This window comes from Xyrauchen texanus, chromosome 6 (genome assembly GCF_025860055.1).
Source record: "Xyrauchen texanus isolate HMW12.3.18 chromosome 6, RBS_HiC_50CHRs, whole genome shotgun sequence".
Taxonomy (NCBI): domain Eukaryota; kingdom Metazoa; phylum Chordata; class Actinopteri; order Cypriniformes; family Catostomidae; genus Xyrauchen; species Xyrauchen texanus.
This window is the reverse complement of record NC_068281.1, coordinates 20,383,582-20,521,786: the sequence shown is the minus strand read 5'-3', so window position 1 is coordinate 20,521,786 and position 138,205 is coordinate 20,383,582. Positions and strand designations below refer to the sequence as shown.

The 138,205-nt window shown below is 36.2% G+C and overlaps 8 protein-coding genes, 1 pseudogene and 1 gene segment (V, D, J or C); 4 read left to right on the top strand and 6 right to left on the bottom strand.

Annotated features, from left to right (window-relative positions):
• The first annotated feature begins 8,637 nt into the window (after nt 1–8,637).
• Nucleotides 8,638–11,242, top strand: LOC127645641 (atypical chemokine receptor 4-like; annotated as a pseudogene).
• A 2,569-nt stretch (nt 11,243–13,811) lies between these two features.
• LOC127644714 (transcription factor E2F5-like) lies at nt 13,812–20,876 on the bottom strand. Its single transcript, XM_052128041.1, has 8 exons — nt 20,736–20,876; nt 18,433–18,542; nt 18,012–18,173; nt 17,498–17,606; nt 17,070–17,334; nt 16,091–16,228; nt 15,919–15,957; nt 13,812–15,089 (listed from the first exon to the last, which is right to left on the bottom strand). The coding sequence occupies exons 1-8, from the start codon at nt 20,874–20,876 to the stop codon at nt 14,980–14,982; spliced, it is 1,074 nt and encodes a 357-aa protein (XP_051984001.1). The 3' UTR covers nt 13,812–14,979.
• A 10,496-nt stretch (nt 20,877–31,372) lies between these two features.
• Nucleotides 31,373–41,439, bottom strand: LOC127644711 (RNA-binding Raly-like protein). Of its 2 annotated transcripts, XM_052128036.1 has the most exons (9): nt 41,178–41,233; nt 38,951–39,080; nt 36,611–36,683; nt 36,428–36,475; nt 34,477–34,631; nt 33,322–33,435; nt 32,538–32,698; nt 32,397–32,434; nt 31,373–31,876 (listed from the first exon to the last, which is right to left on the bottom strand). In XM_052128036.1, exons 1-8 carry the CDS (start codon nt 41,205–41,207, stop codon nt 32,402–32,404), a joined length of 744 nt encoding a protein of 247 aa, XP_051983996.1. In that variant the 5' UTR covers nt 41,208–41,233; the 3' UTR covers nt 31,373–31,876; nt 32,397–32,401. The 2 variants fall into 2 exon arrangements, with proteins under 2 accessions (XP_051983996.1, XP_051983997.1); XM_052128037.1 differs by lacking the exon at nt 38,951–39,080 and having other exon boundaries at nt 41,178–41,439.
• Nucleotides 41,440–59,706: 18,267 nt separating this feature from the next.
• LOC127644708 (uncharacterized) lies at nt 59,707–64,477 on the bottom strand. Its single transcript, XM_052128032.1, has 5 exons — nt 64,385–64,477; nt 63,844–63,921; nt 63,041–63,085; nt 62,476–62,618; nt 59,707–61,473 (listed from the first exon to the last, which is right to left on the bottom strand). The coding sequence occupies exons 2-5, from the start codon at nt 63,899–63,901 to the stop codon at nt 60,436–60,438; spliced, it is 1,284 nt and encodes a 427-aa protein (XP_051983992.1). The 5' UTR covers nt 63,902–63,921; nt 64,385–64,477; the 3' UTR covers nt 59,707–60,435.
• Nucleotides 64,478–70,013: 5,536 nt separating this feature from the next.
• retreg1 (reticulophagy regulator 1) lies at nt 70,014–84,163 on the bottom strand. The gene is made up of 9 exons (XM_052128031.1): nt 83,893–84,163; nt 82,792–82,898; nt 82,286–82,316; nt 76,180–76,294; nt 76,001–76,085; nt 75,222–75,344; nt 74,689–74,759; nt 74,467–74,590; nt 70,014–74,009 (listed from the first exon to the last, which is right to left on the bottom strand). The coding sequence occupies exons 1-9, from the start codon at nt 84,141–84,143 to the stop codon at nt 73,564–73,566; spliced, it is 1,353 nt and encodes a 450-aa protein (XP_051983991.1). The 5' UTR covers nt 84,144–84,163; the 3' UTR covers nt 70,014–73,563.
• Nucleotides 84,164–85,786: 1,623 nt separating this feature from the next.
• On the top strand, nt 85,787–87,310 carry LOC127644709 (E3 ubiquitin-protein ligase RNF182-like). 3 transcript variants are annotated; one of them, XM_052128035.1, is made up of 2 exons: nt 85,787–86,034; nt 86,158–87,310. In XM_052128035.1, the coding sequence occupies exons 1-2, from the start codon at nt 85,930–85,932 to the stop codon at nt 86,683–86,685; spliced, it is 633 nt and encodes a 210-aa protein (XP_051983995.1). In that variant the 5' UTR covers nt 85,787–85,929; the 3' UTR covers nt 86,686–87,310. The 3 variants fall into 3 exon arrangements, with proteins under 3 accessions (XP_051983995.1, XP_051983994.1, XP_051983993.1); XM_052128034.1 differs by having other exon boundaries at nt 86,109–87,310; XM_052128033.1 differs by having other exon boundaries at nt 85,787–87,310.
• Nucleotides 87,311–88,644: 1,334 nt separating this feature from the next.
• LOC127644706 (ran-binding protein 9) lies at nt 88,645–106,639 on the top strand. The gene is made up of 14 exons (XM_052128030.1): nt 88,645–89,278; nt 93,723–93,834; nt 93,989–94,041; nt 94,360–94,527; nt 95,461–95,483; nt 97,445–97,629; nt 97,723–97,835; nt 98,237–98,345; nt 98,508–98,662; nt 98,934–99,075; nt 99,298–99,419; nt 100,561–100,712; nt 100,958–101,069; nt 104,813–106,639. The coding sequence occupies exons 1-14, from the start codon at nt 89,062–89,064 to the stop codon at nt 104,941–104,943; spliced, it is 1,794 nt and encodes a 597-aa protein (XP_051983990.1). The 5' UTR covers nt 88,645–89,061; the 3' UTR covers nt 104,944–106,639.
• A 2,527-nt stretch (nt 106,640–109,166) lies between these two features.
• On the bottom strand, nt 109,167–111,753 carry LOC127644713 (nucleolar protein 7-like). Its single transcript, XM_052128040.1, has 8 exons — nt 111,559–111,753; nt 111,300–111,360; nt 111,012–111,067; nt 110,901–110,932; nt 110,717–110,759; nt 110,504–110,625; nt 110,298–110,375; nt 109,167–110,215 (listed from the first exon to the last, which is right to left on the bottom strand). The coding sequence occupies exons 1-8, from the start codon at nt 111,681–111,683 to the stop codon at nt 110,142–110,144; spliced, it is 591 nt and encodes a 196-aa protein (XP_051984000.1). The 5' UTR covers nt 111,684–111,753; the 3' UTR covers nt 109,167–110,141.
• A 663-nt stretch (nt 111,754–112,416) lies between these two features.
• On the top strand, nt 112,417–126,655 carry LOC127644712 (STARD3 N-terminal-like protein). Its single transcript, XM_052128038.1, has 9 exons — nt 112,417–112,549; nt 116,065–116,330; nt 119,227–119,304; nt 120,101–120,178; nt 120,840–120,893; nt 120,982–121,099; nt 121,257–121,355; nt 124,807–124,862; nt 124,970–126,655. The coding sequence occupies exons 2-8, from the start codon at nt 116,127–116,129 to the stop codon at nt 124,857–124,859; spliced, it is 684 nt and encodes a 227-aa protein (XP_051983998.1). The 5' UTR covers nt 112,417–112,549; nt 116,065–116,126; the 3' UTR covers nt 124,860–124,862; nt 124,970–126,655.
• Nucleotides 126,656–127,752: 1,097 nt separating this feature from the next.
• Nucleotides 127,753–130,604, bottom strand: LOC127645356 (T cell receptor gamma constant 1-like). The segment is given in 5 exon segments: nt 127,753–128,135; nt 128,497–128,571; nt 128,901–129,224; nt 129,699–129,777; nt 130,452–130,604. Coding segments are annotated over 5 exon segments (645 nt in total).
• Between the last annotated feature and the right edge of the window lie 7,601 nt (nt 130,605–138,205).

Here is a 138,205-nt window from a genome sequence, read left to right as displayed (position 1 = left end):
GTCCAAATGCCATAACATGACATTATACCTATATAAAAAGCTTAGGATGTCTCCTACCTTAGTCAAAAGCAAAAAAATAAGAAATCCTCAATACTGGGGAGAAGAATCTTTGGAGACTCTCTTTTGACCAAATCAAAGATTTGTTTCAGGCAATGTTGGTAAAGTAGGACAGAGGAAAAAATATTCTATAGAATATCTATACAAATTATTTTACATATTTTCTTATACAATTTAGCATCAGAAATCATCATATTACATTGTATCATTAAAACCATTTAATAAACTTTTTGTTTTTATCACCTTAAAAAGATTTGCCTCAAAAATTTTGAAATTAATCATGATGCAAAATCATCAATTTAAAACCCCAAAAAGTTCATTATTTACTTGTCAAAGATTAGTTTAGTAAAGAGTTTCTTACCATTTAAGGAAATTCAAGCTTGACTGTCCCACTTTACCCATCTTCACATTATACAATTTGAAACATTTACAGTTTACTTTAATTTAACATGAAACTTCCACTAGAGGTAACACAATACTACACCGAGAAATGTAATGACATATGACATTTGAAATATTTCAAGAAAATGCTTTAGCTTTGGCAACCATAAAATACTAAAACTAATTAATAAAAACGAGATAAACTTAAACAAGAAAACACTGAGAAAACGAAAACTAAACTAAAACTAACAGACAAAATGTGAAAACTAAACTAAATTGAAATGCCAAATTTAATATAAATAGAAAAGCATTTTTCAAAAAAAATAATAAACCGGTCTATTCTAATGACAGAACTAAGTATTGCCCACAAAGCGCAAAAATCGCTGTGTGTTAAAATAATAGGATCATGCAGCAATATTCCGCGCTTGTCTGACTGAGCACTTGCAGTTCTATGAGTAATAACGAAATTAATTAAACGTGTCTATCAAAAAGAAAAAAGAAAATATATTGTACGCATATACAACTGTTATATTGGACAGAACTACTAAAGATGCACAGTTTTGACGCAGTACTTACCGTTGTGTCTTCAGCACAGACCCTTACATCAGTCTCTCTTCGATCAACCGGCAACTGCAAAGCTGTGTAAGTGTGAAGGTAGGTTACTCATTATGGAAGCTTGCATATCGCTACAGTGGCTTTCGGTGTCTTTTGGGAATGTTTAAAGTTTAGCTTTTGTCCATCTTGCCAAGAATTGTTATCGCGCGAAAATCGAACGTGTGCGTGTTGACTACCTGCTGTGCTCTCGAGTCATTTACAGTACAACCACGAGACCTACAATCTGACAGGCTCTTTTCGCTGAAGCTCTGCTACAGTGTTGTTTCAAATACACTTTTTGGACATTATGAAGGCTATTTGATACTTGGAGAAGGGAATGGATGATTTAGCCTACAAGTTGTTTATTTCGCCACAATGACCTGTTAGATGTAATAAGATTAGACACATAATGCAATTGAGCAATTCCAACCGATAAACACTCGGATTTGGGTTAATAACTTAGGTAGGTTAAAAGACTCATTTAAAGGGATAATTCACCATTAAAGAAAAATATGTCATCACTTACTCACCTTTATGTTGTTCCAAACCTATAGTCACCATTCACTTCAACTGTATGGGGGGAAGAATAAAAAGATGCAAGGAAAATGAATGGTGATGACTGAGATTATTAGTTCCTAACATTATTTCTAACATCTCCTTTTGCGTTCCACAGAAGAAAGAAAGTCATACGGGTTTGGAACAATAGGGGAGTGGGTAAACGATGACAGAATTTCCATTTGGGGATGATTAATCCCCTTTTACCAATGCCCTGCAGAATAAGGACAGCATGTGCTGTCACTCTTTCTTTCCATTCATATTTAGAATTCATATTCAAAATAACTGAGCATTTGACCTTACAACAACTTGGCAGCTTTCCAGAGTGTAACTTGTTCCACTCATGTTTTTGTAAAGACCGACTTTAGGTCATCATTGCTGTCCTGAACAGAAGAGCCCCAAATATCCCAAAATGTATGACCAATGTTGACAGATTATATGTGTTCTTTTTAACTTTTGTCCTACCAATTTGGTCTGTGTCACAGATCTACAAATTCAATTATAGTATAGACATTTGGCTAATAAATGTTCAAGCTTTTTCAGACTTAAGCTTGTAAGATCAGACATGTAAATCTAGTCAGCTGGTTTGAACAATAGCACAGAAATGGCAAAGCACCCCCCTCCTCTCTCACTCTCTCTCGACCATTCATTAAAACTGTGATAAGGATGACCCAAAAAGAACGCACTGCATTATAACTACCATTATAAGTTTATAATCAAAGGAAGGTGCAGACTGTTCTCTTTGAGGTAGCATAATCTCCAATAAGAGACATTTAACATCTTGTAGAGATTTTACACTTAACTTTGTTTTCCTTAGTTTAAGGGAAACAAATCTTCTTATTTTGGCCTAATGGCTGTGATCTATTTCCCAATAAACAATGTTATAAATCAATAGCAAAACCAATAGCTAAATGACAAAACACAATAATAAGGGCATTATGGGAGAAATACTTCTCCTCAGCCAGAACAAATCACTCATGAGAAATGTTTGTTGTATTGTTATAGGATGCCCGATACGATATAGGATGTTACCTACAGAGTGTTGTTGTTCTCTTCAAACATGCAAATGTGTTTCATAATGTTTTCAAATATGTGGTACTGTGTTGCTCCCTCTTTGGACATCTGGTACCGATTAAATGTGTGAGTACAAAACAGAGCTGAAATGCGTTTGGACAGCAGAACGCAGCAGAATGAGGGGTTGGGTGCATCTAGGGCTGTTTTGTCTCAGCCTGCTCATCTCCAGTCTTCATGGAGAACAAATTGACAAAGAACGCAGCATAGAACAACCACCAAATTTTACATTTGAACAGGAGGATCTTCATCAGTATGAGGTGAGGAATGAACTTTCCTTGCTGTGTCTCTGATGAAGAGACAGGGTAAATCGTACTAGAATGAACAGGACATATTAAAGAAGTACAGTGTTTTTGGGCATGGATTTTCCTTGAAACTATTTCATTATTTTTGTCATTTCAGACTGCAATTGTACAGTTGCACTGTAAATACTATGTACCATTCAAAAGTAGTTTGTTAATATTTAACACTGATGAAGAACATGCATCTGCTGACTTGGTAATTTCAAATTCATCTTATCAGGTCTCTGAAAATGAACCAGAACTGAATCATCTGTCTCACGACATTGACATCATGCCAGTGGTATGCACACCAAGTCCAAACTTCAGTAAAAACCTCAATGCATTCAGCAGATATTTTGGAATCGCTATTGTTAAGAGCTTAAAAGGATGGCATGATCTATATAAACTATCCTTATGTAGTCTGTATGAGTATTTGTGCCCATATGTCTTTAAGTAAGAAAAATGTCAAAACATTAAAGTCTTTGTTTTGCTCTTAACAATGTTTTTTGACCAGATACACATAGTACGGCAACAGTCAGTCACCGCAGAAAAGGAAAGTAATGCAAAGATAGAAGTCTTCTCGCCACTGAGTGTAAGTACACATGTGAGTATGTCTGGGTGTCAAATATCTTCTTTGTACAATCTTGTGAGATGATTATTCAGGTGCGTTATAAAGTCTTTCAAGCTAGAAGCATTTCACACATTAGTTTGCACAATAATCAAGTCTTAATTTTGCTCTCTCCATTTATTTTGGTTTTGACAGGCAGAAAACAAAGCAGTTTTAACTTAATCATGAGTGCCGCTAGTTCATCACTAGCGTTGCAATATCTCTAAGAACAGATTTCAAACTTCCAAGAATATAACAGCCTTCAGTTGTGTCAGTCCTCATATTCCTTTAACTTTAGGTCTGACATACAGTATATCCGAGAGTAACAAGATATTCAATCAGAACAAAAATTCTAAGGAGGGTCTTGTTTTTATCCATAAGGAATAAATTAGATTGTGACAAGAGTTATTACACGTATAACAATTTTTTTATTAGGAAGAGAAACATTCTATCTACCAATAGAATAGACCTGGAATGTTTATTAGGGTCATTTTTTTTTCATGTTGACCTTTAAGGAATGTTCTGGGTTCAATACAAGTTAAGCTCAATGGACAGCATCAATTAATTTAGACTCTTTCGACTTTCTTTAAAAAAAAAAAAGAAGCAACAATCGTGGTTACAGTGAGACACAATGGAAGTGAATGAGGCCAATTTTTGAAAATTAAAATACCCACTGTTTCAAATGTATAGCCACAAGACATAAACAATATGTGTGTAAACATGATTTTAGTGTTACGCAATCACTTACTAACCTTTTCTGTGTAAAGTTATAGCCAACTTCGTTGCCATAGCGATGTAATGTCAACAAACCCATGACTGTAAAATGACAAATGAAACAACTTATAATACACCAGTTTTAACAGAAGGATTAATTAAAGTGAATTATAAGCTTCACATTTCTGTTTAAACCCTCCAAAAATTGACCACATTCACTTTGATTGTCCCCATTCACTTCCATTGTAAGTGTCTCACTGAAACCTTGATTTTTGCTTTATTTAAAGAAAAAGGAGGAACGAGTCAAAATTATTTTTTGTAGTAATCTATATTATGCCACAAACGCTGTCGATTGATCTTAACCTGTATTTAACCCGGAACATTCTTTTAATTCTCCAAAGTATTATCAACATAAACTTCACCAGTGACATGATTTCTTGTTTAAAAAAAAAAATTGTTGCATACTTCATACTGTATAACTTAACTTAGTTAATCCATCCCATCAGAGCATCCGCACCAAGAGACAGGAGTATGCCAAGGTTGCCAGACGAAAAAGACCTCCGCGCCCAGGAGGTCTCACCCCTTTAGGAGACAGTGGAGTTCCAAAGGTAGTCACTTCATCCGATCAGCCTGTCAACAGGCCATTAACCAAATAAATGGTGAATACATGTATAAGAAAATGGTGAAGAAGAAAAAAAAACATTTCAGATTCTTTCCTTAACCCATTTAGCCTCCTCGTGCTAAAAGGCAGAACTATGATCGAAAACAACGCAAGAAGCCTAAACCAGGGAAGTTCTCTATACTAGCGGTTCCTCCCAAGGTAATTTATATCTACACTTTTGCATAACAATAAAAAATTATGAACTAATAATTCAAAGCATTACAAATGTTATGTTTGTATAGTATCATATTGTGTGTTCTCCTTACAGGTTCCCACATCCCCTGAAAAAGAAAATATTGCAATTGCGTAGCGACAGTGTTTCAGCCTCAAGTTATGCTTGTGAAAATAATATACTTTCTTTCTACTACATTTTATTTTCAAACATTTATATTTAGGGTAAATAACAACAATCTATGTGACAATTTACCTGGATTCTGGCTGATCTGGTATCCCAATAGGCACCACTAGGATGTAGCATTTACCCAAAGATGGTAACTCTGGACAACTCTGGGTAACTCTTGGCTTCTATATAACACAATGTTATATTGATGTATGCTAATTTGTATCACAACTACAATAAAGCATTTATGTTTAGTATAATTTTACTCTGTGGACCCATTGCAAAACACTGTAGATAAAAATGCTAAACTATGACTATGAACTGGTTTCTAAAGCTCTAGCTTTTCTGGTGTTTAAGCTAAAAGAAGCGAAGTCAAAATAAATGAATGACGTTGATATATTCAAAACACAAAGAGTATGAGAGGTGAAGTGTGTGTTGATAGCTTCTGTGAGCTGCATATTTGAGTGGTTCTGTGCCAGAAAATTTGAGAAAACACAAAATAGTAAGCCTCTTGGCAAGAATTTGTCCAATTAGCATTCCAAAGCAAATAGAAAATACCTCTCCTTTCTTATCTGTATAATCCTTGATAATGACACAACACTTTACTGCAAATGTTCTGATGTAATCATGTCAGTATCTAAAATGTGCTGCAAAAATTGTTTGATTAAAATCACACTAGCACATTGTGCACCACAAGAATCCATGCAAAAGCAACCATTTGCACTTCCAAAGACATACTTTACATAATAAACTTAAAACAGAGTAAAGTCAACTGCATTCCTCCTTTGGACATTTTTTTCCCCACAACAAAAATGTGTAGCTTAATCAACCAGACCAAACTAATCTGAAGATAAAACCTGTAGCTACACCATAATCCACAAAAAAAGAAAAGGGGAAAAAAAGACTAAAACATGCTAAATACAGTTAAAGTTGTGTAAGTCTGTTTAACCACAGGAGGAGGTAAGATAAACCAAAGTTAGCCTACAGTACAAGTACTACAAAGAAACCTAGTTTCAAAATGAATTTCCTTTACATTTATGCCATGAACTCTCTTATATTGTGTTAATTCATTTTGAAGACCAAATAGACATATTTGTGGACAGTTGCTTGAAGAGTGTCAGATGCAAAAACACATAAGAATATACACACAGTTGGTGAGGTGATGGAGCAAACCTCTGCTTGCATGAGTAACAGGCCTATAGTAAACAGGCTCTTGCTCACAGAGCAGACAGAAAGTATCCACTCTGCCTTCAGGACATGGTTAGAAAAGGCATATTATCAAACGTTTTAGAAAAAAATAATTAAATAAATTATCTTTGGTTTGAACATTAAGATGCTGCAGATGTTAACCAAAATACCTGAAAGTAAATTTTCCAGTTGCTAAAATTACACTTTTTGGCAGATATGCCTTGAAAAGAAAGTATTGCAACTGTTCAAATGTAAAGATATGCTTACATTAATGGTATTAAATTGTGCCTGCCAGCTATTTGAAAATGTTGCACCACATTTGGAGTTTGATGATCATGTTGGAATTTCAAAGGGTTCAAAATCAGTGTTAAACAGTGTTTCATTACTAACATGTAGCCTACAGGTTAAAGCCTGTTTGCAATGTATTCTCACTTATGGCCTAATTGTTGTGACTACGCTTAGTGAATAGTGGATAATATTTAAATATTTTCCATTATGTTGGGGTTCATAAGATTTCAAAGTCTATGGAAAAGGCGTTTTGGTGCTATCTTTGTGAATTAACTTTTTATGAAAGGGAGGCATGTTTGACAATAAATGTTTAGTAAGCCTTGTGACTTGTTTGAAGAAAATGATGGCAACATCTGGGATGAATTTACCAAGTATAACTGATAGGAATCTCTAGTTTCAGTTTTATCTTAGATTTTAAGCAAGCATGGAAAAGGGCATTTGATAAAAGGAGAATCGGAATGTTTGGAGTGAAGGCTATTTGGCTGTTTCACGCCTAAGTGATATTAAATCCTGTCTGGTTGCCATATGCTTTCTCTCTGTTCTGGGAGAAAGCAAATTAACTCTATATTCGTCCATATAAAAAACTTTTGACAATTGCTATTTCTCTTTTTGTGAATTTAAATCATTATTAAGGTTGTTGATTTAATGTGTTTATTCATTGGGATTAATTATATAAAAAATATGTGTAAAGAAAACATTGCAATTAATTGTGCCACAGTAAAAAGGAGTTTTCGATGGCTGATCAAAGACAGCTGTGCCATGTATCACAAAAAAAAGTTTAACAAATTCTGGATTCCAGGATTGGTTTTAGTTTGACAAAACTCACCAAATCCAATCAGGCTTCATTAGGGTTAAGTGGTATCAAAATGCTCATTACCAAATTTCTCTATTAATTCAGAGTTTGATCCAGAGGTTAAGATTAGATCGCGTGCGATACCGCGCAAGTCACATCTCGCGAGAGAGTCAGCGAGATTTTCTTCTCAGCTGAAGATGTTAATGAAATTTATAATAATTTAAACACAATTATAACAGCACAAGAGGACGTAAAAAAATATGATAAATCAAAACACATTCACACAACATGAATAATCACTTTAAAATGGACGATTAATTATAATACGTTTACACAGCACAGAGGATCACAAGTAAATGATAAAGAATTTAAAGGCACAGCAAGAAGAAACATTGCTGCTGCTGCTAGAGCACAAAAAATCTGAATGTGAAGAAAATATTAAAATAGATAATATGTGAATGTAACTTTATATATGTCCACAATAAGAACATTCAGGCTTGTTATTTTTAGAAAATTGATATTAAAAGCTTTATTGTTCATTTAAATAACTAAATTAATGTAATTTAATACTATTAGACATTAATACAATATTGAATAATAAAAATGTGAGCAATTGTAAAATGAGTAGATATGCACTTAATATTATTTGTTCTTTCTTTCTAGCAGCATAAGATAAAATAAAGACATATTAGGTGTGCTAGTGTGCTTTTATTTTTCTTCAAGTGAAATACTGTATGTTCATGACATCCCTGCCAGCAAATCCTAATAAGAAGGGGTTTGAGTGGCATTCACACTTTTCTGACAGTATATGGTGGAGTGATTAAGCTTTTATATTTTAAAGTCATTCGATCATTACTGATAATGTATTAACATCCTCCTTGAAATTATATAATTATTTTGTCTTTAAACAAATGTAAGACTGCCAAAAAATATATTTCTTGCCATAAATAGCTTATTTTGTAAATGTATAAAATTGTCTCGTTGAAGTGCACTTTAAATTGAAGTGAGAGACACTGGGGGAGTGACTGTCACTTTGCTCACCGCCGATTGGTCCAGAATCTGAATGAGCTCTCTGATCCGGAACTTGACCCGGAGAAGGTTAGCCGATTACCGTATGTTACGATGGCGAGAAACCCCGATGAAAGACTATCCAGTTTACGGGTACCGCGAATTCAGAGATCGCTTAAACTACATTTAAATGTATCTAGATAGCTGCTAATATGCCACTGGACTGAGCAGGGTGCAGAGGTTTATTCGGACGCAGCATTTTTTCTTCTTTCCCGTGAACCGAGCGGGGCTCCGTACTGACAGTTGACTGAAATGAATACATTAATTAAAAAAAGTGTAAATGCTTTGAATAAACATTTCCACATAGGCCACTTAAAAAGTGCATATTGTTTCATCAATATATATTAGTAATGTCTTAATTAAATAAAAAAAAACATTTAGTTTCATTGTTAATTAAACAACAATAGATCCCTTAAAATACGTTAGCATTCTGTGCATAATCATCAGCAATTGACGTCACTCAGAAGTGACACTTGAGAGAGCGAGAATATTCCATTTTACACATGTGCTGCTTTGATTTTTTTTTTAAAACAAAGAAAGAATTCACTTAACGCAGGATGCAAGTGATCACATTCTAACATTGATTTTATGTTGAAATTGTAATATTATTTAAACATTCACTGAAGGCACATCATATTGCCATGTTGATTAAATGTAAAAAAAAAAAAAAAAAAAAAAGTAAATAAATAAATACTGATTTTTGGTTGAAATTTCCATGTAGTTTCAACAAAAGTGATGTAGAGTCATCATTGCAGTGTAACTGATTCAATGGCATTAACAGATTTTTTGTTGAAATTTCAACATTGTTACAACATTATCTGAGGATGGAAAGGTGATATTGAACCAACATGAGATTGTAGCATTGATTAAACATCATTACCAGTGTTTTCTTGTTGAAATTTCAACGTTGATTCAACAATAGTGTTGTAGAATGAACACTGCACTGCAACACTGATTCAGTGACATTAACATTGATTCAATGATAGTGATGTAGAATGAGCACTGCACTGCAACACCGTTTCAGTGACATTAGCATTGATACTTTTGTTGAAATGTCAACATTGTTTTAACATTAACTGAGGGTGCAAAAGTGATATTGAAACAACATAACCTTGTAATGTTAATTCAATGCATTGATTGATCAACATTGATTTGGCATTGTTTCAATGGTCATTTGCTATCTGGGTTATATTGTCTTCTGTAGCAACTTTCCGTATTGTCTAATCAATGCGTTATACTTGTCTGCCACAATAATGTAACGCCTTTGAATCATCTGATATTATTATACAGTATATTAATATTATCTTTAGATTATATTTAGGCCTATTTTGATTATTATACACTGAATTATCTTAATTTGGGGGTCCTTTTCAGAAAATATTTATATATGTGGCATTTGATGTAATTCATTAAATGAACAATTTTATTCGATTGACAATCCTAATAATTGATTGTTTCCATTTTCAGAAATCTCAAAATTAGTGGAAGAACGGAGAGCTCTGAGGAACTATACTGCGACTACCCCGAGTACAAAAACAACAGCTTCACCTTCAGCCATGTTGACTAACAGACCATCTGCGAGAAGGGTGACATGCGCTCCTTGGCAAAGATCTTCCTCCCAGCTGTTTTTGGGTCGTCTCTGGTGATAGGCTTGGCTGGGAATGGCCTGGTTGTGGTGGTGTATGCATACTGCAAACAACTGAAAACAATGACTGACACATTTATACTTCACCTGGCTGTAGCAGATCTATTTTTGCTCCTGACACTGCCCTTCTGGGCCACTGATGCTGTCCATGGCTGGAGGCTTGGTGTTGCCCTCTATTAACCCTGTATACCATTAACTTCACATGCAGCATGCTTCTTCTGGCACATATCAGCATGGATCAGTACCTGGCTTTGATGCCGGGAACAAGAAGCAGAGGGGTTGCTCGTGTCTTCTGAAAGAAGCACTCTGGTAAACTTTGTGTGGTCATCTGGATCACATCTTGTTTTCTAGGTCTCCCTGATTTGGTGTTTTGAACTATCAGGGAGCTTCCTCACAAGAATTAGCTGTTTGGCAATGTATTCAATGGACTTGGCGCTCAGAGCTAAAGCTAGTTTGGAGGTGGTGGAAGTCGTAATGGGTTTCTTGCTGCCTTTGTTGGTGATGCTATACTGTTACACCAGTGTAGGGCAAGCTCTAGTGAAGCTCCCTCTAGAGAGGATGTGGAGGAAGTGGAGGTTGATCCGTGTGCTGCTGACTATGTTTGGAGTTTTTGTGGTCACGCAGCTACCCTACAACGTTGTCAAGATCTGCCGGGCCATGGACATCATATACATATTTGTGACTCACTGTGGAGCTAGTAAAGAGCTGGACAGGGCTTTGCACTGACACACTGTTGTCTAAACCCTATTATTTACACTTACATCGGTTCCTCCATTAGACAGCATGTAATGAAGTGTGCTAAAGGGTTCGGGGATAGGGGGAGGAGGTCAGCACATACAAGACAGCAGCAGGAAGTGGATATCTCTTGAAATTCCCATTAACAATCCCAAGAGACCAGCACCTTTTACATTTGAGCATACTGAAGTAAAAGAGACATTAAGGATGTTTCTTTGTATGGGATTTTTACCGTTTGCAAACAGTTGGAAGAGATTACCTAATCAAAACAATAAAGACAGTTAGGAAGTGTGTCTGTCTCTTGGTGGTGGTGGGGGGGGGGGGAGAGTTCACCCCAAGAATTTTATTCTGTCATTATTACAGTTCTATCCCTCATGTTGTTCCAAAATGTATTGCTTTCTTTTTTCAGTGGAACCCAAAATGAGATGTTCAGCATAATGTAAGCTTTAGATACCATTAACGTTCATAGCATCTTTTTTCGTTACAACAGAGTAAAAGCGAATGGTGACTGCGGCGGTAATTCTGCTTAACATCTCCCTTGTTCTCCTTGGAAGAAAGTAAGAATAGACTGTTTCCTGTCATTTACAGTGCATCCAGAAAGTATTCACAACGCTTCACTTTTTCCACATTTTGTTATGTTACAGGCTTATTCCTAAATTGATTAAATTCATTATTTTCCTCAATTCTGCAAACAATACCCCATAATGACAACGTGAAAGAAGTTTGTTTGAAATCTTTGCAAATTTATAAAAATAAAAAAACAAAAACACATGTACATAAGTATTCACAGCCTTTGCTCAATACTTTGCTGAAGCACCTTTGGCACCAATTACAGCCTCAAGTCTTTTTGTGTAGGATGCTACAAGCTTGGCATACCTATTATCGGACAGTTTCTCCCATTCTTCTTTGCAGGACCTCAAGCTCCATTAGGTTGGATGGGGAGCGTCAGTTCACAGCCATTTTCAGATCTCTCCAGAGATTTTAAATCAGGTTCAAGTCTGGGCTCTGGCTGGACCACTCAAAGACATTCACAGAGTTGTCCCATAGACACTCCTTTGTTATCTTGGCTGTGTGCTTAGGGTCGTTGTCCTGTTGGAAGATGAACCTTCGCCCAAGTCTGAGGTCCAGAGCTCTCTGGAGCAGGTTTTCATCAAGGATGTCTCTGTACATTGCTGCATTCATCTTTCCCTCAATCCTGACTAGTCTCCCAGCTCCTGCCACTGAAAAACATCCCCACTGCATGATACTGCCACCACCATGCTTCACTGTAGGGATGGTATTGGCCAAGTGATGAGCGGTGCCTGGTTTCCTCCAGACATGACCCTTGACATTCAGGCCAAAGAGTTCAATCTTTTGTTTCTCGTGGTCAGAGTCCTTCAGGTGCCTTTTGGCAAACTCCAGATGGGCTTTTATGTGCCTTTTACTGAGGAGTGGCTTCCGTCTGGCCACTCTACCATACAGGCCTGATTGGTGGAGTGCTGGAGAGATGGTTGTTCTTCTGGAAGTTTCTCCTCTCTCCACAGAGAAACACTGGAGCTCTGTCAGAGTGACCATCGGGGTTCTTGGTCACCTCCCTGACGAAGGCCCATCTCCCCCGATCACTCAGTTTGGCCAGGCGGCCAGCTCTAGGAGTCGTCCTGGTGGTTCCAAACTTCTAGTTACAGATGATGGAGGACACTGCGCTCATTGCTGTACCCTTCCCCAGATCTGTGCCTCGATACAATCCGGTCTCGGTGGGCTACAGATAATTCCTTGGACTTCATGGCTTGGTTTGTGCTCTGACATGCACTGTTAACTGTGGGACCTTATATAGACAGGTGTGTGCCTTTCCAAATCATGTCCAATCAACTGAATTTACCACAGGTGGTAGAAACATCAAGGATGATCAGTGGAAATAGGATGCACCAGAGCTTAATTTTGAGTGTCATGGCAAAGGCTGTGAATACTTATGTACAAGTTATTTTTTTTTATTTTTAATAAATTTGCAAAGATTTCAAACAAACTTCTTTCGCGTTGTCATTATGGGGTATTGTTTGTAGAATTTTGAGGAAAATGATTAATTTAATCCATTTTGGAATAAGGCTGTAACATAACAAAATGTGGAAAAGTGAAGCGCAGTGAATACTTTCCAGATGCACTGTATTCTTCCCTACTCCAAAATGTCTAATTTAAGAATGTTCAGAAGAATTTCAGGAGAACTCAAGATGCTATCTTGGTCCATTGTTCTAGGCTGCAGGGGTGAATAACAATTACATTATCTCCAGCTGCAGAATCAAAACAAACCTCTTCATACATCAATTAAAATCCTCTTAAAGTTTCACCACACACATGAATTAATAGATGCATTAGGAAATTATTTTTGCTTCACAAATTTAAAAAGTAATTTATTATTTATAGGGCAGTTATGGATACCTTGTGTGTTTTCTTTATAAAATTATGGCTGTGATAAATGTAAAATCCAAATGACTTTTTAAAACCTAATAATCAACAAATGTTGAAATTAAGCCATAGTTAAGACATAATTAAGCATTTTTATAAAGTACCTTACATAAATTGCCTAAAGGTAATAGGAAACATAAATATTAGGCAGAGCCAGGATATCGGAGATATCCTAATTCGAAGCCCCTATCAATCAAGAACTGGGTATAAAGGGAGTTATAAGAACAAAAGTGCAGATCAATTGCACAGATTAGATTAAATACTAACAAAGTAAAAAACAATAGTTGCTCTATATGTGAAATATATATATATTATAAAAAGTCAGTAAGAGATTCTGTGGCCAGCTGCCAACATATTTTGACACAAACCAAAAAAATATGCTTCATGTGGGTTATATTACAGTGTTATAAACAGATTTTTTCTTCAAGTCGAATATCCAAACTGAACATAAACGATAACATGACTTGAGCATAAGAAAGTATTTATATAAAACTTTGGTTAAAAAAGTGCAACAGAACAAACACTGCTCCTTTGATTAGAAAACATATACAGAGAAAAAAGCTGCTTAATAAAGGCACCATTCTGTGGAAAGAATACAAAGATTATCAAAAGGCAGTTTAACAGCTATATGTTCTCGAAGTCATGAACACTACAAATTATATTAATTCCTTTTTAAATTAGGTATGATTGCCTCTACACAAACAAAATAACAAAACTTCAATCAGCAATTCACAACATAGTGATATTCCAACATGGCAGTCAGTTACAAATAGCAAGAAAAAAAAAAAAACAATATAAATACCCACAGTTGAGTGTCACCATGTTTTCTATTAGAGTACTACAAAATTAAACCAACAAACAATACATCAATACAAATAATTAGTGTAGTGATTAAATAATTAGACACAAGAAATGTAGCCATTTAAATACAAAAATGGAAGTGTGCTTACAATTAAATTACTTTACATTTTCATGTTATTTAGGAGGGCTCTTGCTTACAACGTTCAGTAAGAATATAAAGTTACAACGGTTTACAAGTATCATGAAAATGAGACAGGCTGGCACAAAAAGAATGAACAAAGAGACGATCTTAAGACACGTTCCAACAAGTGCAAAGACAAAACATTGTATGTCAAGTTTGGGTAGTTTTAATTCCTCAAATTACTTTCAAACCGACCTCCATTCACCTCTATGAAATATGCCATCACTCATCGGAAATAATGAACAATACCACAAACCTGAAAACATACTAATGGCTGCATCAAACAAAATGACAATAGACACAAAAGATGCATATTTCTAATGTCTATTGTTTTGGGGGGAGGGGGCTATTTTTCCTGTCTCTTCTTCTGAAACATTAGTCATGGTTGAAGGCTGATAAGAAAACACTGTTAAAGACTTGCAAACCCAAGCTGAGGATGAAATGTAAATGAATGCCAAGGTTCAGGGAGCAGGCACTGAGGCAGGAATGCAACTTTTGGCAGTGGGGGAAGACTCATTACCTCTTTTTATTTTTTTGTACCAAGAAAGCAAGTGTTGACCAGAGTGGCATGAATTGTGCATTAATAATTAAGAATCTGCACATCGAAAAGGTCGCAGACACCCTCGTTGTCATCAAGGTTGAAATTGTAATCCACACCAGGGTTGGGTGAAAGTCTTAACAAGGGGAAAACTATGGGGTTTAAAAAATAAGAGAGGAAATATAGTTCATTAAAATACAAAAACTTGATTACTATGTTTTTGACTTTTTTTATTTTATTTAAGAAAATGTTTAAAATTAAATTTTAAAATTAAATTGCTTTATTAAATACATTTTATTTCTAAGCCTCTTTTCACAAATTATTTCAAAGCAACAAAGATTAGTGCCATAAAAAAAAGAAGCCAAGGGAAAGAGATGCAAGGAAAAAACTGCCATGTTTAGGAAAACTTGAGCAACCATCACTCAGCCATGGGAATTAGTATAACTCAGCAATAGTATAATTTGATAAGGACAACAGTTAATTGCTTCAAGTGAGGATAAATATATAAAAAAGAAAATTCTCCAATGTGAACACAGAGGAGCTGTTCAGAATGCCAATACTGATACAAATAAATAGACCCTTTTTACAGATGATGACGCATTTCTGTGTTACTTAGAAGCATAAATCCAGCAAACTTTTTTTCAAACCTTTATGCATTGTGTTATTTTATCCTGCCATTAATTATAAAAAATATTTAGTAAAAAACTGACAGTAAATCTGACAAAATTGGCATTTTTCTCTCTTCTGACTGCCACGATCCACCTCTCTCTGATTTTTCCTCTTATGGAAAGTCATGAAAATGAAATAGGCCTAGCTGATTTGTTTCTTTTGCTATTAGAGCAAATGGGAATACAAAAATTCTATTTGCCATGGTCTCCCATTCACCGCTGTAGAAGTTTACCCTGCTATACTTTACTTCGTATTCCAAACCATAAAATGTGTATAAGGCCCAAGGCTGGAAAACATGTTTGGAGAACTTACCATCTGATGACATCAATTCATCTATGAGGTCAGAAACACCTGGAGGAAAATTAAATAGGGTCAGAAGTTCACTTAAACAATACAAAATATATTACCTCCCAATTCTTTAGATATCACGGTTTTGAAATTGTATCTTATTGGTTTATCCCTGGTAGAGTAATGGTATCCTCACCTTCTCTCTCCTCCCTCATTTCCTCCAGCATGGACTGCAGATCCTGATTCTCCCTCTGCTGTTCTTCAACAGCCTCAGCATCACCTAGAGTCTCCTGCATCAACAAACACTGACTAGCAGGGGATTCAGGGTGGCACTCTAATAAAAAAGAATGGAAGAGGCAAATATTTTTCATTATATTCAAATGCTATAATATTAATATTTTCATATATATTCAATTGAATCTTTAAGGTATTTAAAGGTGATGCATTTTTTTATCCCCTTTTCCCTCCAATTTGGCAAGCCCAATTCCCACTACTTACTAGATCTTCATGGTGGCGCGGTTACTCACCTCAATCTGGGTGGCAGAGGACAAGTCTCAGTTTCCTCTGCTTCTGAGATAGTCAGTCCACGCATCTTATCACGTGGCTCGCTGTGCATGACACTGTGGAGACTCACAGCATGTGGAGGCTCATGCTATTCTCCTCATTGCATGCAAAACTCACCACGCACCTCACTGAGTGCAAGAACCACTAATCACAACCACAAGGAGGTTACCCCATGTGACTAACCTCCCTAGCAACCGGGCCAATTTGTTTGCTTAGGAGACCTGGCCAGAGTAACTCAACACACCTTGGATTCAAACTCATGACTCCATGGGTGTTAGTCAGCATCAATACTCACTGAGCTATCCAGGCCCACTAATGGTGATGCATTTAATTTTTCATTTCATCATCTGTAGTATGATTTTGCCCACAAAAAAAAAGGTGTAAACACTGTGGCGCTATCAAAACATAGCTATGTCTGTTTTAGCATCCCAACCAACCTGGCACAGCAGGACTAGAAGCTTGTCTGACTATAAACTGACCAATGAATGATGGGAAGAGTGTTTTTGAGCTTTAAGAATTTAAGTTTGATCATGCTAGTGGCTCAGAAATTACACAATTACACACTTCAAACAAACAGTATGTAAGGGGCAGGGCCAGTATGAAGGATTTACCCATGTTAACATCTGGGGGCGTGGAGGATGGTGTGAGCCGGTGCTCTGCAGTGGGGCTTTTGCAAAGCTGTGCCGAGGAGATGGGAAACCTTTGCAGCCCTGCTGGAGTACTGGGTGGAGTCGGCATGGCAGAGCTATCATCCAGAGGCGGAACGGAGACAACAACAGGCTTGGAGCAGCTCGTCTCTCTGTTTATTAGCATCACTTGAATGGGAGCCGAGTGACTTCTCAGGTTCACCTGGTACTTCTTCTGGCCACTCTGGCCCTGAGTCAACAGAACAGCATGGAGGTTAAAAAAACAAACAAATAAAATGCATTTAAAATCAATTCCCATTTTAAAACATGCATTGCTTCAGTTTGATTTGTATGTTTATCCATTTTCCACAATTTCTCAGTAAAGATAAATGGTCCAGGCTGGTATAACATACCATCTCAGGTACTGGGACCTCCAACTGTGTCCCTGATGGTGCCATCACAGCTAGAAGAGTATCTCCACTGAACACATCACATATGTCCTCATGTGTGACATAGCTATATGTATGCGGTGCTTAGGAACATTTACAATTCTTCTGGGAATAAAAAACTGAACATAAATAAAAGAATAGAGATAAACAGGATGAGATGTGTATGAACACCTTCGTGTTTAATCTGAAGAGGAATAACTGGTTATGAAACACATGATTGAAAATAGAGTAGAGACTGGAAAAACTGGACTAGGGCTACTCTAATACCCAACACTAACAATACACAGTCAAAGAGGACCGGTATACCATGTAATTAGCTGCACTCTTCTGAAAATAGTGTGAGAAGAGCCTCGTTTCCTGGGAGTGTAAACAAAAAGGCAACACCCCGATAAAGGAAGAATCTGAAAGGGAGACGGGTGGGGACCCCAGAATATTTCTGTCATATATGCATTCATTGTAATGGTTAAAAAGAGGATATTTGCAGCTGGAGGGGTCTTCATTCAGGTGTTTGATGCTCTGTTGCAAATATGCTTTCTGCAAGTCCAGCTCTCTCTCTTGAATTTCCAACTCGGTAATATTTGCCTTGAGAAGTTCTACCTGCTCCAGAACTTCCTGAGGCTGGCACCCTGTACTCTCTCCTCTAATTACAATAAAGAAACTGCTTTAGTACATGATGCAACTGTAGTGTAACTTATACCATAGCATGCAAACAGGGCAAGCAAACATAAAATTTTTGACAACAGAAAAACAAATATAATTTTATAAATCACTCCCAAGATGATGTTGAGGAAACACACATCCTGATTATCCCAATGTCGTTAACATCAGTATGATCAACACTTTCAGAATCACAAGTTTCAAAATGGCACATTGATAATGTTCTTAATTTGCATACTCACTTCCACTGAATGGTGTTTTTTGTCTTTTTTTCAATGAGCCCAATGCCTTCAAGAACATTGGTGATGTCATAGATCCTTCTTTTCTGTTTCACTGCCAAACTATCAGCAGCCTGTTAAAAATAAAATAAAAACAAATAAATAATTTGTCACAATATTGTTATCAGAAACAGTCCAACAACAAGAGAACATTTGTCTGATGATGATAAGCCAGGGTTTTCATCCAGGGGTCAACAGACCTGTTAAGCATTTAATAATAAAACACATTATATAATGTAACTTTATTACATTTTATAAAACCCATTATATATCGTAATAATGTGCTTTGTTCTTGATTATTATCTAGCTTTTTTTATATGGGTTGGATGGGGGTCTGGATGAGGGGTCCTTAATTCTGATTCAGGGGTCCTTAATCCTGATTTAGAGCACTGAGGATGGGGACCAAACAAGTGTATCTTTAGGCAGAAAGACTGTCCATGCTGAGTTGAGACAGCAGCTCTCATTGGTTATCAGAAGTATTTACAAAGACAAAATGTGCTATCATGTTAAGCATGGGCAGGTGTGCTTGCACTGACTACACTGACTCCAATATACTGGAATTGTCTTTTTGGCAAAGTTTAACAAAAATTTAAGTTTTTATACATTAAAGCTGCACTATGTAAGATTTTGTTTTTTGGTTAAAAATGAACAAATTGCCATTATTGATGGAGTACCGGTACGTTAACAATCAGTGTTCAAAACAAAGTCCTTACCACCCCAATTCAGGGGCGGTTTTAGAGCGGTGCTATATGAACCCCCGGTCAGATGGTATAACACAGCCACAACAGATTCGAACCCTGCCCCCGTCTTGCACCCACTGTAAAAATAAAACAACAACCATGGAATAACCCCTGCCCCGATTAACTATTGTAAGCCTATACAAATTATTTGCATTTTGAGCTGTCGGGTTCAATTTGGCGCAAAATCGCTGGCTTACGATGTTCATCCTTGTGTCATTCCGTCATGTCTACGCACACAGGAAAGAAGTGCTGGCTGTCTCTTGTTCCGGCTGGAGATAGTAAGTACTGTTCAACTCAGATCAATAACACACACAGTTCAGGACAGCATTGTTGCATTCTAGATGGATGTTTATCTGTTAGGCGAAGTTGTTTAACTGCTATAATGCTTAGATACGTTTTCTGGTAGGGTTGTTGAAGCTTACATTTCTTGTCATGCTTTATGAATCGAACATTACTCGTGTGTTCACCGATCGCGGTATATATGTGACATGTTTAATATGTATGACTTCTGAAATTGACTTTTTGTAATTGTTATATTGCATATTTAAGCCTATTTTTATGTTTAATAAAAGTATATTTGATCCCCTTCATAATTTAATCCTCGTTTTGTTTTTAGTTTACGGTGTTATTGTGTGCATTGCATAGACAAGCCTTCTATTGAACTTGTATCAGCCATATCACGAGTTGAAATTGAACATTAATAAATAAATACAATTATCTATTAGTAGATACAACTCTTGAATAATCATAATAAGATCTACTGGTGGTGACTGGGGAGAGTTCCCTGTTCTCTATTTAATGTGCTTTGAGTGTAATGTCAGAAAAGCGATTTAAGTGTAAAATTAATTCCAATATGTAAATAAGAGTGTTGTTTATTTTAATCAAAGCAAGTAATATTTCAATTTCAAATGTTTAATCGTATAACATAATATCGGCATGAAAATAGAACGTTAGACTTCTGAATATCTCCAGTCATGATCACACACAGGAGATGTCACGGTAAGCTTAAACTGGGAGATTCATCCGCCCAAAGAGCAGTGCTAGGACACGACTGACGTATTGTATTCTTCCGCAAATTGCTTGCAATTTTCAGGTTCAACCACAGATGTCGCTAGAGAGACAAAGTTACGTAGTGCAGCTTTAAATAATGGGTAATTGAATTGTATCGTTTTAAATTGAACGAAACATTCGAAATTCTAAAATAACGCCTGAAAATTCTTCCACAAACACACCTCGCTTGTTCAACATACCGCGTCTTTGCTTGCACCCTGAAGCGTCATGTAAAAAATCTGCCGTTTCTGAGACTTGCGTTAGGCAGGATATCCCACAGATTTCTGATTTAAAAAACGAACTATCTGACACAATACGCCAATTACGATCCAAACACGTATTTGTTTTCAACATCTGACAGTCTCACGGTAACTATGGTCCATTCCAGTACAAACAATTTCTTTGTGTGACTCTTGACAGACCACCTGCTGACTTTCATTCATCATAATGCCGGGTCATAATTGTATTTTAACCCACCACTTTGAGATCAAGCACTCCGTCTTTGGCCTCTTGAAGCAGAGTGACAAACTTGACTGTGAGGAGACCCAAACTCTTTTCGTGGCGACTGGACCCGTTCGGTGTCGCGTGAGGGAAACTCGCGCTGTTTGATTCAGCCATACCATCCAAACCCACCGCTTTGGGGAATGTAATTCAAAAACTCCCCCTTTTGTCTCGTTTAGAGGTGTAAAAGTTGCCCTCGGTTTAGTTGGCAAAGATGAGGTGGAACGAGAACCATCTACCTAACTTATTTACCTCAAGGCAGCAACACTACTGATGGCTCGAGGGTTTTTAAATGAGCGGAAATGACGTTGGATTACCGTTACTATGGAAACTACTCCACTTAATCATTTGTGTGAACGTTCGTACAGGAGCTCCTTGGTCTGAGGTACATGGCACAAAATGTTGTTTGTTGTTTTTATTATATATATATATATATATATATATATATATATATATATATAATTTAAACAGAAATAGAATATGCCATTATTACGTATAAGGGCATTACATGATGGCGTATGTCCTGGGATACATGTAATCAGCTGTACAATACACCGATCAGCCACAACATTAAAACCACCTGCCTAATATTGTGTAGGTCCCCCTCGTGCCGCAAAAACAGCACCAACCCACATTCTAAGATGCTAATCTCACCACATTTGTAAGCGGTTATCTGGGTTACCATAGACTGATCGGTTTAAATGCCCATCTAATGTTAATAAATTGCTGTATCTTCTTAATAGACTTCAATAACATGGAGATGGAGAGAAAGCTGCTAAGTTTTGATGGAAGTCAAATGAACTGTAACTGGCAGCATAATGTTTCATGTGCACTAGCAATTATAAATGGGAGAAGCAAGGTAAATTTATGAACTACCTTGATTACCAGACTACAGCAAATCCTGTCTTAAATGCAGATCAACTTGCCCTCTTTACTAAATCAGTGGTGGATGTGCTATATTGGGTAATAATGAAGCAAGTTCATATTTAGAGAAGCCTCTCAACCAATTTAATCCATGTGCTTGCGCAAATTACTTTTGATTTAATCATGTAAACTGTAACTGTTTGTGCAATTGAAGAAGTACAAATTCTCAAATTCTTCTGTACTTGAACATTATTCAAAATATACATAAAATTTGCAGTACTATCCATTAGGCAGTTGTGAAATGTTGTATAATGAGGTAAAATGCTGTATAGTGAGGATGTTTTAAAAAATAATGCCATTAATACATTTTATTTGTCAATTAACTTAATACAAAGCGTAATAAAACATACAAAACTAAACCAATACTTTGTGTGACCACCTCCTAGGTACACTTGCACACAGTTTTTCAAGGTTGTTGGCAGATAGGTTGTTCCAAGCATCTTAGAGAACTTGCCACAGTTCTTCTAATAAGTCACAATTAAGTCTCAGTTGCTTATGTCTCCTTATGTAATCCTAGACGGACTCAATGATGTTGAGATCCAGGCTCTGTGAGGGCCATATCATCTGTTGCAGGTCTTCTTGTTCTAATTCAATTACTTTCTATTTGCAAAAGTAACATCTGGAAATCCAAAATTGTTATTTCCTATTGATACACAAAAGCAGAAGATAAAATATAACCATCTTAAGACAAATGTTTTTGTGAAACATCTACTGTACCTGGGACTTTTACACAGTTATGTACATTTTGCTATTTTTAATCAAAATAAACATATTATACATAAGTTACCGCACCAGTCTGATTCTTTGGGTTTGGAGTCTGTGACGATACGATATGGTGGCCGGACAGTGAGGGTGCACGGCCGGCGCTGAATAAGATGATCAGCAAGAGAGCGAGATAAAGGGGAACTGGAGATGCCAGTACAGGAGAGAGAGAGACGCACACAGCCGTGCTACATGTGTGTTTGGTTTATGTTGAGTTTTACCATTAAAATTTATGTTGACCCTACTTTTTGAATGAGGTGTGAAACTTGCTGCTCTAGTTTTTTAATACGCAGCTCATTTTCTTGATTTTCTGTGGTTGATGTTCTGCACGCAGCACAGTTGAAACTGGGTCAGAACCTCAACAATCCGTGGAGTTTTGAGAGAAACATCTGACTTTGCCTTCATAACAAAAGAACACTTTGAACATGCAGAGAGTCTCATTCCCATTCTATGCAAATGTCATTCTCAGTCTAAAAGCCAATAATTACTCAGGAAGGTATGGAATTAAAGTGTGACAAAAGAGAGAGAGAGAGATTACCAGTTCTGCATTATCACTAGTGTCCGATGAAATTAGAAAGTCGAGAAAATACTCAAGACCAGGAACATCCATGGGACTGTCCTCTGCTAAAGCAGATGTATTCCTCAGGCGATCTACTCCATCTAATGTATAGTGTCTTGAAGCAAAGATTGCAGAACAATCTCTCTGTAGCCTACAAATGAGGGAAGCAAATCAGAAAATGTTTTTGTTATTTCAAATTTTTCACAACAGTTTCATTACATGTTGAATAGCATGCTTGTTTTGAACAGAAATCTTAGTTTTCATTCCAGATCTCAGTTTTTGTTTTTATACACAAACCTGGCAATGAGCAGACTGGATTTTGTGAGCTGTCCTTGCTAAGAGTAACATCTTTCAAATTCTGCAGTCCCAACAAGCACTGCAGCAGGTGCAGTACTATAATACTGTACAAGTGACTGCTGGTGTTTTAGTTTGTAATGAGCTACGTGGAGGTATAAGAGGCCTGAAAGCACAGAGCATTTATTTTCTAAAATGTCAAATTATTAAGAAAGACTAAACAAACTACTCAAACTACTCACACATTTGCTGGAAATTATCACTTAATATTCCAACCTACTAGTTAGATTGTATTTGATTTGACTGTAGGCCAGATTTAGTCTTGTGAGGTTTGTTAGTCCATTAAGCCCTGAAAAAGTCTACATATTAAGATATTATATACTAAAGCAACAAAAAACAAAAACAAGCTTTATTCTATTTTACCACACCTCTAACAGTGTTTTGCTAAATCAATTGATTATACAAGGGGAACAAATGATGACCAAATGTTCTGCTTCAAAAATCTTAGCTTTGCCTTCCACCTTGGTGATTAAATTGTAAGACAGGTTTAATGTGTGCAGTGAGGACAGGGAATCTAATCCCTCTATATGACAGATGTGATTGGATGACCAAGTCCAGATGTCGAATGTGCCATGTTGTCGTCAATCACTAAATTTTAGAGAGGCGATTAAAGTGAAGATTCAGGGATGAAATGCTGGGATTCAGTGGGACCTTCAGTGAAGTCACCTTGACAAGCTAAAGTAAATACAATGTAATCCATCCAGCAAACCTGTAAACAGGCAGTTACTGTTTAGAACTGCTCACCTTGAAATATCCTTATCGATTAGACAGAGCTCTCCAGCAGCCATCACCTGCTACAGACAGAGGCAATGTGTTCACAACAAACTCTTTATTAAAGAAATAGTTCACCCAAACATTTTTATCCTCTCATCATTTACTCACCCTCATGCCATCCCAGATGTGTATGACTTTCTTGTGCTGAAGATAAACAAAGATTTTTAGAATAATTTCTCAGCTCTGTACATCCATACAATGCAGATGAATGTGTACCAAAATTTCTAAGCTCCAAAAGCACATAAAGGCCATATAAAATTAAACCATAGTACTCCAGTTGTTAAATAAATGTCTTCAGAAGTGATAGGATAAATGTGGGTGAGAAACAGATCAATATTTTTACTTTTTACTATTAATCTCCACTTCGCTTTCACATTCTCCTCATCTGTATGTGGTGATTCACATTCTTTGTGCATATAGCCCCCCTACTCGGCAGTGAGGAGAACTTATACTTAAAAATGGACTTAAATGTTGATCTGTTTTTCACCCACACCCAGGGGTGGACTGGCCATCGAGAGAACCGGTACTTTTCCGGTAAGCTGGAATGTGCTGCCGCGTTATGCAGAACAGGCCACAAAATGCCGCTGCGATATAAAGGGCGGCAGCGATACAGAAAAGGACAGTGGCCAAAGTATCAAAGTACTTGACAACAAAACACAAAAAATTTAAACAAAACCGTGTCCGATCCATGTAAACACCGATCGGCTAGCCTACTTCATGTGTTGTTCACGGGTTCACTTATTAAAGGGGATTTAAAGCAATCACTGTTGTATATAGGAAAACAAATACATGTAAAAACAAACATCACGATCAAATGCATGGTCCTGTGAAAAAATGTGTACTTTTAACATTAATTGTTCTACTAAACTTGGTTTAGTTTAGTTTATTCCACAGTAACTCGCTAACATTCGTCTACATAATACAATAACTATTGCGTAATTTGTGGTTATATTATATTCACTTACCCGAGATGAGCTAAACTTTAAAACTGTCCATGATATATTGCCGGTGTACAAGTTAAAAGTCCCTTTTGGCATTAATTCTCTTTATCGCTTAAATGAATATTCCAGTTCACGACAAGCTGAGCTCTATCAACAGCATTTGCGGCATAATGTTGATTACCACAAAAAATTATTTCGACGCGTCCCTCGTTTTCTTAAAAAAAAAATAAATAAAAAAATAAAAAAATTTAGGTTACAATGAGGCACTTAAATGAAATAGGAATTTTTTTTTGAGAAAGCTTATAGTTTTTATGAAAGCACTTCCATTAATCGCTCTGTTAAAACTAATATTATTTGAGCTGTGAAGTTGTTAAAATAGTCAATTTACAGTTTTCTCAATCACATTGGCTGAGTTGAGAATATATATATATTTTTAAAACATTAAGTTCAAATCTCGGAACAATTTTTTTGTTCACACCAGATTTGAATTTCTTGTTCATTTTAGACAATTGCAGACGTCTTGGCAAGTGTTAAAGAGTAATTACAATTGTCTACAAATTTGCACAATAACTAAATGCACATGGCTTGCTGTTTAAAACTGATGAGTTGATTCTCAGTGAAATTGTCATACTCTTCAAATCTTCTAAACATTCTTTCATCGTGTGAGCCATCACAAGCAAAATTATCCATTCAGTTATCAAAATCTGTCAGACATACATGTATATTCCATAAATATCTATGAAATGGAATGTTTCTGATGTCTGCTAAATCTCTGGCCAAACCAACAAGAGTGAAAGGAGGTCCACCAAGAAGATGGGAACTTGTAGTGTAATGTACTGTGAGGAGGTGCAATTCATTGTTTTGTTTTTTTTGTTTGTTTTTTGCATGGAAGTCATTTTGTGGCAATTTTCTGTTCACTATATATGAATATACATGTAGGAAATGTGTAAAAATGGACATGCAAATGTGAATTTTCCGTTTGCATGTAACATTGCTACAAAAATACATTTACTGTATACATACAAATGTGCATATCATTTTTCTGTTTACTACAGCATTGAACAGTATTGACTTTTCCCAGTAAACTTTTACCTACTGTTGTAATCGTTATCTAAAAAGCTCAGTGTGATACACAATAGCATTCAGCTAGACAAAACTGACATTCTTGTATTGTACAGTAAGCTGTCAGTGTCAACAAAAAACTATAACAAAAATGAAATTTGTACATGACAAACATTTCCAGGGTTATGGTGAAAAACAAAACATTCTGAACAGTACAGCTCACATAAAAAAAAACATATATATTTTTTTGGTGACATTGGCCAATTTATTGACACAATAACTTGGTTTTGAAGCCTGAATTGTTTTGGGTGAGTTACATTTTGCAGACATAGAGTTGTGATGTCCCATAAACAGCTGTGACAATTGCACTTACTGTTTAGAGAAAGACTGTTTTAAAAAATGTGTCAAAGCAATTGAGAAATACTGTAGCCTAATAGTTTTAGGGTTTGTTGACATTACATTGTCATGGCAACGAAGTTGTAAAATTGGCTACAACTTTAGGCTATAACTTTTAACAGAAAAGGTTAAGAAGCGATTTTATCATACTAAAGTTATGTTAACACGCATATCATTTATGCAGGACTTGACATTAACGTTTGTCCGGCAAAAGTGGATTTTTAAAGGGGCAAGTGAAAGAATTTTACTTAGCCTAATTAAAACGTCAAAAACAAGACAGAGAAAAAAACGTCTATAATTGTAATATAGCATAGGCATGTGCCACTTAATACAAAATGTATATTCTTATTCTGCTGTTGAAAAAAGTAGAGAGCATGTAATTTATAATTTCCTAGCGATCTAGTAGCTGCGCGCTTCTTTCACTGACAGGTTGGTTGTATGCGTGGCGCGCTTTATGCACGTGTGCTCTGAGAGCGCTCACGTCTAAACGGCGGGGAAGCTGATTTGTACCGAAATGTAGGACTTTGTAAGTTTAAATGTAACATACAGTAATAGTCTTGCCACTGTCTAGTGTATCCTTAATATTAATCAAATAACAATAACAAGAAAATGACAAAACAACTTTACTATAACTCTAGTAGGCTATAACATTTTTAAAGGTGCAATATGTAACAATTTTCATGTAATATTTGCCTATTTTTTGCCAATGTGTGAACGGCTTATAACGCATCTTAAAAATGCCTTCCCTGACTTCCTAAAGGTTGCCTATTAAAGCCTGTAGACTGATTTTCATGTGAAGGGAGCAGGTCGCTTTTGCCGGGATAATCCAAAGGATGTGACGTTTATGCACGCTCTGGAGAGCCTTGCCTTCTCTTCCACACCAACAGACAGTCTGCAACACTAAGTAACATTATACTGGAGATGGACTCCAGCAAATGTCTGGCTCCCAGCTCAACACCGACTCCTACACAAACTCAAAGTAAGCCAAAAAAAACATGAATCTACTGAATACCATCTGGCTAAGCGGAAACGTGATCGTGGTCGAGCGAAAACTAAAGTGAACATCGGCAGGGCATTTGATCCCTGGATGAAATTTCGTTCGGTTTAGGGGATCAAAACCTAGAGTACTATTATTTTGCCCTTATGTATATTTTAGAGCTTCAAAATTGTGGCACCTATTGTCATTGTATGAACCTAAAGAGCTGAGAAATACTACTGTGTTCAACAAAAGAAAGAAAGTCATACACATCTGGGATGGCATGAGGGTGAGTAAATGATGAGAGAATTTTAATTTTGGGGTAAACTAACCCTTTAATTATTTTATAATTAACAAATTAGTTAGTGTTAGGCTATTATTTGTTGTGGCACTGAAGATGGTATCATCAATTTTCACTACAGACAATGTATATATTGTGTGTGGTGGTAGAGATTGCTGAAATAACATGATGGAAAAAGTAGATCTCATTCCATAAAAATGTGAGCACCCCTGCTGTAAATGTTTGTGATGGATGCTTTCCTTTATTTGACTACAGTCCATGCCTGTAATATAAAATTACTTTCCCTACCCATCCCAATTTAAATTTCTGTCCCAGAGAATCGAATTGATTGCACAGGTATAATATTATTAGGTTGGGCATCTCTCGTAATTTTAGAAAACACAACAGAATCTTGTTGTGACATGTTACTTAATATGTGAATAACCAATACCTGTCCTTTTTTCTCTCTGGACAAGTAACTTTTTTACTTGGACAAGTGAATGACCAATTAACTTCACATCACAATGCTTAATGTCGAGCCCTGTTTATACAGTGTGGCTATACATTCAAAACAGTGAGTATTTTAACTTTTACGTATTGGCCCCATTCAATTCACCGTAAAAAATGTTGATGTAACAAACAGCCGTAGCAACAAATAGCCAGCCAGTTGCTGTATTCCATTCCACAGTCAAATTACTGTAAAACTATCTACAGTATAGTTTACAGCATACAGCATATAAATTGTAGTGCCCATACCGTAGAACTAACCACAGTAAGCACAGTTATTACAAGTTAAAATAAAATAATAAAACAATTGAGGCCTTTTTGCAAACAGAACATTTATTACACAATAACAACTCAAATATCACATAAATGTTACTCATAAAGGTACATTATAGCTGCACATATAAAAGTCCATTCATAAGTTCACCAGATGTCCAAATGACTGAAAGAACACTCTCCAATTCTTTGCCTGTCCAGACCTAGAGAACAAAATACAAAAATCAATTCATACCATGTAACTTCAGTCTTGTTTTTATATCAACATGGCTGTAATGGGGTAAAGGTGGGCAAGGAGTTGGCTGGAACCGGCTGAACAGTCGATGTAAACTTTAATGCCAAACTCAACTTAAAATAACATAAAGCATAAGACACTCATAGCAGCCGCATGCGTCTCTCTCTCTGGAACTGGTTTCTCTGGATCCCCATTATCTCACTTTCCCACTGATCAGCTGTCTCAGTGCCGGCCATGCACCCTCACAGCCTGGCTATGCCCTCCTCCTCGTCACAATGGCATTTAAACTAAATGGGAGAGAATGTACTTTCAACGACCAAGGTTGAGCATCATTCAGTAAGGACTGAGATAGTTACTTCAGTGCCAGTCCTCTCTATAGGCTAACTAAGCAAGTTGTTTAGGGCCCCTAATCGGCCAGGGCCTAAAGTCTAGTTACTGAGTTGCTTACATACAAATGGAATAAAATTCAGAGCAAAACATATACATGTGTTATATTTGTACTAGGGCTGTCAAACGATTCATTTTTTGCTTATAAAAATATTTGCTGAGAAAGTCCCTCATATAACAATAATTCAATATATAATGATGAAATAATTATACATAGTCATATTTAAATATTTAAATATTTACATATATATATATATATATATATATATATATATATATATATATATATATATATATATATAATAAAAATATTCAGATAATTAAAATGCAGAAGAGTTAATCATTGATAAGACAATACAAAATCGGCTTTAGAATACAATGTATTGTTTACTACTATATTATTGAACATAAGCCAATCATTGGCATACAGTTCACAGCAATCCATTTCACAAGTGAATTTGTCAATCAGTTTGATTTATGAGGGCTTGTTTAAGGACCCGTCAATGTACACCTGCTTCAGACATGCTTGTGTAGCGTCTTATGTGCGTTGCATCATAAACATAACATTTTTAGGGCACTGTGTCCAGTTAAATATAGTTTAATACTTAGAACACATCTTGAGATCCCTTAGTTCGAATTTGCGCTCCATCAAGTTTTTTGAATGCAAGAAATTAACACGTTTGTGTTGTGCTGCCTGCTGAAGGGTTGTTTTGTTCACTGTATAAACTGCGTGTTGCTAATACAGCTGAAGTTTCACTTACTGCTCTCTGGAGAAAACAGGTGGTACTACAAGCTTGCATTTCTCAGGTACCTTCCTTTTTATGGTCCAGGGGCATGCGATTAATTGCAAAAAAAATTTTAACACGTTATTTTTAATAAAATTAATCGCACTGAATTAAAGTGTTAAATCGACAGCCCTAATTTGTACATAATATAACTTTAGTATAACTTTATTTTAGATGGACAGGTCAAATAATGTGGCCAGTATAACTCAGCAAATAAAAATAAAACCGGCCATCTAACGAGCTGTACACGTTCAATCGGTGTAAATACAACATTTGTTCAAGGTAATTTGGTTACTTATATTGTACTTCAAATCTCGTAAGTGCTAACTTCAATCTGGCCTGGTTCCACCCAATCATGAACTTTGCCCACCTTGAGGACTACACCTACACCCACTCCTCCAACTGTTCGGCCCAACCGGCAGGTCCTATGGCCCACCTTACATCTTAGAGCTGAAGCCAGGCCCCCACGAAAATTACGTGCAGATCTTCATTGTCAAATGATGAATTTTTAAATAAATTATTATAAACTGCTAAAAGATGTTTTGTGCAATTTTTAGAGCTCACCTGTTTCAGTCGAAAAGAGATCTGCTCCTCTCAAGGCTGAAGTGAGTCAAGTACAGGCTCAACATTCATAGGTTGACAGGTGCCATATAGTTTTAAGATTGGGCCAGTTCTCATGCAATTTAACAGTGAATTACTGTCATTATTTTCCTGCTCATTTTTTCCTAAGAATACTGCTCCATTTCACATTTACATACTGCAAACAGTTTCTACAGTAAGGCATGGTGGAAATACAGCAATAATACCTTAAAAACAACCAAATTGACAGCAACAGTTAAACAGTATCTACAGTAAGTTGCAATTGGAAATAGAGCAATAAATCTGTCAAAACAACACATTTTATTTACAGTGTTCCAATGTAAGTGCCTAACCATCACCCGGATTTGTGTTTTTATTTTAAGAAAAGGTAGGACTAGTCTAAATACATTTTTGTTATAATCAATGTTATGCCACTAAAGCTGTTGATTGAGCATAACTTTTATTGAATCTGGGATATTTCTTTAACGCTGTTATGAAGCTTCTGTGATGAGGAAGACAGTAAACCAAGGCTTCAGCAGAGTTGTTTTATGATTAGCGTATACCTTGGAAATGTTAAAGATTTAGTGGAGCTCTTGATTTAGAGCATGCAAAAAAGAAAACAGCTGTCTTTAAAAACTTAGAGAGCTGCCTTCCTAGGGAGCATAACTGTGTGTTGTTCAATTAATCCAGTAGGCAGCTCGCTTGACTTTGAGGAACATCCACTATCAAAAGCTGTTCTGTTAACATTTCTGTCAAGTTTTATTAGATTTTTCCCCCTGACACATTAATAAAATTACCAGAATATTCAGATGAGCTATAAACTTTATTAAAAAGAGAGAAAAAATAGAAGAGATAAGTAGAAATGTAGAATAGCTATGAAGTTTATGTTAGTTGAATTATACATAAATGTGCAATAAATGAGCATTATTCAAACAGGTTATCTGGCATCCAGCAAAATAAAACGCACATACAGTAGCTTTATTCAGGCCTATAATGTTTTCTATTTATTCATTAACCTCTATGACAATGACATCAAAGTTCATTAATCCTTTTTATATTAAATATATGACTTATTTTATGTATTAGGTTAAAATGCTGAAATGCAAAGTTATGTTGTTCCCCTCTTGCTTGACTTATGTAGTGGCATTTAAACATATTTCATATATGAATATCAGTCTTAACAACTTCATGTCCCTGATTGTCAATTTTTTTAAATAAATAAATAAAAAAATAAAAATGGTTTAATTTAAAAAGTAAAACACAGAAAGGTCAACAGCTCCGACTCAAAATAGTACATTTGATAGTTGTGCTGTTCTCCTGGTCCTAAAAAAATATATCAAAGCAAAAACAAAACCCAGTTAAAACCTTTATACAACCTATATATATATATATATATATATATATATATATATATATATATATATATATATGTATATATGTATGTATATGTACAGTATATGTATTAAATGCATACGTTTGTTCACATTTAACAGCAAAGTAAAATTAATATACAGTATATATACAGTACATTACATAGTGCATTTTCTGTATCATTAAGTGCTAATTGGCTATAAATGAAGCAAAAATAACTTTTTGTTTGCCTGATACAGAAGGTCAAATTATAAGAATGGCAGAAATAGTTTTTCAAAATGTTTGTAAATGCTGATGCCTACTTGAAAAATGTTAACTGCATTACATTTCAAAGTATTATGTTCTTGGAGAGATGATATCTTATTTTTAGCATGCATCAGTACATTCCACAAACTCCTGAAGGATAGAGACTATATTAGATTATCTTAAGTAGAAAGAGGGAAGAAAAAGTATTTCAAACAAATGTACAAACCTTGTTTAGTTGTCTACATCAGATATGTGGTTTTCTATCTGAGGTTTGAAAAAAATGAACACAATAAGATCTTACTACAAACTTGCTTATCAAATATGAACAATGGAATTTCACATTCAAATGAGTTTAATGAATGCTCACCAGTTCATCATTGTTAACATTGTCATCATAGTCGTTATCACCTTCATCAGTAATTTCCCAAGACCCGCATTCCTGATGCTCCTGATCCACTTCCTCCTCAGATTTTTTTGCTCTCTCACTATAGAGAGATTGATAGGCCTTCTCATGCATCCTGTGGGCCTCTACAAATGCCAGGCAGAGAGAAGGGTACAGATAAATATGAAAGAGAAATGGGAGACGTAGAGTGCATCTATACTGAATTTTAAAGACCCATGCAACCCTATGATTTCTTTTCTGTGATTTATATATTTCCTCTTGAAACAGGAAGTTTATCGGTGGGCTCGCCACCTTTTGTAAGATAGCCTATAGGGTTTGCTTACATCACAGCCATGAACCATGAATTGCCAATTGCAGTTGCAGGTGGTATTAGGTAGTACTTGCTCAATCTGTATGAGTCAATATGTTTGGTCTGTTCCCACAAGAAAAATTCTGTACATTTATATTTTTGTCAGCAGATAGACTCAATGCTAAATGAGATGGACTAAAAGCCACAAAATAATGTTTTAAACTTTTGAGTTCAGTGTTAAAAGTGTTAAAATGTAGAGCAACTTCAAATTACCTAAGTAAGTAAAACACAGGTAAGTGTTGTAGATGTCCCCTTTCCCCAATTTTATTTGTGTGTGTGGAGACAGAGTGCTGGTATATTCAATATCCTGTTCTGTCACTCAAGGTGATGAAGACAAGTGTTGTACCTCTTGCCAACATGGCCTCTACCATGACAGCAATGTTCAATTCTTCGTCTTACCTGCCTCTGCTACCTGCTTCTGTTCAATCCTCTCTAGCCTTCCCATTAAGGAGTCAATCTTAATCTGGATCTGAGACAGTTCTTGCTTGATTGTCATGAGCTGATCAGATTTCACTTAGATTAAAAAAAAACACACACACAAAAATGCTGTGGAAGAATTTTGATTTTATCATCTTATTTTATAGTACTATTCTTAGTTTTAAAATGGTTATCAAAGACTGCACGAGATGGACATGGACGTTCTATGTCAAAGCAACAAATCCCTTTAACGGATGGTTCACCCAAAAATGAATACCTCATAATTTTCTCACCCTAATGCCATCTCAGATGTGACGGTCTTTCTTCTGCAGAACACAAATTATGATTTTTTAAGAATATTTCAGCTCTGTAGGTCCATGCAATTCAAGTAAATGGGTGCCAAATATGTTATGCTCCAAAAAGCATAATAGTAATCCATACAACTCCAGTGCTTTAATCCATATCTTCAGAAGTGATGTGATATGTGTGGGTGAGAAACAGATCAATATTTAAGTCCTTTTTTGCTTCAAATTCATCTCCTTGCCCAGAGTGGGAGACATGCATGAAGAATGTGAATCACCAAAAACAGTGTGAAAGTGATCTACTGTATTTCTCACCCACACATATCATATTGTATCTGAATATATGGATTTAACCACTTGAGTCTTATGGATTACTTTTATCCTGACTTAAGTGATTTTTGTAGCTTAAAAATGTTGCCATCCATTCATTTGCATTGTATGGAACAACAGAGCTGAGAAATTCTTCTAAAAATTTTCATTTGAGTTCAGCAGATGAAAGAAAGTCACACATCTGGGATGGCATAAGGGTGAGTAGATGATGAGAGAATTTTCATTTTTGGGCGAACTATGCCTTGAAGTTTAGGAAACCCTAAGTGATAATTGTATTGGCTTTATAACTGGGGTTTCTTAACTTCAGCAAGTGGCTGAAAAGGTCATTGAGAGTACATCGATGCATTGAATAGTTCTTGAGCTGCTAGAAGATAAGGCTACAAAACAGAAACAAATACTGTATCTGCAAACAAAAGATGACATGTTTTAAGGTCTTGAAGGATGATAAGTAATGAGTCAAATAATGTAATTGGAATGATGGACAAACACATAGAGCATAAGGAACCTGGCGAAAGATTTCTTAGATAAGAAGAACAGGTGGGCATCTTTGGCTGGAAAGAGTCTTTCTTTCTGTGTGTTGTGAGAGTGACCAAACGGGAATGCTTGATAGGTATCATAGCCCGAGGGGATGGTGCTAATCGCCCATGAATATTAAAAAACCTGAAGAGAAAAAGAGATTTGAAAAACTAAGGATGTTGTTTGTGAAAGGCCAACAGTATACTGTATAGTTTGGTCTAAAAGTCTCAGACCAGTTGTAAAAATCAGACCAAAGATAAAAAAAAAAAAATTAAGAGTGCATAATTACAAAAGTTTCTTGAATATTTGAAAATAACTGAACTGAAGGGATTTGCTTATTAGCACACATACATTTAATTTTACATAGAGATGTGCAAAACACAGCTCTGCCAAATAAGGATTGAAAGAGATACATGAAAATGTCAGAGGAAGGATTACCGCCATGTGTGTGCTGCTCATTGAACAACCCAGCAGCTTTCTGACATTCACTTAATGTATCACAAGAGAGGAGAGCTCATCATTAGGCAGAGCAAAGGAAGTCAGACAAATACAATTACATTAATTGTGGTGATTAAGTTTATTTCTTCCTACACTTTTTCATAACACAGAAAAAGTAATAAGAGACACTGTGGATCTTTTATTTTTATTTTTTATTTTTTCTCCCCAATATGGAATGCCCAATTCACACTATTTAGTAAGCCCTCGTGGTGGTGCGGTTACTCACCTCAATCCGGGTGGCGGAGGACAAGTTTCAGTTGCCTTAGTTTCTGAGACGCATCTTATCACGTGGTTCGCTGTGCATGACACCCAGGGCTGGACTGGTAATCTGGCATACCGGGTATTTTCCCGGTGGGCCGACGCACTTTTGGGCAGATCAGGGGCGGAATGTCCATCGGGACAACCGAGCGGGCCGATGGTTCGGCCGTGAAACGTGCCGAATGGGCCGCGATAAGCAATAATGAGTCGCTGCGTTATGCAGAACGGACCATAAAACGGAGCCGCGATATGCAGAAAAGGACAGCGAACAAAGCTGGGCCAAGTGCCATGTAAAATCCCAGGCTGATTTCTCTTCCCAGTCCAGCCCTGATGACAACGCAGAGACACCCAGCATGTGGAGGCTCATGCTACTCTCCACGATCCACGCACAACTTACCATGCGACCCATTGAGAGTGAGAACCACTAATCGCCACCACGAGGAGGTTACCCCATGTGACTCTACCCTCCCTAGCAACCGGGGCCAATTTGCTTGCCTAGGAGACCTGGCTGGAGTCACTCAGATTGTGGATCTTTTCTAAAAATGTATTGAACAAAAATTTCTCAAAAAGCTCTTGCAAAATATCTATAAATAATAATAATTATAAATAAAAAATTTTTTTTTTACATTTTTATATTATTACTACTGAAATCTCTTACAAATTGTATGTGTCTTTGCTACTAATGCATTTGTTTGAAGGAATAGTTCACCCAAATATGAAAATTGTCATATCATTTATTTAACCTCATGTCATTCCAAATCTGTATGACTTCCTTTCATAGAACACAAAAGGAGATGTTTTTTAGAATGTTCACACTGCTTTCTTCCATACAATGAAAGTGAATGGAGACCAGGTGCAAAACAATAAATGTAACCATAAAAGTAGTCCATTTTGACTGTATGCACTATATTCCAAGTCTACTTATGCCAAATCAGCTTAGACATTAATAGTCATGTTGGTTGGCTTTGTGTCAGAAACAAATTAGTATTTAGTCACCATATACTAATATCTAGCTTGACAGCTTGGACATTCTGCTGTAAATGACTCTGTTCCAGTCATTTACAGATTTTTTTTTCTGTTCCATGGAAGAAAAAGGTAATACAGGTTTCAAAAGACATGAGTGTGAGTATGATGACAGAATTCAAATTTTTGGGTTAACTATTAAGTGATTTTGTGTGTAATACCTGCTATAGAAATCATCCCTGTAGAAATCATGATCAAATTCATAGCCACTGTAAAAAAAAAAAAAAAAAAGAGATGTGAAAGGAGCTGTTATTCCAATCCTTCAATGTCTGTCATTTACAGTGGGGAAGAAATGCTGATATTTTTAACTGGGTTGCTAAAAAAAGGAGGGTCTGATATCTCACCTGTATAAGGAGAAGGGATGCTTGGATCCTATTATTGGCCTGTAAGGACGAGGCTCTCCAGTCATATTAATGTCTGTGGGAAGAGCAATAATAAAAAATAAAAACAATTTTAGGTTTCCTTTTTTAGTCATAGTCTCCTTCAAATACATGGCCAACAATGTAAGAGGCTGTTGGTGAATATAATAGACAGGCATTATGCCACAGAATGTATGACTGATGGCTCTCATCTGTCTCTTCAGAAAGAGAGATGCTGTCAGTGCAACAGCTTGCCTCACTCACTCAACACACGCAAATACACAATCACTCCCGAGTGACTTTCAAGGTCACCGGGCACGTTATTATTAAGGACAGGCTCTGTGAGTGCCTGACTACATCACAATTCAGGTCTTTAATATATTTACAAGCAATTTCAACCTTCACTCCGATGAAGTACAATACAAAGCTCTACATCTGCAAGGGAAAGTTGTGCACTTTCCAAGTTAGTCTTTGCCTGACTGAGCCAAAAAAGTGATAAAAGGTGTTTCAACAAAGGTTCAAATGTCATCACAAGGATGATGGCAAGCACAGTTTACAATCAAGCTTTTGTACTGAACATCAACATAGCTGCAATTACGTATGGCCTTGTTCTTATGGCCGAATTCAGTAAAACAGCACTCTTGCTCATGTGATATTGCTTAATTATTCTTGGAAGATAGTATGAAACATACGAAACATAAAATTGCATGGTCCATGACACATGAGAAATTACACTCGATATGTGCCGACCATTTAAATTACTACTTTACATGTAGTTCAGTTATAGACCCACAGTATATCAATACTTCAATCTCTGTTAAAAATGGTCCTCCTCTACTCAGTATGCTCTCTCATCCAAAGGTCTGTAAGGCTAAGAGCAGAAAGAAGACTGGGGTCCCTTTTAGTAATGACCTCTGCTTAATGTCAATGCATTAGCCTGTCAGCTTAAGGGATATGAGTAAGCAGAGCTGAGTTTTTGAAGTGATTCATTTGACAAGACATAACTGGCTGAGACAAGCCTGCAGCTTTGGAAAATAACTTGTGCTCAAAATCCAAACTTTAAATGAAATATGTTTAGATAAACCTTAGTAAGGAATAGTGTACAATTTTTTTTTTTTAATTCTCTCATCATGTACTCATCCTCATGCCATCCCTGAAGTGAAATTCTGAAGCTCTAAAAAGCACATAAAGGCAGCAAAAACATAATTCAAATGACTCCAGTGGTTTAAGGCATGTCTTATTAAGTGATCCAAAGGATAAGATTTTACCAAAATATAACTCCTTCATTACTGTAACTCTGGACATCAACAGTCTCCTTGGCGATCAAGATTTCAAGCCTGATTACACCTCCTAGCACCATCTAGCTCTCTGTGCATGTGTCAAACACTAGACAGTGTAACCAAGCATGAAATTATGAAACTGCAATAGTAAAACATATATTTTGGTCTGTTCTTGGTCTTTCAGTACTGAGTCTCTTCCATACACTACCTACTTATCAAACATTCCTTTCACCTCATTTATTCATTCCTTTGTGTTGTGATGTAATTCAGTGACTGATGTGCATAACCGTCTGGAACAGTTTGGTTCTTTTGAGGACAAGTATCATATCCATTTTCAGTGTAGCTCATTATCCACAGTGTCTTTTGTGTGCACATCCACAGAACTTTGCTTGGTAATTTTGATATACCTTATTTGATTAGACATATTCAAAATATGGATACTATTCATTAACGGACAAAAAGTGCATACAAATGTAAACTTTGAGGGTTTCAACAGAATCTCTCAATGAACATCAGTTCCACAATTCATTTTTTTGACTACCCAGCCTAGCCAAGTGTGCGTATCAAACCTTCCAATGCTGTACTTATTCTGAAGCAATCAAAGATTTGTTTTAACAAAGAGGCAACATAGTTTACTTCTATATTTTCCTGTTTTAAAAGCTTCCAGCATGGTTGAACAAAAAGTTCCTGTATGAAAGGACATTAATTCGGTTATTGTTATTTAACAGACATTTTATAGAGCAACTCATACTGCAGGAACAGCCCCCCAAGAGTTCTCCTGAGTTTCATAACAAACATTCAACATGAATTGCATCAATGAAAGGTAATGAAAGGTAACAACAAAATCAGAACCATAATATTATCGTTAATGTGAAGTTGTTTAATCATAACAATAAAAAACAAAATCATTTTAATCTATGCCTGCAAAAAAGTATGTAATATTTTAGATTTATTGTTTTATTAATGCTTTTCCCCAATTTAAATAAATGAATTCAATCAGTTATCAATTCATAAATAAGGTGCATCTAAATTTTAAAGTACTCACATCTCTGAGTGTGGCGCTTGGCTTTATGCAGTGTTTTTCTGTACATGTCCATTAGGTTGAGTGTACTATATTTTGCAATAAATGATTCCTGTCCCTTGAACTCACTTCCACGTAGTGTCACTGTGAGAAACTGACAGAATACAGTTAAGCATATTGGCATGCACCATTTTAGACTGTACCACTGACACAGTAATGGGGGTGTTGACAAATATGCAACAATAAATTGACCTTTTAAAATAGTCAATTCTTAATCGCCATTTAGGACCCAAAACATATGGAGCACAAATCATTCTCTTTTACATAGAAAAAAAGTACTTCTAGTATGTATTTCTCTCTCTGTGTGTGTGTGTGTGTGTGTGTGTGTATATATATATATATATATATATATATTTATTATGTATCTATACATAAAGGTAGACTTGAAATACGTTTACAAACTGAATATGTCTTGTGGTATGACATGTTATCTAAAACTATTTTTTGCAGCATTTTGCTAATTAATTTTTATTATTATGCACTTTTATGACCATATTAATTAAGAGACTATTTTAAACATTTTACTTTTAAAAATTCCCAGCACAGGGACATTTCATATGAACTAGTTAGCGTGAGTGAAAGCGATTAAAATTTATGAAAAAGAAATTGAGAGCACTTAAAATAGTTCAATTAAAAGTTTTATATTAAAACTCATGGACATGTTATACTCAACTACTATATGAACACCAAGTATAAATTACATAAATGTTTGATACAGTGTATGCTTTTGTCTTATATTGTTCTTCCGGTCTGGGATCATATTGTACATGAAAAGAAGAGTACCCCACATTTGCTGTCATTTATTTGAAAATGCTTCATACCCATGGTTGATATTGACATTATAAGCCTGGAGGCTCTTCATGCAGGTATATGCTATTTCCTTTGAAATAAAGATGTTTGTGTTATGTGTTCACATCTGTCAGAGAATTTAGCCCACCAAGACGTAGAAAGAATAATTACAGTGACATGGCTACGCACACTCTTTTTTGCTGTGCTGACTTATTCTTGCTAAAGCCTTTATTCAAGACAAGCTGAAAGAAAATAATTGAGGCGATTTTGAAGGAGGTCCAATTTCTGTCCCATACTTATTTTGATGCTTAAATAAATCTTTAAAAAGATTTATTGAACATCGTTTTTAAATTCAAATAGTCTGACAAATATCAGAAGGTTCTGTCCATAGTAAAATTAGATTTTAGAATTTGTCTGGAGTACATTTATCTTCTAAGAAGTAGAAGTTTTGTTTTTGTTTTCTTTTTGTGATTTGTCTTTTCTTGCCATTAAAAATTCCTACAGCATTGACATGGACATGGTGTATTTTTATCGCCATCTAGTGGATGATATTACATGTATATACAGTATACTATTAATATATATTGACAAAGACCTGTCGTTAAATCGTTTAAACACTGCAATTAAAGCACTACCCGAATAATAAACCGTAATAAAAATGCACTTATGTATAAACACATCTTTTCCACTGCACTATACAGTACTGTATATTCAGCTGGTTTAGAGTTTATTACAGCCACCTGTATTTCCTCTTGCCAACATAGGGGGGCAATATAGCTTTAAATATAACATATGCAGACACCACTGAAGACGCACAGAGATTCCATATTCCATTTTGTTTTAGTTTTTTTACTTGCTGAGCCATTCAAAGCCATTTGAATCTTTAATCACAATAACCTTTCATGTCATTAAAAAAACGAAAAACAAAGTTGAGTTAACTAAAGGGATAATTCAGCCAAAAAGGAAAATTCTGTTATCATCTGTTTACCCTCATGTCATTCCAAACCCACACGATTTTCTTTTTTCTGTGGTACACAAAATGACAAGGGATCCTGGGGGTTTCAAGCTCCAAAAAGTACAAAATAGCACCATAGAAGTAGTCCTTACAACTTGTGTGTTATATTTCAAGTCTTCTGAAGACAAATTACAGATTTGTGTGAGGAACAGAATTAAATTTAATTGTTATTCACTTAAAATATTGAAAATTTAGCTTGATAAGAAATTAAATAATTTTTATTTTTGAGTGAACCATCCCTTTAAGCCATCGAAACTCAGTCCAGTAAAAGTAACCACTGATGCAGAATTCAAGCCAAAGCCACAACACAGACAAAATCATCAAAATCATCACCACTCGTTTCAGTGCAATAAGTGACAAATAAGGACAGAAGTAACTTTCACTTACCCAAGGTCTGTCCAGCAAGCACCTTGGCATTCTCGCCGACCACAGCTGAGTGAGCGTTCGTCTCGCTGGAATACTGGACGAAAGCAAAACCCTTATGCACAGAGCAGCCAGTGATTTTGCCATACTTTGCAAAAATGTGCTCAATGTCAGTTTTCATGACCACAGTGGTGTTGAGGTTACCAATAAACACTCTGGAATTGAGAGAGCGAGGATCTCTCTTGTTTGTTATATTGCTGGTGTGAGTTTTCCCAGTCATCCTTCTCAGGATGTCCTGAAACACACACATAAATAAACATATTAAAGAAATAGCACATAAAATGTATATTTATATATATATATATCATATGGGTTTAAAATCACATAAGGGCAAGTAAATAATGACAACATTCTAATTTTTCAATGAACTGTCTCTGAACTGATTCTGCAATATTATAGATTTTATAGACCCTATTCAATGAGTCTACAAGTTGGGTTACACTCAATTTCACAATACAATATCTTGATAACATCAGGTAGATAATATTCTATTCTTTACTTTGTGTTAACAGTGAATTGTCAAAGGAAAGACAAAGGCAATAGGCAGACAATTGCAGAGACATAATACCATGTAATGTAACCCTGATTTCCCCGTCATGATAACAATGTGTTTCTTCAGGATTCCCATCTGCATTCTCTGGTATGAATAAGATTTATGTAAATATAGTATAACCAACCATTTTAGAAAATGTATGAGGCTCGTAAAGGCTAATTTAACATGTGGCATTGAGTGCAAAACAACAGCAGAAAAATCCAGTTGTTTAGCTCAAGCAAAAGAAAGCTGTGGGCATTGTTGACAGCCTAAAAGCTGTTTAATCACTAGCCTCTTTACCATGTACCTTTGACCCAAACTATAACCCCAAACTTAACCATGGTGCATCCATTTGCATTTCAGACTGATCTCACTGTAAAGTTGAAATGGTGACAGTATAGGTCAGAAGTGTTTCAGCTTAAGCACTGCCCCCAGTGGCCGAAGCTGGAAGTGCTGTTGAACGTATGGCATTTGTGAGCTCGTTTTCAGGCGAAATCTCCACGGAGTATCGCCAAAAGCGACTTGTTAAGCGAAACTAAATTATATTTAGTTACTGAAATTAATATTTAACAAACCTATGCCCTAACCCCAACCCTAAACCTAACCAACAGTTGAGAAAAAAATTCTATCACAAATTGTGATTCGCAGTTGGACAATCCAACTGCGAATCACTATCTACAGCGGTAGATCATTATACCAGAAATATACACTAATACACCAATATTAAAATATGAAACACTTTTGAAAAATTACACAATGAAAAATACTTTTAGAGTAGGTTTAAAAGTTTGTACATTTTACTCTCACACAAGTACATTTTTACAATGGGTGGCATTACTGTCGTTACACTACTGGTTTTAATTTTAATTAATGCATAATTTATTGAGAGATTATTGAATGGAACATTTACAACAGCGGATGTTCACACAGCTGCACCCGCTGTGACTGTCACTCAAGTCATCACTGCTGCTGCATCAAGCTCTTCTAACTAATTGAAACTTTCTTCACTCTGCACAGTGAAAAAATTATAGTTTCGTAATGCAACACCATTTTACAAAAAGTCAAGCGATATTTCAAGATTAAAATTGCAGCTCCAACTTCAGGTAGAGTGTCCTGATCATTAGCTTTATAGCTAACCTGGCAGAATGCTAATTTAATTTTAAACAAGTTTCTTGACTGGATTGTGACATCAAATCCATTACACTTAATGTCACATGGCAGATCCAAACAGGCACATTACTAGACACTACAATAGATCAGTTGCACAGATAATGCCTTTATAAAACATGAATCATATTAAGAGCACAAACCATAAATTAATACCCTATATTACACAGTGTACAAGATCTGCTATTGCCTTAATTTGGTAATTATGTTAATGTATTTAAAAAATAATAATTTAAGTAATATCTCAAAGGATTCATATTTGTAGCACTTAGTGTAATGGCAGACCAGTCCATTGTTACTCACAATAAATAATTATTACCCTGTAAAACAATACGTGTTTCACTTATTTACTCAGAAAGTATATGGGCTGTGAGATACAGGAGAACAATTATGACAATTATAATAATAAAAGAGTTGCGAGGATACTGGAGAACTTGTGCTCTCTGCTCCACATCATACAAAGATGTAAACAGTTGTGGGACTTTTGTGCTAATGGTAGTTAGGCATCATAAAGCTCCATGGCCCAATACAGGCATTTATACTGATACAGCACCATGATGTGGCAATGAGGATGTTCATGTACAAAACACTTGAGCAAAATGCAAGCACTCCAGTTGTAATGTTCAATTCCAGTGTTTGTGTGTAAATACATGTACTCAAATGTATTGTTTTTTGCATTTACATGCATGACAACCTGTAGTACCTTGATAAAGTCTTGATGTCGAAATGTTGGAAATAAAATAGACATGTAAGAGAGTGTGCAGTTATATATTTTTATTTTGAAAACCTGTAATTTGTAACCTAAAAATTATACCTTTTAGCCAACAGACTTGCTTTAAAGTGCTAACAAAAAAATTGTGTGGCAGAGAGAAAATGTGCCCTGTCACTTTAAGGATCTGCTACCAATCCCAAACCTGAGTGTATAAAATGGCTGCTCATTTGAGCGCACCATGTGTGTGAGACAGAAGTGTGAGACAAGTGATTTTAGGCACCATACCCATTTTTGTGACTCCCTCTGCATCCTTGAAACCTCAAACCACACAAAGGTACACGTGAACTCTCCTAACCGGTGGCCGAATTTATTTGTTCAGCTATTATTATTTAATTTAATTATTTATATTTATTCTGGGGGCTGCCACCATTACAACAGACACTTTGTAAAATCCATTTACCTCAAAAGGCCTTGATAGAACTCAATAAAATATTTGTCAACTAACTGAGATGAGTCATCATTTATACTCATTCACATTGTTCCAAACCCAAATGACTGACTTCTGTGGGAGGAACTCAAAAGGAGATGTCAGAACTTATGTTTAGGGACTGACAGCCTCGTTTTCTTTTCAGTATTATTAGCAGCATCTACATTTTACAATGTATTCTCATATTCCACAGAAGAAACTAAATAGTACAGGTTTTAAAAAAAACATGAGGGTGAGTAAATTACAGAATTTTCATTTTTAAGTAAGCCCACACAAAGACAATGTTACAGTTTGTTTAAATGTTGTATTGCGCTTTCATTTCAATACTAACATTGTAACTTACAAATAAGATATCTGATATATGTAACAGTGGCCTCCTTGTTAGCGCACCCACCTCCCATGCCAGAGATGCTGGTTCGAGTACCGTATGGAGCGGGTAGTTCAGGAGCATCACATACTGTGGCTGGAACTACTGAGTTTTGGAGCAGTTGAGTAAAGTGCTCAAAGTTGATGAGTAGTACGCAGGGGAATCATCTGAAAAAGATGGCAATAACCAATGAGTCAATTATCACCGTCAGAACATGATGCTGTATTTTAAAAGGGACCCTGTAATAGTTGTGAGAAACATTCAGACAAAAATGCTAAATTCTAATAAATATTACCTTACAACTGCTTTTATTAAATACATTAACATAATGTGAAACCAAATTAATACAATAGCAGATCTTGCACACTGGGTAATATAGGGTATTCATTTATGGTTTGTGCTCCTAATATGATTCATGTTTTATAAAGGCATTATCTGTGCTGCTGATCTATTGTAGTGTCTAGTGATGTGCCTGTTTGGATCTGCCATGTAACATTAAGAGTAAAGGATTTGATGACACATTCCAGTCAAGAAACTTGTTTGAATTTAAAACAGCAGACTTGTACAGTCAGCCAGGTTAGCTATAAAGCTAATGATCAGGACAAATGGGCAATTTTCAGCTGTCGACATTTAACAAGACACTTTTGACATGTTTATAACTGAGAGAAAATTATACGAACCTTAAATCAAAGTATTCCGCTGATGGCTCTGATGTCCGGTCCTTTTGAATTTGCAGCCTTGAAGCTTATATGTATGTGCCTGATTCCATGCTCATGAGAGCAATGTGACTCTGGTCCTGCCCTGATAGTAAAACGAAACGTGATTGGTAGAAGATAGTGTGCTATGATTGGTCCGAGTAATGTGACCATTATCTGATTGGCTTGAGTAGACGATGGGCGGAGTCCACCTATTTATAGATTTGTGTGCACATCTTAATGCTAGATTTGTTTCAAAATTTACAAATGTGTAGAGCAATTGGCACATAAAAGTGTGATTCACAAATGAATGCTGGACAGAGTTGTTAATTTGCACCTCTCTGAAATATTCTTCTAAAAATCATAATTTGTATTCTGCAGAAGAACACAAGGAAGTCATACACATTTGAGAGTGAGTAAATTATGAAAGAATTTTCATTTTTGGGTGAAAGTGATAGCTCAGCCATACTTTAATATCCCGTTATCATTTCCCTACTCTCATGTTGTTCCTTGAGCAAGGCACTTAACTCCAGGTTGCTCTGGGGGGATTGTCCCTGTAATAAGTGCACTGTAAGTCCCTTTGGATAAAAGCATCTGCCAAATGCATAAATGTAAATGCATAGAAGAAAGTCATACGAGTTTGGAACAACATGATGACAAAATTTCCATTCATAATAATAATAATGTAATGCATGTTAACTGTGTATTATGTAATGGAATGTAGGTTAACATCCATTATGTCATTTGTGAAAGTAACAAGTTACTCACTACTTTAGTACTCTTTTAAATGGCTACTTTCTTACTCAAGTAATTATTTATGTTAGCACTTTTACTTTTATTTGAGTAATTATATTTTAAATAATTTTATTTTTACTTGAGTACAGTTTTTCGCTACTCTGCCCACCTCTGCTTTTAAGAGACAGTACAGGGTCAAATAATGGCTGAACTCCATTCACTATTGCATGAAGAGTAAGAATGGCTCCATCCATGGTGCTGAAATAGATCTGAGGGTATGTCTCAATCAGCTTCCTAGTTCCTTATGTCGTAAATCAGTATATTGAGAACACAAATTTGGGAATTGGCAGCTGGTATTAATGATAATAATCAGAAACATTGCTCTTTTAAATATGCTATTGTGTATTTTGTGGTAGACTGTAATACATACAGTGTTATTTTGAAAGAAATTACAAAAATGAAGAAATAAAAATACAAAGGAGTGTATTTATAATCTTTTTCTAACAACTCCTAATATTTAAAAGATTGTTTCCCTTTCATGAACATTATGGATCAAAGACACTTCTCTTTAAAAGAAAAAAAAAGGCTTTGACATAATTTATTTATACATGCGTTCGTCCTGTGAGGTCTTGAGAGTGTTGAGAGACCTGACGACACTTATAGTAAGGGAACAAAGTGACCATAGATTCTTCCCGGTTTTTACGGTGCATTCTGGGAAATTTTAGGGAGCGAACGTTTTAGTACATTGGAACGATTTTGCAATTGAGACAGCTCTAGAAATGGCAGGCTCACTGATCAGTGCTCTGACTACTGAATGGTGTTCTGAATGAGATGCACACTGAGATTCAATAATATTTGCCTCATCACAGTTAGCAATAAAATCTATTGAAGCAAATAAAATCCAAGAACAAGATAAACAATGTCATTTTTTTTTTTTACTGTGGACAACTCTGAATAGCTATTGCATGTTATTTTTTAATCAGTAATGATAATCTGTATAAAAGTCGCTTTTGTTGTCACATTTCTGAATCCTTCGAAAACATCCAAGGAACAAGCTCACATATGATAAAGGTAACAAAATATTTTGAATAGACTAGATACTTCTCTGCGATGGACTGGCGACCTGTCCAGGGTGTCCCCCGCCTTTCGCCCAATGTTAGCTGGGATAGGCTCCAGCCCCCCGCGACCCTGTACACAGGATAAGCGGTTGACGATGGATGGATGGATGGATAGATACTTCTCAATACTAAGGCTTTTGAGCATATGGTAAATGGCAGATATCATTGCTGATAAATGGATTGTAGCCAGTTTGTACAATTACTACGGTTCTTTGTGATACACAATTAAAAAGTCACTGAGGTCTGAGGATGAGGATGTTCCATTCTGAGTAGTATCACACTCCATTTAACTACTCATTATATATCTCCAGTGACCTCTTTTAACAGGCAGTGGACTAGAGCATTGTAAGGGTGGAGCACAGACTGTAAAGTGACTTTGGTCTGGTACCACTGTGTTTCTGAAAGAAAATGACAAAATTGCACACCAGGCCTTCTGCCATTGCTTGCACAAAAGGAAATTAAGAATGATGTCTAGAAATTTTTCAACAGACTTATTATGCCTAACATGAATAACTCCTAATCACTAAAAGTCAAATGATGATGGGCTAAAGGAAAAAGCTTCACTGGGACAAAGCAACTTGCTGAAAAAAGGCTGTCAGTCTCATTCTCATCATCCCCATATACACAGATATTTACATGATTTTACACAGCGTATAAGAGTCATTATTCAGCGGCATATTTTATTTTTGATGGGAATGAAAACGAGGCTGTGAGGGACTCATAGGCGGAAATCGCGGGGGGGGGTCAGGACCCCCCCATCTGAGGGTTGTCCCCCCCTAAAATATCATTAAAATATGTGTATTGTAAATAATATAATGATATATTCTTAAAATAAGAAATAATTTTGTTTAAGAAATAAAATAATACAAAAGCAAACGGGGCAACAACAAAAACCCCTTGGTGTCCCCTTCAAAAATTGCTCTTGAGAATTGTTATGTTTATTGTCCCCCCCAACATTTTGATGAAATTTTCGCCCCTGAGGGACTTACAGTATTTTATAAATGATATGTGTTGTATTGTTGTTTAAATTGGTGTTAAACGTTATGACGAAATATTGAAAAATACATTTAAAAAAAAAAAAATCAGGAACTTTATACAGTGCTTGCCATTAAATAGACTCCCTCACAGTTTTCATTACGTCAAAAATCGAATTTAGTTATTCTCTGAATAAGTTTTATAATGTCAAGTCCATTCAAGGCATATGTGCAGTGAACGAGAAAAGTCGAAAGTCTCCGACGCGTTCAATAGGATTAAATATTTGTATCGGTTAGCCTACTGTAACCTATATTTGGTCAAATCTAAGACGTAAACCAAAAGATAACTTTTTTCTAAAATATTTACATATGTTAATATCTGTAGGCATACATGATTAAATATAAATGAATGTAGTCTAGCAAGTGCTTAAACAAGCAAGAGCTTGAAACTGCAGGCGACTGCAGGGAAAATATATATTTTTAAATAGGCCAACTCATAAAATAAATAATTAATAGCGCGAAATTTAAATCGTCAACGATATATTTGTAAAGACATCAAACAGATTAAAAAGTAGCGTGCACGTCTTATAAAAAAAGTTTTTTTTTTCCTCCACACTGTTATCCAAAATCGACATATGACAGGAGGCTCAAGAGAAAGCATTTCAACATTATGACAAAGTTTAAAAAGAAACGAGAAAGACACAGGAGCTACTCACCAATCAAAGATTAGTTGAGCATCAAATGAGATGCTGAGCTTGTGTAGAATGCCTCCTGTGCTTCTCGGTCGCCCAAATCTCCCCTCCAACTGGATCATGTGACAGGAGACTGCAGCCCGCTTTATTATCCACATGCTGTCATTTATCCATCTCTATTAAGGCTAGTGTGACTTTAACTTCCATAATGGCCATAGATGAAGATCGATCCATCCATCCATCCATCCGTCTCTCTGTCAAATATCAAACTGTGACAAATTTTAAAGCACCATATGAAAATTAGACCTTTAATTACAACTGTAGCCTATCACAAATTTGTTTGAACGCAACCCCCGAATTACAGGAATCTGCAAAAATCTCACATAGTCATACATTATCAGAGGGATTTGACAATATTGTATATAAGTATAACATATATTAGGCCTGTAATATCTTTGAAGAACATGAGGAGACGTTCGTAACCTTGTAAACCTTTACTGAACTCAAAGTAGCATATAACAGAACACAACATCTGGTGTGTTCAACATCAAGTCAAACTCTGAACTCTACACACCAACTTCTTCCCCGAACAGCCCCACCCTCACCAGGCTTTTCGTCTCTTAAAGGAACCTCACTCTTACAATAGTCAGTCAATACATTACGCCTACATTAAATCAGCAGTGTAGTCTGGGGCATACGCAGGCATACACCGTGTGCCTATTTAGTCTATCTTTATATGGACTTTGTCCACCTAAAATGAGTGATGATACGAATGGTCGCTAGTAGGCTACGGCGAGGATATTTTCATATTCCTTCATATTTTTTTTTATTTTTGTATTTATTATTATTTTTATAAGAGGGCACAGATTCTCTCTAAACGCGCACGGAGCGGCGGGAGCGCTAAACTCAACTGAAGGCATGGGCAGAAAGAGTCCGACTCATCTGAGCAACCAATCAGAACGTTCGTTTTTGACTCGATTGGTTATTTGCTAACCAATAATATTTTCCGTTTCAATAAGGGGCGGGACATTTCTAGCGTCTGCATGAAATGTTGATGCGCCAGCAGCGATGGAGTCTATGGAAGCCTGTTTCCGCCACAGTTAAATAAAAAAAGGTGATTTTGTAAGTCAATATAATGAGATACTAAGTCATTATTATGAGAAACTTTCTCATAATAATGACTTAGTATCTCATAATAATGACTTAGTATCTCATAATAATGACTTAGTATCTCGTAATAATGATAAACTTTCTCATAATATTGACTTAGTATCTCATAATAATGACTTAGTATCTCGTAATAATGACTTAGTATCTCGTAATAATGAGAAACTTTCTCATAATAATGACTTAGTATCTCATAATAATGACTTAGTATCTCGTAATAATGACTTAGTATCTCATAATAATGACTTAGTATCTCGTAATAATGAGAAACTTTCTCATAATAATGACTTAGTATCTCATAATAATGACTTAGTATCTCGTAATAATGAGAAACTTTCTCATAATAATGACTTAGTATCTCATAATAATGACTTAGTATCTCATAATAATGAGAAACTTTCTCATAATAATGACATAGTATCTCGTAATAATGACTTAGTATCTCATAATAATGACTTAGTATCTCATAATAATGAGAAACTTTCTCATAATAATGACTTAGTATCTCATAATAATGACTTAGTATCTCAAAATAATGAGAAACTTTCTCATAATAATGACTTAGTATCTCATAATAATGACTTAGTATCTCATTATATTGACTTACAAAATCACCTTTTTTTATTTAACTGTGGCGGAAACCGGCTTCCATACCGTTGTGCTTTTTTCCTCATGATATCAAATCATTTTAATTGATATGTCTTAATAGTAAAGCTATTTCACTATATGCTCAGAAAATTTTAATTTTATAAACAAATGAAACAAATAGCCTAATCATTTATTACTGTAGCTATATCGTAATATAAGATAACGTGTTAACGTGAACATTGCTACATTAGTCATTACCTATTATTCTTAACAGTTTATTATGCATAAGATTATGTATGTACTAGTTTATTCATTCAATTTTAAAGTGTTACCATTAAACCTTTTAATTTAAAGAGATATTTAATATCAAGTTTTAGAAGTGCACTACAAAATGCCAGCAAGAAACGGCTGACATTTTGTAAGTTCAAATGAGACTATGATCCGTGTTGGGTAACGTTACTTTTAAAAGAAACCCGTTAGAATATTGCATTACTCTTTAAAAAAGTAACTTAATTAAAAAGTTATGGAAGGTTTTATGGAAAGTAAAGCGTTGCCTTTTTTCCTCACAGCCACTTTCTCTTCTGCTATTCCATAAGCCATGCATTGCATACAAGAGACGTTACAGGTCATGCTAGCTACAACACTTATGTCAAAACAACAGTAGTCAAACAGATATTTAGAAAGTAGGTCTTCACATCATATTTATAATAAAGAATCCATAACATGAATATGCATGATTTGTTTTGCCATCAACATGGCAGCCAATATGAATAATGAAGTATAACCACTTTCTTACATAAAGCAGCAAAGTCCAACACTTTAACCTGCACCATATGTTATTTCATGTGCTGTGCCCATCGACAATGCCAGAGTCAACAGTTTTTCAAAAGTCAGGATAAAATTCAGTGGGAATGCCAGCCTAACATGTTCAAGGGATAAGTCTGATGAATAAATTAATATTTTTCATTTAAGTCATCTCCGTGCATGCTTGTTTTGAGTTGATCCACAGTGTGTACATGCCACAACTTCAAAGGCACATGTTGATACAACTTCAATGGAATAGTTTTTAATGCTACCAAAATGTGAAAAAAAAAAATAAATAAATGTTTTGTTTTTTGTTTCATGAATCAAACTACTTGTTTATTATAAAACAAAAATGTTGAATATTTTTAGAAATCAAAAAATTTTCTCTGCGTACATAAACCATGTAGAATGCTGCTCGGAGTCACTGATCCAGATTCAGCTTTTCCCATCCCATTCTTCCAGCTACAGGGAGCTCTAACACAGAGCAGTTCGGCTGCATAAGTCAGTCAAATGAGCGAGTATTTCACTCTGTGTATCATGTCGTGGCCAGTGGTAGACTAGTCTTATAATCCCTCTTCCTAAATGCATTTACTGATTTTTTTAATGCAGTGTGTATTAACACATGAATCAATCACCGTTCACTCAACCGAATGTTGTTGACCTCATATCACACTAAAAACATGAAATGCACATGCGTGTTAGTGAGTTGATTGACAGGTGATGTCTGTATCTAAAAGTTGATTGGCTCTTTAGCTGTAAGGTTGGACATCCTTTCTACATCAGTTGACCGTTGGATGCTAGAGCTCCTTGGTTGGGCATTCCAATTTCTCCCATTCATTTAGATAGAAGTGACTCGTCTCTGCTAATCATTCTCTGGCCTCCCTCTCTATAGAAATATAATGCCAATCATACACTTCTCCTCCCTGAAGTTTGCACACTTTTACTCCTGATTCTCGCAATACATGGACAGAAGAGGTGTACAAAATCAACACGTTACTACTATATTTAAAAATTAGCTCCGGTAATATGGTCAAAAATAAAAATATTGCATTACTTTACTCATTACTCAAAAAAGTAATCTGATTACATAACGCACATTACTTTTATTGTGTTACCCTCAACACGGACTATGATTACAAAAGACCATAAACTGTTATCATTATTTATTTATTTAATGAAAAACATTATTTTCTTACACCTTTTATATAAGTGTAAATACACTCACCTAAAGGATTATTAGGAACACCATACTAATACTGTGTTTGACCCCCTTTCACCTTCAGAACTGCCTTAATTCTACGTGGCATTGATTCAGCAAGGTGCTGAAAGCATTCTTTAGAAATGTTGGCCCATATTGATAGGATAGCATCTTGCAGTTGATGGAGATTTGTGGGATGCACATCCAGGACATGAAGCTCCCGTTCCACCACATCCCAAAGATGCTCTATTGGGTTGAGATCTGGTGACTGTGGTGGCCATTTTAGTACAGTGAACTCATTGTCATGTTCAAGAAAGCAATTTGAAATGATTTGAGCTTTGTGACATGGTGCATTATCCTGCTGGAAGTAGCCATCAGAGGATGGGTACATGGTGGCCATAAAGGGATGGACATGGTCAGAAACAATGCTCAGGTAGGCCGTGGCATTTAAACGATGCCCAATTGGCACTAAGGGGCCTAAAGTGTGCCAAGAAAACATCCTCCACACCATTACACCACCACCACCAGCCTGCACAGTGGTAACAAGGCATGATGGATCCATGTTCTCATTCTGTTTACGCCAAATTCTGACTCTACCATCTGAATGTCTCAACAGAAATCGAGACTCATCAGACCAGGCAACATTTTTCCAGTCTTCAACTGTCCAATTTTGGTGAGCTCTTGCAAATTGTAGCCTCTTTTTCCTATTTGTAGTGGAGATGAGTGGTACCCGGTGGGGTCTTCTGCTGTTGTAGCCCATCCGCCTGAAGGTTGTGCGTGTTGTGGCTTCACAAATGCTTTGCTGCATACCTCGGTTGTAACGAGTGGTTATTTCAGGCAAAGTTGCTCTTCTATAAGCTTGAATCGGTCGGCCCATTCTCCTCTGACCTCTAGCATCAACAAGGCATTTTCGCCCACAGGACTGCCGCATACTGGATGTTTTTCCCTTTTCACACCATTCTTTGTAAACCCTAGAAATGGTTGTGCGTGAAAATCCCAGTAACTGAGCAGATTGTGAAATACTCAGACCGGCCCGTCTGGCACCAACAACCATGCCACGCTCAAAATGGCTTAAATCACCTTTCTTTCCCATTCTGACATTCAGTTTGGAGTTCAGGAGATTGTCTTGACCAGGACCACACCCCTAAATGCATTGAAGCAACTGCCATGTGATTGGTTGATTAGATAATTGCATTAATGAGAAATTGAACAGGTGTTCCTAATAATCCTTTAGGTGAGTGTATATGACTTTTTGAAATAGGGTGTGTTCATGTTCATGTTTTTTTTTTCACAATATGCTCACCTCTTCAGTCACTATTACACTGCTGCATTATACTGTATATCTGTAAGTCATCAAAATTTGACAATTTACATTTTGTTCTCTATTATAAGTCTCTGTATAAACTGTGCCCTGCAACTCTCTGACTGAGATGTGGATGAAAAGCTTTGGGTTATAAATCTCAACATGGCTGTTACGGTAAAATGCAGGATTCAGCCCCCTACCTGAATTATTAAGGTTCTTTTGTTTCACTGACCTAGCTTTAAACTTTCTGGTGAAATGTGCAACATCATCTCTACACATTATATTTCCAAATGTTCACAAGCACACCTATATAACACCTGAACATTCAGATGTTTTCTTATTATTCTGATCACACACTGTTCCAGTAAATAATGGAATTCGGGACTTCAGAAAATCAGGATGTAATTTTTCCATATCAAAAACAAGTCTCTGGGTCAATAAAGACTACATATGTTGTAGTGATTCAGACTGTCTAGTTTTTTATAGATTCAAGAAGAGCAACAAGGCTACAACCTTATCTTAAATTGAATCTTGGAGAATAACCTGAAGTGTACCAGACAACTCCATCTGAACCAACAGTTCAAAATGTTCCTCATGGGTTTTCAAGCTTGCCCTTTTAAATACTGAATGTTGCACTGACTGTGCAATCACATGCTTCAGAGCCTGCATGAGGAACTTGTGTGGATCTTTTTATGCACCACAGCACCGACAATCTCTTTTTCTTCTCCCTCCTGTATATGCACAACAGTAGAAACTCAGCTTTGGCAATTTATCTATTAAAAATGTTTAACAACAGACACAAATAAAATGTAGGTTATGCCATTTTGATTATACTGATTATTGCTTTGATTTTATTATATTATATTGATTATATTTTGTACTTAGAAACTCATTACATAGTAATGCAAACAGTCAATGTAAGTTTGGAAGTGCCACGTCATCTACTATTTATTCCCCCAATTCTGTAAGGTAAAGGTTACTTTCAGCATATTAATCAACTTAAAACAGACAGTTTTAGGACTGCAGATGTATGACTTTTAACTGATTTTAAGGTGGATAAGAAATCTGTTCTTAAAATCACTGTCAGACTAGACAGCGCTTCAGTGCCAAGCAGTAGTTAAAGTCAAAGTCAAGGCTTTATTTGTAAAATGTGCAAAAATACCTCAACCAACATTAGTCTACTAGTTGTTGTGATACGAGCTCACCATTAAATGAAACAATAAGTAAAATATATAAAAATATATATATTGTATATAAATATAATAAAACCCCATCTGCCTAATGAAAATAATCCAATCACATCAATCACACCAGTGTTGGGAATTACAACAAAAAAAAAAAGCAATCCACTACAAATGACTAATTAATTCCAATTTTAGCCACTTTACCAATTAGATAATTGAAAAGTTTTTTTGTTTTGCTAAACAACTTAAAAATAATGTCTAGATTTTAATTGTGTGTGTGTGTATATATATATATATATATATATATATATATATATATATATATATATATATATATATATTGTATATGCACTGGCGGCCAAAAGTTTGGAATAATGTACAGTTTTTGCTCTTATGGAAAGAAAATGGTGGCATTCAACTGATCACAATATATAGTCAGGAAATCAATAACGTGAAAAATGACAAATGTTCAGAACTTCTTAAACTACTTCAAAGAGTTCTTATCAAAAAATCCTCCACGTGCAGCAACGACAGCTTTGCAGATCCTTGGCATTCTAGCTGTCAGTTTGTCCAGGTTCTCAGGGGACATTTCACCACATGCTTCCTGTAGCACTTGTCACAGGTGTGGCTGTCTTTTCTGGCACTTTTCACACACCTTACAGTCTAGCTGATCCCACAAAAGCTCAATGGGGTTAAGATCCACAACACTCTTTTCCAATTATCTGTTGTCAAATGTCTGTGTTTTCTTTTGTCTGTGCCCACTCTAACCTTTTCTTTTTGTTTTCCTGTTTCAAAAGTGGCCTGCACCCCTGAGTCTTCTCTTTACTGTTGTACATGAAACTGGTGTTGAGCATGTAGAATTCAATGACGCTGTCAGCTGAGGACATGTGAGGTGTCTATTTCTCAAACTAGAGACTTTGATGTACTTATCCTCTTGTTTAGTTGTACATCTGGCCTTCCACAGCTCTTCTGTCCTTGTTTGAACCAATTGTTCTTTGTCTTTGAAGACTTTAGTGTACACCTTTCTATGAAGTCTTCAGTTTTTTGGCAATTTCAAGCATTATATAGCCTTCGTTCCTCAAAACAATGATTGACTGATGAGTTTCTAGAGAAAGCTGTTTCTTTTTTGCCATTTTTGATCTAAAATTGATCTTAAGACATGCCAGTCTATTGCATACTGTGGCAACTCTAAAACAAACACAAAGGCAATGTTAAGCTTCATTTAATGAACCAAATAGTTCAACTGTTTGGTATAATGGCAAGTGATTTTCTAGTACCAAATTGTTAATTTAGCATGATTACTCAAGGATAAGGTGTTGGAGTGATGGCTGCTGGAAATGGGGCCTCTCTAGATTTGATCAAAAATGAATTTTTTTATTAGTGATGGTGCTGTTTTTACATCAGTAATGTCCTTGTTTTCAATTGAATGCCACTGTGGTGAATTAAAGTATCAATTTCCTTCCGAAAGAGCAAAATCTGTACATTTTCCCAAACTTTTAGCCGCCAGTGAGAACAGTACATATCAAAATTAAAAAATGTTTTACATTCTAGATAAATAATACAATTTTAGAAATGTGTAACCAAAGTAACGTACTTACTGTAATAGTCATTTACTTAACTGAATGTAAAAATATAATTTGTTACTTTTTGACAAAAAATTGTATTACAGTAACTTTTTTTTAATTTTGTAATCAGATTACACCCAACACTGGTCACAACCCACAAGTTATAGCAGCATGTGCTTTTTACAAACTGCATCAGAAATGTCCTTTATTGATTTGGTCCCACTTTATATTAGATGTCTTTAACTACTATATACTTTTGTAATAGGAGCCAGCTGGTTGGTAGCTGTGCAGCATGTAAAACTCGCTCCCTAGCATCAAGAGGTGCACTAGCGACTGACGATAGAGGCTGTAGCCTTTAGCCTCCTCATTAGCGCATTACCTCCCATGCCGGAGATGCCGGTTCGAGTCCGGGTCGAGCAGGACCGGTGACAGTAGTGCCGTGACACAGATGGAAGTGAGGTGTAACAGCAGCCAGCTGGTAGTTAGCTGTGCAAATGGTAGTTATGTAGTGCTCATGAGGCACACTAGCAACTGACTCTGGAGGCTGTAGCCTTTAGCCTCCTCTATAGCATGCCCGCCTGCCATTCCGGAGACACCAGTTCAAGTCCCATTCGGAGCAGGTCGAGCAAGACCGGTGACACTTGCACATTTGACACAATGAACTAATTATGTAAGTACATCTCATTGCATTGTAATTACATTTGTATTTACACTGTTAACCTCACCCATAACCCTACCCCTACTCCTAAACCTACCCATACCTCAACCTCAGTAGCAGCAAATGTGAATCTTGTCAACATTTTGCAGAACAACATGTAGTACTTAGTTGTTAAAGACACCTAATAAAGTATTACCAATTATTATATTGTGGTCTGTTTTATTGAACTTGCAAAACTACTCAAATGCATATACTGTACTATCTTATACATGTGTGCACCTTTATGCATATACATTAATTGTCATATTAATTTATCAACAGCCACATTTCAAATAGATTGTACAGCACTGTCAAGAAGCATCATCTAATAAATCGAAATCTTTGGTCAATGAATCTCATATGCGTTCTGCCATGTCATAAATTGGATTATGGGCATTACTGTACATTTAATCAGTCAAGAATACATTTTTGTTTTTCAAACAATATTACTGACAGTGACCACATTAAGATGAGAGACTCCGCAGCACTGCTGAATGCAGCACACATAACTATACCACTCATTTCTGTTAACTTATGTAGAGGACATATTTAACCCTCATTACCATTCAGTGCCTTTTCCCCTCCACTTAATGACATTCAGCTGGTCCCCCAGGTATGCAGGCCATAGAGAGGTGCAGTCAGTACAAACCAGCCTCATGCTGACAAAGAGACATTAAGCAACAGTTTATAGTCTCATAGCCTTTGCCATACCCCTAGTCTAAGCCAGCCTAGGGCTAGTTAGAAAATAAGACATGAGCCACAGCAGACATGCCAATAGTATGAAGAGAGAAGTGAATTTTCTTAGTCTGTGCACATGGGTAACATATCCCTACTCATTTCTTACACAGGTTACTTGTTGTAATTAAATGTGTCAATAAAATCTGTAGTGTGTTCCTAGGAGGGTGGGGTGGAGAATCCAAGCATTACATTTATAGTGCTTCATCAATTCTCAATTTACAAGTTAATTTAGCTTTGTCCACTGAAGGACCCACTATTTCAACGTGTTCACTGTCGTTCTAAGTAGTCATCAGTGTTACTGTGTTGGCATGCCTTGTTCTTTCAAAACATTCATCACATGCATTCAATTTCCAACTGACTGTGAATCTGATCTTTCTGCTGTTTCATCATTCATCCATATTAAATATTGCCTAATCTTACTACCTATGATCTAAAGGTATTACTGTCAGTTTTTTTCTAGGTACTGTAAGCTTGTTCTTGTTTCTATGTTTGTTTATTTTGTTTGAATTAATTAAGTTTTTCTTTCCACATAAATCACAGAATGACTTTTCAATGTTTACTGTAAAACGGTTCATTCAAATTTTAGGTTGTGCTTATTCTTTATTTTTCTGGCTTTGCTGCTACATCTTTTAAGTCCTAGACTACAGAATGTATCAGCTTTATTTGGATTCTGCAGTTGCAATTTGCTTAATTCAGTTACTAATTATAATTATTTCATATTTGTGCCAATACATCATCTGTTGTGTGTTGTTATACTTTCATGCAAATCACACAGTAGTTAATAATGTTAACCTAGTATCTCATGGAAAGAATGACCTTTTTAAATGTATAATCAAGAACACTGTATAGCCAGTAAAATACATGCAATGAAAGAGTTTTGCTGTGCTGAAATATTGAATCATACACTCATGTTATAAAGTTCTTATAGCGCAAGCAGTATAGAAAAATGTGTTGAATGCATATGCATTAAAGGAGACCTATTATGCCCCTATTTACAAGATTTTGTATAAGTCTCAGGTGTCCCCAGAATGTGACTGTGAAGTTTCAGCTCAAAATACCCCATGGGTAATTTATTATACCATATTATAAATGCTTCTTTTTGGGTGGAATCAAAAACATGCTGCTTTCATGTGTGTCTCTTTAAATGCAGCTCCCCGCCCTGACTCTGGTTTCCGTGAATAAAATCAGAGACAATGGTAACTGACAGTAAGATTTATCGAGTTAAAAATAAAAAATGAGTGAGTACATGAAGACTCTTATGTTCACTTTTACAGCCAACAACAGAACACTTATAATGCTTACGAAGCTGAGATTTTCTTCTCACTGTATCTGCTCCACTGCGGAAAAAATGGCGGACTGTGTGTAGATCATTCAGGGGAGGGTCTATGATAATAGGGTGGAGTCCATCTCCAGTCGTAGGCGAGGCCTGCTCTAACGTGACGTTACTTTAGAGCAGAAATGAAAACCATTCATTTTGACACACTGTTTTTGATTAAAAAAAAACATAAGAAAGAGGAGTGGGAATGACTTTTAACATTGTAGGGTGGTTGTGTAAACACACTTCTGACTCACATTTATGTACAAACACCATGTAAATGTGAATTTTGCATAAGAGGTCCCCTTTAATTTGCATTTACATTTTTTAAATGCAAGCTAATGCATACACCCAAGCAGATTCTAAAAACAACAACATTTCAAATTAAAGTCATTTATTTATTTTTATATTTGAAAATATTAAGCATAAAATGTAGAGGAAAACAAAGAGGGGAGAGGCATTGTTTATGTCAGTGGTAGAAAGTGTTGGAAACTGCATTAAACATATATAAAAGGATCAAATAACAAATCAAAAGGAAAAAGTACATACAACACAAGAAAATTGTTTACACAGAAGTAGTATTAGTCATGTTCAATATCCTAACCCTACTCAATATAATGCATAAATACATAGATTGCGTCACATCTACATCAATAATACCCCTAAATCTCATGAATCCCACAAATTTCCCAACATGACATATCACAGGCAGAATTACACATATCTCAAGAGTATTTAATCCACTTTAGCGCAGAAATGATTCTTCTCTTTTGTGATCTTGAGTTGCTTCTCTTGCACAGATTTGAGTTCAGTCTTTGTGACCAAGTGGTTCTACTGTCAGCTATGTGTATCTACATGTTTGTATTTGTTCTCATCCAGTTTCTACAGGAAAGGGTTACTTTTCTAATATCTTGTAGCCACCCATATATCCTCTCAGGAAGACATCAAATTGGGGAACTGGATATTCAGGAGCCACATGTTCAGTTACAGGGTTGGCATGGTATTGTTCCTGCTGGTTTGACTCGTGTTTTTGCTCAGCTGTAGATTCTGCTCTGTGCAGGCGGCAGTTGTAATCAATTTTTGGGTCACAGTCGGGGCGGGGCTCAATGATGCAATCTTTCACCATTTTCCTCTGCTGCAGTGGACAGCTGAGTGGCACAGCTGGGGTCATAAGGGTGGCAGTCTCATTTAGAACTGGCAGCACTGGTCTTCAAGTCTTGATTCTGCACTGGGGTGCAGTCCTTATCGTAGAACACGTAACAGTCATAGCCTTCTTTTGTCTTCCCATGAACACCCAGTCGGTGGCGGGTCTGAAACTCTGGGAGGAGTGGAGGGGGTTTCCTGAGAGCAGTGGCTCCCCCCATCAGACAATAAGGATCATAGCGAGGATCGCAAGCCAGGTTGAGTGGTGCTGGCTCATCTTTTGGAGTGTACTCCAAGACAGGCTTAGTGAGTCCAGATAGCTTGGTGGCTGTAAGAGGGTTGCAGCCCTCATCAAACAATGGGTTGCAATATTTCTCTTTAGGGGCCTCTGCGCTCTCAGCAGTTTGGGCTGCAGGTGCGATTACATTGGTCACACAGAGTGGGTCAGTGGCGGGGTTACAAGTAGGGTACAGGTGATGCAGACCTGAAGGTGCTCTTGCAACCAGCTTGGGCTGGCAGTAAGGATCTTTGGTAGGATCACAGCCAAGGTGAGCATAAGAGGGCAGAGGGTCAAGAGAAGGCTTGTAGCCATAAGCAGCACGCAGGTGGTACTGTAGACACTCAGTGTCTGATGGGTTGCAGATCCGCAACAGCTCTGCCCTCTGCTCAGCTGACAGGAAAGGCTCCAGTACTGGAGCGTAGTAGTAGTGGGGGCCTGTTGGGTTTTTTAGAGGCAGAGGGAGCAGAGGGGTCAGGATTGGAGCAGGGACTTTTGCAGGGGCTGGTGCTGGGTCATGTGAAGGCTCCTCTTCTGCAGCGTTTGGTCGAACAGCATAGATGCAGTAGGGGTCAAGGTATGGGTTGCACACTGTCACGGTAGCTTGTTTCACAGGTAAAGGCATGACAAGCTTAGCTTTGGGTTTGCTGGTGGATTCTGCAATGCAGTCTGGGTCATCTGAGTTGGCACAAGCTTTGTAAATTTCGCTCAGGTGAGTGAGGTAATGGTTGAAAGATTGGCCCTCTTCTACTCTGTGCTTGTTTTGCAGGTAAGCAAGGTAAATGCGATCCATGTTTTCAACCTGTGGAATAATCACAGAGAAAATGAACAGCCCGATTTGTGAGTGATTTACTTGAACTCTGTTCAATGCAACTTCTGAGTGCTTAACAAACAGTATCTGTAGAACAGGCCGTGGCAATTTTAAAGGAATAGTTCCTGCGAAAATTATAAATTCTTTCATAATTTACTGATCCTCATGTTGTTCAAACCCATATGACTTTCTTTCTTTCATGGAACACAAAGAGAGATGTTAGTCAGAATGTTAGTTTTAGTCACAATTCAGTTTTGTTGTATTTGTTTTCATACAATAAAAGTGAATTGGGACTGAGGCTAACATTTTGCTTAACATATTCTTTTTTAATCCAAAGAAGAAAGAGCATCCTACAAGGTGGAACAACAAGATGTTATAGATAAAAAATGACAGAATTTTCATTTTGGGATGAACTGTCCCTTTAAGGTAAGTAAAGCAATGTTGTAAGCACTGTTGGGTGTAATCTAATTACAAAGTAATTAATTACTGTAATCAAATTTTGTGCAAAAAAAGACTTACTTACTAAAAAAAAATTGGATCAAATTACAGTGACTTTCAATTAAGTTAATTATTTTAATTACTTTACTTGGGTTACACACATTTCTAAACTAATATTATAAATGTAAAATACATATTTAATCTGTTTGTGTTTCGTGACAGCTAAAAAGAATGCATCCCCGAGCAAAATAATTTTGAATTTAATGAGCAGAAAAACACGCTTTCTGTGAAAAGTGTTTCAGAAAGTAACTTAAAAGTAAATAGTAATGTGATTAATTTTTAAATTAAGTAATCAGTAAAGTCAGTAATCTGATTACAATTTTAGAGTAATAATTATTCATATGTATTGAATTTTTTTTTTCATTCAACTTACCCAACACTGACTATAAGGTCTTAACACATGACACAAAACTGCATTACACAAGTACAAAGAAAGACTGTGACTATGGCTCCCTTCTCTATCCTCCATTTTTGCTATTGTTTAAGGCCACTCACTCCTTCCTGATTGTTGGTCTCCATAAAGTATTTATACCAGCCCCAGAAATCAGGGAGACGTCTGTAGTAGGCAATGTTCCTCCTGTTGCGCACCAGCCTCCTCAGCGCTGATTTGCTGTCTAACTTTTCCTCAGGAGCAGCCTCTGTAAGTGATCCAATACATGAAAAATGTGTGCCATCAATACATGAATATCATTATAAAGTTTCAGAGTTTGTTTTATACAGTGTATCTTTATCTGATGATATGCTGTTGCTGTTGAACGCCTCTAGATAGTACTTGTGAAGGTTAAGGTTGTGAAGGAATCTTGAAGTGTGTGCTTAAATTAAAAGTCGTTTTTTAAGAAAAATATAAAAAGAGTGTGCAGAGCTGTTATCTAGGCCTAAGAACTGTAATACGAGCTCAGGCCCATCCCAAACTAAACCCAAAATCCAGCACAATGATTCACATTTAATGGCCAGTATCTCACATGAGGGTTTTGATGAGGGTGCCATTCATTATATAATTGTGCGAGCACGCACGCACACACACACACACACACACACACACACAAAGAGTCCAACTCACCATCCTCTTCTCCATGGTGCCCTACAGGACCAGCACTCAGAAAGTCTGTCAAACATTAACAAAAACGTTACATAAAGTGTTACGAACCAAATGTCACACTGCTCAAATGAAGGAAAATGCCAGCCAACTAATATGCCCCTTAAGTGCACAGCAGGCACTTCTCTCATCAGTGGAGCCAGTACCTAATTCTGCTGATTACATTCCATCTCTCCTCTCTGAGCACTGTAAAAGTGCTTTGTAAAATTGGACTACCGGGACCCCCTGTAAGTCTACCTGTTAAACTACAAAGATATCGGGCAACTAGCCCAGAGGCTGCTGCTGCTGTAATTACCAAAATGCTATAAAATAAAATGCAGGATGTTAAAAGTTTTGAATATGTCACATTCTTTGTGGCATAATTCTGCACCTCCTGTTGGTCTCTTTAGATGTTTATGGCTCATGGAAAAAAGTACAGTCAGCTTATAATTGCAAGGGTTGTGCCTTTCTCTTTGCATAAAAGGTGCACTGTCTGAAAGAAATCACTTCACAAAATGGTTTACAAAAAGTTCTCTAATAAGAATATTCACAATGTTCAAACAATGTTTATTAGTTGTATTTGGGTTTTTGGAGAGCGAGAGAGAGAGAGAGAGAAAGTTGAAGACCCTGCAATTACATCATCAAATGAGTTTTTTTCTCAGAGCTTGTAGTAGTGTCATTTGCGACATTCTTTCCAATGCTGCTTGATTAACATTATTTAAAACATATATGAGAAAAGTTTGAATTGTGATCATCATCTACAAAATATTCAAGTGAAAAGTTCTTACTTGGAATAAAGACAGTTGCAAGAGCAATTCCACAGATAATAAGTGTAAGTTTGGCCATTTGTCTTCTTTAATCGACTCCTGAAAATAAAAATAAAAACACCTTTGAAACGTACACTTGTTCAAACCTTATATGTAATAATTGTTTTGTCTTCTAACTGTGAACAATTGCATTCAGTTCAGAATTCAGATTCTATTGATTTTTCCAGTTCCTTTTTATACAGTAGGTGTAGATAACTTACCTGTTATGCATCATATGTTGTGAAAATGAAACATGTAAAAATATTTTTTTATTTGACTTGTTGTCCAGCGACATGTTGTTCATAAGGCATGCAATGAACAATACAACTGATATGATAAGGAGAGCTTTCCTTAACTAATTTAATTGTACATTTGTTTTATATGGTTGTCAATGTATAACTGCCATATTTGCTATCTCAGTGTGCATACCTCAATTCATTCATATATTGAGAGTATGTGCAATATACAAGCTCTCAACCCCAAGTAACTGGATTACAAAAGTAATCATGTCATAAGCACTTACTTGTTTCAGCAGAAATTTTTAGATGAGAACAAGTTGCTGGTGGGCTCTGAAGGGGTGTAGTTAACTCCTTTCACAACATCTGCATTCCACTGCAGAGCCCTCTGAGGTGCTGCTGTGGTGGGCAACATTTTTAAAGAGCTCATGATCATTAAGAACAAAAAGGCATGCCATATGTCAGGGGCTTGCTGTTACCCTTATTGGGATTGGCTCTCGCAAAATTAGCTCATCGACCAATGAGAGTCCTGTAATTAGGAGGAAAAGCAGCAAGATCCAACTTGGTTGAGGGAGCCGGAGGGATGCAGAGAAAATGAAAGAAATACCCTTTTTACTGTTTGATGAATGGGGTGCCACATCAACCACTGCGCCGCAAACATGTCATAAAGCCTCCAGAACTGAACTTAAAATTGGGTACTTTTTTTCCATTCTGGCTCACAAATAATGGATTTATCGGCTCAAGTGCTGAAATGACTCTTTTATTACTGTTACCATTGAGCAGTTTTCACATACAGAGTTCCACATTATTCTGAATCTTGCAGGCATGCTTTGATTAGAGTTATAAAGATTTAGCAGCCAGTAAGATGAAGTTCTATCTGTTTCTATTCACACATATCTTAGACACTGTCTTTTTATCATTACATGTAATACATTACTCTTCATCTGTCCTTTCACTGCAACTAGGCTTATATAAAGATATCTTGGGTTTGTTTGAGTTATCTTTTTCCACATCTAGGGCATTACATTCAGTTGTGGGTGTAATTACAAAGGTATTTACTTTTTAGTACAAAAAGTATAGACCATTACATTTCAAATTCTTGTAATCAGATTAGAGTTACGTATTTGATTAATTTAACTGATTTAAACAATATTTTAGATTTTGGAAAAATTCTAAACATCAATTATGTTTTTTATCTCTTTACATTTTGTGACAGCTGAAGAATTTGCACTCCTTAATGAGTAAATGAACAAGGAGGAAATAAAAACATTAATTTTAATTAATTGAGCAGAAAAACAAAAGCTTTTCTGTGAAAAGTGGTTAAGAAAGTAACATTAATGTGGGGGCCTGGGTAGCTCAGTGAGTATTGACGCTGGCTACCACCCCTGCAGTCGCAAGTTCGAATCCAGGGTGTGCTGAGTTACTCCAGCCATGTCTCCTAATCAACCAAATTGGTCCGGTTGCTAGGGAGGTTAGAGTCAAATGGGGTAACCTTCTCTTGGTCATGATTAGTGGTTCTCGCTCTCAATGGGGCATGGTAAGTTGTGCGTGGATCGTGGAGGGTAGCATGAGCCTCCACAAGCTGAGAGTCTCCAAGGTGTCATGCACAACGAGCCACGTGATAAGATGCACGGATTGATGGCCTCAGAAGTGGAGGCAACTGAGACTTATCCTCCGCCACCATGAGGACCTACTAAGTAGGAAATTGGGCATTCCAAAATGGGAGAAAAGAGGATAAAAATTTAAAAGAAAAAATGTATTAACATAAAAGTAATTAGAAATGCAATTACTTTTAAAAGAAGTAATCACTCAATACAGTAAATAGAGAATTATTTTTGAGTAACTTACCCAACACTGATTAAAACAGATGATTGAAACAGATTTATTACATAATTCGTAATTCTGTCAGTTTAACTTGAACTTTAACAGAAAGTCAACACACAGTTAGCAAAGATATGCAAAGAGAAATGTCCTCTTTTTTATCATCTATTGACATACCAATAAAGAGTTCTAAAAACACTGCGACATCTTCATTCTTGTTCATGGAAGAGATGCTACAGTCTGGTGTCTAGCGTAATTTACAGTGAAGTGAAAATGGTTTCTTGTGAGCTAAATAAAGAACAGACTCATGCTGTAAAAAAAAGTCTCCCCAACAAGCAGATTACTGTCAGCAGCTCTCTGAAATACCCCTCACTGGATGTTTTTTGTTTTGGCACCATTGGGGTTAAATTCTATATATTGTTGTGTGTGAAAATCCCAGGAGATCAGCAGTTACAGAAACACTCAAACCAGCCCATCTGGCACCAACAATCATGTCACAGCCCAAATAATTGAGATCACATTTTTCCCCATTCTGATAGTTCATGTGAACATTAATGCACTGTACTGCTGCCACAGGATTGGCTGATTAGATAATTGCATGGATGATTGTTGGTGCTAGATGTGCTGGTTTGAGTTTATCTGTAACTGCTGATCTCCTGGGATTTTCACACACAACAATCTCTAGAATTTACTCCAAATGGTGCCAAAAACAAAAAACATCCAGTGATATAAATTACTAATTGATGAGAGAGGTGAATAGAGAATGGCCAGACTGGTTCGAACTAGATAAATGCTCTGTACATTTGTGGTGTGAAGAATATAATCTCAGAATGCTATTCTAGGATGCAGGTTGGTGCCGTTTTGGTGGCACGAGGGGGACCTACACAATAATAGGCAGGTGGTTTTAATGTTGTGACTGATGAGTGATGATAGATCCATATTCCAGATCCATATCCATTCATCTATATGTCATGAAGATGGTACATCTGGATCAGCACGTCCACTTTGACACATATAATTAAACTTCAAACCTGCTGCAAACAGATGTTTTACATAGCACATAAGCCTGCAATCCAGACTGGAAGCAGCTGAGCATGCAAACATGATCTGGCCTCACAATTTCAACATACCACCACATGTAGAAAAATGTGAGGTTCTTCTAGAATTTTGGAACACCTGGCGCCAGAGAAGGCTTTTAAAAATCACATAGAAGCCACACACACACACACACAAATAATAATAATAATAGTAATAATAATAATTGCCCTTTGCTGATGGTATTTAGTTTGAATGAAACTGTTGCAAGTTTGCAGCACATTTCCATTGTATGAAGAAAAAAGATTGAAGTAGACATCATAGCTACATTCATTTATTTATTTATTTTTTTTAAAAAATTAATTTTACCCATCTGTGAACCAACTCTACAGCAAATTTCCATTTATGTTCCCACTTGTGGTTTGCACAAATAGCAAATGCGAGTAATGTTGCAATATGTCAAGAACTTTACAAGTGCAAGTTTTTTTTTTGTTGGAACGCTTGTGGCAGGACCAGTGTGGCAGGAAGGTCAATGTGATAAAACTCAGAGAAGTTCTGCTTTTTTAACTTTCTTTTTGCAAGGTCACCTGCATGTCTCTGTAGGGTTTACGAGATTTGAGGTTAGTTTTAACATCTTCTCAGACTTAAAGGGGAAGAGCTCTGCTCCATTTACACTTTTCCACAAATGGTTTTCTTTAAACATTGGCTCAGAAAACCAACACTTTTGTAAAATAACTATATTTCTGCATTATGTCTTCAAACCAACAGCAGAAGTAATGCAAACAACAGCATCTCATTGAAAACTAAAGACCACTGTCAAAACAATTCATGCTTGTTTTTATGCTTAAAATGGTTTTGTTAAACAGATGCATTGTGCATGACACAATGTAATTTACGAGTCGTGACGTCACTTTGTACAGAATCTGCGAACGGTTTGTTCTGAGACAGTGCTTATGATTCAAACACCATGTAAAAGTGAATTTTGCTTAATAGGTCCCCTTTAAGGAAAATTGTGATGTATTGGTGCTGTTGTTTAGAGGTGCCTGTGAGTAAATCACCACGTGCTGCTGCTTAAAACTGTCAGATTTATGAGGATGCCTGTGACTCCCCTTACCTGGTGAACCATCAAACAAGGAAGTACCTCTTACATGAATCAAAACATAATGAATACATTAAGTCAGAGGTGTCTTTCATGGGTGGGACTGGTGGAACCTACCTCTTTTTGCCTTTGACAATTGTGTACCCACCACGTTTTTAGTAAGTTACTAATGCTGAAGAAACATTTCCCATTCTTGAGCAAGAGTTTCTATTTTGCTCGTGTGCATTATAATAAGAGGCGATCCAGCACTGGAGTTTTTTTTTTTATTTTAATGCTATGATGAGTTCGTTGATGCTGTTATGAGTAGCAGCATGCGGCAATGTACTCTTGCACACAGAAGCGCACTCTACTCGCTCCACTGTTCCGCGGCTCAGGCTCTTTCCAGTTAAATCCTAAAGTAAAATGAAAACAGATGTGTCCCTGCTCATGATATACACCCACTGACATGAGGATGCAATCTTTATTTATTAAAAATAAAAAGCTATATTAGGACAGATTACAATCCTGAACTCATTGTACTAGAGGCGAATACTTTACCATGACACCAGTTGATCATTCTGGCTAAAATGTACTGATTCCTGTATTTATCCACTGACTAACAAATCCCAGTACTGACAATGTTATGCCCAAAGTATACCTTGGTTTTGACGCAAACACTTAACGTCTCCGTACAGTTGAACGCTCACCTTTCAAAGTAGCCTATTAATTTGACTGTGCCCATACACAGGATGTTGGCACATGTGCAATGTAAAAATATATATTTTTACCATTAATTATACAGGAAAATCTTACTTTTTACATTTAAATAATTAATTTGTTTTGGTAAAAACTACTGTATTGTCTTTTAAAATATATGAAAACATTTTATAGTTCACATTTTTTAATCAATTAACATTTTATTTCTGTAGCATTTTTACAGTATTTTACTGTTAAAATTACTGAAATGTTTTACAGTGTGTGCTATGAGACATATACTGTATGTCTTTATGGTCCTACAGACTCAAGTTATACAAATGCAGGTATCTCTTGACCTCCTCACACATATGCTGTAGACGTTCAAATCCATTGGAATTGTATTAAAATATAATGCCTAATGGATTAGTCCCTGAGACAATGCCATTGTGAATAGCTTAAGTCTCATGAACATGACAGCGGCAACATTTTTGCAAAACTAAATTACATGCCTTATTACACGTTTCGCTGCAGTTTTGTAAAACTACCACCCTAACCTTAAACTTTAACCTAAACCTAACCAGTAGTGTTCTGAAATTAAATGAGAGGTTAACAAAACAGACATCCTTACCCTAAACCAACACATAACCGATAGTGTCTAAAAACAAAATGCAAAATAAAAGCACATTTTCTGAATCAATCACTTCATTTTGTGTCACTTCTATGACACTTTCGTCTCACATGTCAGCTTACGTGTGTGGATGGGGTCAAACCCCAGACTTCAGAATCTAAAGTCCCACACTCTGAGTGAGCTACCGTGGAAGTTAATCACATTGGAATAAATGTATAAGTGTTGGCGAGTCTGTAATAAAAGCATTAAAATGTATCGTTTTTCAAATTATGCATTATAGCGAGTGTTTCGATATCATAACATAGCAGTGTGTGAGTAATGTTGCAAGTTTTTATAGTCATAATCAGCTGCTATAGTCATGATTTGTGTGAAGGTGAATAAAACAGTTGTTTTAAAGCATTTTGTTCATTTCACTAGGAAACTGCGTGCGAAACATAGAATGTGGCACATAAAAGTCAGTTTGCAAAAATGTCGTTATAGTAACGTTCATTCTATGAGACTAGATTGGAAGATTTCCACAACAGAGGAAAAAGTAAGTGAAAAGTATAAACACTTTAGTGTCCCACTTTACCTGTATTCAATCTATATTTTGAAGTAACTTCAAATATCTTGCATTGTAAACCTTGTTCAGGAAATAGACAGAAGGCAATAATACTGAATCATACAGTTTTTATTTTGCTTGTTCTTTTCTGCTCTGACAGACAACTAGCACAGGCATATAAGGCAATCATATGTGCATAGCAGCAATCAGATTTATGAAATATATTAGGAATAAATAAAAATTTTAAATACATTTTTAAATAAAAATTTTGCAAACTAACACAGATTAGAATAATTTTTTGGAAAGCATTCATTGTTATGAGTTGCAAAAAACAGACTTTCAAATTCCAGATATCCATATTAAGCCACTGTGTTACAAACATCTCAAAACAAAAATTCATAATGTCCACTGTTACACATATAAGTTTATTAGAAATACTCAATTTAGATCCACACCAGGCACCTCACTGTAAACAGAACCAGTGTTGGTTATTTGTGCCTAGTACTTACACGACTGAAAGAGGCGATTATGAATAATGGGTGAATTTTTTTTGAGTCTGGTGTCTGTCTCACAGATAGCAGAAAATATTACTCAAATAGATTTTGATTAATATGACTGCCTAAAAGAATAACATTGTTTTCCCTCTACATTTTTTTAAAGGATTAAATACGTTTTCTGTTTTACATTTGACTGAAAAAAACAAAAATCTTGAAGGGTTAGTTTACCCCAAAATTCTGTCATTATTTAATCACATTCATGTCATTTCAAACACATTTTCTTCTGTAAATTACAAGAGGAGACATTGTTGACATGTTGCCACCACTCTTTCCCATAACATGAAATGGTGACTGAGATTGTGAGTCGCTAACATTTTGCCTAACATCTCCTTATGATTCACATAAGAAATAAAGTGTTTCTGGTTTCGAACATCAAGATGGTGAGTAAATATTGGCAGAATTTCCCTTTAGGGTCAGTTGTGTTCATTTAGCATTATTTGATTAACATCAAATTGAAATAGAATCTGTTCAACTTTGGGGCCTATGAGCTCCAGTGCCAAGCTGTATCACTCTAAAAGATAGTGCAAACAGCCTAAAACATGACTATTCAAGCAAAAGGTTTACACTAAGACCACCAGCTTTGAAAATACACTGTAATGAAGAATTACAAAAAAAACTTAGAAAACAATGTATTTAAAATAAAAACAATTATTCTCCACATGTGCACTACACATTTAATATGGTGTCTCTGTTTGTTGAATAAATGCTACTAATGTACCAAGTCCTGCTGATTGTCATTTAGTGGGAGGCCCTGCATCTTTGGCCATTAAGCTTTTTAAAGGAGAAATGATCAAGCTGAATAGAGAAAATCATGTGGCAGCAAAATCTGGATTATCCAGCATCTACCAGCTCTAACAGCTAAACTAATGACATTGCTCTGGTCCATAACCATCTGGTGAATGGCAGGTTGGTATCCTATGTAAAAATGAGGGGAAACATTGTGAAAATAATTTCTTCCAAGGTTCTGTGCCATTCAGAACTGAATTGTGAATGCCTTTTAATCTCCAATTAAATTTCTGAATTTGAATTGAATTTGAACTGAAATTTGAATGCAGAATTGCAATTTGAATGAAATTCAAATAAGTTAATTTTACTGCTGCAAATGTGTTTTTTTATATACACTGGCAGGCAAAAGTTTGGAATAATGAACAGGTTTTGTTGTTTTGGAAGGAAATTGGTACTTTAATTCACCAAAGTAGCATTCAGTTGATCACAAAGTGTTGCCAGGACATTACTGATGTTAAAAACAGCACCATCACTATTTGAAAAAAGTCATATTTGATCAAATCTAGAGAGGCCCCATTTCCAGCAGCCATCACTCCAACACCTTATCCCTGAGTAATCATGCTAAATTGCTCATTTGGTACTAGAAAATCACTTGCCATTATATCAAACAGTTGAACTATTTGGTTCATTAAATGAAGCTTAACACTGTCTTTGTGTTTGTTTTTGAGCTGCCACAGTATGCAATAGACTGACATGTCTTAAGATCAATATTAGATCAAATATGGCAAAAAAGAAACAGCTTTCTCTAGAAACTCAGCAGTCAATCATTGATTTGAGGAACGAAGGCTATACACTGCTTGACATTGCCAAAAAACTGAAGATTTCACACAGAGATTTACACTACAGTCCTCAAAGATAAAGGACAACGGTCACTAACAAGGACAGACAGAGATGTGGAAGGCCAGATGTACAACTAAACAAGAGGATAAGTACATCAGAGACTCTAGTTTGAGAAATAGACACCTCACATGTCCTCAGCCGACAGCGTCATTGAATTTTACCTGTTCAACACCAGTTTCATGTACAACAGTAAAGAGAAGACTCAGGGGTACCGGCCTTATGGGAAGAAATGCAAAGAAAAAGCCAATTTTGAAAAAAATAAAATGTTAGAGTGGGGAAAGAAACACAACAGATAATTGGAAATGAGTGTTATGGATCTTAACCCCTTTGAGAATTTGTGGGATCAGCTAGACTGTATGCATGAGAAGGTGCATGAGAAGTGCCTGACAAGACAGCCACATCTGTGGCAAGTTCTACAGGAAGCATGGGGTGAAATGTCCCCTGAATTTTTGTTGTTGCACTTGTTGTTGTTGTTGTTGTTGTCCCCTGAGTTTTTGGACAAACTGACAGCTGGAATGCCAAGGATCTGCAAAGCTGTCATTGCTGAAAATGGAGGATTTTTTTTCTCTCAAAACTCATTTAAGTAGTTTGAAGAAGTTCTGAAAGAGATTTTCAAATTGTAATAGTAATATTTTTACGTTATTAATGTCCTGAATATACATTGTGATCAGTTGAATGCCATTTTGGTGAATAAAGTAACAATTTCTTTCCATAAGTGCCAAATCTGTACATTATTAACTTTTGGCCACCAGTGTGTACACTAAGAGAGAGAGATAAATATATATATGTGTATGTATTCAATAATTCTCTCATAATTTACCCTTATGTCATCTTTAACTCGTATGACTTCAGGAGTCTCCTTTGCATGCTCATGAGAGAAGCTCAATTACCCCTCCTTGCTTTTGATGCATGTGCAGAGAGCTGTACACGCATTGCATGGATATAAAGACATCATACTGTACATCAATTAAAATATATATTAATTTGTGTTCCACAGAAAACGTAAAGTCATACGAGTTTGAGATGGCATAAAGGTGAGAAAATCATGAGAGAATGATCATTTTTGGGTGAACTATCCCTTTAATACATTTTATTAAATTATGGGCCATGGTGTAAGAACACTTTACAAAATCAAATACAATTCAAAATCAACCTTCTTGTTGGGTGTGACTAATTCAATGCAAATTTCAATTCATTCATTGAATTAATTCACTCTTAAATTAGGAATTTTTCCCACCCGTCTTCCAATGACCCACTCAGATGTAGTTTATGCCAATATCAGCCACTATTCCACCCTCCCCCCGTAATACACAATTAGCCTCCGTTCACAGATGACTTCAGTTTTATAGAAAAATAACTGAATCACACCAGCTAAGTAAAACAATGGAATACCTTCATTAATCTGGACCTATCCCTGTAAACCCAACATTTATCCTACCACCCACGTCCCATCACAGAGGGAAGCAGAAGCCCTCTGAATACAATTAGTGGCGCCCCAGTAGTTTGGAAAGAAAGCCTGAAGGTTTGCTGGGTTTTGAGGGATCTGCACGGCTCGCCTTGTCCAGCCCCAGCTCCCCCTCCAGCTGTTCCAGCTCTGATTGGTCCAACAGCTCAAAGTCCTCTGCCTCGCTTTCTGACTCCTCAGCCAGTGCCTGGACCAGCACCGGTGCTACTGTGGCCTCCAGGCGTTCCTGCATGGCCGCTGTGACTGCTGCCATGATCACATCTCCAGCCAGCCTCTCCACAACTCCCAAGGCCTGGACCTCTTCTGACTGTTTGGCCTTAATCCTGCTGGTATGGGCCAGAGGGGTGGGCAATCCGATGCTCAGATCCTCATCATCCTCACCATTTGTCCCCAGGCCATTGTCCAGGGAGGGAAACTCTGGTAGTCCACCTGCGAAGACTTCCTCATCACTTCGCCGGTCTGAGTCTGCATTGAAAAAAGTATTAATAATTAAATACACGACTCTCTGAAATACTTGATTCTGATTGATCAACCATCAAATATTGTCAAATACAGTATTTTTCAAAAATGACCACTAAACTTTACATTTAACCTGCTACCATTCTCTTTTCATACCGTAGGAAGTTAGAATGGCTAATTAGTACCATCTTGCAGCATGGCTTTGGAGGACTTCAGTATTAATTTTAATAAATATGGTGAGCATAAAAACTTTCTTAGATGCCTAGAAGCTCAAAGATCTCAGTTTAAACAAGAAAACAAAAACAAGACCTGGAATGATTATCCGTTATATAAAATGTGAAAACATTCACGTTCTAAAACAATGAGTGGTTGCTCCCAGTGGGTGGCTAAACCTCTACAAATAGATCTGGAAAATCACTGCATACTTCACATTCATACATTTCAATAAGGCAAGGGAGCATACCCTCAGAGTTCTCTGTCTGAGGTGTGTTTCCCTCTGAAAGGTTAAAGGTGCCATTGTCTGTCCACGTCACTTCCGAGACCTCTGTGTCTGATATAGACAGCTCTTTGCACACAGTGGAGTCCAGCTGTAATAGTCATTCGATATCAGTTCACTGTCACATGGACAAGAAATTGTCATTTTATGTAAGTGTAGCTGTAGCTGGCCATTTGTTTTTTGACAGACCTTGGGGAAAAGTGCAGACAGATCTGATTCAATGTTCTCTCTCTCGGCTTGTGACTGGAGTATTCTCTTCTCTGGAGCAAGTATGGAATATGGAGAATGCAAGAGAGACATTAATTTCAATCTGAGAAATCTGAAAATAAAGCCTAGCAATCTGCATAGCAACCCTTTTGAATAGGCCAATAGGCAAGCATGAATTTCAACACAAAAAATGGTAAGGAGCAGTGCAAAAAAAAACAACAAAACAGTGTGTGCTGGTAGATGTCGGTTTATGCAGGTTAGTGCTGGTTTGGTGCTGGTTTCACTTGTGCACCAGTATGTTAACCTAGCTGATTGAACATCTTAGTCTTTTAAGTAAAACTGTTGACCAGGGAAGTTGACACCATCACAATCCATGCAAGGGGCCAGCTTCCAAAAACAATATATGCTAGTAAACTGCCATGCTGGTCTTATTGACAGAGAAATTATCTAAAATGCAGATATGTAAAGACTTCAAAAAGCACTCTTTTTTGATTGTGTGTATATTTCAGATATACCACGATTCTCCTTGATTCTCTGAAGAAACTCGCCCACTCCAAAGTCCAGTTTCTGCAGAACTGGCTCCAACCACATCCCAAACTCATGTGACGACACCAAAGGCCAAAGAAAAATACCTAGCACTGGAGTACACAGATGTAAAAACGATTAATGTGCAAGGCACGCTTGCCAGTGTGTTTATGAACCTGCTGACTGGTTGGAACCAGAGAAACCAGAAACTGAGTGTGAATGTCGTCATGGTTACATTACTAGGAATCCACTATCACATGCCAATGATACTGCTTGGTATTCTTGGGTGTTCTGGAGGTAAATCCAGAAAAGGGTACTCTCTTAGCCAATAGTAGCATGGATACAATACTTCAAAGATAAACTTAAAGGGACAGTTCACCCAGTTTTTTTGTGTGTTTGAAAAATCTGTCATCATTTACTCTCTCTCATGATATTACAAACCTGTATGACTTTCTTTATGCTAAGGAACACAAAAGGAGATTTATGGCAGAATGTTAGCCAGAATGTCAACATTCACTTTCAGTGCATTTTTTCCTGCCTAACATCTAGTATTCCACGGAAGAAAGAAGGTCGTATGAGTTTAGAAATTACATGAGGGTAAGTAAGTAAATGATGATAGAACTTTCATTTTTGGGTGAACTACCTTCAAATGAAGAGATAAAGAGTGTAAATCTTATTTTTACACGTGGCAGTAAATTATTGAGACAATGTATAGGACAAATATTATTGATCACCATCTTTTTTGTAAAGGATCTAATTTGTAACTTACCAAATATGTATGAAATAACAACCCCTGGAATGTAGCGTCCAAGTATTGCCAAAAAGGAACACATACTGCATACCAGCAGACAGAACTGGAAAAAGAGAGATGTAGGTTTTAAAACTCCACCCTTGTCTCTCTACTGTATATTGCACAAAGATCTCAGTCAACTGCAAATACATTCATACCTTGCCTGGATTCTGCTGCTTAAAAGAGGAAGTCTCTTCAATGAACAGCGTGAAGCTAGTCCAGAAGTCTGTGAATGGAGATACTGATCCAGATCCAGAGTCAATGACCTCCCAACTAAAATTAAAAAGAACAATCACATCACAGATCATTAAAATAATTTTCTAAGGTCAATACAAATTAAGCTCAGTCAAAAGGATTTATGGCATAAGGTTGATTAACACAAAACATTATTTTGACTCGTCCCTCCTTTTCTTAAAAAAAAAAAAAAATACAAATTAAGGTTACATTAAGGCATATACATTGACATTGACATTTTAGGCACTTTGTTTTTACAACCATTGATTAAAGCACAGTCCATTTCTAGATTTCACATAAACCAGGCATTATGGATATCAACTGAGGAAAAGTTATTGAAATGGAGTCGACCTAGGCATACCGGATTTATAAATGGGGGAAATCGTGTAAACTGAAATCCATAGTTTAGCTTAATTAAAATCTCACATTCCTATATTTCTTAGATGCAGGAATGCCTTTATGATATGAAAATGCAGATGATTAGAAATGGATGTTTAACCCAACCCCATGTATAAGGGCCTGTACTGAGCTTAACAAACATACCTTTACTTCCACAAATCACTATTGTTTGAGTTTGTAGTCATCAAAGTTAGACTTTTTAATGAGTTTATATTATATTTGAAGTAAAAAAAAAAGGGCAGCCGGTTAATGCCCTTTATCTCTTGTTATGCACCCCTACCCCCTCACAGCTGTTGCCCTATATTTCCCCCTGCCAAAATGCACCAAACAATGCCACCTAGAGTAGCTAAACGCTTTTAAAATACACAGCCCACTGAACAAATATATCAACCCCCAAACTTAAACAAAAAACATACTATGCATAAGCCAAGCAATTAGGGCCTCTCTTGCTGATCATTTTGAGCTGTGTTTCCTCCTATAAGTCATAAATCACTCAACTCAACATTGTAGAGACATGTCTCCCCCACCTGAGGTTTCCTATTAAACAGAGCGCATGGGGCGCATGTGACTATGAGGCAACAGAGCTCACATTAACTTTTCACTATACAGCAAGTGGCTGGTACAGTTCTAGACAAGTGAAAGTGCCCAAAACAGCCCAGAGCAGATGATAGGAAATCATTGAGGTGTGATACTCATGATGCTGTTGGGCCTGTAAAAGTGTGAAGAGATTTCATAAGATATCATAAGTTGTTGCAAGGTAGGTCAGTGTTTCCCAATGTTAGGGCTCTATTTTCATAACCACGCTAAGAGCCGGGCTAAGAGTAACAACAGTGCGCTATATCTTATAAATTGTTTGTGAGGTCACTAATTCTCACTTTTCGTGCCATCACAAAGTGCAATTGGGCATATGTGGGAGTGTTTGCACTATCGTTAGTGTATGTGCACAAACTGTGGGTGTGTTGTATATTAATGGAGAGGAGCACAGCGCAATTTGCTATTTTCCTGGGAAATAGGTCACTGCGCTAAGACGTTTGAGAAGCACGTCTATGTATGTATAATGCCTTTCCGAACCTCAGGGATGCTGTACAGAAATTGATGTTGCTTGACAGGAAATTAAATACATAAGACGCAGACGGTGCAATAACCAGAGAAAAATCTCTGAATTAAATTGCTCTTGACCCACCCCATTAGTGCATTGCACGCAGGTTTCATCAACCCACTTGAACCTAGCCTTAACGCATACTTTCATGAAAACATCAAAACTTCATAGTCACGCCCTGACTTTGTGAGTATAACATATTCATTATTAAGGAATATAAATCACCAAAGCACTGTCAATAAGGCTTCAGAAGACAAATAAATATGTTCCTTTTAACTTATATTACAACTGATATAATTTAGAATTATGAATAATAAGTCACTTTTCAACTAAAAACAATCAATAATGTGGGTGAAAAACAGACTCACCAAGTATACTGTGTATATCCGTGTGTCATTCACACAAATTTATAAAACTTGCAAAAACAAATTATTGCACACCTCATTTTGTTTAGTTTTTTTCTTAAAAATTAACTGAAATAAATCATAATAAAATGTCATTTTAGTCTATTGGCAGTTTTATTCACTTTTAATTTATTGACAGAAATAATATTTTAAAGCATGCTTTCTGTTTTATATATTTTAAGTCATAAAATATTTTGTATATATTTTAGGTAATTATTTATGTTTATTAATTAAATATATTAAAAGGTATAAGCTAAATCTTTCCAAGGTACCCCTGGCTTACGCATAAAGCTATTTGGGAATCACTAAGGTAGTTTGGGAAAGCTGATTGTTGATTGGGGCCAACACTACTTGAAATCAAACTGCTTGGGATGTTTGCCATTGGTAGCCTGAAATAAATAGGAAATACAGTAAAGTTTGCATTTGCCAAGAAATAGCAAATTTGCGAACTTTAAGTTTTATTTTATGTTCCCTAAAACAAGTCTTAAATGTAAAAATAAACCTCTAATCTCTCTGTAAATCCCAACAACAGGTGACTCAAAACACCAAATGGCTCCAAGCAGACTCCCATGTTAAACGTTAAAACAACACAACTCTTCTCTGACACTCAATCAAGCTTAGTAACAGGGCACTAATACAGCCCAAAACAAACAGCTGAGGAATGGCTGTGAAAAACCCACCACCTCTTTGCATTTATAAAATAAGATCAGAAGAAACCAGCATCGCCACTTGCAGTACTTCAACATTGTTTTCATCTTGTCTGTGGTTCTAAAACTCACACAACACATAACAACACTAACAAACTGACAGGTTCCATTGCTGTGTCTTCAATGCATGTACCAATTCCTTTAAAGTCTGTGTGACAATCAACATGAAATTCCCTCTAGCAAGTGCTCCACAACATGGGCCGCCATGGAGACGGGTCGACCCCTGATGCATCTGATGCATGACTGACTTTAACAAAAATTCAGAACATCCTCATATCTGAGACTTGACACATCTAATGGCAATGTACTTATATTACCTTCTTTCTAACGTGCTACAAATAACTTACATAAGACAAGGATTATTCAAGATTTTCAAAGTGTAACTTGATTATGAAATCATGTTTTCAAACAAGCAACATACTAAATAAAGTTCTCAAATCTCTAGATATACTAAACTACTTTTTGGAGGAGGGTAATTTCAGATAATCCAAACAATAAAGAGTGGTTGCTTAAAGTCATCCAATAAATAGTCATCCAATAAATAAACAATCACTCCATCTTTGCACCAATTTCCTCAATACAGTATTTCCTACCTCAGTGTTGATCCACGGTCTTCCGCATTCATCTCAAAACCTCTAGGATTCAACATGAAAAAACTTTTAGATGTTACGCGTGTCAGAAGGTGAGTGTGTCAGTAGGAAGTTCTAGAGTTCAGATAGAGTCACAAATGAAGTGTTGCGTGAAGCCACATCAGCTAGTGTTTATGTTGAGCAAGGCCTGAGCTTCACTATTTCAAACAGTCAAGTCTAAAAATAGCAGAGTCACATAACATTCCACTAGCAGGCATCAGATAGTTCAGGATGGTGGCGACATGAACACACTCACACATATAAACACTCTGTAATACCCCCTTAAAACCCCCTTTTCACAGAATGAGACCCTCTGGGATTCTGAAAAAATATCTCCATACAGGCATATGGGTACCAATTAAAAAATTATTCCCTGACTTTTGTAATCATTGAATTTTACTTGAACTGTAGTCTCTGAATAATCATCTCATTGATTCAAGACCATTTGGTGTTCATTGTAAACGTAATAATACCTTGTGAGACTTTGTTAAAATTGGAAATATTAAATGTATATTTTAACACTGATGTTAATTCCCTGACAAGATCTATATGAGCCTTAAATATAGCTTCAATGGTGCAGTAATCAAGTAGTAATATATATATATATATATATATATATATATATATATATATATATATATATATATATATATATATATATATATATATATATATGTTATAATTATGTAATAATCTTATAATAATTCATTCAGTGGGATATAGGCTTGCTAGACTACAAATTATAAAACAATAAATATATTGTCCAAAATTAAGATGGTAAGTAGACACTTTCTTTTTGTCAAAACGTGTGAAATATGTCCATAGTTAATGTGCTAACTCTGTAAGGACACCTGTTAGAACTTCATGGTAATTGATTACACACACCCACTAAAAATTATCTTGGAACCATTTGGTTAAAAATAACTGAAAACAAAAAAATGGCTCAGAAAAGTGAAGTTAGTTCTGAGAAGCATGCTTTGCATGCACATTGGCCACTTGAATAGTAACAGCCATCTTTATTATGTCATATATAATAAGTATATAGTAAAGCCTTATTTTAATACAACTGTCATAAGATGGTCATTTGACTGTGACGAAAGAGCCTTGACAGGTCTGTGGCCAGCAAACAACTAATTCCAGTCATCTAAGCCTCACTTCCTCCAATGAGACGCTGAGTCTCTAGACACACCCTTTGTTACTTAGTATCCTTAGATGTGATAGGCTTCTTGGTTGAGACACTCAAAAAAAACACAATAACAATGGTGAGGAAGCGTAAGGAAGGATTATGATCACTCCTCGGAGCACAAATGGCTGTGTCATTCTGAAGAATCAACACGCCACTCTCAGACAGTCAACAGTCTGAAACATACACTCAAGTTTCACAACACTGAAGACAACGTATGGCACCACAGGACAAAACAACCCAAAGGGGTACATATGTCACAATGTACTGATAAACAAAGTGTTTCAACTCGAAAGATTATATAATGTTTTACAATTAATTTATTGCAAACAGCTCATTGCAAAAACAATTAAAGCAACCACGTCACGTAAAACGCGCCTTAGACTTTAAAAATAGTTAAAAGTAAATGTGTATTACTCAACTTACGTAGGTAGTTTCCCAAATAAATTAATTTATTTCCAAAACTAGCCCCTATTGCAAAATTAAGATCATCATACTTTAAATGTAACGTGAATCCCATTTATGGGATTAGAGTTTAGGGCACAGAAGAGCATTGATCCAATAGCTTTGAGAGGAAAGAGGCAAAAGGTTGAGAGAGATGAGCCGGGTGGACAACTGTTGGAAAATGGCTCACATCAACAGCTGTCAAAAGAAATGAACAAGCTGAGGTGATCCAGCAGCTGTTAGTCAAGTAACTAGGGTTTTAATGAGGCCTGCCCCACATGAACACCATACTGTGGAATACTGCACTGGCATCTCAACCACTGGAGCACAATGGTGCCATTGCATTTGTTTTTACCGTAAGCATGTATAAAATGACAGGGCAACTCCAATCAGAGTACAGCACAGCTCAACCGGATTAAAATAATGGAAAGCCGAAGGCCAATGATCAGCATTATTGGATAAATTCATCAAGCCTCAACCTAATCCAATACCTTAACAAACTTAGGCTGGCTTTTGGATGAGATTATATGCAAAGATTTGATTTAAATATTGACTATTTTAATGTTTGTTCACTAAGACATGCTGCCCCAAACTAAATCCTCATCTAGGAAAAAGTCACTCATATTGTATGTATATAAGTTTAAATAAGTTCAGAAGGTCATGAGTGCTTTGTTTGTTTTCTCTGCAATTAGCCTTGGTCTTGCAACAGCTCCTCAACATCAACTTTGAATCTCACTGCCAAACATTTTTAAGCTCACATGACAGGCTTTATGGTTTGCTGTGTGTTATCAATTACATCAACAAGAGTCATAGAGCACACTCTAGTGGTGACAGGCTGGACTGTAACTGAATGGAAAACGCTTGAGACAAGAAATTACCTTCAAAAATGTCCCATAGATTTTTACAGGTTATAATGTTAGCTTCTATTGTTACATTTTTATATTGCATGGAAATTGATATTAATATATTACCAGGTTTGCCTTCAAGAAAAAATTGTTTAATAAAACTTTGTTCAATAAACAATTTTGGTACTGTGTTGTATCCCCACATGATGTTTAATGTAAATTCTGGGTGCTGAAGAATAATTAATGGAAAACCACTGCACTATAAAAAAATAAACATGCAGCATGATTTGTTTAAATAGGTGTGAATACACTAAACTTACCTGCTTGTCATTCTCCTCCATAAAGCAGCTCCTATGAAGAGGAAAATAAAAATCAGTAGAATCTTGCATCAGATTGCCATAGTTTTATATACATATCCAATTAAAATACTTCTAGCTATTGTCTAAAGGGCAGCAATAAACGTGTGCTTTCAAATATGGATACATATGTGACTTAAAGACATAATAAATAACTAATTGTTTTGAAAAGTACACATAAATGCTTACTTAGTATGTGGTGCTAAATTGCACAGAGATAGCGAGTGTAAACTGAACCATATTTAAAGAGAAATGACCTAGCACTCTGACATATTCAAAGGTCACTGTTTAGTTATATGACAGCCTGATAACAGGTCTGTAAAGCTGGATCAGTCTAAAATTGGACTAGTGGTCATCATATCTACTGTATACTTGCTTCCATTTTTGTGCTAGATTTTTTTTTTTGATAAATGACGTCACATGATGCATAAGGATGTTGTGTTAGATAACAGGACGACACAAATCCACACCTCTTGATCTGGAAAGAGCCACATCTCTCACCAGCTGTGTCACTAATAAAACAGCCAGACACATGGAGACGAGGCTGAATACTCGACTGGGACTGAGAGACACAAACCTGCATGGAAAACAAACATTTTTATACCTGGCTGAGACGATTACTTAGTTACCAAATCTACAATTGCCATCTGTAATCTGATGCCAGTTGCACCAAATTCCCTTACATTTATAACTGGTTCTCTTAACCAGTGGAGTAGCCAAGGGTGGGCCGGGGTAGGCCTGGGCCCACCCTAATTAGACCCAGAATGTTAGATATTATTATTTGACTTACACATTTATAAAATAGTTTTAAAATGCATAAATTCTGAAAAAAATTATTGAGGCCCACACAAAAATAGATACCTGGCTACACCCTTGCTCTTAACTAAAATGCTTGGTTGCTACCAGGCCCAGAGCTTTTAACAACATTACACAACCAGTATTTGATTTTACAAATTCTGTTCAAAGTTACTTCTTATGCATAATCTTTGGCATTTAAATCCTAGGTGTTGTTTTTTGGCCCAAAGTAAAAGGAAAGTATTACCTAATTCCAGAAAGGAACACCACATTACTTTTTATACATTCCTGTTAAACTAATTAGTGTTTACAGTAACCACATAACAATCAAGCTTTCTTATAATACTAATGTTGGCCACGGATACAATGAGAACTGCAGGAAAATGCATATGGATTTTTATTTAATTTTTAAAGTTCTGCTTTAAAAAAATAAAATTATGTCATTAATTAATTAATTTATTTATTTTTTTAAATAAACAGTTGTCACTTAAACTAGCATACACAAAATATACAAGACTGTACGGGTTGCAATGAAACGGTATAGTCCAGTATAGTCAGAGACTGATCCACTGCCAATTTTCTAGGGAAAATGCCAAGGGGATTCTAGTATGCTAAAAACAGTTAGGCCTACTGATTTATTTTGGCAGAGAAAGCGATAAAGTATGACAAATATTTATTAATGCAACATTTTTTTTCAGGTATCTCATTCTGCATTCAACAGTAATTGATGTCATAAAAATTTGTGCATAAGGAAAATGCGCTGTATCGTGTCTCACCAAAAGACAATATTTGTTGTTCCGAATAAAGCGGAAGTCCATAATGGTCTTTTCCAGTTAATTAGCTTTGATATACGACACCGTAGTGGATAAGTGCCTGCAGGGTGTCTGTCTCCAACAAGCTGCTCTTCTTCTTTCTCCGCCATCTCTCCACCAGAGTTTGCCGTTCGGGAGGAACTCTCGCCTGCGCTCTGACCCACCGGCTCCACCCCTGAAGCATCCAGGATTCCACATCCACCCTGATAAGCCATAGCAATCGAACGCGAGCTCGGTCCACGCTTCTCACGCGCACGACCAGCTGCTGTTTATTTAGTTGACGTCATTCAGACTCAGCCCACGGTTGCTGTTGGGAACTCTTACGTCATCGCACAGTCAGCCGTCTGGATTCCACCTGCTCTAAATTACATGTGCTTGCAACGTAGTGCTGGAAATTAAAGACAAATCAAACACTGACTCTACCCATTATTTCCCTGTAAGATGCATGAAATGAATAATGTTCCTCTATTCTTTTTTTTCTACTTTTTTTTTTCATTCTTCTTTATTTGCTACTTGGTTTGAAGTAGACTACATTTTGCTTAGTCTATAAAATGTTTCGTTTATTTATTTATTTTACACACACACACAAACACACACATATATATAATATTTGTTGCAATGTTTTGCCTAATGTATATATATATATATTACAGCAGGTGTAACTTCTTTAACCACTAGGGAGCAGTGTAGGCTACATCACTTTAAATGCTTATAGAAACAGCCAACACACTCTTACATTAGGCAAAACATTGCAACACATTTTTAAATGAAAAAATTTAAGACTAATGTATTTTTTATTTTATATTTATTTATGTAATTTTCATAATGTGACAAAAAAAATACTGATTATAGTTGTGTTTAATTCCTAACGTTATCTTAACCCACAGCAGTAAGATAAATTTATGAAATCATGAGAAAGCATGCGTTCAATATTTTCATTAGTGTGTATTTATGTAAGGCCAAGATTAGAATACATTCAAAATAAGTTGGTGCCCCATGCTGGGTCTTATTCTTGGTCGATCTGACCTCCAATTCCATAAATAAATGTCAGCGTTATGAAACTCCAAAGCAATGATCTTATGATCTTAGTTATACAGATGTATACCTTGTTCTGAAGTTTAAGTAAAGCAGACCTCACAAGTCTTTATGAGAAATGACATATTTGTCCCCCTCTGCCACATTTAGGGGCTTGTGCTATATAGAAATCCGAAGAATTTGAATATGGAAGTAAATTAGTGCATTTGAAATGTCTTTGATTATTACATTCAAACTGCACATACTATTAGGAAAACATTTTAATCCTATGCTAACTAATTCTCAAATGATGTGGTAAAATCTCAGTAATACCTATCTCAAGAGACAGGCTCAGTTGAAAGCAGTGACCTAATTTATGAGGTTGCACAGTGAACTGTGTACTGCTGAACTGGCTGCTATTCAAGATTACAGCTTCGAACAATCACACATTTCACTGTGTGAAAAAAAACGTAAAATTTTTTCTTTTATCTTGTATATTTTTCAGAATTTAACATAATTTGGATGATTTCAGACAAAGGTTAGTCACAGTTTTTTTTAATTATTTTTTTTATAACCTTGCATTGAGCAAGCAAGCAAAAAAAAAAAAAAAGTACTGTGTACTAGAAAGAAGTGTGGAGCCACTAATTGGACTGAAGTTCAGTGGCAACAAAAGCCCTGGCTAGAAAATTCCAGCCCTGGTTTTACAGGGCTTGCTTTGTTGTTGTGGTGTTTGTTCTCTACTGCTGTGTTAACAGTTATCATTTCGATGGTGGCCTCTCCCCACCCTTCCACATAGTGCATGAAATGTTCCTCAACACAAACCTGTCCAGAGTCCTGTGGCACAGTGCAGGCAATGCTCCCTTCTGCCACAGCCTGCATAGGATACCATCCAGACACCAGAAGTGGCATAGCAGCTGCTTCACAACTATGTTCCCGCACAGCTTTGACTACAACCAGCCGATGAGAAAACGTTGAGAGGAAGGAGACATGATGGGACAACTCCCAGAAGATGTGGTGGGTGGCTGCACCACTGAGGAACTGGAATGCAAGATCTGCTACTGTGCTTACAGCCTTTCAAGCCGACGTCCCAAGGTACTTGAGTGCTGTCATTATCTGTGTGCCAAGTGCCTTGCAAAAATCCTTGATTTAGGTGAATTTTCACCCAGTGCCGTGGTCTGTCCATTCTGCCGCTTCATCACGGACCTTCCTGGAGAGGCAGTGGAAAGTCTACCAGATGAGTGCAACCTGGTGTCAGCACTGTCCATCCAGACGCGGAAGCTTCAGAACCTGAAGGAGACCCGAAGCGAGATTCTCCTCAGCCCCAGACATCTCACCTCCCTTGTAGGTCACTCTACCTCAGCTTCACCTACTTCGATTCGTTCCAATTACGTGGTCTTCACAATTATGGAGCCCCAACAGGAGTCTGTAATTCCTTTGCATGGCCCAGCTCCAGGAAGGGATTACCGCTCTTCCAGCCTGGACTCCATGGCCTCCATTACACAGAGATGGACGGTGTGGAACTGTGCGGCCCTGCTATTCCAAACCTCAGCCAGGGCTCTGGTCTGGTTGCTGGGGCTGCTGTACTTCAGCTCACTGCCCTTGGGTGTCTACTTGCTAATCATGCAGCATACCACAATGGGGGTTTTGCTGGTCAGTCTGGTACCCGTCAGTCTTCTTATTATCATGGTGTATGGCCTTTGCCAGTGCCTGTGCCGTGAGCTGTGGGACTGTGTACCACCTTAAAGACCAAAGCAAAGGAATATATGTAACTGTTGAGTGGATAAATTGTGATTGGATGTGCAGATAGTCCTGAAGGTTTGTAGAAACTTATGAATCCAGATAAAGAATTCTCCCATTCATTCCAGAATTCATGGATAAATAATGTGCACTTAACTGAAAGAAGAAAAAAAACATAAATGTCATACAAAGTTCATAGATTTAATTTAGTAACACAACTTAATGTCATGTTGCAATAATATTAAATGCTAAAAGTTCAACTTTAGGATATAAAAAATAAGTCTTATCCACTTTGACAGAATGATCCCAGCATTTTATTATATAACCTAAAAAAAATCTGTATATAACTGTTTCATGTGCCTGCCTTTTCCTTGGTAGGGTGAAATTAACAATTCAATAACAATGTCTGCTGTAGGTTAACTGATGTAAGTTTTCACTGTCTAAAACATTAACTTACAATAATTCTGTTAGATATGTCTAATGCCAGTCATTGGGTGTTTGCAATAGGCATAAAGCCCTTAACCTTCAACATATTAGATACTGAATATGTTGTAGGGTAAATAAAATATTTGAATATAGTGTATGTGAAGCATGGCTTTGTCAGATACATGTTTTTACTCATCAAAATAAACTAGCATGCATACCTTTTCTTCTTGCACTTCATGAACCATTTATTTACTCCACAATAATCCACATGACACAATTTACAAAAATATTACTTTACATCCCAGGACAAATGACATCTAGAAGACATTAAGACATAAACTCATATTACAGGTCCCTTGTTGTATCTTGAACACATAAAGAAACATTCACAATTGCTGCAAAACCTGCAAAATCAAAACTAATGATTACATTCTATTTTTACGCAGACCTCGAGATTTGAAGGTATGTCGGGAAAATACCATTATGAACATTTTAAAAGCAATATTTTATATTTTGTTTCTTAAATTGTTTGGTCCTGCCTGACCAAGATTAACTACACTGGCCCTACCCTACTTTTTAAAGGGACAGTTCACCCAAAAATGAACATTCTCTCATCATTTACTCACCCTCATGCCATCCCAGATATGTGTGACTTTCTTTCTTCTGCAGAACACAAAGATTTTAAGAAAGATATGTCAGCTCTGTAGGTCCATACAATGCAAGTGAATGGTGAACAAAACTTTGAAGCTCCAAAAAGCACATACAGCATAACAGTAATCCACTTCCTTGCAACATCTAACACTGTGGAAAGGTCAATACATTTTCAAGTGTAATCGAGCTTGAAATCATGATGGGGCCAAGAGACTGCAATAGAAATATATACAGTGAAAAAGGAGAAATATTTTGGTCTGTTCTCACCCAAAATGTATTAGATAACTTAAGAAGACATGGAGTAAACCACTGGAGTCAAGTCAAGTAATTTGTATTTGCTTAGCGCTTTTCACAACACACAGAGTTTCAAAGCAGCTTTACAGAAAATCATGAATTAACAAAACACGAAACTGTAATATCTATAAAGTCTTAAAGTCATCATTGTGCACATTGTAAGGATCAATATTTTTGGTGCCTTTATGTGCTTTTTGGAGCTTCAAATTTTTGGTCACCATTCACTACAGAGCTGAGATATGCTCATTTAAAATACAAGAGCTGAACAAAACACAATTACAAATACATTAATTTATACTCATACGTCATATGGTGTTTGATTATATAAAATATGAAAAAAAAAAAAAATATTCCAATTATTCTTTATTGAAAAACTGACTATGGTGTTTGTTGTGTGGTTGTGAGTGTCTGTGGTCGTAATCTTCTGCACTAACATACGCAAAATACTAACTAAAGAATTGAATGAAGGAAACACTGGAATAGGCGCATTATCATTTCCAAACAACAACTATGGATTTACTCAAGTGAAAAGGAGGACATGTTATTGGTAGCTTGTGTCTAGTCTTGTACCAAGTCCTCGAGGAAGTGTGACTGGACCTTCAGAGAACCAATCAGATCGCTGGATTCCACACTAACAACAAACAAAAGATCGGGGTTCCCTCTGCTGTTATCTTTGCATTGCTTTTACCTAATTACGTCTGTCCCATCGGCTGAATGTCGTCCTAAAAATCAAGGATCAACTTTCTGGATGTTTGTTCTGTCTTTGTGAGCTGCCGTTCTTCTGTTTTTACGCGATTAATTCTCTCGATGGTCTTGCTAACTCTGTCACAGAGGCTGTTTGTGGCTAATCGCAGTTAGCTGGCTGGCTAAGCCTTCCGATCCGAATAGAACAAGCCCGAAATCTCTGCGGCATCTGACAGTGGTCTCTTTTGCCACTGGATACTGTTAGAAAGCTGTCCAGCTAAAGATAGCTGGCAAGCTGTTGGTATCGAGGGCAGGAATTGGATCGCGATGTCAGGACCGTCATCTGGCTGTGGGTTTCTGATGTCGGTTGTCGTCCACGGAGACTTGGCTCTCAACGAGCAGGAAAAAGACCTCAATCAGCGGCTCAGGCGCCTCTATCCGGCCGTCAACGAGCAGGAGACACCGCTGCCCAGATCCTGGAGCCCCAAAGACAAATTCAGCTACATCGGCCTGTCTCAGAACAACCTCCGGGTGCATTATAAAGGTAATGGAAGGCTAACAGCATTTGAACACAAACAGCAGAATAGCAAGTTGTTTACAAGCTAAATGTTCCACCGGTCATTAGCCAGGTTAGCTCGTGTCCAGTTTAACCTCTGAATAGTGACATATAAAGACACTTGTTTAGCTTCAGTGTGCTCGTGTTGTCTGTGAATCAGACTCAAATAGCTTCCTTTTTGTTCTTACAAGCGAACGTTATGAAACAGGGATGTTCTTTAGTGATCATCATCTAACACACTAGCAGAACTAAGCAAAAGTGTAGTTACCAGCAAGCAACTTAGAAGTTCGACGATACTTTGTATAAAATAACCTCTATTAGCATTGTTTAGCATCATTCCTGTGCGGCATTGTCTGTATATTTAGCAACAGCTAAAGGTTTCAAATGGGCTAACTGCGTGTTTATGGATATTATACACCGAGAGAGAGAGAGAGTAATTTGTATGTGTATATATATACGACAATATAATTGAATATAACGTCAATGGCTTTAGTTTGCAGTTGAACGCATAAAGTTCGTATACTGTGGCAAGGAGATGGTGGTGAGTTTCAGTGAGCTGTGAAGATGCTTCAGACATTTCCGGAAGCAAGTATGGAGTTTCACTGCTGAAATTCAGTCATTGTCATCACCTTTGACTACACGATCCGTGTACAAAGGCCATAATAGATACGGTTAATGTACTCAAACAAGACTGTAAGAGCTGGTAGGCAGTGATCAAGCCTGGCGGATGAGCTTCAGCAAGGCCTGTGTGTATTATCTGCTATCGCGAATATGCAAGGGCTTTATTAGGAATACATATCATGTAACAAAGAGCTGTTAATATTTGTATTAATACATTTAGTTGCTAAACATGATTTCAAAATCTAGTAATTGGCTAGATGGAAGTCAGTGAGGTGTCTGCATTTCCCTAAGCTGAGTCATAAATGTAGGCCACAGAATGAATTGGGCCAGTCAGTACCGACGACAGGTAATGTTCAGGTAGACTGCCTTGAATTACCATTGAGCCAACATGTCTTAAAATGTTTTGTAAATATGTAAGATACATACTGTATCATCTTATGCATCTAGCACTGGCTAAGTCTGAATTACATGCCCTTAAAGTAATGTCCCAAGTCAAGTTAAACTCAACGAGTTCGACATAATTTGTGACAATGTTGATTACCACCAAAAAATATTTAAACTTATTATGCCTTGTTTAAGAAGAAAAAAAAAATGACAGTTACAGAAAGGCACTTACAATGGCAGTCAATGTAGCTAGACAGCCTGTTAACATTAAAATAAACACAGTTTAAAAAATATATCCACAAGATGTAAACATTATGTCTAAAGATGATTTTAGTGTGATAAAATTACTTACTGGGATACATTATCATGACAAATTTTTATATTGGATATAACTTTTCACAGATATGGTTACGAAGAAATTTGATCACACTAAAATCATGCACTTGCATGTATAATGGCTATACATTTCAGGGCTTTTCATGGGTCTAAAATGGCCTTCGGTGGTGATTGACGACATATTCGGTCATCCACTTGCTTGAAGTTGGTTATTACATAATTACATTTAATTAATATATAAAATAATGACTTAATTTTCATATTTACAATGGATATGAGTTATTTTTCACAAGATCTAAGTATGTGGCAGTATATTTTTTTACTTTAAGGTGCTATATGAAATCAGAATAAACCTAATAATAATATAAGGATAATAATAAACATATTATTTCTATCATTTATTTTTTAGAAAGACTAGCTACATTGACCTAACTACAGAAATGAGGAGCCATCCATGGCAGGGGTCGACATTATGCAAAGTCAATGTCCTTCCGACAAGCAAATTGGTCATTCACTTGTCCGGGTAAAAAGTTACTTGTCCTCAGACAAGAAAAAAGGATTTACGAAAGAAACAAAAGACATTTTTTAAAAGAAAGATTAAGAGCACAGTGCAGAAAGATGGTAAATCATTACTCACCCTCAAGCCTGTATGATTTCTCTCTTCTGAGGAACACAAAATTAGATTTTTGGCAGAGAGTTAGTCACAGTCACTGTCAATACATCTTTTTTCCAATTAAATAAAAGTGAATTGAGACCAAAACTAACATTCTCTCTAACATCTTCTTTTGAGTTCCATGGAAGATAGAAAGTCAGACAGGTTTTGAACAACATGAAGGCATGTAATTACAGAATTTTTGGTAACACTTTACAATCAGGTTCCATTATTTAACATTAGATAATGCATTAGCTATCATGAACTAAAAATGAACAATATTTTACAGCATTTACCAATCATAGTTTATATTAGTTACTAAAAAAAAACAAAAAACAACTGTTCATTGTTAGTTCATAATGCATTAACTAATGTTAACATATAAACTAATTATATTAGTGTTTGTCCCGCGTATGTGCAGGGTCCACTTCATGATAGTCTGTGTGTGTGTATGTGTGTATATATATATATATATATATACACACACACACACACACACACACACACACACACACTTTTTTTTTTGGCGCAAGTTTTACACTGGATGCCCATCCTGACGCAACCCCCAGTGCCTGGGGGACTCTCACACACATATACGGGGTAATTTAGAGTCTCCAATTCACAACCTGCATGTCATGGACTTGTGGGGGAACCCGAAGGTAACCCACGCAAACACAGGGAGAACATGCAAACACCACACAGAAAGGCCCTAGTTGAACCAGGACTGGAACCCAGGACCTTCTTGCTGTTAGGGGACAGTGTGACAGACTAAATTATCTCTTTGAGAGTACAATTCAATTGTCACTAGTTGCATTAAAAACAGCTGTTTAATATTGACCAAATGCATTGAAAAATGTTAACAGATAAAATCCTTTGAGAACCTTGCTAAATCAGTTATGATGTAAATTCGAAACAGGTATGTATATTAAAGATAGTTTTCATTTGGTGTAATTTATTAATGTTAATGTATTAATATTATTACAATGTATATTGTTACATATTTCGTAAAATTGATTGATTCACATGGCAGAGAAATGACCTCTGATACATACATCAGATGGAGCTTTAGAGAGATGACAGATGTAACTGGTGTTCAGGATGATGCATAAGTCTGTTTTAAGCTTTTCTCTTCACTATACAGATGGTAATATTACACAAAGTGTTTTTGCCTTTCTTGCTGTATTAGCTATGAGGGAGCGCCACGAGACAAAATTAGAACAGTCATAGTCATTGTAAGTAGTGTCACGAACATATTAATTTAAACAGTATTTTCTTTTTAACATATATTTTATATAATGCTATATTTTTCTATTTCCCTTTCACTAAAGATTACATAATAATCAGTGTAGAATGTGTATGAACATTTACAGACTAGGCTTTATCTCTAAATGACTCTCTGATAATACCCGAGTGGATGGTTTGTCATATTGACTTGATCTTAGGAAATAAACTGTCCTTGTTTGCCTTCAGATATTTCAAAAGATTACTTAAATAATTTAGAAACTTTATCTACAACTGCCACAGTTGTAATAATAGATTCCACATTTATCCACATGATTTGCGTATTAACTACAACAATTTGGTTAAAATACCACAGTTACTGCTGTAAAATCGAGATGCATTTTAGTAAGAATGACGATGTATATTTGAAAAACCTTTGTCAAAATCCATCAGAGCGGATCCCTTGCACGAGTGGTTGTGTTGTGGCTCGCACAACTTGCAACCCCCACTGAGCACACTCGCATGCTTCAGATGTGCTGCATAAATGCGCATCTCAGATGAGAAGCATATTTGGCGCGCATAAAGAGTTGAAGCTGAGATGAAAATCATTCTTTTTGTTTTGGCAGCCTGAAATTTAGCTTGGGAGGCCACTGAAAAATTTTCAGTGTAGGAGAAACCCTGTATTTCAAACTGTATTTTAACATTTTTAGACTGGCCTCATTCGCTTCCATTGTATGGAAGTGACAATGTAACCATGAACAAAAAATGAATAAAAAGTGTAATAAAACAAGGACGGTTCAAAATTATTTGCTGTGGTAATCATCATTATGCAACTAATGCTGTCAATTGAGCTTAACTTGTCTTGATCCCCAAACGTTCCTTTAAGTCGGCTATGTTTGTATATGAATAAAATTGCCCAAATATTGGGCAATGCTTATTAACATAAAATAAACTGCTTTTGAATTGCAAAACAAATATGCCTTGTTTCCAGGCAAAATATCATCATACAAAGCATACTGCACTCGCAGCAAAAAAATAAAATAATTATAATATATATATGGCTAAGTGTTTTTCTCATTGCAGCCTTTTGCTGTTCATGAAATGCTGGGGGTGTTGAAATGTAACAAATGTTCCAGATATTTTTTGTAAATTGACAGCACCCACACAGCTGTGTTTTACATTAAATCAATATGAAAATGTTCTGTTTATGTTATTCAGGTCACGGAAAGACACCTAAAGATGCAGCATCTGTTCGTGCGACTCACCCTATTCCAGCTGCCTGCGGGGTCTATTACTTTGAGGTGAAAATCATCAGTAAAGGACGAGATGGGTAAGAGCCCTTAAAAAGAGTTGGAATTTGGTATTTTGATTGCAAGACATTAGAATTACATTCTAGGGATTTAATTTATGATTGAATAACAGCCTATAAAATTTAATTTAGCATAATTTCAATTGTAATATAACATTTTGTCTCTTGTGATCAGGTACATGGGGATTGGCCTGTCAGCTCAAGGTGTCAACATGAACAGACTCCCAGGTAAAGCAATGCTTTCAGACTTTGTCTGATTTATTTTATCTGACACATTAGATTTGTCAGTATTTTCAGGTCAGTTTTGTCTTTGACATGCATTCTATTTCTAAAAGCATGGAGAAAAAGTTTATATGAAGCTAGTATGTTAAACTTGATAACTCCCTCCAGCTTTTTGACAGTCACATACACTGGGTGGTTCCTCAGTGAGTCTGCAGCTTGCTTGGGAGATAAGAGTTTAGAGAGGGTGCAATGCTCTGTCCTTAGTTATTTTGCAGATCATTGTTCCAAAAATGCAAAAGTAAGTACACAGTGTTCTGCCTTTAGGTTGGGACAAACACTCGTATGGTTACCATGGTGATGACGGCCACTCCTTCTGCTCCTCCGGCACTGGACAGCCCTATGGTCCAACATTTACAACAGGCAATGTGATTGGCTGCTGTGTGAACCTCATCAACAATACCTGTTTCTACACAAAAAATGGCCACAGTCTAGGTAATAACATTCATATTATGCTGGAACTGATAAAGGAATATTTTGGGTTCAATACAACTTAAGCTCAATCGACAGCATTTGTGGCATAATATTATTACCACAAAAATACATTTTCTTTTAAAAAAGCGAGTTTACAGTGAGGCACTTGCAATGGAAGTTAATTAGGGGCAATTTTTAAACATTAAAATACAAACAATTGCAAAAGTGTAGCATCAAGACATAAAGGATATGCATGTAAACATGATTTTAGTGTGATAAAATCACTTGCTAACCTTTTCTGCCATATGTAATGTCAACAAACCCTAAAAGTGACGATTTAAACAACTTTACAGCTCAAATAATACACAAGTTGTAACAGAATAATTAATTGAAGTGCCTTTATAAAATTATAAGCTACACATTTCTGCCTTTTTAAACCCTCCAAAAAAATTGCAATATTCACTTGCCTGATCACTGGAACCTAGGTTTTTGCTTTTTCTTTTTTTCAGAGAAAAGAGTGACGAATTTAAATACATTTTTATGATAATCAACATTATGCCATAAATGCTGTTGATTGAGCTTGATTTGTATTGAACCTGGAATATTCCTTTAAACAGTTAATTAATAGTCAATGCCATTTTAGGGATAGTTTACCCAAACAAGAATTATTTACTCACCTTCAAGTCGTTCCGGGTCACTTTTTTCCATTTAAAGAAAGTAAATGTGTGGATGAGTGAAATGACAAAGTATCATGAAAATTGTATGTTCTGTACAACTTGTAAAATATGTTCTAATTCTGAGGAACAGCCTGAAATTTAAGTTGTTATTGACTGAAAATCTCAGCCTCTGCTGAAGCTCTCAAATCAAGTATGGTGTCATTAATTGCATCATAGCACAGTAAAAAAGTTTTAATTGGCATTGAGGATATTGTAATTGTGTGTTTATGTTTTTCAGGTATAGCCTTTACAGATTTACCGGTAAGTCTTTTAAAAAAAAATCTTATTCACATCTAAGATTGCAATAATAATATTGTAGGTTTTTGTAATATTTCACCAGAAGCCTTTCTCAGATCATATAAAATCTGTTTATATTCTGTTTGTGCATATGGGATTTTTCATATACTATATGTCACATTTAGGTTCATCATTTATAGCTTTTACAAGTTTCAATGTTTGCCTAAATGTAATAGGGTTTCTTAACTTTGCATGGGAAAGGTTTTGGTGCTGACTTGTCCTTTGACTTGTCCTTTCCTTGTCCTTTCCTTCATTTTTCAAGTTGTTGAACTGACAGCCCCTAAACATTTCTTTTGCTGAATGAACAGAGGCCTGTTTGGGGCTAAAACAATAATACATTGAGCAGAAAACACAGTTGGCTAGTGACCAGCATTCATGTTACTCTGAGTACTTCTGTGAAGTATGTCAGTTTAGCAGCCTTGACCTTTCTCTCTATTGGACCATGAGCTCCAGCTCTCTCCAGTTATTCTCCTGAAAGCATCACAAAACAGCTAATATGTCCCTGACCTGACCAATAAACCAACATTTTAATTATATAGTTCTATCCTGCAGATGAACTATAAATGAAAATTCCCAACACACTGTTTTTAGTGTGAGAAGGTGGCTGACAAGAATATGGACACTTAAAAATCCCACCATAACTCATGGCAAGAAAGGGAGATTTGAAATTTTCTTAAAATATGGCACACAAAACATTTATTTTATTTTATAATTTTTAACAAAATAATATATATATATATATATATATATATATATATATATATATATATATATATATATATATATATTTTTATTTTATTCATTTAATTTCAGTAAAGAAATTGCACTTCAATTTAGTTTTAAACAATGAATCTTCATTTGAGCAATCTAAATATCGATTATTTTAAATCCCAAGATCGAACTTTCACTCAATGCGCAACCCTCCACTACAATGAGAGGAAAATCACTTGCATTTGCCAAAGTTCACACTATATGACTAAAGTGAATATATTTGTCAACTGGCTGGTAAATGTTTACATTTTACTCACCAGTAATTGTGTAGTTTAGTCGTGAAATGCTCCGCAGCGAGATCCTTTCACAGCGTGTTGAGAGTAAAAGATTTTCAGGGTAATTTATGTTCAAGGACTAGATCCATGCAACACATTTGAATATTATTTTTTTAATACACTTTCTGGTCTTTACAGTCAGTTGTTGATCAAACACAACTATAAAAAAAAAAACATTTAATTCTGATCATGCATCGCATAGATGAGGTAAAGCCATTTGAGTCCTCTCTAGTTAACATGCACTCATTTAAAGGTGCTGTTTACAGAAATGCCGTTTTTTTGTTTGTTAAAGAGACAGTACCGATAGTACCGTTCAACAAATCAATGTAAATACTTGTAAATAGTACAAATTATGCAATTTTACATTAAATATGTAATATATATATATTGAAAACATTTATTTGTTCATTTTTAAAAAGCTAAAATGTGACCAAAATAATAATAAAGCAATAAAATATAATTTATTTGAATAAATTCCTAATGGACCAAATTAAAAGGTCCCGTGTATAATTAACAGCATTAGCTGGTAGATAATTTATTTTATTTGTAAGCAAAAGGGACATTATAACTGAAATAAACCCATATGAATCGATATTGAATCTAATCGAATCAAAATCCGAATCGAATCGAGAGCTTGTGAATCAGAATCTAATTCCCCTACTGACAGCCTCATTCCAAATTGACGTTCATTGCATAGAAAAAAGGGCAGCATCAACATTCTTCTACATTACTCCTCTTATGTTCCATGTAAGAAAGGAAGCCCTATGGGTTTGGAATGACATATGAATGAGTAAATTAAATTTTTTAGGTGAAATAACCCTCTAAGTTAACTAGTGAATGCAATCCACATCTAGTAATATTTCTTTATTTTCCTTTTAGCCTAACCTGTACCCTACAGTGGGTCTACAAACCCCAGGGGAAGTCGTGGATGCCAACTTTGGGCAGCACCCCTTTGTCTTTGATATTGAGGATTACATGCGTGAATGGAGAACCAAGATTCAGGCCCAGATTGACCGCTTCCCCATTGGCGAGAGGGAGGGAGAATGGCAGGCCATGATTCAGAAGTGGGTACTTTTGATTTTGCGTATTTGAATAAGGTTGACGTTGTTGACTCATTTGGAATTATTCACTCTCTTCTGTCATCCTTTTTTTCGTAGGATGGTGGCTTCTTACCTGGTTCACCACAGCTACTGTGCCACTGCTGAAGCTTTTGCCAAATCAACTGACCAGGCTGTGCATGAGGAACTCGCTTCTATCAAAAACAGACAGAGTGAGTTTCTCCTGTGTCAGCACATTTAAAGTGATGGTTTACCCAAAAATGACAATTTTGTCATTTACTAACCCTCATGTTGTTACAAACCCATTTGACTTTTTTTCTTCTGTGGAGCCTGTGTAAGAGATTGTCAGCTTCAGTCACCATTCTTTTAAAGTACTGAAAAAAGATGCATGTCAATGGTGACTGAGACCGTTGTTCTGCCTAACATCTCCTATTGCGTACCACGTAAGAATGCAAGTCATTTTGGAACAACATGAGAGTGAGTAAAGGATGACTGAGGTTTAATTTTTATATGTGAACTAATATTCCTTTAAGGATCAGGGTTTCTAACACAAAGGCTGAAGGTACTGTCCCACTGGACCCTTCAGTAATGATTTCAAAATTTGTAATTGTAGAGATCCAGAAGCTGGTCCTGTCTGGCAGAATGGGAGAGGCTATAGAGACCACTCAGCAACTTTACCCCAACCTATTAGAGAGAAACCCAGACCTCCTATTTATGTTGAAGTGAGTTTAATGGATGAAATCCTTCAAAAAATTTAAATCTCCAGTGAGCATAATAGTACCAATTCATGAATATATATATATATATATATATATATATATATATATATATATATATATATATATTCATGAATTGGTACTATCTCTGTCTGTCTGCTTGTCCAGAGTCAGGCAGTTCATTGAGATGGTGAATGGGACTGACAGTGAGGTCAGGTGTCTGGGTGGAAGAAGCCCTAAATCACAGGATAGTTACCCAGGCTCCCCTCGCCTCTTCAACAGTCCAGCCCACAAACCCAGCAGCTCCCAGGCCTACCAGACAGGTACACACACTAAGTTCACACTACTAAAGGATGTTGCAATGGCAGGCTATCATGCAAATCTTGTCATATTTCCATTTCTTGTGTTCATTCATCATGAGTGGACATTATCTTACCAAAGGAGGACACTTTTTTTTTTTTTTCTCATCTAAATGTCAATGGTCAGTTAAATAATAAATTTTTTTTTGTTGATCTATTTGATTAAACAAGACCAAGAATAAGAGATGTTGTCATTGGTTTTTATGTGATCATTTGTACTTCTCTCTATCTCTAGGTTTTGATAGTAATTACTGTAATGGAGTTTCATCAAGTAAAGGCCACACCTCTACCCATAGTCACAAGTCATGTCCCCCTGCACTGCCAAGCACCGATCTCAGTGTCCTGAATGGGAGTCGGGGCCAGCAGACCAACTCTAGGTTGTAACACAGCACAGAGAACATATTTTTACGTTTTCATTCATGACAGTTTAAAAGATGTAAAACTGCAATACTTCAAGGCAATATAGGAAATAATAACTGCACACCACAAAATTAGCTCCACAACTACTTTGTGATGATTTAGCAGGGAAACTATATTATGTAGCTACATACTGTAAGTCATAGTTCCTTTTGGTGTTGTGTAAATGTTGACTCCCACAGCACTGAGATGGAGATGGAGGTCGATCACTTCTCAAATGGAGTGTCCGAGTCCTCTTCAAATGGTTTTCTGAATGGCAGCTCTACACATGGGACAGAGCTGGAGGACTGTGGTGCAGATATGGGTGTGTAGATTACTTGGGTTCACTGTTAAAGGGACAATTCACCCAAAAATGAAGATGCTGACATAATTTACTCATCCTCATGTCGTTACAAATCCATACTACTCTTTCTTATGCGGAACACAAAGATTTTTTTGAAGAATATCTCAGCTCTGTAGGTCCATTCAATGCAAGTGAAACGGGGCCAGACTTTTGAAGCTCTAAAAAGCACTTAAAGGCAGCATAAAAGTAATCCATAAGACTCGAGTGGTTAAATGAATGTCTTCAGAAGCAATATAATAGGTATTGGTGAGAACATATCAATATTTAAATCCTTTTTAACTGTAAATCTCTATTTTCACTTTCACATTCTTTTGTTTTTGGGTGATTCACATACTTTGTGCATATCGCCACCTACTGGGTAGGGAGGAGAATTTACAGTTAAAAAGGAATTAAATATGAATCTGTTTCTCACCCACACATATCAAATGTCTTCAGAAGTCATGGATTAAATCACAGTGTGGGATGCATTACTTTTATGCTTCCTTTATATATTCTTCTAGAAATTATTTTCTTCTAGAGATTTTCTTTTAGAAATCTTTGTGTTCAGCAGATGAAAGTCATACACATCTGGGGATGGCATGAGAGTGAGTAAATTTTGAGTGAATTATCACTTTAAAAAAGAATGCATATATATTCCATGTGATATATTACAAGTCTTCAGAAGGCATACATTTTGGTTAGAATCAACACGAAAACTTTGGTGTCTGTTGTGCTTTTATGAGTGAATGGACCAATTTTATGATACTTTTGGGTCCTTTTTAAGCTTTAAAGTGGGTCACTATCCACAGCATTTGTATCGGAAAGACGGGGGCTTTAATTAAACATCTTCATTTGAGTTCCACTTATAGAAAATTCAATTTTACATGCTTGAAATTACATGAAGTCAGAATAATCACAATTAATATTCCTTTACGGGAAACTTGTTATAATACCTGTGAATCGGCACAAATTTTCACCAATGAGATCTGTTGTAAGAAGGCAAAAGATTTGCCTAGAAAATCTGAGCCTGTGCATGTGACTCCCAACCATTTGATCAATGACATGACAGTCATTCAAATGAATGCAGTGCAGTACTTGCATGGATTACATATTCTGTACACAGAAGTGGACAGCACTCAATCTAAGAGACAGCTGTGTGGTGGGAGCCAGGCAGCTATTGAGAGAATGATCCAGTTTGGACGAGAACTGCAGAGCATGAGTGAACTCCTTCGCCGTGAACGGGGCAAAAACTCAGCCAATAAGAAGATGCTCAAGGTACTTTAATCAATACTCGTGTGAAATGTTGAGAATGTTGGTGCAGCTTGCACTTGTAATTATATGTGTTGACGTATGAAATGATGTCACTCCTTGAACCCCGTCTGAGATTAAAAAAGTCCTTTAAGGTGGGAAAAACCCAAGTATAATATGTTTTTGGTAATGATTGAGACTTGAGGAGATTAGCTCAAATATTTGTTTACCATAAGGGTTCTTTGTCTCTTTCCCCCCTTCCATTTTCACAGGATGCGTTCAGTATGCTGGCATATTCCGATCCATGGAACAGCCCTGTAGGCTACCAGCTGGACTCCATCCAGAGAGAGCCTGTCTGCTCTACACTTAACAGTGCAATATTAGGTACAGCTTCAATCTTCCTGTATTTTAGATATTAGAAGATAAAGGGATAGTTTACTGTGATGGGGACCAAGCAGTCACAAGGAGAATCACACTGTAGAGAATTATTGTCATTCCAAAAATATGTTTATATTGTTGGAGGTGCAAAATGTGCAAATAAATGGTGTTTAAAAGCAATCATAAAAACCAGGTTACATAAAAAAACGGTCTAAAAATTAGACCTGTTTTAGGTACTAAAACAGTACCAACTGTTGTGGTGGTGCTGGTGGTGGCGGCAGCTTAGTGTGCTAAAGCACTGAACTGGAGAGCAGAAGAAGGTTGCTGGTTTGATCCCCACATCCACCACCATTGTGTCCTTGAGCATGTTACTTAACTCCAGGTTGCTCTGGGGGGACTGTCCCTGTAATAAGTGCACTGTAAGTCACTTTGGAAAATGTAAACTCCCCTCCCTCAACTATGGATGCCAGAGTTTCTTTCCACTCAAGCAGTGCTAGCATAACCTTGTACATGTACTCAAACACTCATCGTTCATCCTCTCTTCCTCCACCCCCCCCGGTTTAAAAAGGGATATTTTCCACCTTTGCCAATTGTAACATACCATTATTTTAAATAAAATGAATCTCCCCATTCTTAAATACAATATCTTTGAATAAGAACAAGAAATAAATGAGACTTAAAAACACCAATAAATAGGACGGATAAAACATTTGCACAATAAAACCCCAATAAATATTGAAAATGGGTGAGTGAAACAAGAAACAAGTCCTTTAAACACATTAAAATCCTGTGATGGAGACCGACTTGCAGGCTCTCAATCACTTTTCGCATCATTTACAGACCCTCGTAGTCCCATATATATCATATCTTTCTTCAGTGGAACATAAGAGGAAGTGTTATACTCAGGCACCATTAAGTTTTATGGTATGGAAAAAAGATGCAAAACATCTCTTGCGTTCCACAGAACAAATTAAGTCAGTGGTTCCCAACATTGGGGTCGTGACCACAAGTGGAGTCGGCAATTATTTTGTTGTTGAATTGTATCAATAAAAATAATTATAAAAACCCCACACACACACACATGCTTTAAAACAACTAAATGCATCCTACATTTTCCAATTTCCCTCATAAAAATCGAGGACGTGGTTAACTAAGCTCAGCATATGTTGATTAATGTGATCACACGTGATGAGGCTAACATAATTTGTGCGCAAAGTTTGTAAGGAAATCAGAACGGCATAAAACAAAAAGAAATTGGAAAGATTTCTTCACCGACCTGTGTCTTCAACGACACCTTCAAGTACAAATAAGAAACAGACATGTAAAAGACAAAGAAAATATGATGACACCTTCCTTCGGTATGGCTTTACTAGAATAACAGAAAACAACGAGGAGAAGCCTAAATGTCTATTGCATGGTAACGTCTTGTCTGTAGAGAGCATGAAACCCAACAAACTCAAAAGACATTTTGAGACAACACAAAGAATATGTCGGCAAACCTAAATCTTTCTTTGTTAAGAAACCTGATGAACTGAATAAGCAGCGAGAAAAGGCAATGACTCTCAATAAACAAGCCTTAAAAGCATCTTTTGAGGTGAGCTATCTTGTTGCAAAAGCTATGAAGCCGCATACCATTGTAGAAACTTTGGTTTTGCCAGCTGCCATGGAAATGGTAAAACGATGTGTGGGGAGGGAGAAGCACAAAAACTGAAGGCAATACCGGTGTCTGATAATACAATAAAAAGAAGAATGGATGTGATCGCTAACGACCAAGAGAGCTCGCTAACAGAATGACTGTGAAATTCCGCCGCCTATACTCTACAAATGGATGTCAGCACAGAAGGGGAAAAAAGCCCATGTTTTGATATTTGTTCGTTACATGAAGGATAATGCTATTCATGAGGATATTTTGTACTGTCTCCCTCTTCCTGAGAATGAGACTTCCAGGGCCATGTACGATGTCCTCCACAGCTATATGGAGAAAAACAACATTCCATGGACGTGTATGGTAGGATTTTGCACATACGGGCTATGGCGGGACGGCGAGCAGGCTTACGGACGTTAATCATGGAATTGGCCCCCTCTGCAGTATGGAATCATTGCATAATTCATTGTGAGCAACTGGCATCTAAGGAACTGAGTGTGCCCTTCGCAAACGTAATACAGTAGGTCGTAACCATGGTCAACTACATCAAGCCACTGCGTGCACATTTGTTTGCAAAATTATATGGGATCTGAACACGACAATTTGCTCTTTCACACAGAAGCACGGTGGTTGTCCAGAGGTAGGGTGCTGGAGCGATTTTTCAAGCTGAGATATGAACTGTTGGCGTTTTCCATGGACGTGAAAAATACTTTTTTCAACTTTATCTGTGACCATCAAAAATGATGCTTCCTTGCATATGTAACGGACATCTTTGGAAAACTTAATGAACTTAACATAAGCATGCCGGTGAAAACAAGAATATCCAGCAGATGAGTGACCATATTGATGGATTCAGGGGGAAACTTAAATTCTGTAGAGAAAGCCTTTTCAAAAGCAAACTTTCCCCCTTTCCCCCAGCTGAGCAAGTTACTAACAGGCAACAGCATCAATGACAAGTGCTCCACAAAGGTAATGTGCGACCACCTGAAATGCCTAGAAGAGCATTTTGCCACGTACTTCCCAGACTTGGATATGTCAAAGTTTGACTGGGTGAGGGACCCATTCCACTGCGACGCAAGCTCAGTGGGTCTGCCTGTCACCGCTGTTGAACAGCTGATTTAACTATCATGTGATAGAACGCATTAGGGCCTGCATTCACGAGTGGCAGTGGCGGAATTCTGGTTTGGAGCAATGGAAGAGTATCCAAATATCACACAGTGTGCTTTAAAGCTTTTGGTACCTTTTGGAAGCACATTTGTGTGAAGCTGGATTTAGTGCTCTTGTGTGCATGAAGTCAAAATACCATTCGCGGCTGGATATAACTGCAGAGATGAGATGCGCTCTGTCAACTACATCAACTGACTTTGAAAGGCTTCAGCGAGATGCGTAAGCTCAGCGGTCCCATTTAGGATGATGCAGTAAGAGACGATAATAAAATAAAATGAAATACAGAAATGTCTTTGATAGAGATCTTAATAATAGAAAAGTCTTTCTGCTGTAAGGTAGTGACTGTTAGGGGATATATGCAGCAGGAACTGAGTTAAACTGAGTGGGATCTAGCCCATATTTGTAGCCTACTTTGCTCTTTTTTTCCCCCCTTTGTTTAATTTGAGTCATTGTTTGTTCAGCATTTATTTGCTGACTTGTAAATACAAGCTCATGTGTACATATCCTGTACTGGCAAAATAAAATCTTCACTTTGTGCACTAATCTGTGGCTTGTCCTGGCTATTCTGCCGCCAGTAGCCATCCACAATAATATACATAAAATAAGCTAAATGTGTTGTAAAATGAACATTTACTTTTAATATAGCATTAAAATTCTATTACATGATCAAAAACAAATACATTTTTGTAATAGATTGTGTTTTGAATGTCTGGGGTCACTAGAGTTTTGTGACGTCAAAGTGGGGTCACAAGCCAAAAAAGGTTGAGAACCACGGAAGTAAGTCATATGAATTTAGAACAACATGGGAGTGAGTAAATGACAGACATTTTATTGACGATCTAAAGTCAGATAGTTTTGGCTTTGGTAAAAAAAAAAAACATTGCTTCAGCTGGTGTGATAAGCAGAATCTTACACATGTTTTTTTTTTGTCATTCAGAGACTCATAACCTGCCAAAGCAGCCTCCCTTGGCACTTGCCGTTGGCCAGGCATCTCAGTGTCTGTCCCTCATGGCTCGCGCAGGCAGTGGATCCTGCGCCTTTGCATCAGTGGATGATTACCTGCACTAACCCCTGGAGAATTATCCCATAAATAACCATGTGAAGGAGGCCCAAATCATCCTAATCCATCCCAGAGTCCCGAAACTGGGCCCAGTTTTGAAACCATGGCCTGATGAACTGAGCCTCCACATGGCCAGACCCATCCTGGCTCTCTGATAGACTGGATCATCTTCACCCAGGCCCAAAAAGCCTAAAGATGCATTAGGAGAGGGATCCTTCACAGTCAGATAAAATCCCAAATCATTATGGTCTTTTTTTCCCTTTTGTCTTTTTTATTTTGAGGGATGGGAGGTGTTGTTGAGTGGGTGGGTGGGGCGCAGCAGGCTGATTGTTTGTTTCCTAATTTACAAGGCATGAGGAAAATTATTATGACATAATTAATGTTATTATCAGTAAACTTGCATATAAGATATATTTGTTCTTGGTTGAAAGCAGGCAGAGTGAGCAAGACCAATAACTAAGGTCCCACTGCAGTAAAACCCTGCTATTTTCTGGTCTCTGCTTGTGTACTTATACCATTTTAAAAAAAAAGAAAAGAGAAAAAAATATTTAAATAATATAAACATAAGGAGTGGAAGATTTAGTTGCATTACAGTTAAAAAAAATTTAATCCACAAGACCTAACACTGCTGGACTCATCCTTAGTGGTGGTACTTAGTATAGAGTGTTAACGTGAGCTGTTTGAGTTATGCCCTTCTTTGTGCAAGCGCACCCTCTCTCTGCCAACTGCACATCAGGACTGATGCAATGTTCGGACACTTTGATTTGTAATTGTATTGATGTCTATGGTATTTTCAGCCACCTCGATCCCTTTCTCCTTTTTTTTTTTTTTTTTTTTTTTTAAAGTCTGTTTTCTGGTGTTCTCTCATCACTCATTGCCGCACTGTATTTTTGTGCAGTTTGGATGTGTGACAGGAACGTGGTAAAATAAGGTCATACCCAGTCCTGGAGAGGCAAGCCATCTCCATTGTTTATTCTCCTGTTTACCAGTCAAGCCCTCAGACCATCAGTACTTTTAATAACAAGGAGAATAATACAGTATTGTCATCAACACTGTCTTATCATTTTCAGTAATAAAACAAATACCCAGTTGAAGAAGATATACCAGGTCTGTTTCCACACACTCCAGTGTGTATTTGGATGTAGCACAACCTTAGTGGTGGTGGTAGTAATACTAGTTTGTTACTAAATTAGTTATTATCTATAGTATAATTACATATGAACAATGCCAGTGTGAATCATAGCCAAATGTTTCACATCACATGTATTATTTATGCCACAAATTTTTGTTTAGTACAGGGGGGCCGCAAGTGGGTGCTGTGGGCAGACTAAAACAGTGCAAGGAACGAAAACTGAAAACGAACAAGTTTTTGCATTACGTAACCAAAACCGTGAACAAAGTGATTTTAAATTGTACCGGAGTGAAAATATTATTTTTAAATGGTGGTAACCGGTTCTAACAGGTTTCATGAAAAATGTATCTGAACAAACTGAACCAAAGGCAAAAGGGTTTATCGCTGTACTTTTTTGGAATTACACCACTTTGTGTTGCCCAAAGTAATGAAACTTTCTTTGATCCTGAAGGAAATTGCTGCATCACAAATTATTTTGCCTAATTGCCCATTGTGGATGTCACATTCTGTGAATGAAGACCTTTTGAAAAACTAAATATACTGTGTATGCACAGCTAATCCAGAAAACATTATTAGAGGTAAAAAGTAAATTTCTCAGTTGTTTCCTAGTATTCACTGAATGATTGTTTGATATGATGCATTAATTTAGATTTGATGCCTTAATCAGTTTCTGCTTAGAATGAACTGAAATGAAAAACATTTAATTTTTAGTCCCTGGCAAGGGGGTCCATGGGGCGAAAAGTTTTTCCTTTTTTTGCATAATTAACATTTCATTCTGCTTTCCAAAGACTGGTTAAAAATCATCAGATTAATCATAAATATTCTATTGCCAGCCATATATATATATATTTTTTTTTAAATTAAGATATTATTTTAAGTTTTTGAGGAAAATGTCTTAAACCTTTAGCTGTCACATTTAGTTTGCTCACTGGGGGTGCAAGGCCATATTCTTTGGAACGCTGCTTTGGAATAATATTAACTGTGATTGCGCTACACAAATACACTTGAATTTGACAAAAAATTATTTTCTTCATTTATATACAAACATTAAAGGTAAAAAGTAGATTTGAAAAATTATTCACTGTATTCACTGAATGTAATACAAAAATATTTTTTAATCATTTTATATATACAGTGCATTCAGAGAGTATTCAGACCCCTTAATTTTTTTTTCACATTTTATGTTGCAGCCTTATTCTAAAGTGCTTTAAATTATTATTATAATTTTTTTTTTCTTCACTTCAATCTGCACTCCATACCCCCATAATGACAAAGCAAAACCCATGAGAACTGAGAACTTGCAGTTCTCCCATGAGAATCTGAGAACTGCAAATTTGCTAATAAGAAAAAACTGAAATATCACACTGACATAAGTATTCAGACCCTTTGCTATGACAGTCGATATTTAGCTTAGGTGCATCCAATTTCTCTGGATCATCTTTGAGAAGTTTCTACACTTTGATTGGAGTCCACCTGTGGCAAAGTCAATTGATTTGGAAAGTCATGCACCTGTCTATATAAGGTCTCACAGCTAAAAATGCATATCAGAGCAAAAGCCAAGAAATGAGGTCAAAGCAAATTCCTGCAGTGCTCAGAGACAGGATTGTGTCAAGGCACAGATTTGGGATGTGTGGAGATGGGAGAAACTTGCAGAAGGACAACACACACTGCAACACGACCAATCTGGGCTTTATAGCAGAGTGTCCAGATGGAAGCCTCTCCTCAGTGCAAAAAGCACCTAAAGGACTCTCAGACAGTGAGAAACAAGGTTATCTGGTCTGATGAAATGAAGATTGAACTAATTCCAAGCATCATGTCTGGGGGAAAAGAGGCACTGCTCATCACCTGGGCAATACCATCCCAACGGTGAAACAGTGGTGGTAGCATCATGCTGTGGGGGTGTTTTTCATTGACAGGGACTGGGGTACTGCTCAGGGTTGAAGAATATCTGAATGCAGCAAAATACACAGGTATCCTTAATGAAAACCTGGTCCAGAGCTCTCAGGACCTCAGACTGGGCTGAAGGTTCACCTGCCAACAGGACAATGACCCCAACCACACAGCCAAGATAACACAAGTGTGGCTTAAGAACAACTCTGTAAATGTCCTTGAGTGGCCCAGCCAGAGCCTGGACTTGAACCCAATTGAGCATCTCTGGAGAGACCTGAAAATGGCTGTCCACCGACGGTCCCCATCCAACATGACAGAGCTTGAGAGGATCTATAGAGAAGAATGACAGAAAATACCCAAATCCAGTTTTGCAAAGCTTGTCGCATCATACCCAAAAAGACTTGAGGCTGTAATCGCTGCCAAAGGTGCTTCAATTAAGTACTCAGTTAAGGGTCTGAATACTTATGCCAATGTGATAATTAATTATTTTTTTTATATATTTGAAAAGTTATCAAAAATCAGTTTTTTGCTTTGTCATTATGGGGTATGGAGTGTAGATTGATGTGAAAAAATAAAGCATTTTAGCATAAGGCTTCAACATAACATAAAATGAAAAAATGGAGTCTGAATACATTCTGAATGCACTGTATATACACTGATGAGCCAAAACATTACAACCACCTGCCTAATATGCTTTTGAACTTCGCGTGATGCCAAAACAGTGCGGACCTGCCAAGGCATGGACTCTACAAGACCCCTGAAGACGCCGTGGATCGGACATGTTGGTCCAGCACATCCCACAGATACTCGGATTGAGATCTGGGAAATTTGGAGGCCAGGGCAACACATTGATGTTCCAAGGTCCAGTTCCAACGACCGCGTGCCATTGCAGGCGCTTTTGACGGTGGAAAGGGTCATCATGGGCACTCTGGCCCCATACGCAGCAGGGTGTGATGCACTGAGTGTTGCGACATATTCCTCCTGTAACCATCATTCAAATTTTATGTGACTTGTAGACAGGGCTGGACAGGGAAGATATTTTTTTTTATCTGGACTTTAAAGGATTCAGATCTCTTTTTTTGTTGAATTTATTTGTAAGATATCAGCTCACTTTTCAGTTATTATTTGAACCCATTCAACTTAAATATTATAATTTGTAAACACATTATATATTATTATAGTAATATATAGTAAGAACTCAATCATGCACCTTTAACTTTTAAACCCTCACACTTTTATTTTGACATTCTGAACTCTCCAGGAAGTCCTGTGTATGTCTGTTTTTAGGCAAGTTCACAGTAGTTTAATACACTTCTTATTCAAATTCTGGTAAAATGCATATTATAAGTGAACCGAACTATTGAGCATCTACATCTGAGATGTTGTTCAGGAGTAGTGCTCAAATATTGCACACTGCTAAAATTATCTGCGAGTGTGTGTAAACAGAGCAGCGCCATTCACTGACACTCTGGAGCTGTGTGTGCATTTTATATATTTACCAATTAAACACATCCTTTTGTGATTCACAGAGCTATCGCCCATCTTCAAGTGGCTTTGAATAAATATGAGTCATATGAACTACTTTAATTGTGATTTAATGGTTATTTTATGTCATTTTTTGAGCTTGACAGGAACGAACATGACTAACACACAGTATAGGATTTGGCTCGTCAGACCGATACACGATCCGATTAAAAGCTTCAGTATCGGAGCCGATAGCGAACCAGGTGTCTGATCGGTGCATCCCTAATTTGAAAGATACAAAAATGCAGAATTGTCATGCTTTACACTGGCTTACATGTATTAAAGTCTACAGTAAATATCCAAATATGAAGAAAATTCGCATTCAGCATGTGAAACCCTGGAGAAAAAAAAAAAGCTGCGTTTTTTTAAATTTCAATTTGTGCACAAGGGTCAAGAAACTGGTCATTTTATTGAGCAAAGACTCATCGCTTGAATCTTACTTGATGCACAACAAACAAATTACTCGTATGTCTGAATATTAACTAAAGATGAGGCTTAATAAATGTTTGAAATAACAAAAGGTGTCTTGTTAAATGTATGATCCCCGGTCAAGCAGCAGCTCTAAATGTGAGGCTGTCTCCAGACATGATCCTCACGTGAATCAGAGAACAGAAGGTGAAGTGGCTCATAATCCACCAGTTCTTTCTCCTGTTTTAGGACTCAGGAAGAAACTAGTTTCTGTTTTTGTATAAATCTCTTGTTGGATTTTTCAGCCTTCACTTTATGGTCAGCGCCTGTAAGTAAACATAGACAGCTCAGCCTGTTGCACACGGTCAGACAATTTATAGCGATACATATGAAAATCTTAATACGCACCCCATTTTTTATTCACAAACTCTACAGCTGCACCTTGATTGAGACCCCTCTTCTTTTGGAGAGACAGATGTTCTGCATCTGAAGATAACATTTACACACTATTACAGAGAGTCGGAGGTTGTACGAGTAATAAATCTGGCAAAAAAAAAGTGTCTAAACAGTGCAAGCCATTGGTGTGTGGGCTAAGAGGTGATGTGATATCGTACTGGTGGTTCTTTTGGTTCCTGGTCCGTAAAGCCGGGAATTAATGAAATCCATGGCGCTTTGTTGCATTGTTTTGGCAGCTGACTCATCCTTCAGCCTCACTACACTGTAGCTGTCCTGCAAACTAAAATTAGGCAATATGTTATTTTATATGCTGCACTTTTTCAGTAAAGTGACAGTAAACATTATTGTCAATTTGCATATTATTAGCTTACCTTTTGGGGACCATCTTTTTAGCCTCCTCTGTCGCCTCCTCATCTAAAAGATCAAGAGTTGTTACAAATAGTCATTGGATTTCAAAATGATTAAATAAATTATAATCAATTATAAATGTTTATAAAGAAAATTATAGTGAGTTTACAGTTAAACATACCATCAAGTAGTTTTAAAAATGGTTACCTTTGTTGTTGTTGTCCTTTGTCATGGGCTGTCTAAAATGAAAGGAGATGATTTTAAATGTTTCCAAAAATGAATGACATAAACTAGTTTTAGCTCAACTGAAGTACTTACTTTTGAGGCAAGGCATCGAATTCCTCCAAAAGGTCTTCAGGAAGACACTTTCTCTTCTTGAAAGCAACAGAAGTCGTATATGATTTCAATAATTTTGTCTTTATATTTGCAAATCGACAGTGTAATTAGTAAATCGTGCCACTGCAAGTATTATCATGAAACAACCTGTGCCTTTCCACATATGTTCACAGATAAGACAAGTATACAATTAAGTGAGAAGTGAATACACATTTACTCAAGGTAATATAGTAGATATACTGAGGAAGAATACTATTCACCACTTTGTACCTTTTGCTCTTGAAAAAGTAGCTGTCTTTTCCTTCTCTTCTCCTTCAATATGTTCTTTTCTCTGAAAACAAAATGATACACAACGTAAACGTAATTTATTTTAATACTATATGCAAGACTCAAATGAGACAGAAATTATATATTGTTTTCCTTTCGTGAGAGCACAGCATCCAAGTGGATAATCGGCTGTCACGTAATTACAATTTTAGTAACAATTTGAACGTTGTACCGAAACTCGTGTGTAATCACAAACACTCACCTTCTTGCTGACTCTAGCGCGTCTTTTACACTCTTCAACGCAGCAGTTTTGGACTCATCAAAAGCGACCTCCTCGGGGAGCTCATCGTCACTGGACTCATACTGAGTCTGGGTCAGTTTAGACATTTTAGCACTGTTTTAAAGCATTAAAAAATTATTTCAGCACCCACGTTGGACGAGTACCACCATATTAAAAGCCAACAACATTGAACAAACATTAAAGACAGGCGAACTGAATTGAAAAGTATAGGCAGAAATAAATTCTGCCATCTGGTGGTAAGGGTGTTTTAATACGTGGTCGTACAAACAAACCGATGCAAATGGCGGAGTTTATAATTATAGCACACACACACACACACACACACACACACACACACACACACCCAGAGACTGATAATACAAAGCAGCATTTTGACCAGTCAAATCATGTAAAACAGTAAAATCAGTGCACAGATAATCATGATATATAATATATATTTTTATATTATTTATAATGTAATAAAAGTATTTATTTTGCATTTGAGTGTGTGTGCGTGCGTGCGTGCGTGTCACTTTATGGGGACCAGATGTGTCCATAAGGATAGCAAAATCTTAAATCTTAAACCTAAATTTTTGACCTTGTGGGGACATTTTGTCGGTCCCCATGAGGAAAACATTATAAATCATACTAAATTATGTTTTTTGAAAATGTAGTTTCACGTGCAACACACACACACACACACACACACACACACACACACACACACACACACACACACACACACACACACACACACACACACACACACACACACACACACATATATTCTATGTTAACGCATTCTACTACATATCCCAGAATTCCCTTTGCAAAACAACAATGACAGTTTCCTGTCCGTCTGAAACTGAAATCATCAGATGGTGCGATGTATTTACCTAGAGCCAGATGATCGTTTGGTGATCTCTTGGGTGGATATAATATAACGTTTACATTCATATCATTATAAATTAAGGTAAGGAACATAATCGCTTTAATATTATGTTTTGAATTCTAAGCTGATGTGACAACAGTAACTGAACAGTGAAGAACCAGGAGTTGACAAACAGCTCGATACAGCTGGAGATATAGTTTTCAGGACGGTTAGCGACTTGGTTGCCTCGCTTGTCGTCGTTTTTAGTTGACAAGTTAGTCATTTGTTATGTGTAATTATGGCACTGTGTTGCACATTTAAAGAATTAGCTCTGCTTTTTCTTTTATACAATTGTACTATCATGCTAGCTCCTAGCATGCACATTGGTTTGGCTTGGCAGAGCTCTGAAATTGCCTCTTCAATTGTTCACTGAATTGTTTCGTGTACTTTATTTTTGTTAAGAACCTGGTCTCTTTTTTCATTTACAATGTAATTCGAGCCGTGGATAAAGCAACATATTTATTCTTCACTTAAAAATTGTAACCATTGTGTCAGTTAGGTAGTCTATTATAATTATATACTTCACAGCATGAGGAAGTCAATTCCCTTTATTTGTAGTTATGGCAAGCCCAGTATGCATACTTTCAGAACTCATACTGTAAAAGAGAGCATAGCAACAAAAAAGAAAGAATCGAAAAGCACACCGGCCAGAGGGAAAGCGTTATTATTATTGTTATTATTATTTCAATACTATTCATCAAAAGTATTATTTTACATTTCTGAGATTTTTTTGGTTGGGAATGCACAATGAAGATTTTAGATAAGAATTAAAATCAACCAAAAAGAGGGGAAGGAGTGGATTCTTACCTTAAAATTACATTTATAAATGTAACATTAGAACAAAAATAAAAATAAATAAAACATTTGACTATATTGAATCTGTTAATAATTATTTTAATTCCATGACGCATTAATAATTGTCTTTTTTTGAGGAACACCTATAGGGAAAAGCCTGACTGGGTTACCTAGGAAGTCATGAAAAGTCATGAAAAGTCATGAAAACCCTGGGCTCATTGTTTTTATGTAAATCACAGCAGTAAGAGGAACTTGGCCTATTAAACCAAACAGTCATTCAAATGTTTTTTTTTTTTTTTTTATGTAAATGCTCTGCTATGTTCAGAACAAATTTTTGGAAAACTTCTTGAAATGTTCCTGATAGTGACTCGCTGTGCTGTGTTTACTGTAACAACAACACAATTATAAGGTAATTGCTTTCTTTTCATAGACAGCACTTTTCACAACATGCATCGTTTCATGTCAGCTTTACAGAAAATCATAGTCCTACAGAAAAATAAGCTGTCTATAATGTCTTAAAAGTCATCATTGTGCAGCGATCTTATTTGTCACTAAAATTACATTATAGCCTAATACAATTTATTTAATTTGATTGGTTACTGATCAGGACACTTCAGTATAATTAACTGAAAGCTTTGGATTTGTTAAGTGTTTAAAGTGAAAGAATTCTAATTAAGTTAAAAGAAAGGAGATTTTATGTTTGCTTGTGTGCATTAATGATGTTTCTTTTCATGTTAATATATAAATCTGTGGTTCTTAAAGGGTTTGTTCACCCAAAAATGAAAATTCTCTCATGATTTACCTTTAAGCCATCCCAGATGTGTATGATTTTCCTTCTTCAGCAGAACCGAAGTGAAGATTTTATAATCAGATTTCAGCTCAGTTTGTCCATACAATGGATGTAAGTGGGTGCCATCAGGCTGCTGGCTGTTTGACGGTCCAAAAGGCATATTAAGGCAGCATACAAGTTGGGTATTGAGCTGTCAAATAACATTTTGAGTTTAAAATATTCGTAAAAAAATAAAAATAAATGCACATTTCAGTGCTAAAACTGAGCATTAAAATTTTGGATGCAGGCCAAGAACTGACTAAGACTTCAGACCGATTGCATTCTTGCGCTAAAAAAGGTTAGACACAGTGCACCAAATACAGTTTAACAAAAAGCAGGTGTATCAAGATGCTTTTTAAAGTTCTTTTTAATTAGACATTGCATCCAAACAGCGCTCCTGCACAAGACGCTTAATAAACAAACACAATGCGAGACAAAGTTGTTCTTCTAGCGCACGTTTACATAGAAAAACAAATGGATGGATGCAAAAGCGTTAGGTGTGAACAGCCCCTTACTGTTGGTGGAGGTACTTTGCGGTTGCTTCTGAGAAACATTATAAGAGAGCACTCTTATAATGTTTCTCAGATTAAGCAATGAGTTATTTAAACTATATATCGAATTTAGTTTTTCTGCTAAATTGACAGTCCTAGTATTTTTTTTTTATTACATCTCAAGTACTCTATAAACAAACTAATCTTTATTATGATTGGATGAATGAGCCCAAATCTATTCCCCACTTTAGGAAAATGTGTTTAATAGGGGTTTTCACTGTATTAGGAATATTTTGCAGTGAATAGTGACAAAGAGGTGTTAAGGAAAGTGCTATTTAGTGTTTTGGGAGAAAATCATATCATTGGAGCCTTTTAATCCGCAGAGCCTTTTGTACCTAATCTACACAATTCCAGTTGATCAGTTTATTTCTTCTGAAGCAAATTGATAGGTTTGTGTAAAAAAATAAATCTATAAAAAAAATGTTTATTAACTTTAAAAAAACACTTCCTGACAGCAGTCAATGCATCAGTGACATAAGCACAATGGCGCATTCACGCGAGAACGTCGGAAGCGTGCGCTTCGTAGACAACAGAGGAATCAGAGTGAAGACTGTCATGTAAGAGTTAGTTCATTACAAACAGAAATACAGTGCTGTTGGAAGCAACGATTTAAAGTTAAAAATGTTTTAATTATCGATTTGTTTCTTACACCAACCTATTAGATTATTTCAAAAGACATTAATTGATCAACTGTAGTCGTGTTGATTACATTTATGCTGCATAAATATGCCTTTTGGACCATCAAATAGCCAGCAGCCTGATGGCACCCATTTACAAGTATTGTATGGACAAACTGAGCTGAAATCTGATTATTAAAATCTTCATTTTGTTCTGCTGAAGACGGAAAGTCATACACATCTGTGATGGTTTAAAGGTAAATCATGAGAGAATTCATTTTTGGGTGAACTAACCCTTTAACTCTTTTAGCTTCAGGACTCAAGTGGCAACCCAAAACTGTACCAAAACTCTTTATTGTACAAAAGAACAAGATTAATTTGCACCAAAACACTGTTGAATTTGATTGGTTGCATTGCCTTTGATGTCAACAACAAAGGATATGTTTATAAGCGTTTTGTCCTCCCTTTTAAAAGTTGAAAGCCTGTTTATTTTGCTATCCTAGCTATCCATGATTAAATTGTTAGTTGCATTTGTCTGCAACCCTATTAGGACAGACCTGTGTCTCAACTGTACAGTGCTTTAGCATGTTAATGTTTTCTCCTTTCTCTCTTTTGTATCTTTTGAACATATCCATTTGCTAACTCTGTACAGGACATTTTCTGGTTTTGTTGATATAAGGAAGTCATAAATGCCTGATAATATGCCCGCAATAAATATTACAATTTCACTTCTTGCCACTGTTTGAAATGTCTGTATCCTTTCAGAATTAGGCATGACTACAGAGTCTGACTTTCCAGAACTGTAAGTGTGAATGGAGTGACAAATCATGGACAGCCAGTGCAGCAGCAGTGTGGATTCACGGGCAGCTCTAGGAGGTGTGGTTTCCATTAACTCCACCCCCATTTCTGCCTATGTCGAGTCCTATGAAGCAGGAGAAAAGAAGTGCATCTCTGATGTCCGAAGAACCTTCTGCCTGTTTGTGACCTTTGACCTTTTGTTCATCACATTGCTGTGGATCATTGAGCTTAATGTATGTTTTTGGTATCACTGACAATTTCACCTCTTGCCATTAAAAGAGTTGCAAGTAAATTACAAATCACTATATTTTAAAAATGTAGTACAGTATGTGCATTTTTTTTGTATAATTTTTTTTATTATTATTATTGGAGTAGATGCAAAATTAAACAAATAGTTCACCCAAAAACGAATATTATGCAATTGTTTACTTGCCTTCATCATGTTCCAAACCCATATGAAATGTAAGGCAGAATGTTAGGACTTAGTCACCATTCAGTTTCATTGCATCTTTTTTTTCCATACAAGGAGAGTGAATGGTAATTAAGGCTCTCATTCTGCCTAAAATCTACTTTTTTGTTCCAATGAAGAAAGAAATGCATATGGGTTTTCAACTGCATGAGGGTAACTGAATGAATACAGATTTAAATTTTCATATTTTTAAAAGGATAGTTCACCCAAAAGTGAAAATGCTCATCATTTATTCACCCTCATGCCATCCCAGATGTGTATGACTTTCTTTATTCTGCAGAACGATTTTTAGATGAATATCTTAGCTCAGTAGGTTCTCACAGTGCAGGTAAATGGGTACCACCTTTTGTTTGGGTAAAAGCAAATAAAGGCAGCATAAAATAATCCATACAACTCTTGTGGTTTAATCAGTGACCATGTTCACATGTACTTAAGAAACCGGTTTATTCCAGGGTTTTTGCAGAAAGCAACGTTCTGAAATGTCATGTAAACAGAACGCTGATTTGCTTACACTGCTAACAGCATTAAGAGAAAGCAGTTTAACACACCTTGGTTTCTCCAAGAGATCTGCATGTGTAGGGGAGTAAACGCTTATACATTGAATGTAAACGGGAAAGCCACTTTCTCACAATAAGCTGCTTTTTGGTGTCCATGTAAATGTAGTCTGACTTCTGAATCTTTCCCATCAGTTTTGGGTGAGAACAGACCAAAAATATATATATATATTTATTTTTCACAGAAATCTCCTTGGCAATCATGACTTCAAGTTCGATTGTACTTCTTAGCGCCCTAGTGCTCTGAGCATGTGACAAGCACTTGGAAGTACAGTTGAAGAAGTTTACATACACCTTAGCCAAATACATTTATACTCAGTTTTTCACAATGCCTGACATTTAATTGTAGAAAACATTCCCTGTCTTTGGTCAGTTAGGATCACTACCTTATTTTAAGAATGTGAAATGTCAGAATAATAGTAGAGAGAATAATTTTTTCAGCTTTTATTTCTTTCATCACATTCCCAGTGGTCAGAATTTTATATACACTTTGTTAGTATTTAGTAGCATTGCCATTTTCGGTAGCCTTCAACAAGCTTCTCACAATAAGTTGCAGGAATTTTGGCCCATACCTCCAGACAGAACTGGTGTAACCTGGTGAGTCAGGTTTGAAGGCCTCTTTGCTCGCGCATGCTTTTTCTGTTCTGCCCACAAATTTTCTGTCGGCTTGAGGTCAGGGCTTTGTGATGGCCACTCCAATACCTTGAATTTGTTGTCCTTAAGCCATTAAGCCAAGCTTTAACTTCCTGGCTGATGTCTTGAGATTTTGCTTCAGTATATCCACATAATTTTGCTTCCTCATGATGTCATCTATTTTGAGATGTGCACCAGGCTCTCCTGTAGCAAAGTACCCCACAACATGATGCTGCCACCCCCATGTTTCAAAGTTGGGATGGTGTTCGTCGGCTTGCAAGACATTTCCTAAAAAGTGAGATCTTTGTCCCCATGTGCACTTGAAAACTATAGTCTGGCTTTCTTATGCAGTTTTCAAGCAGTGGCTTCTTCCTTCCTGTGGTCGATATAGGACTCGTTTTGCTGTGGATATAGATACTTTTCTACCTGTTTCCTCCAGCATCTTCACAAGGTCCTTTGCTGTTGTTCTGGGATTGATTAGAACTTTTCGCACCAAACTACGTTCATCTCTAGGAGACAGAATGTGTCTTATTCCTGAGCGGAATGATGGCCCATGGTGTTTATATTTGCCGTACCTTTATTTGAATATGTTACCTTCAGGTGTTTGGACTTGTGGAGGTCCACAAATGTCTTTTTGAATTCTTGGCTGATTTCTTTTGATCTTCCAATGATGTCAAGCAAAGTTGCACTGAGCTTGAAGGTATGCCTTAAAATACATCCACAGGGACACCTCCAATTCAGTATACCTCCTATCAGAAGCTAATTGTCTAAAGGCTTGATATAATTTTCTGGAATTTTCCAAGCAGCTTAAAGGCACAGTTAACAGTATATTTAATCTTCTTACCCACTGGAATTGTGATATAGTCAATTAAAACTGAAACAATCTGTCTGTAAACAATTGTTGGAAAATTACGTGTGTCCTGCACAAAGTAGTCCTGAAGGACTTGCCAAAACTATAGTTTGCTTATATTAAATCTGTGGAGTGGATAAAAAAATATATTTTTATGTTTTAATGACTTCAACCTAAGTGTTTGTGTACTTCTGACTTCAACAAATCATGATCGTGCCTTGAGACTGTAATGGCAAGATGTACAGTGAAACATTTTTTTGGTCTGTTCTCACCCAAAGCCAAGTGGATCGCTTCTGAAGACATGGATTAAACCACTTGAGTCGTGTGGATTACTTTTATTATGACTTCATTTGCTTTTTGTAGCTTCAAATTTCTGTCACTATTCACTTGCATTGTATGGACCTTCAGAGCTGAAATCTTCTCCTACAAATCTCCATTTGTGTTCTGCAGAAGAGAGAAAGTCATACACATCTGGAATGGCATGAGGGTGTGTACTGTAATGATGAGATTCATTTTTGGGTGAACTATGACTTTAAGCATATTCCTACTAGTTTAATTGTAACAGTCTACATTCTAGTTAAATGCTTAGTGAAGTTCATTCTTTTTTGTTTATCCTCCTTTAGGTCAATGGTGGTATACAAGATCAGTTGATGAAAGAGGTGTTACAATATGATTACCACAAATCTTTTTTTGACATATTTGTAAGTACTATACACTACAATGTATTGCCAAAACAAAGACACATGTATACAAATAATCTGTTTTCAATGGAGTTCAGTTTAGAATGGAAATCACCAGCATTTCAACCATGAAGATGTGAATTAAGTTGAAACTGCTGGGGGTAAAATGTCAGGACACATTCCTCCCACACTTCCCTTTTCAAGACTTTTCTAACTCTACATAGATGACCTCATTTACACCTCTTGTTAACTACATGGTCTCTGTCCAATATCTCTTTGATTACTTTGATCAAACAATTAACTTTGCGCTTGAATTCAGCACTTATTTTTTGTGTCACATGCCTATAAATTGGTTGTTTTGTTTTCTTTTATGTACAAGTGTGGGTGTTCTTTGTTGCACTTACATACAGTGTGTATATTCTATATACTGTAACTATATGGATAATATTGTCCTTTATTTGTACAATTTTCTGTCTTAGTGTGACAGGGTTTTAAAATAAGACAATGCTATGTTTGTTGATAAGCAATAAGATGTTTTATATTAAGAACTTGGTATTCAGAAAGTAAGCCGATCTCTAGACTTTACCCTGTAAGTTGCCATTAGGCTGATTGGCCTAGATTTATGCTAATACCGTGTGATCCCTTGATGTAAATCATTTTGAAACTGCTACCTGTCTGCATTCTCAGAAGCAATAAATTATTCATTAAATGTTGATAAACCGGTCTTTAAGAGCAGACATAACTTGTCTATCAGCACATGTGCTGGTGTTAAATTACATATTTGTTCGGTTTACAATATCTGTTGCTTTCTCCTCAGCTCTTGGCAGTGTTCCGCTTTGCAGCCTTGATTCTGGCATATGCAGTGTGTAAACTGCGTCATTGGTGGGCCATTGCAGTAAGCGTCCCTTTTACTTTACTCTCCGCCACCATCCACTAGAGGGAAGTGTTGCATGAGCTGCAGTAGTTTCATCGCTTTTATTCTAAATGTTTGTTAAAAGCACAGAAATTAGCTACTTTGTCTAAGTATTGGATTGATCTGCACTCAAACACATAGCTTTGTAGTCTGGATTGATGTTCAAAAGAATACACGTTGGGGTTCAAAAATCTAATTTAAACATGGAAATAAACAAAGCTTTACAATATTGAAAAATTACACACACACACAAAAGGCACATTGTGATGTAAATTGAACAAGACATATTTAAGATTCTGCATTATTTCTAGGTGCTGTCACTAATTTAATTAGTGACATGTTCCATGTTTACATCTTTGAACATAAGGTGCTACCTTTGCATGCAAGATGCACTTTGGAACATTATCAAATCATACTGTATTCACATGGATCATCAAGTTGTGGAGTCCATGCCAGCTTAAGTGTACGCTGTCAAAGCAAAAGGGGACAAATTGGATGAAACTCTGAAATTAAAGTTCAACTAGTTTTTTATTTCATACTTTAATGAGAATATGCAAATTAGAAGCATTTTCACCAGAAGACTTTTGAACCCCACTTTACATTATTGTGATTTACATTATTGTGATACATTTATTTATTACAGATAACTACGGCCTTCACCACTGGTTTCTTGATAGTAAAAGTAGTTGTATCAAAGGTAGGAGCTGCTTTTCATCCTACTTTTTACTGAGATTTATAGACGTTCAAAGTTCACCTTGACCTAGCATTTTCCCTCTGCTCTCCAGCTCCTCTCTCAGGGTGCTTTTGGATACTTGTTACCCATCATCTCCTTCATCCTGGCATGGATAGAGACGTGGCTCCTTGACTTCAAAGTGCTGCCCCAGGAGGCTGGTGATGAAATCAGTAAGTGTCCAATTTCTAATTAATATACAGTGAGACAACCCATCAGTAATCACTAAAGAATGGGAAGTAGATGACTATTTAACTCTGCATTGTGGCTTTTTATTTGCTCTCATGTGAAGTAATAGTATTCAACTGACTTGTGTGTCCTGTGTGATAGGGCATCTTTCAGTGCAAAGTGCAATAGAGAGAGAACCACTTTTATACCCAGGACCAGTTTCAGAAGGCCAGTTCTACTCTCCTCCTGAGTCCATGGCAGGTACTAACTCGACCTCAACCAAAAATTCAGAAAATCACATCTATTACAAGTTTCAAATGCAACTGTTTTCTACACTTAATCCTTAATCCTACACCTTGTGTAGCAGAGTTGCAATGTTCGTTTAAAGCAATGAAATATTGCTTATTTATTTTATTAAAATGGGTAAAAACTAAAATAGTAGTTGAAACTCTGAACTGGTAGAAGTAAAAGTTTATTTGCTTATTAAATGTAAGAGCTTGCAAAAGCCACACAAAATTCACCCCCAAACATTTCATCAGATTACTGTTAAAAACATGAAAGACATAATGTTCTCAACTCATTTATGCACTAGTAACAGACCTGGATTTTCCAGGAAATGCCACTGTCAGAGTTCAGGTGCAGTGCGGTCCGCGGTAGCGATATTAAAGGAATAGTATATTTTGAAATGTTGCACCAGGATTACATTGCAAAAATATGCAGACCCACAACCAGTTCTCTCCTTTTACTAAATTACAAATCATACTTTGTCACTCGGTGATCTTTTTGTTTCAGAGCACTGAAACATAAAATTAATTATTTGAATGTGATAGATTTATGTTAGAATATATTCTTCTTAAAAAGCAATATGTGGTTTGGATATGGTGATACAAATTGTCTTAATTAAGATGTGTGCCACTTTATACATTAAAAAATAACTTATTCGTATGTAGCTTGCCATCATACCTTCATATTGATAAAAGATTTCTTTTAAGGCTTTGAAAACGTCTGAATGACTTACAAAAATGCAATTTTAAACATAAAATATTTTTAAATACTTAAAATATGTCTCTCTTTTTGGTCAAGTTGAGTCTTGGTCCATTTTACATTTGCACTGTTTTTTTTGTTTTGTTTTTACGCAGCCAACTTGAATAGCTATAATATAAGAACAATAAAATGTTATTGGAATACGATGTGTACTATAATTGCAGTTGATAGATCAAATAACCACGATCAGACAATCATTTAATAATCATGTCAGGTCTATTCAGGTTATTTTATATTACTTATGTTTGGGTTTATTACCTTACTTGGCAATGCAATGCTAAAAGATTACGTCCCCCCAATCTTTAGTTTTTAGTTGACATCTGTTCTTGGTCTAATCACACATTTTTTCTTACAAACTTTTCACTCGTCAAGAATTTGTATTCTTGCAAGTTCAAAACATGCGTTCACATGGTTCTTTTGGACTAATGGCTTCATTTGTTCTTCCCTTCCTTACAGTGCAAGCAAATGTTATTCAGAGCCTTTGATATAGCCTTGTGGACTTGTGTCCTGTCACTCTGTTCTCCACTACTGAACTCTGTTTATTCTTCACATTGATGATGGGTCTATGGGTCTTTTCACATAAATGTCTTTCTAGTTTATGCAGAGAGGTTTGAGAGACATTTTTTCTATGCAATCTCTGGGTAGATTGGTGTAGTTTCCACTTCCTGGCAGTTGAATCAGTCCTGTCAGCTAAGAGGCAATTCACGGAACATCTTTCTTGCATTAAAAAAAGCTAGATTCAGTGCGACGAATGGAACAGTATGCAGGTGTCTTGAGATACGTTTTTATAATGTGAAGTTCTTTTAAGGAGCCGTTCGCACCGAACACATTATTGTGGCGTACACACTGTGTTTCAGTTGCAAACATGCTGTAGAATTGTATCTTTGATCATTGAACAGGTTCACTGTTTTTGCTGGAGCTCTGCATTTTTAGAGTCCGTGTCAGATTCAAAAGAACATTCACTTTTAAAAATGTCTCGAGACACCTACTGCATGTTCTTGGTGCTTCGTCTATCTTTTTTTAGAGCAAGTACAAGTTCAATGTGAACGGCCCCTAGCTTAACGTGGCATCTAAAACATGGCACTCCATTGCAGTATGCTAAAAAAACAGCAAGAAATGCAGCAACAGTGAAATCATTCATTTAGCACATGTTTTCCATAGAAAAACAATTGAAAAACAGCTCAGATGGATGCAAAATCACATTCGGTTTGAACAGCCCCTGAGGTATCTAAAATCTTACATTGTTTTGTGTCCCTTTTCATATTTAATGCAGTTATTTAAATTTTACTGTGCCACAAACATATTTGGGGTTCTTCTTAGTCATCGTCTTTTTTGCTGTAGAGCTTCTATTAAAGTAAGGTACAATGAGGCTAATAGCACACCTTAAGGACAATTCGCTTTTTTTCAGGTCACAAAGTGTCAAAGTATCAAGATTCAAGAAATGAAATAATCTTTATTGAATATTGATGGAGCAACATCATTTGTGTTAATTCTTTTTTTTTTTAAAGGTGCCGAGGGGATCTTTTACCCCACACCTGGTATAAAAGGCTCACTCTCTTGTGGTTAAAGGCCCCCAGCGGGTTATATATATATATATATATATATATATATATATATATATATATATATATATATATATACACACACACACACAATCGGGCAATAGTTTGGCACAATTTGTCAACTTATGCAAATACTTTTAAGACAGCAAGTTGCCTTTATGAGTAACAAATTAAGATAATGCTTATTCAAAATAACCACTTCAGAATAGGTTGCATTATTTCTTGTTCATTTAAATCACATTTGACATTTCATTACAATTATTTTATAAACAAATGTGTCTCCACTGTGATCGGATCAGTCAATGTGCTTTTTACCCCAAACACTATCCTTTCACTTATTGGACATTTATCGAATTTATTTAATTAATATACAATTACTTTAAACAAAATTTAAAGTGACAAATAAGTAATTCCAGGATATTCATTAGCTAAATATGCAATATTTATAAAGTATTAAATATTAGATCAAACTGCCTCAAAATCCAACTTTAGACATTGCATATGTAATGATCTCATGGAACAGGAATATTTTGCTGTGAATAGTGACAAATTGGTGTTTAGGAAAGTACTGTGGGAGTTGTTTTCTGTTTAGTGTTTTTTGGGAAGAAAAAGAACATTAAAATGAGCTTTTTACCCTTGGGGTCTTTAGCCCCGTTGTACCCTATATTTTTTTTGTACACAAAATAATTATTTTAAGATTTATGCATTTCAATTTCAGAATAAAATTTCACCAAATTGAATTGAGTAATCTTTAACAATAGAAAAAAAAGAGCTACATTTTTTTTATTGTTAATTTAGTTTTGTTACAAATTATACAATTCAGTTTGATGGAATTTTGTTATGAAGTTGAAATGTGTGAATCACATTTTGTGCTGTGTATATAATTCAGCACTATAAGAGAATTGGTTAAATGTGTGGCATGTTATAACATTTTCCAAGCATGTTTAAAGTATTCATTACAGGTCTTCTTTATTTATAGCAATCTTCTTAGTGGTACATTTTTAGCTTGTAGTTCAATTACAGACAAAAAAACAAATACATAATACATTTGTTCCTAAACACTCAACATTTTCTACACTAAATATATTTTGTTTTTTCTTCTGTAGACTCTGATGAAGACTTTGATGATAAACATGATCTTCAAGATCCTATCGTCTAGCAGGTATTCATAAGATATTTTTAGGGGAAATAACTGTTTTAAATGGCAGAATTGTCTTCCAGCCATTATCTACATCTAAATCGTACAATTTTATTTTACCTTTAAATTAGGTGCTCGGTTTAAAACACTGAGTTTCGGACTCCTACAAAAGCCTTGTCCAGCATTGCTCGCAGGTTAGTGTGTGTGTGAGTGAGTGCAGCACACAGTTTCTCTGCCTTACGTCCACCACTGCCACGATCAGCAGTTTGGTACTCTGTCTGCCCACACTGGCAATGTTCTTGGTGCAATTGTTTTTTTTTTTCTTTATTTTCTTTGTTTGTATCTCCATTTTTCTCATCAGCACAAAACCAATTCTGTTTATTGTGCAGTACTGATTGAAAACGGTGAATGAAGGATTTTAATGTGAACTGTACAATGTGTATTATGACCTTAATCAACAGATGATATCAGAGCTGAACTTGAGAAATGTTTCAAGACATGACACTCCTCAACTATGCTTTTGTTTAACAGCATGACTGCTGTTTCCCAAGTTCATGCTGTAAGCTCCAGATGTCTGCAGAACTGTGTATTAAATGGATAGTTCACTCAAGAATGAAGATTCTGTCATTATGTACTCACCCTCATGTAGTTTCAAATCTGACTTTTAACTGTGGAACATAAAAGCAGATGTGAGGCAGAATGACATACTCTGGCACCATTCACTTTCATTAAATGACAGAAGATGCAATGAAACGGAATGGTGACTGAGATTAACATGCTGCCTAACGTCTCCTTTTGGGTTTGACAGAAACCCAAAGGATTTCTGTCAAACCCAAATTTCTATTTTTGGGTGAACTGTCCATTTAAATACATTTTATGCCTGAATGTGAATAGCAGTATGGTGTCAGGTCTGTGCTGCCACTCATTTGTTTGTGAAGATTTAAAATGTTTCATTTTTTTAATACGTTTGCTATCAGTCCATGTGAATGATCACAAAGGTGGTAGAGGCATGTTTAGTTCTTCTAAAATGATTTGGCTTGCAAAATAAAGGACTCTCCTAATTTTGCATGAAATATTGTTAAACTAGGAGTTATTTGACATGAAATGATGCATGGGTTTGTAATAAGTTTTTATGTTTTTGGCTCCTCATCAATAAGCATTCCTAAACATGTAAATCATCTTAAGTAAATAAAATCTCCATCATGTTAAAGGGATAGTTGACCCAAAAATGAAAATGTTGATCATGCTCTTGTTGCTCCGAACCCAGTTGACTTGTGGAACACAAATGGAGATGTAGGTAGAATGTTAGCCTGCATGAAAAAAGATGGTTTACATCATACAGGTTTGTAAAATCATGAGGTTTGTAAAGTGGCCTTTAGCTGTGCGAAAGGCACTTGATAAATAAAACGTATTATTATCATTAAATGATTACATACATTTCATTTTTGGTCGAACTATCTCTTTAAGTTTTTACTTGTGCCATGCTTACTGAATAAGGGCTTATGTGCCTGGTGCAGGCCTGGGATCTCCAGTTTTTGTTTTTGTATAATTAGAGTTAAGAAATGTATCTCCATACTGTATGTACCCATCAGAAAGCCTTGAAGTATGCAGAATAGTATCTGATTGTATTCTTCATTATATATTAAAACAGTTACTGTTTTTATTATATGCGTGTCTTTTTGTTCAGAATATGCATCAGTACTGTATGTTTTGGTGAGAAAACAAACGGAAACCCTGCTTGAGAGTGAGCTTGTGCTCTCACGGATGTTGCAGTCAAAGCTTGCTGCAAACTTCTTGCCCACAAATAACAGCTTAGATAAGCAAGACAAACAGCCTGCAGCCGCTAATAAATAATCAGCCAGATGTGCTGTGGTTAATCTGCTGCATGTGTTCATTCCAGTAAGCGCCTCCACATTTTCCTACCGCAGCGGTTTCAATCAACAACTTGATGCCTTTAAATTCATGTCTGGGTTTTGATCTGCCTGCTTAATTTTTTAAAAGGAAATTAAAAGTGCTTGTTTGTAGCTAATAAAAGTAAATGTAAAAATAAAGATGAGTAAATGTTAAGCATTATGTTTTATAAGTAGGTTTTCTAAGGAATTTAGCAAATATTTTAGTATTTAGGTAGTTATTTGTTTTATTGATTGTTCATTTGAATTATTTTATTTTAGTACAGGATTACCTAAGATTTTTTTATATTAATGTTGATATGAATATTTGGCACATAATATGTATCCTAATCGGTATTTGGCCAATAGTATTTCAGTTTTACAAAATGTTTTAGCATGGTGCTATAATAATGTAATCCATTATTTCCAAATTATTGTAGGTAACCGATAACAATAAGGTTCAATTTGTTAACATTAATTAATGCATTAGTTATCATGAACTAACAATGAACAATCATTTTATTACAGCATTTATCTTGGTTAATCTTAAATGTATCAAAATACAATTGTTTATTGTTTGTTAATGTTAGTTCATAATGCATTAACTAAATGTATAAACCTACAAAAAAAATAAAGCATTAACCATTATTAATAAATGCTGTAAAAATAATGCTCATTGTTAATTCATGTGAACTATTGCATTAACGAATATTAACAAATACAACCTTTATTTAATGTCTATTTAGAAAGTAATTTATACATTTCAATTTCAAGATAACACATACAGCTTTTCAAAACAAGAGTTTCATTGTTCAACAAAACATAAAAACACATAAGTATAAGATTTATTTGACAACTGTTTTATTTAAAAATTACATTTTTATTTCATGCTGTTTGGATAAAAATAAAAATTCCAGGATTTTGTCAGATTTTATTCAACAAATTCAGCGAATACATAAAAAAATACATTTTTTAAAATAAAAATATTGAAGATATTTTAAAGACAAAGTAAAAGGACAGTTGTGCATTTCTGTTTATGAGCTTTAAAAAGACAATTAAAATACAATCAAGCCATTCATATTTTTTAGAAGCATTAATAAAACAGATCTAAAACAAATACATTTAGAAGAAATACATTTGAGAAGAAATTCCTGACATGGAGGGAGTACATTTTTAAATGTGCATCTTTTTTTTTTTAAGAATTCAAAGAAATATACTGGACATTTTAAACCTTATGTTTGTTCATGTTGATATTATGCATTTAGCCCCTAAGAGCTTGCATCCTTCTTTCCAGCTTTTCTCTTCAATAGAAAGATAGAGACAGCACAAAAATAAAATCCGTTCTTCATGAGCAATACAACATATGCATAAACAAACAGGTACAGACTAGGTATTTGATCCATAGTATCTGTAATAGAAAAAAAGCCACACGTGAATGCTTTGATAAAGTATATTTATGTTCATAAATTGTATGTGTTTTGTATTTATCAATGTTTGTCATTTAAGGTCAGGCTGTAAAGTACATTGAGTAGAAGAATCCAGAAAAGCCCTATATACTGTTAAAGTAAAGAACTTTCTTTCTGTTTTGGTGAAGTGTGAATACAGTTATTAAGTTTGTCAGAGAAATGTGTTATATGACTTCACAATAATGAGAAGAAGAAAAAAATAATCTAACTAACTTAAATTAAAATGGTAGTACGTTAATTGAAACGTTGATAAGTAGATACAAATCCAAAATATATTAAATTCGTATTTATTGCTTTATTCACCTGAGGGTGATTCTGTGTTGGGTGGACATGGTACCGGGATTTGTGCGTCAACATTGGTATTCACTGCTGGCTCTTCTAAAATATGATTATACAGTTATAAAAATTATATATATATATTTTAAATAATTTAATATTTTCCTTTATAAAATAACTTTTAGATTGCTTAATCAAGGACAGCATTGAAAGCAATATAAAGCAAATGAAAGAACTAGTGAAAATGTTACTTTTAAATCTACTTCATCTCATATGTGTTTTTATATATTTAAGAATAAAAACAAAAAAACATTTTAAAATAATAATTTGAATGAAAATGCAATTTAAAAACAAGAGCTATCTGCATCTTGTGCAGCAATTTATAACAAAAAATACAAATCGAGGAACGTGATACATGAAATTCAAATTACCTTTTGCTAATCCAATTCTTTGAATGTCTGTTCCCTCGTGTGTAACAGTGCATCGGTAAAGGTTGTTTTTGGCTGTATTTTTGTCTACGATCACCATACTTGTCACGGCAATCGTTGGCTGTTTGTTCCACTGCTCCACAACATTTTTCTCCTCCACTTTAGTCCAGTCTCCTCCGGTCTTGCCCTTCATTTCCCACGAGAATTTCACCAAGTCAGGAAACATCTTCTTGGCTTGACATAACATTGTGCTTTTGCCATTTGGTTGTGCGGAGGACAATTGGTACACTGACACCTCTGGTGCCTCAGGCTTGTCTTTGCCTGATTCTACAGAGAGAAATACACGCTGAACAAAACTTCAACAAACTAGAAGCATGTAACAAGAAGAACATGACTACATTCTACATTAACACATTTGTTTGGAATTGAGCAAATAAAGGGTCATTGCTTCAGTTTGACACTCTTTCCTACCGGTTACTATCAGCCGTGTTCCAGATCCAAATCTTTTGAACCAGTTGCCCACTCAGATTAAGTCTATTACAAATACTTCTTCACACCTATTAGCTTGATATACAGTTATAAAGAACAATTTGGCTGATATTGTACACCATTTTAATATAATGTCCTATCTATCTAATGTTAAGACATCCAGGTTCACAGTAATTACAGAGGCTGGAATGCTGCATTCAAATATATTCTCCTCACTATTATCAGCTGAATTATAGAAATAATTTGTATGCCAACAAGTTTAAATGATTAAAAAGTGCTTGGCTAACCCTGATAATGCAAGCTTTTACTTACCTGTCACATAAAGTCTTGTGCCCGAGCCGAAGGCTTTCTTGATTCCCACAGTTATTAGTTCTTGAACAAAAAGATGCACCTATAGTGCAGAAAAGAGTCTGTAGTTGCCTTAAAGGGTTAGTTCACCCAAAAATGAAAATTATCCCATAATTTACTCACCCTCAAGCCATTTTAGGTGTATATGACTTTCTACTTTAAGCCAAACACAATCGGAGTTGTATTAAAATATATCCTGGCTCTTTCAAGCTTTACAATCGTAATGAACAATATCTTAGATTTTGAAGCCCAAAACAGCACATCTGTTCATCAAAAAAGTAATCCATATGGCTCCAGGGAGTTCATAAAGGCCTTCTGAAGCGAAGCGATGCATGTTTGTAAGAAAAATATCCATATTTAGAACTTTATAAACTATAATCACTGGCTGTATGGATTACTTTTTTTAATGGATAGATGTGCTGTTTTGGGCTTCAAAATCTAAGGTACCATTCATTCTGATTATAAAGCTATTTTTTTATATAACACTGATTGTGTTTGGCTGAAAGAAGAAAGTCATATACAACTAGGATGGCTTGAGGGTGAGTAAATTATGGGATAATTTTCATTTTTGGGTGAACTAACACTTTAAGTACACTGTTGTAGAAACTGTTGTAGAATATCCTTGCAGACTTTTTGAAAATTGCATAATAAATGATTCAACATGTCAACATGTGATTCATTTTAATTTAATTTAGTTTCATTCTGCTTTAAATTTACCTCTGTAGTGAACAGATCTAACAACATCTATGATATGCACACTGTATTATCACGCTGTTGCCAGCAGGGGCTGCAATAGTTTATTTCCTGTGTCACAAATTTTGATATCAGCTTCGCAGGAAGGGTTGTGGTTTCTTATTAAGGCAGAGTTTTTGTACAGAGTTTCAGTATTTTTAATTACTGTGCTGCCTGACACCCAGCAAGCACAGTAATATGTTGCTGAATGTTCTTTTTTCAGATGAAGTATTTTCAAAGCCATATTTGACCCGGTTTTTTGTATTTTAAAGGAATCAAAACCAGCATCAGTGGATGCTATTCCATCACTGGTTGATGCATACAGAATTCTCTTTAAGGGTTCACCCTCTTTTTGTTGATACCAGTGGATGTAACTCCAGCATTTTGAAGAGAATTGGCAGTCTATAAAAACGGATTTGTCCACAGATTTTGTCATTGACCATTTCTGTTGCAGCTCCTCGTCTCCATCCGCTGCAAAAAAGCAACAATTGGCACATTGAACTGCTTTGTCATAGAGATATTATTTTAGAACCCTATTTAAGTCATACTAATCAACATAAATACAATGTTAATGCTGGTCATCTCCATAAAATTTATATATTTTAGTGAAAACATAACTGTATGTTTTCAAAATTAAAGACTTACCTCTGCATAAAAGAGAAATAAGCAATAAAAAGGATAACTGCCGTGAAAGACCCATAGTGGCTGAGAGAGTCTGGAGAGCTCCTGTTGTGATTCAAGAATGAAATTGATTTCTGAGAGTAACACATGGGAGGTTGCAATGCTAAGTTTCCGGCCCTCATGCTAATCTAAATATACTGCATATTGTGGTTCATGATACAAATGGGACACAGGTCTTCTCTGTGCTATGTTAATTACCACTGACGTTAAGCTTTGTACAGTGCTTCAGTTTGAATGTGGCATATAATTGCAATAAAATATACAAAAAGTCTTGCTGGACTCAGCTGCCTTATGCACTCATATATGATGAATATGTATTTTACCACAGAGTTGATCCTGACATTTTCTTCACAAGTGAACTGATCAAGCAATTTCTTTTGATGTACAAAATATTAATCACACTGTTAGTATAGGGGCTACTGATTTATTATCAATGCTTGAATTGTATAGACACTGTCATTCTTATCCACTGAGTAAATTATCTTGCCTTTTGGAGCGGGGGTTCATATATGTACAACTGCAATCTATTGATATTTTTGTAAAATGTTTCTCCCTCCTGCCAGCACAGCAATGCATTGGAGACTCAGTTTGGAGACTTGGAATAGAATCGCATTTGAAAAACCCTATTTCTCATAACCAGAATCAGTACCATTTTGCCTGTCATCAGTATCAATGAGCAATTTTCACAAAAACCTGTCAAGAAAATATCCTGGTCAATATCCATGATATTTTTTTATAAAGAAACTGAAGCCTACATTTAGGACTATGAAGATGCTTTTGCTTTGTGACATTATTTTCAGGACACTTCACATCCAGGCATTTACTTTTACTGTTCCAATTGTTTTCAAATATATTTGTCATCACCGCAACACAGTTGTTTTTATAAATATATTACAGTACAACAGATGCTGTTGTAAAATGATTAAAAAAAAACTGGTGCAACTGTCATGCACTAAATCTCAAAAGGCCTAAAATAGGCTTAATTTTCTATATACAAAGTATAAATTCTTATTTGTTTCTTTTGATTTTGGAGTAAAATAGGACCAGCATATGTTTTGAGAGAATTGCCCTATTAGCTTGACATTTTTTAGAGGTTCACTGATGAATATTTTTCATCAGCAGAGCCTTACAATTAACTGCAGCAGACAGACGTAGAAGACTAATGATTCCTACCATATTTAACATGATCAAAAACACTTGTTTTCACTTGTTTTGAGCTTCATTCAACATCATCCAACTGTATCTTGACATTATATTATTAGACATTAATATTAATTTGATATGAGCTTTGTAGGAATTGTTGTGGTTTCTGATCATTGCATAAACCCATAAGATTTTGTGCAAGACTTACATATTTATATTTACTGTGCTGAGTGAGATCCAGCATGCATAGTAATATACTTTTTTCAGATTGGTTGTTCTCAAAACAAAATGATTTGATTCTTTCTTTTCTGATTTAATGGACTCAGAACCAGGGGCGGAGCTAGGGGGTGGCCAGGGGTGGCCACGGCCACCATGGAAATAATCACGGCCACCCCACTGGCCACCCCGATCGTAATTACGATCTATTATAAATAATAATAATAATTTCGTAGAAATTGATCAAAAGGACCTCGATCGATCATGGCTAAACTATTACGTTCAGACTGCGAAACTATCGCGACAGTTTAATCATTAAACTATCGCGAGGTAAATGTGCTATCGCGAGAGTTTCCGTAGCACGCGTTTCCAACATTCGACTGTGAAGAAGGGTGCAGCTTCGTTTTGGTGCCTGGATCAACTCGTGTTTGAGCACACAAACACATCTATTCAGGTGAGTTATTAATATCAGATAAATTATTATTTTAGTTCCTTTCAACTCTTTGTGTCAGTGAAGTTGTATCAAAGTGAACAGTTAGGAAGCAGTTGGCTTTATATTAGCTGACTTGACTTGGATGCTCAGAACTATTTCCATGTTATCTCTGAATATATAAGGACATTTATTAAGTTATGTTTTTATCATGAGACATTTAATGTGATTCAACATTCCAATATAATTACTAGCATAGGTTTTAGGTCGATTTTATATACAGTATAACAAAAACATTCTAATCTTTGTTCAATAATAGTCCTCCATTTTTGTTTGTTTTTTTTTCAAACATGGTGTTAATGTTGAAATGTTTTGCTCAGGTGTATTTATGTCAGACAGTCAGTGAAATATGTGGAAAATGAAAAGAAAGGCACCAGATATAGCATCATTCTTCAGGAAGAGTAGCAAGAAGCAGCCAAATTACTCCTAAGACACAGGAGAATAATAGGCAGGATGAAAGAGAGAAAGAACAGACTGACCCAGAGAGTGAGGAAGAAGAATCTCCAGAGAGCACAAGCCCAAGAGAAATGTTAGGTATATCTCCACTCACACACTTGAGTACTCTACTGGTATATATGTTTGAATACAACAAGTGATATAGAAATCAATAATATATAAAACTGTTTAAAGTGTATGAAAACCAAATGAGACTGATTTTTGTATTCTAGCACTTTCTCAGACAGTTCAGGAGACAAACTTTGAGAATGAAGAGGAGCCAACTACCAGTAACCACGCTGACCCAATAGGACCTCCAGGTAAACTACAGTACCTATCACACATACCTTGATTATACAGGTGAAACTCGAAAAATTAGAATATCGTGCAAAAATTATAATTTTGATGATTATGGCTTACAGCTTATGAAAACCCCAAATTCAAAATATCAGAAAATTAGAATAATATTACATGAAATCAATAAACAAAAGGATTTTAAATACAGAATGTCGGCCCTCCACAAGAGCCAAGTCTCTGAACCTTGATGAATTTGTGAATTTCTTTGCTTTAAACCACAATAACCGTAGAATCCAACTAATGTAGGTTGTTTGTACTAGTGTCATGTAATTTGGAAACAGCTTGTAAGTTTGCTGAGTTTTCATATTTTGCACTTACATAATTGACATGTACATAATCTTTTTTATTATAGATATTGATTGCTATTTGTTAAATAGGTTTGGTCAGCCTTTTGGCTGTTGTAATTGTGCTAAATAAAAAATAAATAAATAAAGTGATCTTGAACATGATTTTCTGGTCCTGTTTAAACTGTTTTTTTTCAGCATTGGGAAATATGTATTCTGTTTTCAAAGTGAATTTCCTAAGTTTTATTTGATTAAATAACTTGAGGGTGAGTAAAATTATGACACACAGTTACTTTAATAAAAATGTCATTGTAGGCTAGCTATTGTACATTATACATCATTGTGATTTTGGGCACCTACAATACTTTAAAAATTATTTTAAGGTTGGATGAGTGCCATGTTTGTTTGCAAAATTATGTTTTTTGTGCCACCCCAGAGTAAATGCTGGCCCCTGCCCGGCCACCCCTATGAAAAATTTCTGGCTCCGCCACTGCTCAGAACCAGCATCATATATGTTGTTCAGATGGGTGATTTCTAAAGCAAAAGCACAAGATGTTGTCTTTTCTGATTTAAAGGAGTCATCCCCAGATTTATTTTGTGTGATTCCATCATTCATTTTTTAATACAGAATTCTCCTGAAGGTTCCTACTTTTTTCTGATACCAGTGAATGTAATTATCACACTCTCTATTTTTCCCCAGTTTTGGTCAGTGAGACTTTCTGTTGCAGCTCCATGTCTCCATCCAATGCAAAATCAACAACTGGCATGTTAAGCTACCTCATCAAGGAAAGTATGTTAGAACTTAAGGACATACTGTAATGTCCAACATAGATGGGGGGATAAATGGGTGATATGGCTACAAATTTAAAGACTTACCTCTTTTAAAGACTCCTGCCATCATGCTAATATGAGTGTGGCAGGGCGGAGCCGGGTCATGATTCCGCACACCTGGCCCCTAATCAGGCTAATCAAGCCTCAGAGAGGGATAAAGGCAGACTGGAAGCTGCAGTGCGACAGAGAGAGATTGATTTACGGACAGCTGTCCGACACCTTTGTGTGTTTGTCTTTTTGTTTCAGTTTAATATTAAACTATTATTTATATTTTCAAGCCGGTTCTCGCCTCCTCCTTTCCATTAATGTCTTTACAATGAGTTTGTATTGTGGTTCATGATACAGATGGGATATTGTTTTTTTTTATTTGTTCTATAGCTTCTACTATCTGTCTATATATCTGTCTGTCAATGGCATTAAATGAATTAGTTACTCTGCAAAGCAGGTTTTCCAGAAAAAGTGAAAGCTAAATTACTGTAATTAAGGAATAAATTATATTTTCTAGGATGCTCTTAGATTTTATTTAGTGTATGCATCAAAGCAGTCAGGTATCCGCCTCCCCTTGACGAAAGTACTGAAGCAGATCAAGCTGGACTGCGCACTCTCTGGCAGAGTCCTGGGGGTCGAGAGATGGGAAAAGGCATCTGCGGAGTCCTTATACTGGCCAGATAATTCTGTCAGGGTTGGGGAAAAGAGTGAGGACTCAATGGCAGAGGTCAATGAAAATAATTTGTTTAACAGGAAAAAAACAAACTGAAAGATCCCCAAATGGCAAAAACAGTCCAGGGAGCAAGTGGACACTAGAGCTGGCTGGCAGGAGATAAGAGTGGTGAGGAGGTCTGGTCAGGTGACTGAGACCAGCAGGCAGGCACCAGAGCAGGAACTAACAGATTAATCCGACTAAAGACACTAACAGAAAGAACAGCAAACCGACACCACAAGAGAGAAAACATCCACAACGAACTGTCACAAGACAGAGCACACAGGGAGAATAAATAGGGAAGCAAACAAGGAGGGTAATGAGGGAAGGCAGGTGGAACAGATGAGTTAATAACAAGGCAAATGAGGGGGCTGTGTTATCAATCAAGACAAAACTGACATAAGAGCACATGGCAGTGAAAAAAAAACAACAACAACAAAGCCATGAACACACACAACATGAGACAAAACTGGACCCAGCCACAAACACCAGAAATAATACCAACAGAATTGTCAGGATGCTGACACATCTTGTTCTTGTACTCGTTCTTGTTCATGTTTTTTCTTTTTTTTTCTTTTTACTGCTTGATCCAACAGCACATTCTTTGACATTGTCATCCTACATTTTGACATAAACTTCAGATAAATTGTTGTGGTCTTACATGAAGACAGGAAGCCAGAGTTCTTGTACAATGCTTCAATATATATTATTACTGTGCTGCCTTCAACCCATCAAGCACAGCAATAAATTGTTGAATGTTCTTTTTTCAGCGTGGGGATTTGTAAAACAATGTGATTTGATGATTTCTTTTTTCTTTCTTTCTTTCTTTTTTTTTTTTAACTCAAAACCAGGATCACTGTTTGTGGATCCATAAGGTATGCCAGTATACAGAATTCTTTTTAAGGGTTCTCCCTCTTTTTGTTGATACCAGTGGATGAAATCCATGTAGTCTGAAGGAAAATGACAGTCTATAATGGCCGACTTTTCCTCTGATTTGGTCATTGAGAGTTTCTGTTGCAGCTCCCCATCTCCAAACACTGCAAAAAGTGATAACTGACAAGTCAAATTTCATAGAAATGGTATGGTTAAATATATTTCAGAAGAACACTCATAGTGGCAGAGATAGTCTAAAGAGGTTATGGCGTTTCTCTTAAATGAGGGTGGAATTAATTTCAATGAGCAACTAACAGGAAGTTGCATGATTATGGAGTTTCCAATACTCATTCTACACTGTAAAAAGTGGTAACATGCAATTGTTACATTAAGGAACTTTTTCTATCTGCTCTATCTGTCCCTTACATATTGTTTTGTTGGTGTAGTTGAATGTAGTTAGGGTTATTCAGACATGTCATACAACATTTCTGACTTGAGTTCAGCATTCTTCATCCTGCTTACTTCCATGAAGCCTATAGGCATCTTTGTATTTACAAAGTACAAATTTGATCAGACCGAGCTGTTCATTGTACTTGCTTGATATATTCTTTCTCTACATTTTTCTATTTTTACGTTGGAGCTGCCTAATAGTCTGCAAATAACTTGTTGTGTGTTCAGGATAGTTAAGAGACTACAGTGTGTGCATAAGTCAGTATTTTTTATCATGTATTATTTCCAAGCATATTATTTCCCCAATTCAATACCATATAACCTGAACAGTTACAAAGTACAATTCTTTTCAAATGCCATTTCATTCTTGATGAGGGAGGTTGTGGATTAAATCACTAACACCCTGTATTTAGATGTTCATAATTATTAGGCAACTTTCTTACTACATGTAAAATTGTCCAAAAAGACACAAAAAAGGGGGTTGAGAAGGAAAAGCACAAATTAACTACAAAATATATAAATGTAAAACCACCAACCCTTTAGTTTCCAGCACCAATAATTTCCAATCTAATTGTTTAGATTCATGTTCAGGTTTTCAGGTGAGTTCACTTCCTTGTCTAGTCATGTGATATCCTGTTTCCCTCATGTACAGGTGTCTTTTTCTCATTGGTTTATTGTCTTGTTAACTTGTTATTAGTTTAGTCTTGTTATTGGTTGTCATTGTCATGTGTTTGCCATGTCCTTTTATTTAAGCCCTCATGTTTGCTATAGTCCTTTGTCGAGTATTGTTGTTTATTATTTTTTGGATTGTCTCCCCTTTTTCCGCCCAATTCCCAATGTGCTTTTTAAGTCCTCGTGGCCGTGTAGTGATTCGCCTCAATCTGGGTGGTGGAGGACGAATCCCAGCTGCCTACTGCATCAACCTGCGCATCTTATCCTGTGGCTTGTTGAGCATGTTGCCATGGAGACATAGCGCGTGTAGAGGTTTCACACCATCCACTGCGACCCACTGAGAACAAACCACATTATAGCGAACATGAGGAGGTTACCCCATGTGACTCTATCCTCCCTAGCAACCGGGGACAATTTGGTTGCCTAGGAGACCTGGCTGGAGTCACTCAGCATGCCCTGGGATTTAAACTAGCAAACTCCAGGGGTGGTAGAAAGCGTCTTTACCACTGAGCTACCCAGGCCACTGAGTATTGTTGTTTATTAAGTCAAGTCATTGATTTTCTTTAGATTTATTACACTTGTAAATAAACTGCACTTGGGTTCTACA

What these genes read in the sequence shown, in the direction of transcription:
- LOC127644714 (XM_052128041.1), bottom strand. Translation starts at nt 20,876, where the DNA reads ATGGCTGAATCAAACAGCGCGAGTTTCCCTCACGCGACACCGAACGGG. An exon ending in AGGTCCCAGTACCTGAGATG is followed by an intron (nt 17,335 to 17,497) that starts GTATGTTATACC and finishes CTGTTGACTCAG; the next exon opens with GGCCAGAGTGGCCAGAAGAA. An exon ending in AATGAGGGAGGAGAGAGAAG is followed by an intron (nt 15,958 to 16,090) that starts GTGAGGATACCA and finishes ATTTTCCTCCAG; the next exon opens with GTGTTTCTGACCTCATAGAT.
- LOC127644711 (XM_052128037.1), bottom strand. Translation starts at nt 41,433, where the DNA reads ATGACTGGGAAAACTCACACCAGCAATATAACAAACAAGAGAGATCCT. An exon ending in AGGGATGATTTCTATAGCAG is followed by an intron (nt 34,632 to 36,427) that starts GTATTACACACA and finishes TTTTCTCTTCAG; the next exon opens with GTTTTTTAATATTCATGGGC. An exon ending in GAAGCAGGTAGCAGAGGCAG is followed by an intron (nt 32,699 to 33,321) that starts GTAAGACGAAGA and finishes TGGCATTTGTAG; the next exon opens with AGGCCCACAGGATGCATGAG.
- LOC127644708 (XM_052128032.1), bottom strand. Translation starts at nt 63,901, where the DNA reads ATGGCCAAACTTACACTTATTATCTGTGGAATTGCTCTTGCAACTGTC. An exon ending in TGCAACTGTCTTTATTCCAA is followed by an intron (nt 63,086 to 63,843) that starts GTAAGAACTTTT and finishes AATGTTTGACAG; the next exon opens with ACTTTCTGAGTGCTGGTCCT. An exon ending in GCACCATGGAGAAGAGGATG is followed by an intron (nt 62,619 to 63,040) that starts GTGAGTTGGACT and finishes GATCACTTACAG; the next exon opens with AGGCTGCTCCTGAGGAAAAG.
- retreg1 (XM_052128031.1), bottom strand. Translation starts at nt 84,143, where the DNA reads ATGGCTTATCAGGGTGGATGTGGAATCCTGGATGCTTCAGGGGTGGAG. An exon ending in GAGAATCAAGGAGAATCGTG is followed by an intron (nt 74,760 to 75,221) that starts GTATATCTGAAA and finishes TACTTGCTCCAG; the next exon opens with AGAAGAGAATACTCCAGTCA. An exon ending in TCAGACAGAGAACTCTGAGG is followed by an intron (nt 74,010 to 74,466) that starts GTATGCTCCCTT and finishes TTTTCAATGCAG; the next exon opens with ACTCAGACCGGCGAAGTGAT.
- LOC127644709 (XM_052128033.1), top strand. Translation starts at nt 85,930, where the DNA reads ATGATGGGACAACTCCCAGAAGATGTGGTGGGTGGCTGCACCACTGAG.
- LOC127644706 (XM_052128030.1), top strand. Translation starts at nt 89,062, where the DNA reads ATGTCAGGACCGTCATCTGGCTGTGGGTTTCTGATGTCGGTTGTCGTC. An exon ending in GGCCAGCAGACCAACTCTAG is followed by an intron (nt 99,076 to 99,297) that starts GTTGTAACACAG and finishes TGACTCCCACAG; the next exon opens with CACTGAGATGGAGATGGAGG. An exon ending in CCAATAAGAAGATGCTCAAG is followed by an intron (nt 100,713 to 100,957) that starts GTACTTTAATCA and finishes CCATTTTCACAG; the next exon opens with GATGCGTTCAGTATGCTGGC.
- LOC127644713 (XM_052128040.1), bottom strand. Translation starts at nt 111,683, where the DNA reads ATGTCTAAACTGACCCAGACTCAGTATGAGTCCAGTGACGATGAGCTC. An exon ending in TACTTTTTCAAGAGCAAAAG is followed by an intron (nt 111,068 to 111,299) that starts GTACAAAGTGGT and finishes GTTGCTTTCAAG; the next exon opens with AAGAGAAAGTGTCTTCCTGA. An exon ending in AAAAAGATGGTCCCCAAAAG is followed by an intron (nt 110,626 to 110,716) that starts GTAAGCTAATAA and finishes GCCTAATTTTAG; the next exon opens with TTTGCAGGACAGCTACAGTG.
- LOC127644712 (XM_052128038.1), top strand. Translation starts at nt 116,127, where the DNA reads ATGGACAGCCAGTGCAGCAGCAGTGTGGATTCACGGGCAGCTCTAGGA. An exon ending in GTCATTGGTGGGCCATTGCA is followed by an intron (nt 120,179 to 120,839) that starts GTAAGCGTCCCT and finishes TATTTATTACAG; the next exon opens with ATAACTACGGCCTTCACCAC. An exon ending in GGAGGCTGGTGATGAAATCA is followed by an intron (nt 121,100 to 121,256) that starts GTAAGTGTCCAA and finishes CCTGTGTGATAG; the next exon opens with GGCATCTTTCAGTGCAAAGT.